This window comes from Pseudophryne corroboree, chromosome 3 (genome assembly GCF_028390025.1).
Source record: "Pseudophryne corroboree isolate aPseCor3 chromosome 3, aPseCor3.hap2, whole genome shotgun sequence".
Lineage (NCBI taxonomy): Eukaryota > Metazoa > Chordata > Amphibia > Anura > Myobatrachidae > Pseudophryne > Pseudophryne corroboree.
The window spans coordinates 5665590-5809331 of NC_086446.1; the positions used below are offsets into that span (position 1 = coordinate 5665590).

The window sequence follows — 143742 nt, forward strand, 5'->3', positions numbered from 1 at the left end:
GCCCTGGATCCTTGGGTATAAGAAATAGTAGCCCAAGGGTACAAATTGGAGTTTCAAGACGTGCCCCCTCACCGATTTTTCAAATCGGCCTTGGCAGCTTCTCTTCCGGAAAGGGAGGTAGTATGCGCTGCAATACAAAAGCTGTGTCAAAATCAAGTCATTGTCACGGTACCTCCGTCACAGCAGGGAGAAGGCTTTTATTCGAGCCTGTTCATGGTCCCGAAGCCGGATGGCTCGGTCAGACCGATTCTGAACCTAAAATCCATCAATTTCTATTTGAAAAAAATTGAAATTCAAGATGGAATCTCTACGTGCAGTGATCTCCAGTCTGGAGGAGGGGGATTTTATGGTGTCGGTCGACATAAAGGATGCCTACTTACACGTCCCCATATATCCTTCACATCAGGCTTACCTGAGGTTTGCTGTTCAGGATTGTCATTACCAATTTCAGACATTGTCGTTTGGTCTGTCCACGGCTCAGAGGATTTTCACCAAAGTAATGACGGAAATGATGGTTCTCCTGCGCAAGCAAGGAATCACAATTATCCCGTACTTGGACGATCTCCTCATAAAGGCGGGATCCAAGGAGCAATTACTGAAAAACGTTACACTCTCCCTGACAATTCTGCAACAACATGGTTGGCTCCTAAACTTGCCAAAATCACAGTTTGTTCCGTCAACACGGCTGTCATTCCTGGGTATGATTCTGGACACAGAATTACAGATAGTGGCCCTCATTCCGAGTTGATCGCTCGCAAGGCGAATGTAGCAGAGTTACACACGCTAAGCCTACGCCTACTGGGAGTGAATCTTAGCTTCTTAAATTTGCGACCGACGTATGCGCAATATTGCGATTACAAACGAGTTAGCAGTTTCTGAGTAGCTTCAGACTTACTCTGCCTGTGCGATCAGTTCAGTGCTTTTCGTTCCTGGCTGACGTCACAAACACACCCAGCGTTCGCCCAGGCACTCCCACCGTTTCTCCGGCCACTCCTGCGTTTTTTCCGGAAACGGTAGCGTTTTCAGCCACACGCCCCTAAAACGCCATGTTTCCGCCCAGTAACACCCATTTCCTGTCAATCACAATGCGAACGTCGGAGCGATGAAAAAGCCGTGAGTAAACTTACTTCCTTCATAGTAAAGTTACTTGGCGCAGTCGCAGTGCGAACATTGCGCATGCGCACTAAGAGAATTCTCACTGCGATGCGATGAAAAACACAGAGCGAACAACTCGGAATGAGGGCCAGTCTTTCTTCCAGTGGAAAAGGCTCTGGAAATCCAGAACATGGTCAAACAGATTCTGAAACCGGCAAGAGTGTTGATTCATCAATGCACTCGGTTGCTGGGGAAGATGGTGGCAGCCTATGAAGCCATTCAGTTTGGCAGGCTCCATGCCAGGGTGTTTCAGTGGGACCGGTTGGACAAGTGGTCCGGGTCTCACCTGCACATGCACCGGAAAATAATCCTATCTTCCAGGACCAGAATCTCTCTCCTGTGGTGGCTGCACAGTTCTCACCTCCTAGAGCAGGCATTCCCAACCGCGGTCCTCAAGGCACACCAACAGTGCAGGTTTTAGTGATATCCAGGCTGCAGCACAGATGGTTAAATCAAAATAACTGAGCTAATAATTAAGTCACCTGTGCTGAAGCCTGGATATCACTAAAACATGCACTGTTGGTGTGCCTTGAGGACCGTGGTTGGGAATGCCTGTCCTAGAGGGACGCAGGTTCGGGATCCAGGATTGGATCCTGGAGACCAAGGATGCAAGTCTCCGAGGCTGGGGAGCAGTCACACAGGGGGTAAATTTCCAGGGAAAATGGTCAAGCCAGGAATCTTGTCTGCACATAAACATTCTGGAATTAAGGGCCATTTACAACGGCCTTCTGGAAGCGGAACATCTTCGCGGTTTGCCCGTCTTGATTCAGTCGGACAACGTAACAGCAGTGGCATACATAAACCGCCAGGGCGGAACAAAGAGCAGAGCAGCAATGGCAGAGGCCACAAAAGTTCTTCACTGGGTGGAAAGACATGCAAGCGCTCTGTCAGCAGCCTTCATTCCAGGCGTGGACAACTGGGAAGCAGACTTCCTCAGCAGACACAATCTCCATCCAGGAGAGTGGGGTCTTCATCAATAGGTCATTGCAGAAGTGACAAGTTGTTGGGGAATTCCTCAAATAGACATGATGGCGTCTCGCCTCAACAAGAAACTTCAGATATATTGTTCCAGGTCGAGGGACCCTCAAGCAATAGCGGTGGACGCCCTAGTGACACCGTGGGTGTTTCCGTCGGTCTATGTGTTCCCTCCACTTCCACTCATTCCAAAGGTGATAAAGATCATAAGAAGAACAAGGGTTCAGGCGATACTCATTGTTCCAGACTGGCCAAGGAGGGCCTGGTATCCGGATCTTCAGGAACTACTCGTAGGAGATCCCTGGCCTCTTCCTCTACGAGAGGACCTGTTACAGCAAGGACCATGTGTGTATCAAGACTTACCGCGGCTGCGTTTGACGGCATGGCGGTTGAACGCCAAATCCTAGCCCGAAAGGGTATTCCCAGTCAAGTCATTCACACACTACTTCAGGCTAGAAAAGAAGTAACGGCGAGGCATTATCACCGTATTTGGAGAAAATATGTGTCTTGGTGTGAATCCAAGAAGGCTCCTACGGAAGAATATCAGCTGGGACGTTTTGTCCATTTTTTTGCAATCAAGTGTGGATGCGGGATTAAAGTTAGGCTCCATTAAAGTACATATTTCGGCCTTGTCAATTTTCTTTCAGAAAGAATTAGCCTCCCTACCAGAAGTTCAGACTTTCATGAAAGGAGTGCTACACATCCAACCTTCCTTTGTGTCCCCAGTGGCACCATGGGATCTTAACGTGGTGTTGCACTTTCTGCAATCTCATTGGTTTGAACCTTTACATAAGGTTGAGCGCAAATTCCTCACTTGGAAAGTGGTCATGCTGTTGGCCTTGGCATCCGCAAGGCAGGTGTCTGAATTAGCGGCTTTGTCTCACAAGAGCCCCTATTTGATATTCCATGTAGATAGAGCGGAGTTGAGAACTCGTCAGCAATTATTACCAAAAGTGGTTTCATCGTTTCACATGAACCAACCTATTGTGGTGCCAGTAGCTACTGAAGCCTTGGTGGAATCGAAGTCTCTCGATGTGGTCAGAGCTTTGAAAATTTGTCGCCAGAACAGCTCAGATTAGGAAAACGGAGGCTCTGTTTGTCCTGTATGCTCCCAACAAGATTGGGGCTCCTGCTTCCAAGCAGACTATTGCACACTGGATCTGTAATACGATTCAGCATGCTCATTCTATGGCGGCATTGCCGTTGCCGAAATCAGTGAAGGCCAATTCTACGAGAAAGGTGGGCTCATCTTGGGCGGCTGCCAGAGGGGTCTCGGCGTTACAGCTTTGCCGAGCGGCTACTTGGTCGGGTTCAAACACTTTTGCTAAGTTCTACAAGTTTGATACCCTGGCTGAGGAGGACCTCATGTTTGGTCAATCGGTGCTGCAGAGTCATCCGCACTCTCCCGCCCATTCTGGAGTTTTGGTATAAACCCCATGGTTCTTGAAGCGTCCCCAGCCTCCTCTAGGACGTATGAGAAAATAGGATTTTAATACCTACCGGTAAATCCTTTTCTCTTAGTCCGTAGAGGATGCTGGGCGCCCGTCCCAGTGCGGACTCTATCTGCAGCACTTGTTTCATAGTTATTGCTTGTGTTACACAAAGTTTGTGCTTTGGTTATAGTCAGCCTGTTGCTGATTTTTGTTCATGCCGGTGACTGGAATTCTGTTAAATGCCAGGTTGTACGGCATGTTTGGTGGTGTGAGCTGGTATGTATCTCACCTTAGTTTAACAATAAATCCTTTTCCTCAAAATGTCCGTCTCCCTGGGCACAGTTCCGATAACTGGAGTCTGGAGGAGGGGCATAGAGGGAGGAGCCAGTTCACACCCATTCAAAGTCTTAAAGTGCCCATGTCTCCTGCGGATTCCGTCTATACCCCATGGTTCTTGCAGCGACCCCAGCATCCTCTACAGACTAAGAGAAAAGGATTTACCGGTAGGTATTAAAATCCGATTTTCTTCAAGGTCCATATGGTCCACAGAGCACCCACCCTGACACACCTGGCTTATGGATATTATTATATGGTCACTAGTTCTCGTCTAATATGAGTGTTTCTTAAGTGTTCCATTCTTTGTTCTCATCTGTCCTGCTCCTACCTTGGACTTGTTCACTAAACTGGATAGCCTGGGGCTGGGGTATACAGGAGGAAGCACCAGTGCATCCTGGGACCTGAAAGTTTAACAGTTTGTTGCCCAGTACACTCCAAACCACCTACATCCCATGGTAATTCCTGTGGAGCCTATGGACCTTGAAGAAACAGAGTTAGCAATGGTAAGTCTACCATAACTCTTATTTTTGGCTCCTGATACCAGAGCACCTTCTGCCACTTTTCTGGACCTCAGGTCCCATGTTTTGCGCATAGTTGAGTCAAAACATGGTCAAGCTACTCAACTCCTTTTAGGGCCTTGCTCTCAGTGGTGTTTTCCAGTAAAACTCGCCACGTCCATAAACTTTAGGTCCATGTTAGACATATAACAAAAGGGAGGCATCCTCGGCTCCAAAATTATTCTGCAGCAGGACAACACCAAACATGCAGCCAATGTCATTAAAAACTACCTGCAGCGTAAAGGAGAACAAGGAGTCCGGGAAGTGATGATATAGCCCCACAGAGCCCTGATCTTATCATCGAGTCTATCTGGGGTTACATGAAGAGACAGAAGGATTTGAGCAAGCCTATATCCACAGATCCGTGGTTTGTTCTCCATATTTTGAACTTCCCTGACGAGTTCCTTCAAAAACTGTGTGCAAGTGTACCTGGAAGAATTGATGCTGTTTTGAAGACAAAGGGTGGTCACACCAAATGTTGATTTGATTTAGATTTCTCTTCTGTTCATTCACTTTGCATTTTGTTAATTTAGAAAAATAAACTATTAACACTTCTATTTATGAAAGCTTTCTTACTTTGCAGCATTTTTTCCACATCTGCCTAAAACATTTACACAGCACTGTATATATCTGAAACTGAGTGTACATAGGTCACAAATCGTACCACTCGGTTGTATACGATCGTTAGCGAGCGATTTGATTGATTGCGGATTATTCATATTTAAAGTCAAATATTACATTTGAATGAAGTACAATAATGAACAGCTTTCTGTATATTTATTATTTTTCATATACGTAAATATTCCATTTCAATATCATACATTATTGTATATCAGCGTTTGTTTTCTTTATGACATAATATAATTTCCTGTGTAAATATTGCACTGTATATACTTGTATGAATATATGTGATTTTGGAAGTGATCTCATGGATGTCTGTTTTATTCAGCCCGGCATATAGTTACGGTTTGGCTGGTAAATATACTGCTCAAAAAAATAAAGGGAACACTAAAATAACACATCCTAGTTCTGAATGAATTAAATAGTCTTATTAAATACTTTGTTCTTTACATAATTGAATGTGCTGACAACAAAATCACACAAAAATGATCAATGGAAATCAAATTTATTAACACATGGAGGTCTGAATTTGGAGTCACCCTCAAAATGAAAGTGGAAAAACACACTACAGGCTGATCCAACTTTGATGTAATGTCCTTAAAACAAGTCAAAATGAGGCTCAGTAGTGTGTGTGGCCTTGACTATAGATCTTTTCTGGCTCTTTGCCTCTGACTGGTTGGCCACCCCTGCTGTAACCTGTGGTGTAGTGACCAACTTACCTAAACTGTACTGTGTGTTACTAGGGTACTTCTATATTGTTTGCTGTGTATACATTGTACCACGCTGCCCCGGGCAAAGACTGTAATTGGCAGTACTTGTACTTATATTTTTATGCTACTAGGAATGAATCGCTCTTTTGTGCTTTGAAACCACACGATCAGGTTGGACCACCATCGTGCAACTAAGTACATGGGTTCAATGTATTTTAATAGCGTTGTCATAGATGATTAATACTCCTATAAATTCAGATAGTAACAACTGTATTTTGCATTAACAAGTCATTAATTACACACACTGTCCAGTCCTGAAATGAAGAGCTCCTATAATATACTCACGTTATTAATGCACAAAATGATCAAAATAAGAAACACTAAAGACTTCACAGTATAATATTAAAAACAGCAATTGAAAAGGAAATTTATGGTAAGAGTTACCATAGTTTAATCTCTTTCTGTGGGGTACACTGGATTCCACAGGGAATACACCGGGGGTGTAGAGTTGGATCTTGATCCGAGACACAAACAGGCTAAAGGTTTGAATGTTCCCAGGATGCACTGCACCGCCTCCTCTATAACCCCGCCTCTGCACACGAGCTCAATTTCGTTAACCAGTCCATTGCAGCAGCAGGTAAGAGATGGCAGATGGCGCCCTGTGGAATCCAGTGTACCTCGCAGAAAGAGATTTAACTATGGTAAGTCTACCATAAATCTCCTTTTCTGCAGCGGGGTACACTGGGATTCCACAGGGCCTACATCGGGGATGTCCTAAAGCAGTTCCTCATGGGAGGGGGCGAACCGTAGCGGGCACAAGAACACGGCATCCAAAGGAAGCATCCTGGGAGGCGGAAGTATCAAAGGCATAGAACCTAATGAACATGTTCACTGAGGACCCGGATGCGCCACGGCGGGCCGCCCACGAAGGTCCAACAGAGTAGAATGTGCTTTAATAGCAGCAGGAACCGGACGACCAGCCAATACATAAGCATGTACAATCACAATTCTAATCCATCTGGCCAAGGTTTGCTTGTTCGCAAGCCAGCCACGTTTGTGAAAAACAAACAGTACAAAAAGGGTATCTGACCTAATGGAGGCAGTCCTCTCCACATATATATGGAGAGCCCGTACCACATCTAAAGACCGTTCTTTGGAGGACAATCCAGAAGAGTTAAAGGCCGGAACCAGGTGGAAAGATGACACCACCTTAGGTAGATAACCTGGGCGAGTTCTAAGAACTGGACGGTCATGATGAAAAATCAAAAAGGGTGGATGACAGGACAAAGCTCCTAAGTCTGACACCTGTCTAGCAGAGGCAATAGCCAGCAGAAATAGGACCTTGGCTGTGAGCCATTTAAGGTCCACTGATTCAAGAGGTTCAAATGGAGACTCTTGCAGGGCCTTCAGGACCACAGACAAACCCCCATAGGGACATAGGGATGCTGAATCCACAGTACACCCTGAGTGAAGGTATGAACGTCAGGTATAGATGCAATCTTTCTCTGAAACCACACCGACAAGGCAGATGTGAACCTTGAGGGAGGCGAGACAAAATCCTAAATCCAGGCCTTGTTCAAAAAAGCCAGAAGTCTGGAAGTACTAAACTTGGAAGCATTGTAATTCTTAGCATCACACCAGGTGAAGTAAAAATTCCAGACCCTATAATAAATCCGTGCAGAAGCCGGTTTGCGGGCCTTTAGCATAGTTTGGATAACCGGCTCTGAGAATTCTTTGGCTCTCAGGAGTGAAGCTTCAAGAGCCACGCCGGCAAAGCCAGTCTAGCCAGGTCCGGGTAGACACAAGGGCCCTGAACGAGGAGGTCTGGGCATTGAGGAAGTAGAAGAGGACGCTCTATCAATAGACCCTGCAGGTCTGAGAACCAATGCCGTTTGGGCCACACTGGAGCGACTAGAAGTAGTATTTCTCCTTACTTGAACTTCTATAGTACCCTGGGCAGGAGTGGCACTGGAGAGAACACGCATGGCAGCCGAAAGTTCCATGGAATTGCCAGTGTGTCCACGAATGCCTCTTGAGGATCCCTGGTTCTTGATCCGAGGGCTGGAACTTTCTAATTGTGTCGAGACGCCAACAGGTCTACATCTCGTAGGCCCCACTTGTCCACTAGGAGTTGATAGACTTCCTGATGAAGACTCCACTCTCCAGCATGAACGTCCTGATGACTGAGGAAATCCACTTCCCAGTTGAGGACTTCGGGAATGAACACTGCCGATATTGCTGGCAGATGGCATTCCACCCAATGGAGGATTTTTGATACTTCCAGCATTGCCATGTGGCTTTGAGTGCCACCTTAATGATTTATGTACGCCACCGTGGTGGCGTTGTCTGATTGTACTTGAACAAGCCTGTTCTGTACCAGAGGCAGGGCAAGCATCAGCTCATTGAACACTGCCCTCAATTCCAAAATGTTTATCGGGAGAGATTCCTCCCTGGTCTACCAACCCTGGAGAGAGTGTTGCTCCAACACCACACCCCAACCTTGCAGACTGGCGTCCGTTGTCAGGAGGACCCAGTTGGAGATCCAGAAGGGACAGCCCCAGCTCAACTGCTGGTCCTGTAGCCACCAGCTTAGTGACAGACGAACTGCCGGAGTCAAGGAGATCATATGAGACCTGATCCGATGAGGCAGGCCTTCCCACTTGGATAGGATTAACCTCTGCAGAGGGCGGGAATGAAATTGAGCGTACTCCACCATGTCGAAAGTCGACACCATGAGGCCTAGTACTTGCATAGCCAAGTGTATCGACACTCTTGGGCGAGAGAGGAAGTATCTAATCCTGTCCTAAAGTTTCAGGACTTTCTCTGGAGCCAGAAACAATCTGTGTGTGTGTCCAGTAGTGCCCCCAGGTGCACCATGCTCCGAGCAGGGACCAGCGAGGACTTTTTCCAGTTGATGAGCCACCCGTGGGCTTGTAGGAATTGGACGTCAGTTCCAGATAACTGAGGAGAACATCTCGGGAGTTCACCAGGATCAGCAAGTTGTCCAGATACAGCAGGATTCTGATTCCCTGACGGCGGAGATGAGCCGTCATCACGGCCATGACCTTGGTGAAGATCCGAGGAGCCGTCGTCAGTCCAAATGGCAGCCTGGAATTGATAATAGCAAACTGCAGATATTGCTGATGTGATAAGGCAATAGGTATATGCAGGTAAGCATCCTGTATATCCAGGGATACCATATAGTCTTCGGGTTCCATGGCCAATACAATACAGCTCAGTTTCCATACGGAATTTGGACACTCACAAATATGTTCAATGATTTGAGGTTGAGTATAGGCCGGAAGGACCCATTTGGCTTCGGAACTAGAAACAGGGTCGAATAGTATCCCCTGCCGCTCTGGGACAGAGGTACCGGCACTTCAACTACTGTGTCAAGGAGGGATTGTACAACCAAGTGGAGAGCTTGCAGTTTCAACGGGTCCGCATGGATAACCGTCATGCAGAACTGGTGAAGGGGCGTTTCTTGAGAGAATATATACCCGTGAGAGACAACTTCTCGCACACAGGCATCCAAAGTGGTCTTCAACCAGACCTGGGCGAACAACAGAAGTCAGCCTCCCACCCTGGGGTCCCCCAGTGGGAGGTCCACCCACTCATTCAGCAGGCTTGTCTTGTTTGGAAGCAGGCTGACGGATGGCCCAAGATTGTTTCGTTTCGGGCTTAGTGGTTTTGGAGGCACGAGCCTGTCTCGGGTACGCTTGACCTTTTTTACCTAAGATATTATTGGAATATATATTTTAAAACGATCTGCTGTCCTATCGAATACGGTGGTGCCATCTGTGGGGAAGATAGAGAGTCCATTTACAAGCAAGGACCCAAAGATACCTTTTGGTGCACATAGGGCTAATTAAAAATGTAAGCCGTGTTCAGATGGGCCCCACATTAGGAGTTTGATGTTACATGAAGTCTTAAAGAAACCTTTATGGGAATGCATTTTTTTTAACAGGTCAGTTTCCAGTGGCAAGATTCAGGATTGATTAAAAAGATTTTGAAATCTGCTAATGGATGGATCTTGTATTATGTTTTCTTTTTGAGTACGGGGATATACGAACCTGAACTGTGTATAGCAGCGCTTGGAGATCGCTCATCTATATATCACCTGAAAATAACCCTGTGTTATGTGACAGGAAATACAGGGCACAAACAGACGATTAAAGCGGTATAAGGCGATGGAGACACACACTAAAAACACCTAACAGGATATACTGTGTAGTACTATATATAAATAAATGAGACCCTGACGCACCTAGCCCCCCAGGGTACAGAATATAGTGATAGCAAGTAGTGATATACACGAGAATGGAATCCACACAGCAGCTACAGGCACACTCAGTCACAGGTACAATGCAGAAGTTATTACAGATAAACAATAAAACTGCACTAGACTAGTAAAAATACATATAGATATGTATGGATACAGATATAACAATGCACATTAACTACTGGATATAGATCACAGAATACTTGTACTAAATATTCATATAGCAGTACACTTGTTCATAACTAACACTGTCTAAAATGACATGTAGAATACTTAGGTGTCCTGTAAATGCACAGCGCTGATGAGACAGGCGGCTTTACAGAGACCTTGCCCTGCAGTCCCGGAGATCAGCCCAGCTATTAGTGTAAAGATGGCGCCAGACTCCCTGTCAGGGAGTGAGGGAGGAGGAAATGCAGCTCCAGGGCGGGGAAAACCAGCAGTACATGGCGCACGGAGCTGTGGGAGGGGCTACAGGTCAGCGGATTATCCCCTCTGCTGGTCCTCACCACCGGGTACTGTGGAGCCAATGTAAAACGGAGTTTTAGTAAATCCGACCTGTGCTCCCTGCCCTGGTGGATATAGTGGGGTCCCTGTGCAGTACAGTGTCCACGCCAGCAGCACGGTCCATCTCCTAGGACTGCGAACGGACCGCGATTTACCGGTGGGTCCCACCTGGGGGACCCTCTTACCTCCTCCCTGATGTGCAGCCATGTGATCCAGGAGAGCGTCAGCGGTGGTGTGCCTGAAGACCGGTGCGCCTCCGCTGCAAGTACACGGGAACTCAGCCATGGGAGTATGCAGCAGCAGCAGCAGCACAGAATGTCAAAATTACATTAAACAGTGCTGCAGCCCTTGAAGTCTTCTTAAAAAAGCTTTTCAGGGCTGCCTAGCGCAGCCCCACCTGTTAGTCGACCTGCACTGCAGGTACCAACTTATAAACTGAGCTCCAGTGTCCAGAGGCAGGGTTATAGAGGAGGCGGTGCAGTGCATCCTGGGAACAGTCAAAGCTTTAGCCTGTTGGTTACTCGGATCAACATCCAACTCTACATCCCCGATGTATTCCCTGTGGAATACCAGTGTACCCCACTTCAGAAAGATAAAATAACATATAGGCTTAAAACAATTAGAAATTTAAACAAAAATAAAACAAAATTTTTTAAATCAATAATCTGTGTGGTGTCCAAGAGCAACGCATGTTACGGTCTGCTTCCTCAGGCAGTGTGAAATTGGACTGCATTAACTGCCCTCAGGGCATGGAAATGGCTTTAAAACCCTGAGAGTTTTGTGATGTGTAACAAGATTTGATTTCAATGTAAAACATTTCCCAGACTCAGAACATGGAAATGGTTTCTCACCTGTGTGACTTCTCTGATGTTTAATAAGATCTGATTTCTGTCTAAAACATTTCCCACACTCAGAACATGGAAACGGTTTCTCACCTGTGTGACTTCTCTGATGTTTAATAAGATCAAATTTCTGTCTAAAACATTTCCCACACTCAGAACATGGAAACGGTTTCTCACCTGTGTGACATCTCTGATGTATAACAAGAATTGATTTCCGTCTAAAACATTTCCCACACTCAGAACATGGAAATGGCTTCTCACCTGTGTGACGTCTCTGATGTGATGCAAGATCTGATTTCTCTCTAAAATATTTCCCACACTCAGAACATGGAAATGGTTTCTCACCTGTGTGAATTCTCTGATGTCTAACAAGCTGTGATTTATCTCTAAAACATTTCCCACACTCAGAACATGGAAATGGTTTCTCACCTGTGTGACTTCTCTTATGTCTAACAAGAAGTGATTTCTGTCTAAAACATTTCCCACACTCAGAACATGGAAATAGCTTCTCACCTGTGTGACTTCTCTGATGTGATGCAAGATCTGATTTCTCTCCAAAATATTTCCCACACTCAGAACATGGAAATGGTTTCTCACCTGTGTGACTTCTCTGATGTCTAACAAGCTGTGATTTATCTCTAAAACATTTCCCACACTCAGAACATGGAAACGGTTTCTCACCTGTGTGACTTCTCTGATGTTTAACAAGACCTGATTTCTGTCTAAAACATTTCCCACACTCAGAACATGGAAACGGTTTCTCACCTGTGTGACTTCTCTGATGTTTAATAAGATCTGATTTATCACTAAAACATTTCCCACACTCAGAACATGGAAACAGTTTCTCACCTGTGTGACTTCTCTGATGTTTAATAAGATCTGATTTATCGCTAAAACATTTCCCACATTTAGAACATGAAAATGGTTTTTCACCTGTGTGACTTCTCTGATGTCTAACAAGATGCGATTTATCTCTAAAGCATTTCCCACATTCAGAACATGGAAATGGCTTCTCATCTGTGTGAGTTTTCTGATGTGTAACAAGTATTGATTTCTGTCTAAAACATTTCCCACACTCAGAACATGGAAATGGCGTCTCACCTGTGTGAATACTCTGATGTGATGCAAGATCTGATTTCTCTCTAAAATATTTCCCACACTCAGAACATGGAAATGGTTTCTCACCTGTGTGAATTCTCTGATGTCTAACAAGCTGTGATTTATCTCTAAAACATTTCCCACACTCAGAACATGGAAATGGTTTCTCACCTGTGTGACTTCTCTTATGTCTAACAAGAAGTGATTTCTGTCTAAAACATTTCCCACACTCAGAACATGGAAATAGCTTCTCACCTGTGTGACTTCTCTGATGTGATGCAAGATCTGATTTCTCTCCAAAATATTTCCCACACTCAGAACATGGAAATGGTTTCTCACCTGTGTGACTTCTCTGATGTCTAACAAGCTGTGATTTATCTCTAAAACATTTCCCACACTCAGAACATGGAAACGGTTTCTCACCTGTGTGACTTCTCTGATGTTTAATAAGATCTGATTTATCACTAAAACATTTCCCACACTCAGAACATGGAAACAGTTTCTCACCTGTGTGACTTCTCTGATGTTTAATAAGATCTGATTTATCGCTAAAACATTTCCCACATTTAGAACATGAAAATGGTTTTTCACCTGTGTGAGTTTTCTGATGTGTAACAAGTATTGATTTCTGTCTAAAACATTTCCCACACTCAGAACATGGAAATGGCGTCTCACCTGTGTGAATACTCTGATGTATAATAAGATGTCTTTTACGTTTAAAACATCTCCCACACTCAGAACATGAAAATGTTTTTTCACCTGTGTGAATTCTCTGATGTATAAAAAGAGTCTGTTTTTGTTTAAAGCATTTCCCACACTCAGAACATGAAAACTGCCTCTCACCTGCCTTAGCTGGGGGATGGGTAATACACTTTGTGTTCTGTGTAAAATATTTGGTATCTATAGAAGAAGGCAAAGTCATATCTACTCTAAGAGCTGCAATAGATATACCAATATCTGAGTTATCAAGGGAACATTCTCCATGAGAAGTGGGACCAGATGGAGTAATAGAGTTTTCTCCATGAACATCTTGTGTGAGGTTATCTTTGATTTCACCATCTGAGGAGAAATGGAGATATTCTTCTGAGATATTCCTGCTGAGGTGTCCAACTGCTGAGTATAGAAAAACAATATATAGGAGCATTAACATTTCCATGTAATAAGATTAATTTTATGATATAGATGATGATGATGATGATGATGATGATGATGATGAAAGGTCCCAAAATTGCCATCTAAGGGGTATGCCCAAGATGTTTCATGGTACCATTTGTAACTCACAGAGAAGTGTTTAGATGATGGTCTGATAGGGAAGGCATGGCAGAGTTTGGGAACAGTACAGGAGAAAAGCTGAAGGTGGAAGCGGTGATCTGGGAGGAGAGGTCACAGTCACTGGTAGAATGAAGAGGACAGGAGGGAACGTGTAAAGATTAGACTGGAGATGTAGGGAAGAGAATAGTGGTTGAGGGCTCTGTAGGGAAGTGAGAAAAGTTTGATATATATATTCTGTATATGACGGAGACAGTGGGGCAAAGGAGGACAGCAGAAGTAAATCGGTGAGATAGGAAAATGAGACAGGCAGTGGTGATGAGGACACATTGAAGAATGCAAGGTGGGAGCTCAATAGGCTGTGGTGGATGACTAGGCTACAGTAATCTCGATGAGAGTTAAAGGTTTTAATGACAGTTATAGTGGCTTCCAGAGTGTGAAAGGACCTGATCCTGGGGATATCATGGAGGCACATGTGGCAGGTTTGGGAGAGTAAAGAATGACACCCAGACAACGGATTTGGAAGATAAAGGAGAGATGTTGTCAACACAACTTGAGACTAGGAGTTGAAAGAAGGGGAGAAGGGGGTGACTTCAGTTTTGGAAATGAGCACAGTGTTATCCAGGAGAAGGTGGTTGACAGAGAACAGTATATTAGAAATGTAAAAACCCAGATTTAGTTTCTCTAGGTCTTCAAGGCCTGAACGGAGAGATATATATATATATATATATATATATATACATACAAATAGAGAATTCAGCACTCACCATAGCAAGCTCACTTGTCCTCACAACATCAATAAATAAATGATGGGGGTTTAGTTAGTGAATTGGCCAATGCACGGAAGCCTGCATACCGCTCCACGGTACCCCACCTTCATGCAGGTCCTACACTATCACAAAGCCTTAAGAATTAAAACCTGGCAACTGTATCACATATAATATTACTGCAAATATGTCCACTAAGTTTAATGTAGGCCTGCCACATATCTAGTGGCTTTTAAAGGCATACTAGTCACCTGACACAGCCGATAAATTACTAAGGAGCAGCTGACACAGGCTTAGAACGATTGAGATTACACAGGGGTGCATGACAAGGCCTGTGACCATGGTAAATCAGAGTTAACCAAAGATTAACCCCATACTATACAAACAAATATAGAAAACCACAGCACTCGCCACCCCAGAAGCGGGGTGCAGTGTCTGCACTCACCACTCATAGGGTGGTGAGTGCAGACACTGCACCCCGCTTCTGGGGTGGCGAGTGCTGTTAATCTTTGGTTAACTCTTATTAACCATGGTCACAGGCCTTGTCATGCACCCCTGTGTAATCTCAATCGTTCTAAGCCTGTGTCAGCTGCTCCTTAGTAATTTATCGGCTGTGTCAGGTGACTAGTATGCCTTTAAAAGCCACTAGATATGTGGCAGGCATACATTAAACTTAGTGGACATATTTGCAGTTATATTATATGTGATACAGTTGCCAGGTTTTAATTCTTAAGGCTTTGTGATAGTGTAGGACCTGCATGAAGATGGGGTACCGTGGAGCGGTATGCAGGCGTCCGTGTATTGGCCAATTCACTAACTAAACCCCCATCATTTATTTATTGATGTTGTGAGGACAAGTGAGCTTGCTATGGTGAGTGCTGAATTCTCTATTTGTATGTATTTGGGGAGGTGGCCATGGGCTGCATGCACCCCACCCTATGAGTGGTGAGTGCAGACACTGCACTCCGCTTCTGGGGTGGCAAGTGCTGTGGTTTTCTATATTTGTTTGTATATATATATATATATATATATATATATGTACAATATTCAGAGGGCGCACAGCAATACCGTTATTCAAATGAAATTCTATACCAGCATGACCCGGAAAACAATTTAATAAAACAATAATGTTTAAAATGTTGTACAATAATTCATAAATGCAATGTTCACTTGTACAATAAATCCATAAAACAGTATTTCATAGTACGATATTTTTCATAAAATCCAACGCGTTTCGTCCGCTATGGATTTCATCAGGGGTACAGGTCATGGCTGGTGTTGTCAATGGAGGAAAAAGAGGAAAGAACAAAAGAGCAGACATAACATCAATTGGTATCACATTTTTTTTCCTTACAGATTTATACATATCCAATACTATCCAAAAGAGGATCCTCAATAAATATATATAAATAGGACCCTTATGGGCCATAAAGAAATTGGAGAGTATCTTCTTCTTTCAATGCCTAGCAAAGAATCTGGAGAGTCTTCTCCTCGTTCAATGCTTTATAAAAGTTTTGTTGTAAAAATTATGAATTGTCAAAGTCCTCTTTTGGATAGTATTGGATGATATATATCAGGGCTGGCCAAACCGGTCCTCGAGATCTACCAACAGTGCATGTTTTCCAGGCCTCCTGCAGATCTGTAGAATTGTCAGTTAAGAATGAATGCAGCACATCTTAATTAGTAATGACTACACCTGTGCACCAGCTAGGTAGTCTGGAAAATGTGAACTGTTGGTAGATCTCGAGGACCGGTTTGGCCAGCCCTGATATATATAAATCTGTAAGGAGAAAAAAAATGTAATACCAAAATAATGTGATACCAATTGATGTTATGTCTGCTCTTTTGTTCTTTCCTCTTTTTCCTTCATTGACAACACCAGCTACGACCTGTACCCCTGATGAAGTCCATAGCGGATGAAACGCATTTGGTTTTATGAAAAACATCGTACTATGAAATACTGTTTTATGGATTTATTGTACAAGTTAACATTGCATTTATGAATTATTGTACAACATTTTAAACATTATTGTTTTATTAAATTAATTGTTTTCCGGGTCATGCTGGTATAGAATTTCACTTCGAATAACGGTATTGCTGTGCGCCCTCTGAATATTGTACCTATAGCATTATTTCTATCACCCACTAGCAGGGTGATTTTTCTAGAGGTGCTGCTTAATCCTATACAGCGCGAGATAAGGGTATTGTCTTTTTTAATATATATATATATATATATATATATATACACACACATACATATATATATATATATATATATGTACACATATATACACATACACACACACACACACACACACACACACACACACACAGTTAAGTGCATAATAATTAGCATACTTAATATACAATCAGTATATATAAAAATAAACCCATGCAATGAGTGATATTCTAGGCATAACAGACTGGCAAGCTGCATAGCTTTTACTTACTCATTGCCTTTTGGAACCAAAATTAGGATTTTAATTACCTACCGGTAGATCCTTTTCTCGTAGTCCGTAGAGGATACTGGGGATCCATTTAGTACCATGCGGTATAGACGGGTCCACTAGGAGCCATAGGCACTTTAAGAATTTGTTAGTGTGAGCTGGCTCCTCCCTCCATATCCCCCCCCCCCACCAGACTCAGTCTAGGAAACTGTGCCCGAGGAGACGGACATACTTTGAGAGAAGGATAGCTAAGGATAGTGGTGAGATTCCAAACCAGCACACACAAGAGGAAAGCCATGCTAACCAAACTTGAAACAGGAACAGCAACAGCTGAACCAACAATACTTAACCAAGTAACAGTGCAGGAAGAACGAAGCACCGTGCAGGCGCCCAGTATCCTCTACGGACTACGAGAAAAGGATTTATTGGTAGGTAATTAAAATCCTATTTTATCTTACGTCCTAGAGGATACTGGGGTCCATTTAGTACCATGGGGATGTACCAAAGCTCCCAGTATGGGAGGGTGTGCGGAGGATCCTGCAGAGCTGATTGACCAAACTGAAGGTCCTCAGAGGCCAAAGTATCGAACTTGTAGAACTTAGCAAACGTGTTCGAACCTGACCAAGTAGCTGCTCAGTAAAGCTGTAAAGCCGAGACACCCCGGGCAGCCGCCCAGGAAGAACCCACCAACCTAGTAGAGTAGGCCTGTACAGATTTTGGACACAGCAAACTTGCCGTGGAATAATCATGATAGATAGTAAGTCTGATCCAGTGTGCAATTGTCTACTTTGAAGCAGGACACCCACTCTTATTGGGATCATAAAGAACAAACAGTCCGTCTTTCTGTGACAAGCTGTTCTTTTCACATACACCTTCAAAGCCCTCACAACATCCAAAGACTTTGAAGTAGCAGAGGTGTCGGTGACAACCTGAACCACAATAGGTTGGTTGATGTGAAAAGTGGACACCACTTTAGGAAGAAATTGCTGACGAGTTCTGAGTTCAGCTCTGTACTCATGGAAAATTAAATAGGGACTTTTGTGAGACAAAGCCCCCAGCTCTGACACACATCTTGCTGAAGCCAAGGCCAACAGTGTGACGGTCTTCCATGTAAGATATTTTACGTCCACCTCCAGTAACGGTTCAAACCAGTCCGATTGGAGGAACTGCAGCACCACACGGAGATCCCAAGGTGCCGTGGGAGTCACAAAGGGAGGTTGGATGTGCAGAACACCTTTCAAGAACGTCTGGACCTCAGGGAGAGAAGCCAATTGTTTCTGAAAGAAAATGGATAAGGCCAAAATCTGAAACGTCCCAGGTGAAATTCCACCGCAGAATAATTTCTGCTCTCACACCAAGAGACGCATTTCTTCCAAATACGGTTGTAATGTTTAGACGTTACCACCTTCTTGGCTTGGATCATAGTCGGGATGACCTTGTCAGGAATCCCTCTCCTGGCTAGAATCAGCCATTCAACTTTCATGCCGTCCAAACGTAGCCACGTTAAGTCCTGATAGACGAACGGGCCCTGTTGCAGAAGATTCTCGCGAAGAGGTAGAGGCCACGGATCTTCGAGGAGCATCTCCAGTAGAAAGGTCTGTGTACCAGGCCCTACTTTGCCAGTCCGGAGCAATGAGTATTGCTTGAACCTTTTCCCTTTTTATTCGTTTTAGAATTCTTGGGATCAGAGGAAGTGGAGGAAACACACCATCTGATAGACCCATGGAGTTGTCAGTGCGTCTATCGCCACTGTCTGTGGGTCTCTCGACCTGGAACAATACCGCCTGAGCTTCTTGTTGAGACGAGAGGCCATCATGTTGATCTGTGGATATCCCCATCGACTTGTCAAGCACCTGAACACTTTCGGTGAAGGCCCTTCTCCCCCTGGTGCAGGTCGTGTCTGCTGAGGAAGTCTGCTTCCCAGTTGTATACTCCCGGAATGAAGACCGCTGACAACGCCACAGCGTTTCTTTCTGCCCAGAGGAGAACTCTTGACACCTCTGACATTGCTGCTCTGCTTTTCGTTTCGCCCTGTTTATGTATGTTACTGCCGTAAAAATTGTCCGACTGGACCTGAATTGCCCGATCTTGATGATGATGTGAGGCCTGCAGGAGGGTGTTGTATTTGGCCCTGAGTTCCAGAATGTTGATTGGAAGGATGACTTCCTGATTTGACCATCATCCCTGAAATTGCACCCCCTGAGTGTCTGCTCCTCAACCTCTGAGGCTTGCGTCTGTGGTTAACAGAATCCAGTTCTGAACAACAAACCTCAGTCCTGCGACGAGGTGAGAATACTGTAGCCACCACAGAAGGGAGATCCTGGCCTTTGGCGACAGACAAATCCTCTGGTGCATGTGAAGATGTGATCCGGACCATTTGTCCAACAGATCCAGCCGGAAGGGTCTTGCGTGAAACCTTCCGTATTGTAGTGCCTCGTAAGAGGCCCCCATTTTCCCCAGAAGGCGAATGCACAGATGCACCAACACTGGGGTTGGCTTCAGGACATCCGAAACTTGGCTTTAGGACATCAACTGGATCACCAATGCCTTTTCCAACGGAAGGAACACCTTTTGTGACTCCATGTCCAGTATCATTCCCAGGAATGGGAGCCTCCGTGTTGGCTCTAGGTGAGATTTCAGAAGGTTCAGAATCCACCCCAGATGCTGGAGGAGTTTGGTTGAGAGAGCAATGCTGTCCAGCAACCTTTCCCTGGACAGCGCTTTTATCAGGAGATCATCCAGGTACGGAATTATGTTCACTCCCTGTTTGCGGAGTAGAAACATCATCTCTGCCATCACCTTGGTGAACACCCTCGGTGCCGTGGAGAGACCAAATGGCAGGGCCTGGAACTGGTAGTGACAGTCCTGCAGTGCAAACTGGAGATAAGCCTGATGAGGGGGCCAGATCGGAATATGAAGGTATGCATCCTTGATATCCAGAGACACTAATAATTCCCCCTCCTCCAGACCTGAGATCACTGCTCTCAGAGACTCCATCTTGAATTTGAACAGTCGTAAGAACGGGTTCAAAGACTTGAGGTTCAGAATTGGTCTTACTGAACCGTCCGGTTTCGGTACTACAAACAAGTTGGAATAGTACCCCTTGTTTATTAGATGAGGAGGAACTGGAACAATGACCTGAGTCTGTACCAGTTTTTGGATGGCGTGCTGTAAAGTTATACTTGCCTCTTGTGAAACTGGCAAGCCTGATTTGAAGAATCTGTGAGGTGGTAGCTTTTGGAACTCCAGTCTGTAGCCCTGGGAAATAAGATCTATGACCCAGGAATCCTGGCGCGAATTTGACCAGATCTGACTGAATAATTGTAGTCGGGCTTCCACCTGACAGCCTTCCAGGCATTGCGGTCCACCATCATGCTGAAGTCTTTGAGGAAGCAGTGCCTGAGCTCTGTTCCTGAGCACCTGTTACTGGTATGCGTGGTTTACCTCTTGCACCTCTGGATTTGCCCTTGAACTTGGCCATCCGAAAGGACTGTAACTTAGAAGCTGACTAAGTCTTTTTGGTTGGGAGGGCTGCGGAAGGAAGATACGTAGACTTACCTGCAGTAGCTGTGGAGATCCATTTGTCTAATTCATCTCCAAACAAGGCCTCTCCTGTGAACAGTAGGCCTTCCACACCTTTCCTGGAGTCCGCGTCAGCAGTCCACTGGCGTACCCACAAGCCCCTGCGTGCAGACACTGCCATAGCAGTGGTGCGTGCGTTAAGCATGCCTATTTCCTTTATGGCTTCCACCATAAAGTTTGCAGAGTCCTGTATATGCTGCAGGAGTAAAACAACATCCCCCCTAGATAAGGAATCTAACCCCTCAATTAGGTTACCTGACCATTTAGCATTGGCTTTAGTGATCCACGCACATGCAATAGTGGGTCTTTGTGACACCCCAGCAGCTGTGTACAATGATTTGAGTGTAATCTCAATTTTACGATCAGCCGTGTCTTTCAGGGAGGCTGCACCAGGAACAGGCAATACAATTTTATGTGACAGTCTAGAGACTGATGTGTCCACTATCGGTGGATTTTCCCATTTTTTCCTATCCTCCAGAGGAAAAGGAAAAGACGAGAGCAACCTTTTAGGGATCTGAAATTTCTTATCAGGATTAACCCATGGTTCTTCAAACAGGGTATTATATACCTTTGACACAGGAAAAGTAACTGAGGACTTCTTTTTTACATTAAAATAAGATTCCTCACACTCCTCTGACACCTTATCAGGAATATGCAGAACATCTCTGATAGCCTCTATAAGAGCCTCTATTCCCTGTGACAGAGCAGCATCCCCCCCCTCCAAATCCACATCACCCTCCTCCATGTATGACCCGTCAGCGTCAGACTGCAGGATATGGGCCAGAGATCGCTTTTGCGGACAAATGGGAGGGGATTGAGATGCTGTTTTGGGGACTGAGTCTCTGTTCATAAACTCATCCACAGTCTGTTTGTGCCTGCAGGAATGTACTGGTGTCTGAACGGAGAGGGATGCAAAACAAATGAACTCACAGACAGACTGGGGAATATGACATTACATACACAGAAGGTGATAGGGTAACAAAATAAACACAAAGTGAACAGAGAAGCCCAAAGGCTAAGAAACTGGGTGTCTCCCTAGTATTAGGAATGCTCAGATGGAAAGAAGCGAGATGTTGTGAATTAATACGTAGAGAACCCGAAATGGGGTTGCTAAGGGCAACAGCAAAACCCTAAAGGGTTACCAACAGGTGTGGCAGTAAACTCCTTGGTCAGAGATGGAATAATAGACACAAGGAGAGTCTCCACAATCCTAGTCCTCACTTGCAGTGCACTGGTTCAGCTTACTGCCACTAAACTGACACCTGAACACCTTGCACAGTGAGAAAGGATTTTGGCAGGCAAGTCTGAGAATACAGCTGCAAACTTGCTAGGTTCACAGAGTAGCAAAAGAACCCCAGCAGGTTAAACGCCTGACTCCAGTCTTACTGCTAGGTCTGGATTGGCAGAGTGTAGTACCAAATCCCAAGGCCTATTTGCAGTAAGCAACAAACAAATACAAAGCTACACAGTACTAGCTAACTTTCAGGAACTGACTAACCAACAAAGATTCAGCAGCATCTGCCTAACCTGAGAAGAGGGTTTATATAGCAGGTGCTGTCCACGCCCCACTCAGACCTCACAGACTGTGAGCACAAAAACCAGCACCGGATCCCCTGCCGTGCACAGAGCCTGTAACCACTGCACAGCAAAAGACCCGAACCGGAGTATCAGCTACGCTCAGGTTACTCCGCTAGCACTTGTCTCCCGGTTGCCATGACGACGTGGCAGCACAGAGCAGGAGACCCTAACACTGTTTTAATTATTGCGTCTCTTTCTCACTGCGGGACAATTTTGTAGAAAGAGTGGAGATCATTCCTCTAAGAGAATTAACCCACTCCGGTTCAGCCGCGCTATTCTGTGAACCCTGAGTATCAGCTACGCTCAGGTTACTCCGCTAGCACTTGTCTCCCGGTTGCCATGACGACGTGGCAGCACAGAGCAGGAGACCCTAACAGTACCCCCCCCTCTGACGAGGGGTCAAAGAACCCCTACCACCGGGTTTATCGGGGAACTGCGAGAAGAAAGAGCGTAACAGTCTGGGGGCATGAAGATCACAACTGCGCACCCACGACCGCTCCTCCGGGCCATACCCCTTCCAGTGCACCAAAAATGACAGCCGACCCCGAACCATCTTGGAGTCAAGAATCCTTTCAACAACAAACTCCCTCTGGCCACGTATCAGAAGAGGGGAAGGTCTTCCACTGCAAGAAGGATTACTAATCGCCCGTTTTAAAAGGGAACAATGAAATGTTTTATTGATACCCAAAGAACGGGGTAGATCTAACTGAAATGCCACCGGATTGATAACCCTAGTGATCTTATAAGGACCGATGAACCGGGGGCCTAACTTATGAGATGGCTGTCTCAACTTCAAATTCTTGGTAGACAACCAGACGAAGTCTCCTAATTTGAAGCTGCAGAGTCTTTTCCGCTTATCAAAAACCCTTTTGGTCACTAATGACACAGACACAAGGGCTTTCTTCACTTTCCTCCAAATACCTCTAAGGACCGAAACCACAGAGGAACCACCAGGCGTGGAGTCCAGGGGGTCAAACGAATTGGCCTTAGGATGATGCCCATACACACAAAGGAAGGGAGAGATCCCTGTAGCAGAGTGAGCCGCGTTTTTATAGGCAAACTCCGCCATGGACAGATGAGCAACCCAGTCAGTCTGACACTTAGAGACATAACACCTGAGGAACTGCTCCAAGGACTGGTTCACCCTTTCAGTCTGCCCATTCATTGTGATGAAACAGCCCCTGTCTTGAGGCTGAGAAACGCGTCAAGCACCCGCCCGACGTCTCTATCCGATATCCTGGGTTTATCAAACATCCACACACAAGGAGTGTGTTCAGCGGCTCCCGCTAACGGAATACAAGCATACAGCTTGTGGACACCAAGCCACGCTTTGACACCAGCGTGTAAGTGTGTGCGGCGGCGGCTCCCGCAGACGGAGTCACGAGCGTACAGCTTTAGACACAGAGCTGCGCTCCAACACCAGCACTTGAAGTCTGATCTCCATCTGGCTCAGCAACAGCTGTTCGGCACCGACGTACAGCAGCATAGCAGTGTGGGCAGCCGGCGCCCACCAGCATTAAGGAGACAGCACTTAATCTTTTCATCATGGAAAGGTCTGGGTAAGCCATATGCACGGGACTTTTTCAAAGAGCGGTCATAGCTTAAAGTCATTTGCAATATATATGGAAGCATGTCCATTTGAGCTACCCAGTAAAGCCTTAATTTCAGTTGGAAGTGATTAACTGTGAGCATCTAAGCTCTCCACTAAATGGTGGTCAGATTATAACCACACCATATCTACATCATCTAAAAGTGGATGGACTTTGAAAGAAATCCTTATTAAATTCATTCGATTCATCAGTCCATGCATGGAGCCTAATATAAGGATAGTCATTTAATTTTAAATGCTGCAGTCTCCACCAGAATACAGGTGGTTATCTTTCTCCCAGGGAGCCTCTATTACATGTATTTATATTGTCACCATTTTTGTTATTAATGTTTGATACATAATATATGAGTTAACCATACTACAGGATATTAGGTTTATTCACTGAATTGTGATAATTTTCATGTTTTTAATATAATAAATTTCATTTATGCTGTTAAATGGTAGCACTTCTCTGAGTATTTCTTTAGTCTGCCCATTAGACTGCGGATGGTAGCCTGACGACAATCTGACAGAAATCTGGAGATCGGAACAAAATGCCCTCCAGAATTTGGCCACAAACTGGGATCCGCGGTCAGAGACCACATCAAGTGGCAACCCGTGAAGGCGCACAACATGCAGCATAAATAATTCAGACAGACGTCTGGCCGATGGCAGCCCAACCAGTGGAACGAAGTGCGCCATCTTTGAAAACCTGTCAACGACAACCCAGATGGCTGTCATCCCCGAGGATTTGGGCAAGTCCACCACAAAATCCATTGAAATGTGGGTAATGGCTTAGATGGAATAGAGAGTGGATGTAATGGGCCAACAGGAACCCCTCTAGGAGTCTTATTTCGGGCACAGATGTCACATGCCCGAACCCACTGATCCACATCCCTAGCCACCGAGGGCCACTACACCGCCCTAGATAGCAACTCCCGAGTTCTGGCAATACCCGGGTGACCTGCCGACTTCTTGGCATGGAATTCCAGGAACACTCGCTGTCTTAACCTAGGAGGCACAAACAAAAGACCTACCGGAAGGTCTGGAGGAGCCTGCTCATGTGCTCTAAGGACTAATGACAAGAGGTCCTGGGTAATGCCCACTTTAATACATGATGGGGACACAATGGGCAATGGCTCCTCGGTGGTCTCCTGGATTGGAGCAAAACTCAGCGAGAGCGCATCAGCCTTGAGGTTTTTTGACCCAGGGCGATATGTTATCAAAAAATTAAAGCGAGCAAAAAACAAAGCCCATCGTGCCTGCCTGGCATTGAGACGCTTCGCTGACTCTAAATATGCCAGATTCTTATGGTCAGTGAGAATTGAAACCACAAACTTAGCCCCCTCAAGCCAGTGTCTCCACTCCTCGAGTGCATCCTTAATAGCCAACAATTCCCGGTTACCCACGTCATAATTCATCTCGGCAGGCGAAAATTTACGGGAAAAGTAAGCACAGGGATGAAGGCGATTATCAGACACCCCCATCTGAGAGAGCACTGCCCCAATACCCATCTCAGAGGCATCCACCTCCACCACAAAAGGACGCTCTGGATCTGGGTGTCGCAGCACCTTGGCCGAGACAAATGCCCTTTTGAGACGGGCAAAAGCCGCTTTGGCCTCACAAGACCAGTGAGCAACATCCGCCCCTTTCTTAGTGAGTGCCACCAAGGGCGCCACTATAGACGAAAATCCAGCGATAAATCGTCTATAAAAATTTGCAAAGCCCAGAAAACGCTGAAGCGCCTTCAAACTAGTGGGCTGCACCCAATCCAGGACTGCCTGTACCTTGGAACCCTCCATTTGGAAACCTTCTGGGGAGATAATATATCCTAGAAATGCGATTTGCTGAACTTCAAATTCGCACTTCTCCAGCTTCGCCCCAAGCCGGTGGTCTCTGAGATTCTGGAGGACTAACCGTACATGCTTCCGATGTTCCTCCAGGGAATGGGAGAAGATTAGGATGTCATCTAAGTATACAACTAAGAATCTATCCAAATATTCCCTGAGCACATCGTTCATGAAGTCCTGGAAGACTGCTGGGGCATTACAGAGCCCAAAAGGCATCACCAAATATTCATAATGCCCTGAGTGGGTATTAAAGGCAGTCTTCCATTCATCCCCCTCTCTTATTCGGATTAGATTGTACGCACCGCGTAGGTCAATCTTAGAAAAAATGGTGGCAGTACGAAGCTGGTCAAACAAGACCGAAATGAGAGGCAGTGGGTATGAGTTTTTAATCGTGATACGGTTCAATTCCCTGAAGTCGATGCAGGGTCGCAACGAACCGTCCTTTTTACCCACGAAGAAGAACCCCGACCCAACTGGAGACTGTGAAGGTCTGATAAATCCCTTAGCCAGGTTCTCCTGAATGTACTCTGCCATAGCCTGAGTCTCAGGACGTGACAGGGAGTACAACCTGCTCTTGGGAAGCTTAGCATTCGGCAACAAATCAATGGCACAGGCATAGGGGCGATGGGGAGGTAGTACCTCTGCAACTTTTTTGGAGAACACGTCCGCAAAATCTGCATAACATCCTGGCAATCCTGGCAAACTTAGCTGCGAAAGCCTGACTGGAAGGCTCAAGCAACTCCTGAAACAATCAGTACCCCAACTAAGAATCTCCCCAGAGACCCAGTCAAATTGAGGATTGTGGGCCCTTAACCAGGGTAACCCCAACACCAATGGGGCAAAAGTACAGACAGTCACATAAAAGGACAATTTTTCAGAGTGTGTGGCTCCAATAAACAAAGAAATCTGGCTAGTGCAAGAGGTAATTTTACCTTGGGATAATGGTTCCCCGTTTAACCCACAAATCTCAATTTCCGATGCCAAGGGTACTAAAGGAACAGAGTGTTTCAGGGCGAATTGGCGGTCCATAAAAACCCCGTCGGCCCCACTGTCCACAAAGGCCTCAGTCTTGACAGTTTGACCGAGGATCTTCAAGGTCACCGGAATGATAAAAGTCTTCTTGGGAAATTCTGACTTCTGGCCTGACAGGATATTTCCCATCACCCTCAGGCCCTGAAGTTTTCCGGCTTTTCTTGGCATGATACTACCACATGACCTTTATTCCCACAGTACAAACACAACCCCTGCTGTCTCCTCCGCGTCTTCTCATGCGAGGAGAGGCGGGTAGCCCCAATCTGCATAGGCTCCTCGGAAAATTCCTCAGAGTCCGACGTTCCCTTGGGAAAGAAGGAAACCTCGGTCTCCCTTTCAAGCCTACGCTCTCTCAGTCGTCTATCCACCTGGATGGATAACTGCATGAGCTGATCCAAGCTATCAGGCAAGGGATATTGTACCAGTTGGTCTTTTATCTGGTTAGAAAGACCTCTTCAGTACTGCTGTCTCAGGGCTGGGTCATTCCACTGGGTATCATGGGCCAACCTCCGAAACTCTGTACAATAAACCTCAACTGGCCTTCGCCCTTGCTTAAGGATCGAAATTTGAGCCTCGGCTGAGGCCGTCTTGTCAGGGTCATCATACAACATGCCCAGTGCCGTAAAAAAAGCATCAACACTTTTAAGTGACGGACAGTCAGGCTGCAACCCATATGCCCAGACCTGTGGGTCTCCTTGTAGCAAGGAAATCACTATGCCCACCCGCTGAATCTCCAACCCAGAAGACTGAGGCCTAAGCTGGAAATATAGCTTGCAGCTCTCCTTGAAACAAAAGAACTGCGAGCGATCTCCAGAAAAACGATCCGGGAGATTTACTTTCGGCTCCTTAACCCCTGAAGGTACTGCTGCTGCGGGAGCTCCGCCAGCGGCCTGCGAGGTGTGCATTTTAATGGACAAATGATTAAATTGTCGAGTCAGGACCTGCACCTGATCGACCACCTGTTGCAAAGTATTTTGAGGGGTATGCTCCATATTCCCACAAAATTTCAACAGGAGTATTAGGCTGCTGAATATGTTATGCACACCAGTGCCAGCAGGAATGTACTGGTGTCTGAACGGAGAGGGATGCAAAACAAATGAACTCACAGACAGACTGGGGAATATGACATTACATACACAGAAGGTGATACGGTAACAAAATAAACACAAAGTGAACAGAGAAGCCCAAAGGCTAAGAAACTGGGTGTCTCCCTAGTATTAGGAATGCTCAGATGGAAAGAAGCGAGAGGTTGTGTTTTAATACGTAGAGAACCCGAAATGCTGTTGCTAAGGGCAACAGCAAAACCCTAAAGGGTTACCAACGGGTGTGGCAGTAAACTCCTTGGTCAGAGATGGAATAATAGACACAAGGAGAGTCTCCACAATCCTAGTCCTCACTTGCAGTGCACTGGTTCAGCTTACTGCCACTAAACTGACACCAGAACACCTTGCACAGTGAGAAAGGATTTTGGCAGGCAAGTCTGAGAATACAGCCGCAAACTTGCTAGGTTCACAGAGTAGCAAAAGAACCCCAGCAGGTTAAACGACTGACTCCAGTCTTACTGCTAGGTCTGGATTGGCAGAGTGTAGTACCAAATCCCAAGGCCTATTTGCAGTAAGCAACAAACAAATACAAAGTTACACAGTACTAGCTAACTTTCACGAACTAACTAACCAACAAAGATTCAGCAGCATCTGCCTAACCTGAGAAGAGGGTTTATATAGCAGGTGCTGTCCACGCCCCACTCAGACCTCACAGACTGTGAGCACAAAAACCAGCACCGGATCCCCTACCGTGCACAGAGCCTGTAACCACTGCACAGCAAAAGACCCGAACCGGAGTATCAGCTACGCTCAGGTTACTCCGCTAGCACTTGTCTCCCGGTTGCCATGACGACGTGGCAGCACAGAGCAGGAGACCCTAACACTGTATTAATTATTGCGTCTCTTTCTCACTGCGGGACAATTTTGTAGAAAGAGTGGAGATCATTCCTCTAAGAGAATTAACCCACTCCGGTTCAGCCGCGCTATTCTGTGAACCCTGAGTACCCAGTAGCGAGCCCCCTGGTGAAGAAGAACACTCCGCTGTACAAGAAGCACACTCTTTGCCTGACATAATGTAAATGTGACGGCGCACACACACACACACACACACACACACACACACACAAAGGAAAAGATTAAGCACAAGTAACCCACAAAGAGCCCTTCAGGGAGACACAGAGTTGTTTGGAGCCAGCCCCCACCGCGCCCTTACCGCTAATGCCAAGCTTAGCCGGGTAACAGACTAAGTACCCTGATAGGGGACATGGGGGCAAATGTATTAACCTGGAGAAGGCATAAGGAAGTGACAAACCAGTGATAAGTGCAAGGTGATAAACGCACCAGCCAATCAGCTCCTAATTTGTCAATTTGCTTATCACCGTGCACTTATCACTGATTTATCACTTACTAATACCTTCTCCAGGTTAATACATCTGCTCCTTAGTACACTAATAGTCGCTGCCCCCCTGCTATGACCCCCTGGTACCGCTGAGGTAATCTGGAGTCACTCCGGAGGAGCTGCGCATCCCTGTCCTGTCAGCGTCTGTGTCCACTGCAGAGGGAAAATGGCGCTGGTGAGCTGCTGGATCCTCTTACTGGCTGAGGTAATTTTTGTGCTTAAAATGGAGCAGGACTGTTTTAAGGCTGTGTTTGCCAGTGTGGGTACTGTGTACAGTGTACAGAGACGCAGTTGTGTATTGTATCTGGAGACGCATTTTGCCCCATCTAAAGGCCGTGCGTCTCCGTACACTCGTGCCACCATAATGGCCGGCGCCCGCTAACCGGATGCCGGCTCAGTACTCCCCACTCTTCATTCTTCTGGCTCTGTTAGGGGTGGCGACATGCAGCGGGAATGTACGCTCGCCGTGGTGGGGCTTGCAAATAGTTCCCTCAGGAGCTCAGTGTCCTGTCAGCGGGGCACGGAACCATTAAACCTTCAAAAGGTTGGGCCCCCCCCCTAAGTACCACGAAGCAGGCAGGCTGGTGCCAACCAGCCCTGCCTTAAAATAACAAACAGAAAATAAATGCAGAAAACTGCAGCAGCTTCCATCAGCGTGACCGGCTCCTCCAGGCACATTTTCTAAACTGAGTCTGGTGGAAGGGGCATGGAGGGAGGAGCCAGCCCACACTATCAAATTCTTAAAGTGCCCATGGCTCCTAGTGGACCCATCTATACCCCATGGTACTAAATAGACCCCAGTATCCTCTAGGACGTAAGAGAAATATAGTTTCAAAACATTTTGTCTCCCTCATTATTTATATTTGGTGACATCTCCTCTGGAATGCTTAGTAAGGTTGGAGGATACTCGGTGAAGGACCTTGGACCTCCAGGCAGAACATTTCCAGGACCTTGATATTCTTTGGTTGCCGCTTGTGGACTGTCCTATTTAGTGCATAGCAAAGGGTATCAATTGAGTTCAAATCTGGATACGGACAGGGTCATTGTAACACTTTTATTTTGTTCTCCCACAACCATTTCAGATGGATTTTGAGGTGAGTTTGAGGTCCAGCAATGGCCATGTTCAGATTTTAGCCTAAAATCTCTAGCTATAGAGTAGGATTCATTATAGCACCGATTGTCACAAGGGCCACTAGCAGCAGAACAGCCCCAAAGCATCAATGATCCACTTTCATATCTGACATTCGAGTATTCTTTGAAGTTCATTTGTATCTCCAAATGTGACAATGGCGTGCATGGCCAAAAAATTAAGTTTCTGTCTCATTTTGAGGATCCGGGGTCTTACTTTAGGTCTCCCTGTTCGGGTCATGGCTGTGCTGAGGCGGCGAGTGACCGGTATCCACTCGTGAGAGGTTATAGTGTGTCTGGCAGAGTCAGCTGGTGTGAGCACTGAAGCTCAGGAATCGGGGAGTCAGCAGGGAACGGGAGCACTTTTGTGTGTCTGCAGTTATACGAGCAGCCATGTTGGAAACCAATGCATACAGTTTAACCAATTGCAGTGCTCTCTGTGGTTTTTCAGCCAATCCCAGTCTGCTTTCCCTTTTAAAAAGGATTGGATTTGAATCAAACGCTGCCAGTGCTTTATGTTGCTCTTCTTAGAAGGTGCCTCAGCTCTGTGCTTCTGCAAATGTCCTTGTTGCTTGGTGCTCTGAGTACGTGGAAATCTCCTGCTTCGCTCTCCAGCATAATACTCCGCTATCCTCTGCACTTTGGTTCTGAGTTCAGTACCGGCACCGCCTTGTGCGGCTGCCAGCTCGCCAGGTTTAAGCTGTGGGTTATCCGGAGCTGTTGGTGAATTTTTCGGTTCTCTGCTCTGTTACCAAGTATCCAGAGTTCACAGTCCAAGTCTTTCAGTCACATTGTCAGTTAATGTCTACCTAACACAGTTACTGATGTTCCCAGTCTTCGTAGTCACAGGTAGTGATCCTTCCTGTCCTGGGAGTCCATGAAAAGAAACTATATCTGGCCTCCATGCCTTCTGCCTTCAGTGGTCTCTGACACTTCAGCTCAAGTCCATTTATTGGAAACCTCTTTACAGCCTGAACTGACACTCATCTAAACACGGGTAGCTACAATGACATTTTGCTTGTTCAGGGGTTACATTCATCACATTCAATTAATATCCCCCGGAATTTCTGAATGCACTTCTCCATTTCTGCTCCGGACCTGGGGCTGGTAGATGCCGCCAAGCATGAGAAGGGCGGGGATTTGTGCAGTTCTTGGAGCCAGCGTCTTTCTGCCCCTGGTCTCTCTCTCCCTCTTCCTCAGGACCCTCTCTCTCTCTCCCACTGGTCTCTCTCTGCCCCTGGTCTCTCTCTCTCCCTCTTCCTCAGGACCCTCTCTCTCTGCCCCTGGTCTCTCTCTCCCTCTTCCTCAGGACCGTATCTCTTTGCCTCTGGTCTCTCTCTCCCTCTTCCTCAGGACCCTCTCTCTCTGCTCCTGGTCTCTCTCTGCCTCAGGACCCTCTTTCTTTGTCCCTGGTCTCTCTCTCCCTCTTCCTCAGGACTCTCTCTCTGCCCCTGGTTTCTCTCTACCTCTTCCAAAGGACCCTCTCTCTCTCTCTCTCTGCCCCTGGTCTCCCTCAGGACCCTTTCTCTCTGCTCCTGGTCTCTTTCTGCCCTTGGTCTCTCTCTCCCTCTTCCTCAGGACCCTCTCTCTCTGCCCCTGGTCTCTTTCCCTCTTCCTCAGGACCCTCTCTCTCTGCCCCTGGTCTCTCTCTCCCTCTTCCTCAGGACCCTCTCTCTCTGCCCCTGGTCTCTCTCTCACTCTTCCTCAGGACCCTCTCTCTCTGCCCCTGGTCTCCCTATTTCTCAGGACCCTCTCTCTCTGCCCCTGGTCTTTCTCTCTGCCAGCCCCTTGTTTATCTCAGTTACTCACCAAAAAGGTGAATCCACGACCCTCCCCAGTCGACCATGACAATTTTCTGGGATACTATTTTATGGGGAGGCGCCATTCTTCACCCAGCCCTGGGCGCCCACCAAAGACCCTAGTTACACCTCGGCCTGCGAACTCTCCACCATCCTATATTGACTACTGTAACACTGAAGGTCTGCATGCTCAATGCAGCAGGTGAATTCACCTCACTGGAGGCACACTCTCCAGGATACCGAGAAGCTTTACCAAGACCACCAGCTACCATCTTTACCACACCATGGAATATCAGCAACCCTGACAAGTACACACGGCAGCCTAAATAAAGTTGGCATGAGTATAATAAGGGCTGATGACTCCTGCTATATGAGATACACCAGAAAGTGTGGGGAGGAGACTGGTCAGATCTAAGGGCTGGTAACACACAGTAACATGATGCAAGGGGGAGAGCAGGAGTATAATAGGGGCCGATGGCTTCTGATGTATGAGATACACCGGAGAGTGTGGGGAGGAGACTGGTCAGATCTCTGGGCTCGTAACACACAGTAACATGATGTGAGGGGGAGAGCAGGAGTATAATAGGGGCTGATGGCCCCTGATGTACGAAATACACCTGAGAGTGTGGGGAGGAGACTGGTCAGATCTCTGGGCTGGTATCACACAGTGACATGATGTAAAGGGGGAGAGCAGGAGTATAATAGGGGCTGATGGCTCCTGATGTATGAGATACACCTGAGTGTGTGGGGAGGAGACTGGTCAGATCTCTGGGCTGGTAACACTGTGACATGATGTGAATGAGAGAGCAGGAGTATAATAGGGGCTGATGTCCCCTGATGTACAAGATACACCAGAGAGTGTGGGGAGGAGACTGGTCAGCTCTCTGGGCTGGAAACACACAGTGACATGATGTGAGGGGGAGAGCAGGAGTATAATAGGGGCTGATGTCTCCTAATGTATGAGATACACCAAAGAGTGTGGGGAGGAGACTGGTCAGATCTCTGGGCTGGTAACACACAGTAACATGATGTGTGGGGGATAGCAGGAGTATAATAGAGGCTAATGTCTCCTGATATATGAGATACACCGGAGAGTGTGGGGAGGAGACTGGTCAGATCTCTGGGCTGGTAACACACAGTGACATGATGCGTGCGGGAGAGCAGGGGTATAATAGGGGCTGATGGCTCCTGATGTATGAGATACACCAAAGAGTGTGGGGAGGAGACTGGTCAGATCTCTGGGCTGGTAACACACAGTGACATGATGTGAGGAAGAGAATAGAAGTCTAACAAGGAATGGTGGCTCTGGACATCCTCACTGGGCAGATACATTTCACTTAATAGTATGTACTGACAGAGGGTGTAGGATATTGCTGTAGTGACTGAGCAAGGAGAATATGTGACTGTTTTCTGTGATAAATGTTTATTACTCACCTGTGCTGATATCTGTAGGGATCTCCTCCGCCTTACAATGCTGATCACCCCTCACATATGTCTCTTCTTCTCCCGATATACCTTTTGCCTTTATATCAGTCACAGACATCTCTTCTTCTCCCGATATATCTTCTGCCTTTATATCGGTCACATATGTCTCTTCTTTTCCATCTATATCTCCTGCTTTTATATCAGTCACATATGTCTCTTCTTCTTCCTCTATATCTTCTGCCTTCATATCAGTCACATACGTCTCTTCTTCTCCCTCTATATCTTCTATTTTAATATCAGTCACATATGTCTCTTCTTCTCCCTCTATATCTTCTGCCTTTAGATCAGTCACATATGTCTCTTCTTCTCCCTCTATATCTTCTGCCTTCATATCAGTCACATACGTCTCTTCTTCTCCCTCTATATCTTCTGCCTTTATATCAGTCACATATGTCTCTTCTTCTCCCTCTATATCTTCTGCCTTCATATCAGTCACATACGTCTCTTCTTCTCCCTCTATATCTTCTGTCTTTATATCAGTCACATACGTCTCTTCTTCTCCCTCTATATCTCCTGCTTTTATATCAGTCACATATGTCTCTTCTTCTTCCTCTATATCTTCTGCCTTCATATCAGTCACATACGTCTCTTCTTCTCCCTCTATATCTTCTGCCTTTATATCAGTCACATACGTCTCTTCTTCTCCCTCTATATCTTCTGTCTTTATATCAGTCACATACATCTCTTCTTCTCCCTCTATATCTTCTGCCTTCATATCTTCAACCTAAAAGAACAATAAAATAATAAAGTCTGAATCCATTAGGAGAAAACAGTATAATATCTAGGTATAAGGCACACACAGCTTCTCTACAGATCACACAGTGACAGTCACATTGGTATTTTGGTGAGACCCAGGACCAGCGAGAGGGGTGTCAAAGGGGACACCTGCAGCAAGGATCATTAGGGCCCCAAGGATGAGTCACTTGGTCCCCGGCAGAGATATTAGCCATATTGTCCAAATAGGGCAGCAAGCTGTAGACAGTGTGGGCGCAGCCTCAGAGTGACAGGAGCCTCTCACAAGCAGTATGTGAGGACGTGCGGCCAGCACCGGCATCCTATACACTTACCAGTAATGCTGCGGGTCCAGCAGGGGGTCCATTGGGTACTGCGAGATGGGGCTCTGGCATCTTGCCGCGATTCCCTGCAGGGTACCCAGGTACCCTCTATCTCCTGCATGGGGCCACTATCTTTACTTTGGTCACATGACAGCAGGGCCCAATGGGAGACCACACTCGCTGTCACTTCCTGCTGTTTCCTGCTCAGGTATAAACAATGGCCCTTTGCAAACACCCAGCCCTGTGCAGCTAGTTACATTGTGTATGACAAGTGACCCTACATTTTATCTCCTGTGCAGCTATACCAGGTCCAGCTTAACCCTTCATCCGGTTACCAATTCGGTCCTGCTTAACCCTTCAGCCGGTAACCAGTCCGTTCCAGTTTTTACCCTTCAACCGGTAACCAGTCCGTTCCAGTTTTTACCCTTCAACCGGTAACCAGTCCGGTCCAGTATTAACCCGTCAGCCGGTAACCAGTCCGGTCCAGCATTAACCAGTCAGCCGGTAACCATTCCGGTCCAGCATTAACCCGTCAGCCGGTATCCAGTCCGGTCCAGCATTAACCCGTCAGCCGGTATCCAGTCCGGTCCAGCTTAACCCTTCAGCGGGTAACCAATCCAGTCCAGTTTTATTCTTCATCCGGTAACCAGTCCTGTCCAGATTTGTTCTTCAGCAGGGTAACCAGTCCGTTCCCACTTTATTCTTCAGCCGGTAACCAGTCTGGTCCAGCTTTATTCTTCAGCCGGTAACCTGTCCTGTCCAGATTTGTTCTTCAGCCGATGACCAGTCCGGTCCAGCTTTATTTTTCAGCCGGTAACCAGTCCGGTCCAGCTTTATTCTTCAGCCTGTAACCAGTCTGGCCCAGCTTTATTCTTCAGCCGGTAACCAATCTGGTCCAGCTTTATTCTTCAGCAAGTAACCAGTCCGGTCCAGCTTTATTCTTCAGCCGGCAACCAGTCCGGTCCAGCTTTATTCTTAAACTGGCAACTAGTTCCGTCCAGCTTTATTCTTCAGCCGGTAACCAGTCCAGTCTTATTCTTTAACCGGTAACCAGTCTGGTCCAACTTTATTCTTCAACCGGTAACCAGTCCGGTCCAGCTTTATTCTTCAGCCAGTTACCACTCCAGCTTTATACTTCAACCTATAACCAGTCCAGTCCAGCTTTATTCTTCAGCCAGTTAGCAGTCCAGCTTTATTCTTCAACCGGTAACTAGACCAGTCCAGCTTTGTTCTTCAACCGATAACCAGTCTGGTCCAGCTTTATTCTTCAGCTGGTAACCACTCCGGTCCAGTTTTATTCTTCAACCGGTAACCAGTCCGGTCCAGCTTTATTCTTCAGCCAGTAACTTGTCCGGTCCAGCTTTATTATTCAGCCAGTTACCAGTCCAGCTTTATTCTACTGCCGGTATGCAGTCCAGCTTTATTCTTCAACCAGTAACTAGACTAGTCCAGCTTTGTTCTTCAACCGATAACCAGTCCGGTCCAGCTTTATTCTACAGCCGGTAACCAGTCCGGTCCAGCTGCATTCTTTAGCCGGCAACTAGTCAGGTCCAGCTTTATTTTTAAGCTGCCAACCAGTTCCGTCCAGCTTTATTCTTCAGCCGGTAACCAGTCCAGTCTTATTCTTTAACCGGTAACCAGTCCGGTCCAGCTGTATTCTTAAGTCAGCAACTAGTCAGGTCCAGCTTTATTCTTCAGCTGGCAACCAGTCAGATCCAGCTTTATTCTTCAGCCGGCAACTAGTCAGGTCCAGCTTTATTCTTAAGCCGGCAACCAGTCAGATCCAGCTTTATTCTTCAGTCGGTACCCAATCTGGTCCAGCTTTATTCTTCAGCGTGTAACCAGACCGGTCCAGCTTTATTCTTCAGCCGGCAACCAGTTCCATCCAACTTTATTCTTCAGCCGGTAACAAGTCCAGTCTGGTCCAGCATTATTCTTAAGCCAGCAACCAGTCAGGTCCAGCTTGATTTTTAAGCTGCCAACCAGTTCCGTCCAGCTTTATTCTTCAGCCGGTAACCAGTCCAGTCTTATTCTTTAACCGGTAACCAGTTCCGTACAGCTTTATTCTTCAGCCGGTAGCCAGTCCGGTCCAGCTGTATTCTTAAGCCGGCAACCAGTCAGGTCCAGCTTTATTCTTCAGCAGGCAACTAGTCAGGTCCAGCTTTATTCTTCAGCCGGCAACTAGTCAGGTCCAGCTTTATTCTTCAGCCGGCAACTAGTCAGGTCCAGCTTTATTCTTCAGCCGGCAACTAGTCAGGTCCAGCTCTATTCTTCAGCCGGTAGCCAGTCCGGTCCAGCTGTATCTTTAAGCCGGCAACCAGTCAGGTCCAGCTTTATTCTTAAGCCAGCAACCAGTCAGGTCCAGCTTTATTCTTAAACCGGCAACCAGTCCAGCTTTATTCTTCAGCCGGTTACCAGTCCAGCTTTATTCTTCTGCCGGTAAGAAGTCCAGTACAGTTTTATTCTTCAGCCAGTTACCAGTCCAGCTTTATTCTTCAACCGGTAACCAGTCCAGTCCAGCTTTATTCTTCAACCAGTAACTAGACCAGTCCAGCTTTGTTCTTCAACCGACAACCAGTCCGGTCCAGCTTTATTCTTCAGCCGGTAACCAGTCCGGTCCAGCTTTATTCTTCAGCCAGTAACTTGTCTGGTCCAGCTTTATTCTTCAGACAGTTACCAGTCCAGCTTTATTCTTCTGCCGGTAAGCAGTCCAGTCCAGCTTTATTCTTCAGCCAGTTACCAGTCCAGCTTTATTCTTCAACCAGTAACTAGACTAGTCCAGCTTTGTTCTTCAACCGATAACCAGTCCGCACAAGCTTTATTCTACAGCCGGTAACCAGTCCAGTCCAGCTTTATTCTTAAGCCAGCAACCAGTTCGGTCCAACTTTATTCTTCAGCCGGAAACCAGTCCAGTTTTATTCTTCAGCCAGCAACTAGTCCGGTCCAGCTGTATTCTTCAGCCGGCAACCAGTAAGGTCCAGCTTTATTCTTTTGCCGGCATCTAGTTAGGTCCAGCTTTATTTTTAAGCTGCCAACCAGTTCCGTCCGGATTTATTCTTCAGCCGGTAACCAGTCCAGTATTATTCTTTAACCGGTAACCAGTCCGGTCCAGCTGTATTCTTAAATTGGCAACTAGTCAGGTCCAGCTTTATTCTTCAGCTGGCAACTAGTCAGGTCCAGCTTTATTCTTCAGCCGGTAACAAGTCCAGTCCGGTCCAGCATTATTCTTAAGACAGCAACCAGTCAGGTCCAGCTTTATTTTTAAGCTGCCAACCAGTTCCGTCCAGCTTTATTCTTCAGCCAGTAACCAGTCCAGTCTTATTATTTAACCGGTAACCAGTTCCGTACAGCTTTATTCTTCAGCCGGTAGCCAGTCCGGTCCAGCTGTATTCTTAAGCCGGCAACCAGTCATGTCCAGCTTTATTCTTCAGCAGGCAACTAGTCAGGTCCAGCTTTATTCTTCAGCCGGCAACTAGTCAGGTCCAGCTTTATTCTTCAGCCGGCAACTAGTCAGGTCCAGCTTTATTCTTCAGCCGGTAGCCAGTCCGGTCCAGCTGTATCCTTATAAGCCGGCAACCAGTCAGGTCCAGCTTTATTCTTAAGACAGCAACCAGTCAGGTCCAGCTTTATTCTTAAGCCGGCAACCAGTCCAGCTTTATTCTTCAGCCGGTTACCAGTCCAGCTTTATTCTTCTGCCGGTAAGAAGTCCAGTACAGCTTTATTCTTCAGCAAGTTACCAGTCCAGCTTTATTCTTCAACCGGCAACCAGTCTAGTCCAGCTTTATTCTTCAACCAGTAACTAGACCAGTCCAGCTTTGTTCTTCAACCGATAACCAGTCCGGTCTAGCTTTATTCTTCAGCCGGTAACCAGTCCGGTCCAGCTTTATTCTTCAGCCAGTAACTTGTCTGGTCCAGCTTTATTCTTCAGACAGTTACCAGTCCAGCTTTATTCTTCTGCCGGTAAGCAGTCCAGTCCAGCTTTATTCTTCAGCCAGTTACCAGTACAGCTTTATTCTTCAACCAGTAACTAGACTAGTCCAGCTTTGTTCTTCAACCGATAACCAGTCGCACAAGCTTTATTCTACAGCCGGTAACCAGTCCGGTCCAGCTTTATTCTTAAGCCGGCAACCAGTTCGGTCCAACTTTATTCTTCAGCCAGCAACTAGTCCGGTCCAGCTTTATTCTTTAGCCGGCATCTAGTTAGGTCCAGCTTTATTTTTAAGCTGCCAACCAGTTCCGTCCAGATTTATTCTTCAGCCGGTAACCAGTCCAGTATTATTCTTTAACCGGTAACCAGTCCGGTCCAGCTGTATTCTTAAATTGGCAACTAGTCAGGTCCAGCTTTATTCTTCAGCTGGCCACCAGTCAGGTCCAGCTTTATTCTTCAGCTGGCAACTAGTCAGGTCCAGCTTTATTCTTCAGCCGGTAACAAGTCCAGTCTGGTCCAGCTTTAATCTTAAGCCAGCAACCAGTCAGGTCCATCTTTATTTTTAGCTGCCAACCAGTTCCGTCCAGCTTTATTCTTCAGCCAGTAACCAGTCCAGTCTTATTCTTTAACCGGTAACCATTTCCGTACAGCTTTATTCTTCAGCCGGTAGCCAGTCCGGTCCAGCTGTATTCTTAAACCGGCAACCAGTCAGGTCCAGCTTTATTCTTCAGCAGGCAACTAGTCAGGTCCAGCTTTATTCTTCAGCCGGCAACTAGTCAGGTCCAGCTTTATTCTTCAGCCGGTAGCCAGTACGGTCCAGCTGTATCCTTAAGCCGGCAACGTCAGGTCCAGCTTTATTCTTAAGCCGGCAACCAGTCAGGTCCAGCTTTATTTTTCAGCCAGTACCCAATCTGCTCCAGCTTTATTCTTCAGCCGGCATCCAGTCAGGTCCAGTTTTATTCTTAAACTGGCAACCAGTTCCGTCCAGCTTTATTCTTCAGCCGGTAACAAGTCCAGTCCAGTCCAGGTTTTATTCTTAAGCCAGCAACCAGTCAGGTCCAGCTTTATTCTTCAGCCGGCAACTAGTCAGTTCCAGCTTTATTTTTAAGCTGCCAACCAGTTCCGTCCAGTTTAATTCTTCAGCCGGTAACCAGTCCAGTCTTATTCTTTAACCGGTAACCAGTTAAGTCCAGCTTTATTCTTCAGCCGGTAGCCAGTCCGGTCCAGCTGTATTCTTAAGCCGGCAACCAGCCAGGTCCAGCTTTATTTTTAAGCTGCCAAACAGTTTCGTCCAGCTTTATTCTTCAGCCGGTAACCAGTCCAGTCTTAATCTTTAACCGGTAACCAGTTCCGTACAGCTTTATTCTTCAGCCGGTAGCCAGTCCGGTCCAGCTGTATTCTTAAGCCGGCAACCAGTCAGGTCCAGCTTTATTCTTCAGCAGGCAACTAGTCAGGTCCAGCTTTATTCTTCAGCCGGCAACTAGTCAGGTCCAGCTTTATTCTTCAGCCGGCAACTAGTCAGGTCCAGCTTTATTCTTCAGCCGGCAACTAGTCAGGTCCAGCTTTATTCTTCAGCCGGCAACTAGTCAGGTCCAGCTCTATTCTTCAGCCGGTAGCCAGTCCGGTCCAGCTGTATCTTTAAGCCGGCAACCAGTCAGGTCCAGCTTTATTCTTAAGCCGGCAACCAGTCAGGTCCAGCTTTGTTCTTAAACCGGCAACCAGTCCAGCTTTATTCTTCAGCCGGTTACCAGTCCAGCTTTATTCTTCTGCCGGTAAGAAGTCCAGTACAGTTTTATTCTTCAGCCAGTTACCAGTCCAGCTTTATTCTTCAACCGGTGACCAGTCCAGTCCAGCTTTATTCTTCAACCAGTAACTAGACCAGTCCAGCTTTGTTCTTCAACCGATAACCAGTCCGGTCCAGCTTTATTCTTCAGCCGGTAACCAGTCCGGTCCAGCTTTATTCTTCAGCCAGTAACTTGTCTGGTCCAGCTTTATTCTTCAGACAGTTACCAGTCCAGCTTTATTCTTCTGCCGGTAAGCAGTCCAGTCCAGCTTTATTCTTCAGCCAGTTACCAGTCCAGCTTTATTCTTCAACCAGTAACTAGACTAGTCCAGCTTTGTTCTTCAACCGATAACCAGTCAGCACGAGCTTTATTCTACAGCCGGTAACCAGTCCAGTCCAGCTTTATTCTTAAGCCGGCAACCAGTTCGGTCCAACTTTATTCTTCAGCCGGAAACCAGTCCAGTTTTATTCTTCAGCCAGCAACTAGTCCGGTCCAGCTGTATTCTTCAGCTGGCAACCAGTCAGGTCCAGCTTTATTCTTTTGCCGGCATCTAGTTAGGTCCAGCTTTATTTTTAAGCTGCCAACCAGTTCCGTCCTGATTTATTCTTCAGCCGGTAACCAGTCCAGTATTATTCTTTAACCGGTAACCAGTCCGGTCCAGCTGTATTCTTAAATTGGCAACTAGTCAGGTCCAGCTTTATTCTTCAGCTGGCAACTAGTCAGGTCCAGCTTTATTCTTCAGCCGGTAACAAGTCCAGTCTGGTCCAGCATTATTCTTAAGCCAGCAACCAGTCAGGTCCAGCTTTATTTTTAAGCTGCCAACCAGTTCTGTCCAGCTTTATTCTTCAACCGGTAACCAGTCCAGTCTTATTCTTTAACCGGTAACCAGTTCCGTACAGCTTTATTCTTCAGCCGGTAGCCAGTCCGGTCCAGCTGTATTCTTAAGCCGGCAACCAGTCATGTCCAGCTTTATTCTTCAGCAGGCAACTAGTCAGGTCCAGCTTTATTCTTCAGCCGGCAACTAGTCAGGTCCAGCTTTATTCTTCAGCCGGCAACTAGTCAGGTCCAGCTTTATTCTTCAGCCGGTAGCCAGTCCGGTCCAGCTGTATCCTTATAAGCCGGCAACCAGTCAGGTCCAGCTTTATTCTTAAGACAGCAACCAGTCAGGTCCAGCTTTATTCTTAAGCCGGCAACCAGTCCAGCTTTATTCTTCAGCCGGTTACCAGTCCAGTTTTATTCTTCTGCCGGTAAGAAGTCCAGTACAGCTTTATTCTTCAGCAAGTTACCAGTCCAGCTTTATTCTTCAACCGGCAACCAGTCTAGTCCAGCTTTATTCTTCAACCAGTAACTAGACCAGTCCAGCTTTGTTCTTCAACCGATAACCAGTCCGGTCCAGCTTTATTCTTCAGCCGGTAACCAGTCCGGTCCAGCTTTATTCTTCAGCCAGTAACTTGTCTGGTCCAGCTTTATTCTTCAGACAGTTACCATTCCAGCTTTATTCTTCTGCCGGTAAGCAGTCCAGTCCAGCTTTATTCTTCAGCCAGTTACCAGTACAGCTTTATTCTTCAACCAGTAACTAGACTAGTCCAGCTTTGTTCTTCAACCGATAACCAGTCCGCACGAGCTTTATTCTACAGCCGGTAACCAGTCCGGTCCAGCTTTATTCTTAAGCCGGCAACCAGTTCGGTCCAACTTTATTCTTCAGCCGGAAACCAGTCCAGTTTTATTCTTCAGCCAGCAACTAGTCCGGTCCAGCTGTATTCTTCAGCCGGCAACCAGTCAGGTCCAGCTTTATTCTTTAGCCGGCATCTAGTTAGGTCCAGCTTTATTTTTAAGCTGCCAACCAGTTCCGTCCAGATTTATTCTTCAGCCGGTAACCAGTCCAGTATTATTCTTTAACCGGTAACCAGTCCGGTCCAGCTGTATTCTTAAATTGGCAACTAGTCAGGTCCAGCTTTATTCTTCAGCTGGCCACCAGTCAGGTCCAGCTTTATTCTTCAGCTGGCAACTAGTCAGGTCCAGCTTTATTCTTCAGCCGGTAACAAGTCCAGTCTGGTCCAGCTTTATTCTTAAGCCAGCAACCAGTCAGGTCCATCTTTATTTTTAGCTGCCAACCAGTTCCGTCCAGCTTTATTCTTCAGCCAGTAACCAGTCCAGTCTTATTCTTTAACCGGTAACCATTTCCGTACAGCTTTATTCTTCAGCCGGTAGCCAGTCCGGTCCAGCTGTATTCTTAAGCCGGCAACCAGTCAGGTCCAGCTTGATTCTTCAGCAGGCAACTAGTCAGGTCCAGCTTTATTCTTCAGCCGGCAACTAGTCAGGTCCAGCTTTATTCTTCAGCCGGTAGCCAGTACGGTCCAGCTGTATCCTTAAGCCGGCAACGTCAGGTCCAGCTTTATTCTTAAGCCGGCAACCAGTCAGGTCCAGCTTTATTTTTAAGCTGCCAACTAGTTCCATCCAGCTTTATTCTTCAGCCGGTTACCAGTCCAGCTTTATTCTTCTGCCGGTAAGCAGTCCAGTCCAGCTTTATTCTTCAGCCAGTTACCAGTCCAGCTTTATTCTTCAACCAGTAACTAGACTAGTCCAGCTTTGTTCTTCAAACGATAACCTGTCCGCACGAGCTTTATTCTTCAGCCGGTAACCAGTCCGGTCCAGCTTTATTCTTCAGCCAGTAACTAGTCCGGCCCAGCTTTATTCTTCAGCCAGTTACCAGTCCAGCTTTATTCTTCTGCCGGTAGCCAGTCCGGTCCAGCTGTATCCTTAAGCCGGCAACCAGTCAGGTCCAGCTTTATTCTTAAGCCGGCAACCAGTCAGGTCCAGCTTTATTTTTAAGCTGCCAACTAGTTCCATCCAGCTTTATTCTTCAGCCGGTTACCAGTCCAGCTTTATTCTTCTGCCGATAAGCAGTCCAGTACAGCTTTATTCTTCAGCCTATCAGTCCAGCTTTATTCTTCAATCGGTAACTAGACTAGTCCAGCTTTGTTCTTCAACCGATAACCAGTCCGGTCCAGCTTTATTCTTAAGCCTGCAACCAGTTTCGTCCAGCTTTATTCTTCAGCCGGCAATTAGTCCGGTCCAGCTGTATTCTTAAGCCGGCCACCAGTAAGGTCTAGCTTTATTCTTTAGCTGGCAACTAGTCAAGTCCAGCTGCATGTTTAAGCTGCCAACCAGTTCCGTCCAGCTTTATTCTTCAGCCAGTAACCAGTCCAGTCTTATTCTTTAACTGGTAACCAGTCCGATCCTGCTTTATTCTTCATTCGGTAGCCAGTCCGGTCCAGCTGTATTCTTAAACCGGCAACTAGTCAGGTCCAGCTTTATGCTTCAGCCGGCAACTAGTCAGGTCCAGCTTTATTCTTAAGCCGGCGACCAGTCAGGTCCAGCTTTATTCTTCAGCCAGTACCCAATCTGGTCCAGCTTTATTCTTCAGCCGGCATCCAGTCAGGTCCAGTTTTATTCTTAAACTGGCAACCAGTTCCGTCCAGCTTTATTCTTCAGCCGGTAACAAGTCCAGTCCAGGTTTTATTCTTAAGCCAGCAACCAGTCAGGTCCAGCTTTATTCTTCAGCCGGCAACTAGTCAGTTCCAGCTTTATTTTTAAGCTGCCAACCAGTTCCGTCCAGTTTAATTCTTCAGCCGGTAACCAGTCCAGTCTTATTCTTTAACCGGTAACCAGTTAAGTCCAGCTTTATTCTTCAGCCGGTAGCCAGTCCGGTCCAGCTGTATTCTTAAGCCGGCAACCAGTCAGGTCCAGCTTTATTTTTCAGCCGGCAACTAGTCAGGTCCAGCTTTATTCTTAAGCCGGCAACCAGTCAGGTCCAGCTTTATTTTTAAGCGCGTAACCAGTCCGGTCCAGCTTTATCTTCAGCCGGCAACAAGTCAGGTCCAGCTTTTTTCTTAAGCTGCCAACCAGTTCCGTCCAGCTTTATTCTTAAGCTGCCAACCAGTCCAGTCTTATTCTTTAACCGGTAACCAGTCCGGTCCAGCTTTATTCTTCAACCGGTACCTAGTCTGGTCCAGCTTTATTTTTCAGCCGGTAACTAGTCCGGCCCAGCTTTATTCTTCAGCCAGTAACTAGTCCGGTCCAGCTTTATTCTTCAGCCAGTTACCAGTCCAGCTTTATCCTTCAGCCAGTTACCAGTCCAGCTTTATTCTTCAACTGGTAACTAGACCAGTCCAGCTTTATTCTTCAGCCGGTAACCAGTTCCGTCCAGCTTTATTCTTCAGACGACAACCAGTCCAGTCCAGCTTTATTCTTCAGCCGGCAACCAGTCCGGTCCAGTTTTATTCTTCAGCTGGTAACCAGTCAAGTCCAGCTGTATTCTTCAGCCGGTAACCAGTCAAGTCCAGCTTTATTCTTCAGCCAGTAACCTGTCCGTTATAGGAGCACTCAGTGATATACTTCGAGCAATTCTTTATGAAGGCAGTTCTCACTACTACCCAAATCCCAAGTAAAAGAGTTATATTCAGCCTCCTCGTTTCCAGCCACAGCCACAAGTTAAAGCCATGGGATTATAGTCATCACCTGAAGCAGATAACACTGTAACTAAAAGCGTGATACAGGAACTGTGTGGAGCGAGTCTGTGCCCGCTCTTCTGCGTCCAGCTCTGTTGCAGGCAGTTACGTGACATAGCAGCAGCTCTACTGGCCAGGATTCCCACGCCATGCGCCGGCCTTTTCAGGTGGGGTGTGAGGTCCGCATGGTACCTGCTGTGTTCAGGTCTGGACACTGGGTAGTGCAGCATAGGGGTAAGAGTGGACTGGTGAGTGGATACAGGGCTTTGGGATGGGGTGGGGGAGCAGGGAATGCAGCATGGAGTCATTGGGGAGAGAGACTGTGGTAGGGTGGCCAATCCCGGGATCGGGATCGGCGGGATCCCGGGATTTAGGCCCAAAAATGGCCGGGATTCAATCCCGGGATTGGAAGCTCCAATCCCGGGGATTGAGGGATCAGCGTTGAGCGTCCACAGGACGCTCAGACGCTGCCCGGCTTCCTCCTTCCGGGTCCCCAGCGCAGCGTGAGAGATCACGCTGCGCTGTCAGGAGCCGGCAGCAGCAATGAAGAGATGATCCCCTCCCGCCCGCCCTCGGTATATGGTAAGTTATATGTGCGGGGCGGGCGGGGCGGGGAGGGGCGAGAGGGCGGCCACCTATTTAAAAGCCAATCCCGGGTATCCCGGGAATCCCGGGATTGGCCATTTTTCAATCCCGATACCCGGGATTGAAAAAATGGCCCGGGATTGGCTTCCCTAGACTGTGGTGGGGGTGGGATAAGAAATGTATACACATATATATATATATATATATATATATATATATATATGTGTGTGTATATATATATATATATATATACACAGATAAATGGGCGGCACTCACGAGACTTCCACACGAAGAATAAATCAGATGGACAGCGTCACGGTGTTGCAGGTGCAAATATCAGTTGGATGAGTACTTTCCATCTAGTACAATCATGTGTCTTCACTGGGGCTAATCATTGAGTGCTCCTGGAAATGAGTGATCACAATAATTACATGTTTCATTATACATTATGTTTAGAATACTAGCGTATTGAATTCATCATGTTAGTCCATTTTCTTGTGTAATTTAATATTTTTATTTTCTCATCCTCACTGGGTTGTATTATCATACTCACATTATATATTGCACGCTCTGGTAGCGTGGTTTTAATTGCACTTACACTTACACTAATATGTTGCGCATGTTCATTTATATGTTATTATGCAACATTCTTAATTTTTTTTTACATACATTTCCTAGTTAACAACTAGGACTTATTCACCTTTTTAACACGTGTGCTAATTTGTTGTATTGTGTGTTCACTCGATGCTATGGTAACCAGCAGGTGTCACCCTCCCCAGCACGATGCGCCTCAAGCGCTGCGTTCCAACCATCCGTGCTGGATGTGGAGATGACGTCAGAGGACGCACGGCCCGTCCGGCGGGCGGGAAGGTGTAAGCGCGCCTTGTGATGACGCAGACTAGCGGGGACCGGCGGCGGCCGGAAGCTGGGCATGGCATATTGAGCGGACCACCCTATTTAAGGTATGTTCACTGATGTTATACACTTGTTCTTGAAAAAAGTCTGACAATAGACTGAAACGTTGAACACCGTGACGCTGTCCGTCTATTTATTCTTCGTTTGGAAGTCTCATGAGTGCCGCCCATTTATCTGTGTGTAGGTTGGAGTTCCACTTCATGGAGGGCACCGGAGCGACATATCTTTGGTCAGTCATGCAAGTGCCGACATCATTGTTTGATTATATATATATATATATATATATATATATATATATATAAATAACAGTTTCTTATATAGTGCAGAAATTCCGTTGAGCTTTAATATATATATATTGTGGCAGTCCTGTCCGGATGCCACCCCGGGTGTCTGCAGGACAGGGCACAACAGTTCTGGTGCACCAGGCTAAGGCGACCTGGGTTTAGGGCTGGACCAAGAGGAAGCCCAGGGAGGTGTTGGGACGCAGCAGGATGTCTCTTTAATGTTGTGTCAAAGATCATCTGGCAGTTAGAAATGATAGTATTGTATTGCTGGTGATACACAGAAATACCCGGCAATTTCGTACATGAGATCCCATCCATGCAGGTCCGTTCCAGGTATTGGAGCAGCGCTCCCAGCAATCAGGCACACCTGTGCCACACTTTTATACACCTCGTTAGGGCGAGGGCTCAGGCTCCTGATGCCAACAAGTGGCCAGGTGATAGAGGGCGGGTCTGTGGGTTAGAGACAGGGAGCCTGAGAGTGTGTACATGATGTTTGTGAACTGGAGTCTAATTAAGGTGCCCATTGAAACTTGCTGTGAATCAGTCTGTTTACTATGCTGTGGAAATAAACGGTCTGCATTTCTTCCATACAACTGTGTCAGCGTCTTGTCTGGTGGAGGGTCGCTTGTTACAATTATGTGTGTGTGTATGTATATATATATATATATATATATAGTGTGGCAGAGACAGCATTTTGAAAGTAATGTGGGGGATCCAGACCAGGTTTTGGAAGCAGTAGCAGACTCCCAGGTGTGTAATCAGCAGCACCTGGGATTTCCTGATATAAGGGTTTCCAGGGCAGAGTCACCTTGCTCTTGATGGTGGAATAGCTACCCAAGTGATAGGACGGGTTGTGTGGGTTAGATTAGGGACCACTGGAGCATATCAAGAGACTGCTATGCCTGTATGCCTGAGTGCCTGTATGCTACTGCCTGTAATACCGACTGCATATGGATGTAACTTGTTATGAGGTGACTTGCTGTGCAAAATAAACACCGAAAGTGTTCATATTTCTCCTATGTCCACAGGTTTCCACAGGATAACAATGGGATATGATGGAGCGACAGCAGATTGGCACCAAACGATCACAAGCTTTCAGTCCTCCCAGGATGCAACGGGCCAGTCCATATATCCCCGCCCACTGACTCAGGCAAATTAGTTGAATTCCAAAGCATTTAGGCAGGAGCAGTATGTAGAACCTTTAGCAGGCGAGAAGAACACACATGCACACCCTTTCGTACAAGAAGGAAGAGGTTTATTGAGTATAAAGATCCTCAAATCAGGTGTGTCAGGGTGGGATCCCTGTGGAAATCTGTGGACATAGGAGAAATACCGTTATCAACGGTAAGTTCTTACCATAACGTATATTTCTCCTGCAGGGTCCACAGGTTATCCACAGGATAACAATGGGACTTCCCAAAGCAATTGTTAGTGGTGGGGACGCTCCTGATTGGACAGGAGAACCTTACGCCCGAATTCAGCATCATGAGAGGCAAAAGTATCCAAGGCATAATGTCTAATGAATGTTGTGACGATGCTGCCGGCCAATTCCACAAATATGCCAATTTGAGAACTGCCACATGCGACGTACGGGGTCACTTTTGACACACGGGATTACTTAAATACTTTCAGCTGCCACCAGCAAAGACATTTCAATGTATTACGGACGTTGCAGGCGTCTTTAGCTTTACCTGTCACACACACACTGCAATACTTAGAAAAATAGGTAGGCGTGAGCCACACACAGGCTTGGAGTTCATTAGAACAACAGAAATCAGAACTAAAATTAGGATTTTCATTTCAAGAATAATTCAGAGCTTTGGTTACAAAAAAGGTTACAAAGATTATTAAGAATATTTTAAAAAACACACACAGAATACAGCAATCTCAATAAATGAAAAGGAAATAAAAAAAAACTTACAGAAACCTTAATTCACTTATGCAAACGAATATTGGATATTTCTGCCGTGGGGGACTTCACAGAATAACTCAGGTCATCTCCAGCATACTAGCTGTGTCCCCAAAAGATCACAACTCCTATTTTCATAGTGGGACAGACATAGTCTCCAGCTTCATCAGGCCCCCTCCCTTGGGATTTTTAACAACTTCTGTGCTGGACTGTATCTACATCAGGTTTTACATACTTGGTGCTTGGCAACAGCCAAGGGGGGAGGTAAGGGGTGTACTGTATGAATCTCTTTCAAAGAAAGTGAGGTGTATGACATTAGCCAGGAAACAGGATGCCTGGTCTGTTTACAGCCGCTCTGCTGACCCAACAAACAAACTGGCCTTATCAGCCCTCAATGTCCAGAGCTTGCAAATCTCTGCTTTTGATGTAGAAATGTCATCCCCCTTTACAATGGTCCAGTCAGGCACATGTCTTCTCAACTTTATGGTCTGCAGATCTCTCAAAGCCTGGCCTACTGGGGTCAAATGCAGGATATTGCCTGTCAGCCATGTTGTCACATCTCGGCTAAAATGAATACAAAATTATATATATATATATACAGTCACTTGAAAACATTATTGGTGATTATTCCTGCAGGTAATAACCACACCTTAGATCACATATAATTTGCGACCCTCCTTTCTGTATGTAAACGTGACATCTCCCCCGGCAAATGGCGCACAAGGGGCGGTGACCCACGTCACCGACTCATTGCTGCGTTACTGACCACTTGTTCACCCTGCCGTGATAAACCATCTGCATTAGTGTGTTGAGAACCCTTTCTGTGCTGGGTGGTAAAGTTATACTGCTGCAAGGTGAGACTCCATCTGAGGAGTTTCCCATTGTCTCCAGAAACTCTATTAAGCCATACGAGTGGGTTATTATCAGTTATTATTGTGAAGTCTCGTCCATACAGATACGGCTGTAGCTTTTGGAGAGACCACACAATCGCCAAACATTCCTTTTCAATGGTGGCATAGGCAACTTCACGAGGAAGTAATGTTTTACTTAGGAAAATTATAGGATGCTCTTCCCCTTTCTCATTGACCTGGCTGAGCACAGCGCCTAGACCATAATTAGAGGCATCCGTTTGTACAATGAACCTCTTTCTGAAATCTGGGGCCTGCAGCATAGGTGAGTTGGCTAAGGCAGATTTCAGTGCTAAAAAGGCCTTCTTACAGTCCTCTGTCCACTTGACCACTTGGGGTAATTTCTTTTTGGTCAAGTCGGTCAGTGGTTTGGCCAGCGTGCTATAGTGGGGTATACATTTTCTGTAATACCCTGCAGTACCTAGAAAGGACATGACTTGCTTTTTTGTCTTTGGGGTAGGCCACGCAGTTATAGCCTCTACTTTGTCCGGCACTGGATGGAGGGTACCCCCTCCAACACGGTGCCCTAGATATTGCACCTCCCTCATGCCAAGCTGACATTTCTCTGGTTTAATCGTTAACCCGGCCCCAGTGATTTTACTTAGCACACTATTCAGATGGATCAGGTGTTCCTCCCAGGTCTGGCTGAACACCGCAATGTCATCCAGGTAGGCAACTGCGTGTCCCTCCGGGCCTTCCAGCAGATCATTAACCAGGCGCTGAAAGGACGCAGGGGCATTCTTCATACCAAAGGGCATGACCATAAACTCGAACAGCTCGAATGGTGTGATAAATGCGGACCGCTCACGGGCCTCAGGTGACAGTGGGATCTGCCAGTACCCCCTACTGAGATCCATGATAGTGATGTAACGTGCCTGGGCAAGCTGATCTAGTAGTTCATCTATCCTGGGCATGGGATAGGCATCAAACACAGTGGCGTCATTTAACCGTCTATAGTCTACACAGAAGCGAGTGCCCCCACATTTCTTTGGGACCAGTACGACTGGGGCAGCCCAGGAACTGTGAGACCGTTGAATCACCCCTGGTTGCAGCATCTCATCAATCTCCCTCTTCATTGCCTCTAGCACTGCTGGGGAGGCACGATATGCTGGCTGTCGGAGGGGGGTCTGGTTACCAGTAGCTACATGATGTGTGACCAAGTGTTTTCCCAGGCCTCCCTGTGAAATGCAACTCGAGGGGCCGCAGTGTGTCAGCGAGCTGTTCTAACTGTACCTTAGACAATTCATCACCGAAGGGGACATCTGAAAGGGACCGCCCCCCTTTAGCCGCAGCAGCCAAATCCAGCAAGGGATCAGGTTCCTGGTCATCCTCAGGCAAGCTACAAACAGCGAACACACAAGCCCCCCTGTCATGATAAGGCTTCTTCTGCCTCTTACGACCCTCCCCTCTTTCCACTACATACTTGACATCTTTGACACGCTGTACTATAGTGTAGGAGCCCTCCCAGGCAGCCTGTAGCTTGTTCTGCCGCATAGGGATCAGAGCTAAGACCTTTTGCCCCACCTCAAATACGCGCTCTCCGGAGTTGCGGTCATACCACTGCTTTTGCTTTGTCTGTGCAGTCTTCAGGTTGCTCTGCGCCATCTCCATTAGGGACTGCATTTTCTCCCTGAATTGTACCACATAGTGCACTACTGATGTTTAAGGGGATACCAATTTCCCTTCCCACTCTTGCCTAATCAAATCCAGGGCCCACATACCCGGCGCCCGTACAGGAGTTCAAAGGTGGAGAAACCCGTGGACTCTTGGGGTATCTTCCGATATGCAAAGAGGAGGTGCGGCAAGAACCTCTCCCAGTCTCTTCACTGGGATTCAACAAAAGTCCTCAGCATCTGTTTTAGGGTGCTATGGAAACATTCACAGAGACCATTCGTTTGGGGGTGATAGGCTGAGGTAATGTGGTGATCCACCTGCATCTTCTTACAGAGACTCTGCATGAGGTTGGACACGAACTGGGTACCCTGGTCAGTTAGCATCTCCTGTGGGAACCCCACCCTGGAGAAAATAAGATTTTAAACCTACCGGTAAATCTTTTTCTCCTAGTCCGTAGAGGATGCTGGGGACTCCGTAAGGACCATGGGGATAGACGGGCTCCGCAGGAGACATGGGCACTAAGAAAGAACTTTAGGTATGGGTGTGCACTGGCTCCTCCTTCTATGCCCCTCCTCCAGACCTCAGTTAGAGAAACTGTGCCCAGAGGAGACGGACAGTACGAGGAAAGGATTTTTGTCAATCCAAGGGCAAGATTCATACCAGCCCACACCATCCACACCGTATAACTTGGGATATACGAACCAGTTAACAGTATGAAACAACACAGCATCAGTCCGAGACTGATCAAAACTGTAACATAACCCTTATGTAAGCAAAAACTATATACACGTCTTGCAGAAGTAGTCCGCACTTGGGACGGGTGCCCAGCATCCTCTACGGACTAGGAGAAAAAGATTTACCGGTAGGTTTAAAATCTTATTTTCTCTTACATCCTAGAGGATGCTGGGGACTCCGTAATGACCATGGGGATTATACCAAAGCTCACAAACGGGAGGGAGAGTGCGGATGACTCTGCAGTACCGACTGAGCAAAGAGGAGGTCCTCCTCAGCCAGGGTATCAAACTTGTAGAACTTTGCAAAGGTGTTTGAACCCGACCAAGTAGCAGCTCGGCACAGTTGTAATGCCGAGACCCCCCAGGCAGCCGCTCAAGAAGAGCCCACCTTCCTAGTGGAATGGGCCTTTACCGATTTTGGTAATGGCAATCCAGCCGTAGAATGAGCCTGCTGAATCATGTTACAGATCCAGCGAGCAATAGTCTGCTTAGAAGCAGGAGCGCCAACTTTGTTGGCCGCATACAGGACAAACAGTGCTTCTGTTTTTCTGACTCGAGCCGTTCTGGCAACGTAAGTTTTCAAAGTCCTGACCACATCAAGGGACTCTGAATCCTCCAAGTCTTGCGTAGCCACAGGCACCACAATAGATTGGTTCATATGAAAAGATGAAACCACCTTAGGCAAGAATTGAGGACGAGTCCGCAATTCCGCTCTATCCATATGGAAAACCAGATAGGGGCTTTTATGAGACAAAGCCGCCAACTCCGACACTCGCTTAGCCAAAGCCAAGGCTAACAACATGACCACATTCCAAGTGAGATATTTTAATTCCACCGTTTTAAGTGGTTCAAACCAGTGCGACTTAACACATTAAGGTCCCAAGGATCCACCGGAGGCACAAAAGGAGGCTGAATATGCAGTCTGTACTTCTGGGAGAGAAGCTAATTCCTTCTGAAAGAAAATGGATAGGGCCGAAATCTGAACCTTAATGGAGCCTAATTTTAGGCCCAAATTCACTCCAGTTTGTAGGAAGTGGAGGAAACGGCCCAGATGGAATTCTTCCATAGGAGCATTCCTGGCCTCACACCAAGCAACATACTTCCGCCATATACTGTGATAATGTTTAGCTGTCACGTCCTTCCTAGCCTTTATCAGAGTAGGAATGACCTCATCTGGAATGCCCTTTTCCGCTAGGATCCGGCATTCAACCACCATGCCATCAAATGCAGCCGTGGTAAGTCTTGGAACAGACAGGGCCCCTGTTGTAACAGGTCCTGTCTTAGAGGAAGAGGCCACGGATCTTCTGTGAGCATTTCCTGCAGATCCGGATACCAGGCCCTTCGCGGCCAATCTGGAACAATAAGAATTGTCTGTACTCCTCTTTTTCTTATTATTCTCAACACCTTGGGGATGAGAGGAAGAGGAGGAAACACATAGACCGACTGGAACACCCATGGAGTCACCAGGGCGTCCACTGCCACCGCCAGAGGGTCTCTTGATCTGGCGCAATACCTCTTTAGTTTTTTGTTGAGGAGGGACGCCATCATGTCTATCTGGGGCAGTCCCCACTGACTTGCAATCTGTGCGAAGACTTCCTGATGAAGTCCCCACTCTCCTGGATGTAGATCGTCTCTGCTGAAGAAGTCTGCTTCCCAGTTGTCCACTCCCGGAATGAACACTGCGGACAGTGCGCTTACATGATTTTCTGCCCAGTGAAGAATCCTGGTGGCTTCCGCCATTGCCACTCTGCTCCTTGTGCCGCCCTGTCGGTTTACATGAGCCACTGCGGTGATGTTGTCTGACTGAATCTGAATCGGTAGTTCGCGAAGCAAAGTCTCCGCTTGACGAAGGGCGTTGTATATGTCCCTCAGCTCCAGGATTTTGATGTGAAGACAAGTCTCCTGGCTTGACCAAAGACCTTGGAAGTTTCTTCCCTGTGTGACTGCTCCCCAACCTCGGAGGCTCGCGTCCGTGGTTACCAGAATCCAGTCCTGAATGCCGAACCTGCGACCCTCCAGAAGGTGAGCACTCAGCAGCCACCACAGGAGAGATACCCTGGCCCTGGGGGACAGGGTGATCAACTGATGAATCTGTAGATGTGACCCGGACCACTTGTCCAGTAGGTCCCATTGGAAAGTCCTCGCATGGAACCTGCCGAAGGGAATGGCCTCGTAAGACGCCACCATCTTTCCCAGGACTCGAGTGCAGTGATGCACTGACACCTGTTTTGGCTTCAATATGCCCCTGACCAGAGTCATGAGTTCCTGGGCTTTTTCTATAAGAAGATAAACCCTTTTCTGGTCCGTATCCAGAATCATGCCTAAGAAGGTCAAACGAGTCGTAGGAACCAACTGCGACTTCGGGATATTGAGAATCCAGCCGTGTTGCTGTAACACCTTCAGTGAAAGTGACACGCTGTTCAACGACTGCTCTCGTGATCTCGCTTTTATGAGGAGATCGTCCAAGTACGGGATAATTGTGACACACTGCTTGCGCAGGAGCACCATCATTTCCGCCATTACCTTGGTGAAAATCCTCAGGGCCGTGGAAAGCCCAAATGGCAACGTCTGAAATTGGTAATGACAATCCTGTACCGCAAATCTCAGGTACGCACGATGAGGTGGATATATGGGAACATGAAGGTATGCATCCTTTATGTCCAGGGATACCATAAAATCCCCCCCTTCTAGGCTGGCGATGACCGCTCTGAGCGATTCCATCTTGAACTTGAACCTTTTCAAGTATAGGTTCAAGGATTTTAAATTTAAAATGGGTCTGACCGAACCGTCCGGTTTCGGGACTACAAACAGGGTTGAGTAATACCCCCTCCCTTGTTGAAGCAGGGGAACTTTGACCACCATCTGCTGAAGACACAATTTGTGAATTGCATTTAAAACTATCTCCCTGTCTGGGGGAGAAGCTGGCAGGGCCGATTTCAAAAACCGGCGAGGAGGCACCTCCTCGAATTCCAGCTTGTAACCCTGGGAAACAATTTCTATTGCCCAGGGATCCACCTGTGAGTGAACCCAGATGTGGCTGAAAAGTCGAAGACGTGCCCCCACTGGGGCGGACTCCCTCAGCGGAGCCCCAGTGTCATGCAGTGGATTTTGTAGAGGCCGGGGAGGACTTCTGCTCCTGGGAACTAGCCAAAGCAGGCGTTCTCTTTCCTCTACCCTTACCTCTGGCAAGGAAGGAGGAGCCCCTACCTCTTCTGGACTTATGCGACCGAAAGGACTGCATCTGATACTGCGGTGCTTTCTTAGGCTGTGAGGGAATATAAGGCAAAAAATTTGATTTACCTGCCGTAGCTGTGGAAACCAGGTCCGAGAGACCTTCCCCAAACAATTCCTCACCCTTGTAAAATAAAACCTCCATATGCCTCTTTGAGTCAGCATCACCTGTCCATTGCCGGTTCCATAGGACTCGTCTAGCAGAAATTGCCATAGCGTTGACTCTAGAACCCAGTAGGCCAATGTCTCTTTGAGCATCCCTCATATATAAGACAGCATCTTTAATATGACCCAGGGTCAATAAAATGGTATCCTTATCCAGGGTATCAATGTCCGCCGATAAGGTATCTGTCCACGCTGCTACAGCGCTACAAACCCAAGCCGACGCTATCGCCGGTCTGAGTAAGGTTCCAGAATGTGTGTAAATGGACTTCAATGTAGTCTGCTTGCGATCAGCAGGATCCCTGAGGGTTGCCGTATCTTGGGATGGCAGCGCTACCTTTTTGGATAAGCGTGTCAATGCTTTGTCCACCCTTGGTGAGGATTCCCACCGTATCCTGTCCTTTGCCGGGAAAGGATACGCCATAAGAATCCTTTTGGGAATCTGCAGTTTCTTGTCTGGAGATTCCCAAGCTTTTTCAAATAACTCATTCAGCTCATGAGATGGGGGAAAGGTTACCTCAGGTTTCTTTCCCTTATACATGTGTACCCTCGTGTCAGGGACAGGGGGGTCCTCTGTGATATGCAGTACATCCTTTATTGCAATAATCATATATTGAATACTTTTTGCCAATTTTGGCTGCAACTTTGCATCATCATAATCGACACTGGAGTCAGAATCCGTGTCGGTATTAGTGTCTACTATTTGGGATAGCGGGCGCTTTTGAGACCCTGCGACATAGGGGCAGGCAGGGCTTGACTCCCTGTACATTCCCTGGACTCAGCTTTTCCAACCAGTCAGGTGTCGGTGTTGCCGACGGAAACACCACACTCATTAGCTCCACCTCCTCCCTAGGAGAGCCTTCTACCTCAGACATGCCGACACACGCGTACCGACACACCACACACTCAGGGAATCCTCTTATTTGAAGACAGTTCCCCCACAAGGCCCTTTGGAGAGACAGAGAGAGAGTATGTCAGCACACACCCAGCGCTAATGACCCAGGAAAAAACACAATATGTTTACCCAAATAGTGCTGTAATCTTTATCTGCGCCAAATTATGTGCCCCCCCCCTTCTTTAAAACCCTGTTTCACCGTGGAAGCAGGGGAGAGTCCGTGGAGCTTCCTCTCAGCGGTGCTGTGGAGAAATTGCGCTGGTGAGTGCTGAGGAACAAGCTCCGCCCCCTCAGCGGCGGGCTTCGGTCCCGCTGTAATTTTCAAAAAAACTGGCAGGGGATCTCTTATATATAGTGCCCAGCCTGTATATATCATTTTAGCCAGATTTGGAGGTCCTTATTGCTGCCCAGGGCACCCCCCCCTGCTCTCTGCACCCTTACAGTGCCTGCCTGTGTGTGTTGTGTGGGAGCAATGGCGCGCAGCGTTACCGCTGCGCGTTTCCTCAATGGAGATCAGAAGTCTTCTGCCGCCTCTGAAGTCTTCTTTCTTCACATACTCACCCGGCTTCTATCTTCTGGCTCTGCGAGGAGGACAGCGGCGCGGTTCCGGTACGAACGGCGAGGGTGAGACCTGCGTTCCGTTCCCTCTGGAGCTAATGGTGTCCAGTAGCCTAAGAAACAGAGCCTAACATTTAAGTAGGGCTGCTTCTCTCCCCTCAGTCCCTCGCTGCAGGGAGCCTGTTGCCAGCAGAGCTCCCTGAACATAAAAAAACCTAACAAAATACTTTCTTTTCAGGAAACTCAGGAGAGCTCCCTGTAATGCACCCAGTCTCCTCTGGGCACAGTATTAAACTGAGGTCTGGAGGAGGGGCATAGAGGGAGGAGCCAGTGCACACCCATACCTAAAGTTCTTTCTTAGTGCCCATGTCTCCATCGGAGCCCGTCTATCCCCATGGTCCTTACGGAGTCCCCAGCATCCTCTAGGACGTAAGAGAAAATAGTTATGACGTCATCCGCTACCTTATCTGCGCGGATTGAGGAGAGCGCTACGGCTTCTGGGTATCTCGTGGCATAATCCACCACAGTGAGAATGTATTCTTTCCCTGAGCTGCTGGGTATGGCTAGGGGCCCCACAATATCAACACCAACCCGTGCAAATGGTTCTGATATAACTGGTAATGGAATGAGAGGTACTTTGCATGCGTCCCCAGATTTCCCAACTATCTGACAGGCATGGCAGGAGCGACAGTAATTGGTTACATCCTTCCCCATGATAGGCCAGAAAAAATTGGGCCTCAAACGAGCATTGGTTCTTTTCGGACTCATATGTCCTGCTAAGGGAATCTCATGTGCTATATTCAGCAACCCTTCCCTATAGGTCTGGGGAACAACCAGCTGTTTGCGAGGACCTGTTTTCTCACTTACATCTGAGACAGTGAACTCTCGATAAAGTAAACCATTTTTTAACAATAATCCTCTCTGATTTTGTTCCCAAGTTTGCCTCATTGACCCGTGCCCTCACAGAGGTCAAGCTAGGATCAGTCTGTTGCTCCGCTTTGAATGCCTCACTTCTGATGAGCTGATCAGTGTGAGGGAACAAAGTAGGTGATGGCCTCCACTCCCCCTGGCCAGGATCTGAGCCTGCAACTTCTGTAGGGAGGGAGAGGGGTGGAGGGGAATTAGTTGCTTGGGATTCACTCTCCCCACCTGCAGGGGTTAAATCACAGCTTTTCTGTGCTGCTGCTCTGCGTGTCATTACTGCAAGTACGGGAATTGTTTTACACTCTGGGTTACATACATTATTCACCTCACCCAATGGTACATTACACACTTCTACATTAGGACAGGCATTGTGACACATTTCTGCCTTATGAAAGTGCAAAGGATTAGATTCTAGTACACACTGGTTGGTAACATCCTCAGCATCACATATATTTGCATTCATGTGCGGATCAGCAAGGGTCACCTGAGGGGAAGCAGGGTTATCTGGCAATACTGTGTCATCAACAACATCACTTCCAGTTACATAGGCAGTGCGCATCTTTCCCAGGTCAGTCCCCAGAAGCACACTGGCAGGTAAATTGTCCAGCACCCCAACGTCCCGGACACCCCTTCCAACCCCCCAGTCCAGAAATACTTGGGCCATAGGAACCTCTGGGTTGATCCCTCCCACTCCCCGTACAGCAATAGTCTTCCCCGGGATAAGGTTCTCCGGGGTCCACCAGCGCTGAATGGACGAGAGTCAGATCAGCACCCGAATCTAATAGCCCAAACGCCACCTTGTGTCCTACCTGGACGGCTTGTAGATTGTCACGTGGTCTCTCCTCGGGTCCTTCCACACACAGTACGGCGGGCACCGGTTTCATGGCCAGACCCCCCGTGGGAAGTTTCTTCTTTTTGGGGCAACTAAGACTGAGGTGCCCCACTTCACCACAATTAAAACACCTGCGGCCATTTGCCAAAACAGGCTTTTCCCCCACCCTCCCAACAAATGCAGCAGCCACTGGTTTCATTGAAATGGACCGTGGGGGTGATCCTCCGGGTCTCCGTTCTCTCCACCCAACTTGCCCTGGCACTCCCCAGCTCTTCTTTGCCACAGAAGCCCTGGTGCCGGTGTACTGGTCTGCCAGGGTGGCAGCCTCTTCGGATGTCTTAGGGTTCCGATCCAGGACCCACTCTTTTACCTCAGCTGGGCAGAGTGCGATGAACTGCTCCTGGAGTGTGAAATCTTTCAGTTTATCATAGTGCTTCACTTGTAAGCCCTCAACCCATTGATGCAACCGGGTTGACAATTGCGCTAACAGCCCTGCATAGGTATCAGAGGGACTATGCTTAGAGTCTCTGAACTTTTGTCTGTAAGCCTCAGGGATGATGTTGAAATGCTTTAACAAGGCTTTCTTGATTGCAGCATAATCACCATCCTGCTCCTGGGGAAGGTCTGCAAATGCTTCCAAGGCTTTTCCCCTCAGCCCTGGGGTTAAATAGCTTGCCCACTGACTGGTGTCCAGTGCAAACTGTCGGCAAGTTTTTTCAAAGCTCCTAAAGAAAGTATCCAGGTCACCATCTTTCTCCAACACCGGAAATTGATCATGCCGGGGCTTTTTCCTACCCGGGTCACCAACAGCACTCTGGCCTCTGAGCCTCGCCAGCTCCAGCTGGTACTCACGTTCGGCCTGACGCTCTGCAGCCTCTCGTTCGGCTTTACGCTCTGCCGCCTCAGCCTCGCGATATCGCTGTATCAGCTGTAGAGGTGTCACATCATCCGTATCCCTCCTATATTTGAGGGCAGTTTGCAAATATTGGTCCAAGGCACTATCATCACTGGAACTAGTAGAGTGCTCCGACCTCCTCCTAGCAATGGTACCAGTATCTGTCATAGTATTTAGGGACAGAGAATTTCCCCCAACAGCATTGTCCTCAGTCTGATCCCTTTCCGCATCCTGCCTCTGGTCGGCTTCTTGGAGTGCCTGAATCAGCTGATCCTTTGTCCTGGCGATTCCTCTGTCCTCGCACAGCTGCACAAGGTCATCCTTCCTCATTTGCTTATACTCAGACATCTTTGACCTCAGCTTTTGCCAAATAAACAGATAGAAAAGAAAAACAAGAGATGGGGAGGGGAACAGAGATTGCCACTCACTGTGTGGATTTTAAAATTATAATAAAGCTGAGTTCTGAATCTGGTGAAGTGGATGTTCCGCTCACGGAATTATTACCACATTCACTTAAGTTCTTAGATAAAAACAAACAATTATCATCCCACCGCTTGCCACCACTTTGTGACGACGCTGCCGGCCAATTCCACAAATATGCCAATTTGAGAACTGCTACATGTGCCGTACGGGGTCACTTTTGACACACGGGATTACTTAAATACTTTCAGCTGCCACCAGCAAAGACTTTTCAATGTATTACGGACGTTGCAGGCATCTTTAACTTTACCTGTCACACACACACTGCAATACTTAGAAAAATAGGTAGGCGTGAGCCACACACAGGCTTAGAGTTCATAAGAACAACAGAACTCAGAAATCAGAACTAAAATTAGGATTTTCATTTCAAGAATACTTCAGAGCTTTGGTTACAAAAAGGTTACAAAGATTATTAACAATATTTAAAAAAACACACAGAATACTCAATAAATGAAAAGGAAATAAAAACACTTACAGAAACCTTAATTCACTTATGCAAACGAATATTGGATATTTCTGCCGTGGGGGACTTCACAGAATAACTCAGGTCATCTCCAGCATACTAGCTGTGTCCCCAAGAGATCACAACTCCTATTTTCATGAGTGGGACAGATATAGTCTCCAGCTTCATCAGGCCCCCTCCCTTGGGATTTTTAACCACTTCTGTGCTGGCCTGTATCTACACCAGGTTTAACAAACTTGGTGCTTGGGAACAGCCAAGGGGGGAGGTAAGGGGTGTACTGTATGAATCTCTTTCAAAGAAAGTGAGGTTTATGACATTAGCCAGGAAACAGGATCCCTGGTCTGTTTACAGCCCCTCTTTTGACCCAACAAACAAATTGGCCTTATCAGCCCTCAATGTCCAGAGCTTGCAAATCTCTGCTTTTGATGTAGAAATGTCATCCCCCTTTACAATGGTCCAGTCAGGCACATGTAATCTCAACTTTATGGTCTGCAGATCTCTTCCAGCCTGGCCTACTGGGGTCAAATGCAGGATATTGCCTGTCAGCCATGTTGTCACATCTTGGCTAAAATGAATACAAAATTATATATATATATATATATATATATATATATACACACACACAGTCACTTGAAAAAATTATTGGTGATTATTCCTGCAGGTAATCACCACTCCTTTCTGTATGTAAACGTGACAAATGTGTTATTGGAAGACCATATGGATACCTTACATTAGCCGGAACAGGGAGATCAGCTTGAGAATATGCTTCCGGAATCGTAATTCGAAGACATCTTGCTAGCGTCTGTTTAGCGCAGGCCATCCCCTCTTGTGAAATCCTTAGAGGATGAAGAGAGAATCTGTCTTTCTGATGGCACTGGTATGATCCACGTAGATCCTTAATGCCTGGACTACGTCCAGCAACGCATCTACCGCAGAAAATCCCGATTTCTGAAAAAACCGGGACTACATTTTCTTCATTAAGGTGGAATCTAGACCCCACCTTAGGAATATACCCAGGCCTAGTTCTGAGAACTATTTTATCTGGATAATACATCAGACAAGGAGATTAACATGACAGTGCTTCTAAATCGGACACACTTCTAGCTGATGCCATAGTCAGCAGAAAGAGAACTTTAGCTGTCAACCATAAAATCCACTTTTTTCAGTAGTTCAAACAGAGCAACTTTAAGGGCTTTGAGGACTAGACTTAAAACCCCAGGCACTGTAGTAGGAATAAAAGGAGGTTGAATGCGCAGCATTCCCTGGAAAAAGTGCGCACATCCTGCAATTTGACAATTTTCTTTCGGAACCATACAGTCAAATGCTGACACTTGCAGTCTCATGGAAGCCACCCCTAACCTTTATCCATTTCTGCCTGAAGGAATGCTAGAACCCTGGAAACTCTGAAATATTTCAGGTTCATGCCTCTTCCATTGCACCAATGAATATAGGTTTGCTACATTTGGTGATAAATATGAGCCAAGGAAGTTTCCCTTGCTCTGAGCATCTGTGAGAATCCTCTGGACTTCAGGATATAGACTTCAAGAGCCACGCCGTCCAGACATTCGATCCAGATATCTATGATAACAAGGACCCTGCATTAGTAGATCTGGGCGTAGAGGAAACAGAAATGGCATTCAACTTTTTCTGCGGATCTGTGTACCAACGCCTTCTGGGCCAAGCCGGAGCTATTAGACTCCCGGCCTCCTATCCTGGGTAGCAGGATGATTTCAGAAAACACATCAGTGAAATGAAATTCCCATTAAAAAGACGTCCACAAAGATCACTCCCCGATCCTTTGTTTCTGACCAGATTATGAGCTCTTTGTTGTTCAGACGGGACTCCATGAGATCTATATCTGGCCAACCCCACTTGTCTACCTGAGTCTGAAAACAACTTTAGGGTGCAAAGCCCATTCGTTTACGTGAATGGCGTGTTGACTGAGAAAATCTGCTCTTCAGTTTAGGACTCCTGAAACAAACACAGCAGACAAGGCTGGAAGATGGAGTTCTGCACACTTTAGTATGTGACTTACGTCGTTCCTTGCTGTTTAGCAGCATGTTCCTCTTTGAAGGTTGAGGTACACTAGTGCCATTTACTTGTCTCTGTGGATCTGGACCGGTTTTCCTCTAGGAATGTCCCGTGCATGAATCAGGATCCAGTATTTGGCCCGAAGTGCTAACAGGTTTATTAGCAGGCAACTTTCTTCTGTGGCCCACAGTCCCCGGAATCATAATCTTCCGGACAATGGCCCCCACAGCCCCGAAGACTGGCATTTGTGGTCAGGATCTCCCAACCTGATATCCAAAAGGGTGTCCTCTTGTCTAGATGGAATGTCTGTAGCCCCCAGGCTACTGACTTTCTTACCTTTTCTGCCAGTACCACGTACTTGTTTGTGTTATACGGACAGCACCTGGTGTTCCCAGGTGTTCTCCCATCCAAGCACTAACCAGGCCCCACACTGCTTAGCTTGCAAGATCAGGTGAGATTGCGCATATCCAGTGTGGTATGGCTGTAGATGGTTATTGTCCATCTGGCCCACCTACACCACCTGGTATTCACAGGTGGTCTCTTATCAGAGAGTTTAACCAGGCCCAACACTGCCAAACTTCTAACATCAATTAAAATTGGGCATATCCAGTGTGATGCGGCTGTAAATGGAAACAGATGCTAGAGAGATCTTGAGTGGAATTGTGCACACTCCACATGTCTATTCACCATCAAACCCATAATTCGCAGTGCTGCGTGAATTGATATTGTTTGATTATGTAACAACTCCACTAACTTTACCTTGGATATCTTGTTCCGAGGTAACTATTTTCTGCAGACTTGAATTCAGTACAGCCCCACCGTGAGTCATCCGTTGTTACGGAACCAGAGATGATTTTTCCAATTTATGAACCACCCGTGCCTCTGTGTTATTTTGTGCTGTAGATGGCACAGAAAACTTTCCGTGTATTTGTGCCAGGATAAAAAGGTGGTCAAGGGTATGGCAATTTCCTTATCCCCTGCTAGCAGAGATAAACTGCCCTAATCAATTTGGTAAATACTCTGGGGCTGTGGCTAACCCAAAGGGTAAGGTCTAAAACTGAAATGTTGCTGAAGGACGGTAAACCTTTAGATAACACTGATGGACAGTGCTATAGAAGCCTGAAGGTTAGATTCCTGACTTATCCAGGAATACTATTTAATCTACTGGCTCTCCACCAAACTATGGAGTGCCATGTCTCCATGTGAACAGTGATACCCAAATTTATTTATTTTTGAGATTGAGAATGGAACGAAGGATCCTTTTTTTTTTACCCAAGTTGGAGCAAACCCCCCCCCCCCCCCCCCACCCCCATTGTGCATGGGATACCGGAATGACTATTCCTGACAAAAGCAATTTCTGAACTGCTTCATGCAAATCCCTTGCCTACGCCTCTACCCGAGACGGGCTGAAACAGAAGAACCTTCGGATGCTTCTAGAAGGGAAAGCATAACCTAGAGATACTGCTTCTTGCACCCAGGCATCTGTTTGTAGACTGCTACCAGATCTGTGCAAACTGAAGAAGTCGGCCCCCTTCTGGTTTGGAAACTGGCCCTCTTGGGGCTGTAACGTTCCTTTATGACTGACAAGGCCGAAACCGGACCCCTAGGTTTGGGGTTATATGTGGAAGGAAACGTGACCTTCTTGGAGTCTGTTTCTGACTCCAGAATAACTGTTAACTCCTTCCCAAACAGAAACTTCCAGTCAAGGTAAAGTTTCCAGAACCTTCTTTGATTCTGAATCAGCTTTCCATGTATGTAAGCCAAACTGCTCTGCAAGCAGCTATTGTTAATGCTGATGCCCTAGAAGATTAGTATCTATATGAGCTATATGGGATTCTTGCTCCCTTGCAGGCGCTGAAAACCTGTCTTCCAGTACCTCAGCCCTGTTTACCTACAGCACCTGATATTTCAAGGTGGTCTCCCCTCCAAGAACTAACTAGGCCCAACACTGCTTAGCTTCCAAGATCTAGTGAGATTGGGCCTATCCAGTGTGGTTTGGCTACAGATTGCAAGGTGAAGTCATGGCTGGCCTTATGACTGCCCCAAAGACAATATGTTTTTTAAAACCATTTCTCTTTTGACGACAGAAGCCATATAGATTTTTGCACTATCAATGACATGCGTATCTATTTTGGGAGGCACTTCCCTATTTTAAACAGTCCCCAGCTGGAAAAAGATATTAGAATCCCATTTACCGGGAATTCTATTTTATTGGGTGTAACACAAACCTATTTCCTGAATTCTGCCCTCGTGAGGAGGCCCTTTTGGGACGTTTAAACACAGGTGCCTTATTTTGAACCCAGGCTTTGCTGCCTCTATAGACAAATTAGCTTTTTCTGCTCTCATTTATTAAGCTTATTATTTTAACTGATACCTTTTACCTGTTCTTCGTATGCTGGAGTATATAGAGCTTTCATCGTCTGATGAATATCCTGTGTAGCCTGTGAAGTCGATGATTTATTTACATTCGGTTCATCTGCTTGTCTTATTGGAGAAGCTGTTGGGGATATACTGTGGGTAGTGAGCTGCATGTATGGGTTAATAGTGCACCCTATTCCTGGTATTGAAGCTGTAAGAATGAACTTTTCAGCTAAACTGGACAAGGTCTATCTATACCTGATGTAGATCAGGGATGTATTATGCTAAACAGCAAACCATTTTACACATAAACCATCCTGTACCAGATCATAGAGGATGATACAGTTTTTGCAAAACAACAAGATATGAGTGTAGGTGTTACTGTAAATGTACCCTCAACACCTTTGCCGCTCTTAGATATGATAAATAACCAGCACTTTCACAGGGTACTACACAATTTGTGACTGTAACCACCTTACTTTTCTAAAGTGATATCAATGTGACCCTACCCATGCACCTGCATTGAGGATCAGAAGATCAACTGGCAATCATTTATATTAAGTCAGCAATCACACTAGCAGTCAGTCACATGTTATATATTAGTCACATGAGCATATTATAAACTACCAACACATTTCAAAGTATGTAGGAGTGCATTTTACGGAATTTCTGTTCTATACAGATCTTTAACGTATTCAGACGCATTGCGAAGAAAACCACAGTAATGTACACAGACTCATATGCAATAGGCACTAAAGTTAACTATTCATACTGACAAAAACAAGATAGAAATTCAGTGCTGTATAACCCGTACTCAGTAGAGTGGGATACAGGGAGACTCACCCCACTTCCAGGATCGATCAATATGTTAGTGAAAGCTGAGTGGATCCAGACACTACCAGTGTACACTGCCGCTCCGGGAATTTTTAGTGAACACAGACGCACTGTGCAAGCAGACGCACCGGTCATCTTTCCTCGCGGTAGCGCTTAGTGTACACAGACGCAGCGGCCTATGCTGCGACCGAGACCCCTCGTGGTAGCGTCTGAGACGGAAGTGAGGCAATCAGTTCATGGCGAAAGACCGACGGAAACTGGGGGAGGGGCGACCAGAAGAGCATCTGACTCCCCACCGCTGACATCAACCCTAGGGATCGCAGCCTCATGCTATTCCTGGTGCCTTATGATCCCTAAGGCCTAGCGCTGGAGCACCCGTGGTGGCGGCGCGCCAGCAACTGTTTGGTAGTCTCCTCCCAATACAGTGCGGCTGTGTCCGTATTCCCCTTCTAAGTGGAACCGATGCCTTACCTTCTCCCCGTGCTCCGGCCACAGCCTGGTAACGTCTGCTGGACCTGCTAGTATATCCGACACAGACGCCCGTCGAGACAGCACTTGTACTGTGGGTAAGCGTTGTTGTGACCCGGCGGAGAGTTGTTGGAGCGACTCTTTCCAATATGTGTGTAAGACGCTGTTAGGAAAGATCACTCAGAAAACATAGTAAGACTATAAAAATAAATTAATAAAGCTTAGGGCTGCCAAACAACAGCAGGCCTGTGACCATGGTCCGGCTCCTGCAACACCAAACAAAAAACTTATTTGCCTGAGCCAGGGGGGCGGGGATATATGGAAGGGCCCATTGCGTCCTAGGAGGACAGAAAGCTTGTGATCATTTGGTGCCAATCCGCTGTCGCTCCATTATATCCCATTGTTATCCTGTGGATAACCTGTGGACCCTGTCGGAGAAATATATATATATATATATATATATATATACACACATATAATCTGAGGGGGCCCCAGAGAAATCACTGCACCGGGCCCGTAGATTTCTGTTGCCGTCCCTGGTGAGACCCTAAATCCCACCTACCTGATCTTCCTGTGGGGTCCTGTGATTCTCCTCTGTACAATCCTGGGAATACAGAGGACGGGGACATCTCTCTGGGGTATCTCTGTTACTGGGCCCATCTGTAGGAGACACACAGTGACTGAGTACAGTGTATGTATGTGATTATCAGGTGATGTGTGTATATAGGGGGCCCCATACCTGCTCTCCCCTGTACAATACATGACAGTCTCCTCTTACCCAGTGATGTGAGGGGCCGGTGATTCTCCATCATCACGTCCTTATACAGACCCCTGTGTTCCTCTATATACTCCCCCTCCTGCATGGAGACATAGACAGTGACACCCTGACACCTTATAGGAACCGGACACACACAATGATACAGTCATCACCCAGACACGTCCCCTGGTGTTACTGTATAATGTCCCATTCCCAGCAGTCACCTCTCCAGTCATCACCCAGACACATCCCCTGGTGTTAATGTATAATGTCCCATTCCCAGCAGTCACCTCTCCAGTCATCACCCAGACACATCCCCTGGTGTTACTGTATAATGTCCCATTCCCAGCAGTCACCTCTCCAGTCATCACCCAGACACATCCCCTGGTGTTAATGTATAATGTCCCATTCCCAGAAGTCACCTCTCCAGTCATCACCCAGACACGTCCCCTGGTGTTACTGTATAATTCCCCATTCCCAGCAGTCACCTCTCCAGTCATCGCCCAGACACGTCCCCCAGTGTTACTGTATAATGCCCCATTCCCAGCAGTCACCTCTCCAGTCAGCAGCTGAATGATCTTGTTGGTGAGTTCCAGGATCTTCTGGTCATTGTGTCTCTCATGTATCAGACAGTGAGGTGGAGACACCGGGATGGGGCTCTGGGTCCTGCTCAGTCCTCTTGTCACTCGGAGACGGCTGCTGTGTGTCTCAAAATCCCTTGTCTTTTTCACTACTGCATAATCCTGTGTATTAGGGGAAACCAGATATCACTGCAAACACTGTAGGATTCCCTCACCTCCCCAGTCATGTCCCTGTATTATTACTATAGATATAAGTGATGTCACTGTGACACTCCCAGATCCCCTCACCTCCCCAGTCATGTCCCTGTATTATTACTATAGATATAAGTGATGTCACTTTGAAGCTCCCAGATCTCCTCACCTCCCCAGTCATATCTATAGACATAAGTGATGTCACTATGACACTCCCAGATCCCCTTACCTCCCCAGCCATGTCCCTGTAGTATTACTATAGATATAAGTGATGTCACTATGATGCGCCCAGATCCCCTCACCTCCCCAGTCATGTCCCTGTATTATTACGATAGATAAAAATGATGTCACTATGATGCTCCCAGATCCCCTCACCTCCCCAGTCATGTCCCTGTATTATTACGATAGATAAAAATGATGTCACTATGATGCTCCCAGATCCCCTCACCTCCCCAGCCATGTCCCTGTATTGGGGGTGTAAAAATTCCCAGTTCTGTGCCTGTATATGTAAGCTGCTCCGACTTTGATGAAATAGTAATAAAAATTATATATATATGTCAGAGCGCTATGAAGAGAAGGGGGGGGGGGGGGGGGAGATACCAATATGTTTACAGCTCTTTTAAGAGTTAATGAGGTGAGTGTCCGGAATTTTTATTTAAACAGCCGAAAATAATTTATAGAAGGGCAAAAAACTTGAAACAAGACCTAACAAGAAGCTTTGTCCCAATTGAAGAAAAGAAAACAAAAATTGGAACAAAAGGCTATTTCCATTGCCTACAATGTAACGCATGCAGAACAACGAAAAAGAAAGGAACAAAACCAATAACAAAATTCAAATCAAATAAAACGAATAAGGAATACGAACTTCAAAGTCAAATAACCTGCAGCACTGAGGGAGTGATTTATTTGATTGAATGCCCATGTGGATACCAATATGTAGGCCAAACGAAAAGAAAATTAAGCATTCGCATCTCCGAACATCTTTACAATATAAGAAAAGGATTAACAACTCACAGTGTGTCTCAACACTATCTAGAATATCATAATAAAGATGCCTCTAACCTTTTATTTATGGGCATACAAAAAGTCCCAAAAAATTGGAGAGGCGGAAACAGTACAGCTGAACTACTAAGAAATGAGACAAAATGGATATACCATCTAAAAACTCTGCAACCAAACGGACTCAATATAGACATAAATTTAAAAACCTTTTTAGAATAAATTAAATACCTGTAGTCTTACAAATGTAAAGATATACATTTTATAAATGTAAAGATATCCTTTTAAAATATTTTTTTAAATAATTTTATTCATATATTAACATCACATAATCCACTTTATACACTAATTCCCCATATTGATACCAGTAAAACAAAAAGCATGAGGTTGCCACCAAATAATGACATCACTTCCTGTTTGGAAACAAAGGACTTCTGTTTTTAAATGTTTAACAAATAAAGATTTTTCAATTGCCATTCAATAAATAGAGTGCCCCATGCTGCACACTCCATCCATGATTAAGTGCTGAGGCATGAAACGCGTTGGACCATGTGACCGGAAGTACGACATTGACGCAACCGAAAGTGCTCCGCACCCGCGATTCGGACATACATACAGTGAAGCAGGAGCTTGGAAACCAGCCACGGGAGCCAGAAGTCATCACTACAGCAAGGTAGAGACAGGGAAAGCTAGCATATAACTACCTGCTGAGGACACCCCGGAAGGCTCATATATATGGAATCCAAACATACTGTTTAAATAAAAATTCCGGACACTCACCTCATTAACTCTTAAAAGAGCTGTAAACATACTGGTATCTTCCCCTCCCCCTCTCCCCCCCCCCTCTCTTCATAGCGCTCTGACATATATATATAATGTCCCTGTATTATTACGATAGATATAAGTGATGTCACTTTGAAGCTCCCGGATCCCCTCACCTCCCCAGTCATGTCCCTGTAATATTACTATAGATATAAGTTATGTCACTATGACACTCCCAGATTCCCGCACCTCCCCAGTCATGTCCCTGTATTATTAATATAGGTTTAAGTGAAGTGACTGTGAAACTCCCAGATCCCCTCACCTCCCCAGTCATGTCCCTGTATTATTACTAATACTATAGATATAAGTGATGTCACTTTGACGCTCTCAGATCCCCTCACCTACCCAATCATGTCCCTGTATTATTACTATAGATTAAAGTCACGTCACTGTGACACTTTCAGATCCCCTCACCTCCCCAGTAAGCAGGTAGATGATCTCTAGGGAGAGATTTATTATCCTCTCCATCTTCTGATGTCTGTCTGTGTCCATTATCAAAGAATCAGGGAGAATACAGGAGGTACGACTAAAGCCTCTGTTACTTCACAGCTTGAGTGCCTAGGAAAAAATACAATACTGTACATATAACACATGTAACACTGAGAGACTAGTAAATATCACCTTTCCCACCAGCCATAGAATCCTGATCAGTGTGTCTAAAGGTGCATACACACGGAGCGATATAACTGAGCGATTTTGACTATATAGTCAAAATCGCTCAGAAAGTAAGTGCATATCGCTCCGTGTGTATACAGCCAGCGATAGCGATGCGCGTCCCCGCTAGGTCGCTATCGCTGGGAAAAATAGACTGTGCAGGCAAGTCAATTTTGGCTATGTCGCTGCAAAAGTTAGTCAAAATCGCTCATATTTTGAGTGCACAAGCGATTTTCCCCAGCGATAGCGATGTCTCCTTCTAGCCACTCCCCGCCGCCCATAGCTCATTGCGCGGAGGCTGAAGAGGGAAGAGTCAGCAGAGAAGCTCCAGACACCGCTGAAAAGGTGAGTAAATATGACTAGTGAGGTACCTGGCCAATTCCTGCTGCTGCTCCATGAGGTGGGGAAGCGGGGGCAGGGGGGTAGATGCCGCGGCGGCGATGTGTGCGTTGGCTCCGGGACTTTCCCTGGCGCACAGCACAAAACGAGGTGCCTGGCCTATTTCAGCTCCTCTCCTCTGCCTAGCTGCAGCTCCGTGAGGTGGAGAGCGGGGGAATGGGGGGGGGATGCCGCGGTCAGTTTCTGTGTTGTGTATGCTTCTTTGGCCCCATGCACAGGTGGGGAGGGGGGGGGTGGTGGTGTTGGTGGGTGGTGGTTATAAGTAAAGGAGAGAGTCACTGGCTTTAGTGCTCTACCTGGCGCAGTGTATACGTGCTCTACCTGGCGCAGTGTTTTAGTGCTCTACCTGGTGCAAAGTGTATACGTGCTCTACCTGGCGCAAAGTGTATACGTGCTCTACCTGGTGCAAAGTGTATACGTGCTCTACCTGGCGTAAAGTGTATACGTGCTCTACCTGGCGCAGTGTTTTAGTGCTCTACCTGGTGCAAAGTGTATACGTGCTCTACCTGGCGCAAAGTGTATACGTGCTCTACCTGGCGCAGTGTTTTAGTGCTCTACCTGGCGTAAAGTGTATACGTGCTCTACCTGGTGCAAAGTGTATACGTGCTCTACCTGGCGTAAAGTGTATACGTGCTCTACCTGGCGCAGTGTTTTAGTGCTCTACCTGGTGCAAAGTGTATACGTGCTCTACCTGGCGCAAAGTGTATACGTGCTCTACCTGGCGCAGTGTTTTAGTGCTCTACCTGGCGTAAAGTGTATACGTGCTCTACCTGGTGCAAAGTGTATACGTGCTCTACCTGGTGCAAAGTGTATACGTGCTCTACCTGGCGCAAAGTGTATACGTGCTCTATCTGGCGCAGTGTTTTAGTGCTCTACCTGGTGCAAAGTGTATACGTGCTCTATCTGGCGCAGTGTTTTAGTGCTCTACCTGGCGCAAAGTGTATACGTGCTCTACCTGGTGCAAAGTGTATACGTGCTCTACCTGGCGCAAAGTGTATACGTGCTCTACCTGGTGCAAAGTGTATACGTGCTCTACCTGGCGCAAAGTGTATACGTGCTCTATCTGGCGCAGTGTTTTAATGCTCTACCTGGCGCAAAGTGTATACGTGCTCTATCTGGCGCAGTGTTTTAGTGCTCTACCTGGCGCAAAGTGTATACGTGCTCTACCTGGTGCAAAGTGTATACGTGCTCTACCTGGCGCAAAGTGTATACGTGCTCTACCTGGTGCAAAGTGTATACGTGCTCTACCTGGCGCAAAGTGTATACGTGCTCTATCTGGTGCAGTGTTTTAGTGCTCTACCTGGCGCAAAGTGTATACGTGCTCTATCTGGCGCAGTGTTTTAGTGCTCTACCTGGCGCAAAGTGTATACATGCTCTACCTGGTGCAAAGTGTATACGTGCTCTACCTGGCGCAAAGTGTATACGTGCTCTATCTGGTGCAAAGTGTATACGTGCTCTACCTGGCGCAGTGTTTTAGTGCTCTACCTGGTGCAAAGTGTATACGTGCTCTATCTGGCGCAGTGTTTTAGTGCTCTACCTGGTGCAAAGTGTATACGTGCTCTACCTGGCGCAAAGTGTATACGTGCTCTACCTGGTGCAAAGTGTATACGTGCTCTACCTGGCGCAAAGTGTATACGTGCTCCATCTGGCGCAAAGTGTATACGTGCTCTACCTGGCGCAAAGTGTATACGTGCTCTACCTGGCGCAAAGTGTATACGTGCTCTCCCTGGCGCAAAGTGTATACGTGCTCTACCTGGCGCAAAGTGTATACGTGCTCTATCTGGCGCAAAGTGTATACGTGCTCTATCTGGCGCAGTGTTTTAGTGCTCTACCTGGCGCAAAGTGTATACGTGCTCTACCTGGTGCAAAGTGTATACGTGCTCCATCTGGCGCAAAGTGTATACGTGCTCTACCTGGCGCAGTGTTTTAGTGCTCTACCTGGTGCAAACTGTATACGTGCTCTACCTGGCGCAAAGTGTATACGTGCTCTACCTGGCGCAAAGTGTATACGTGCTCTACCTGGCGCAAAGTGTATACGTGCTCTATCTGGCGCAGTGTTTTAGTGCTCTACCTGGCGCAAAGTGTATACGTGCTCTACCTGGCGCAAAGTGTATACGTGCTCTACCTGGCGCAAAGTGTATACGTGCTCTATCTGGTGCAAAGTGTATACGTGCTCTACCTGGTGCAAAGTGTATACGTGCTCCATCTGGCGCAAAGTGTATACGTGCTCTATCTGGCGCAGTGTTTTAGTGCTCTACCTGGCGCAAAGTGTATACGTGCTCTACCTGGCGCAAAGTGTATACGTGCTCTATCTGGTGCAAAGTGTATACGTGTTCTACCTGGCGCAGTGTTTTAGTGCTCTACCTGGCGCAGTGTTTTAGTGCTCTACCTGGTGCAAACTGTATACGTGCTCTACCTGGCGCAAAGTGTATACGTGCTCTATCTGGTGCAAAGTGTATACGTGCTCTACCTGGCGCAAAGTGTATACGTGCTCTACCTGGCGCAAAGTGTATACGTGCTCTACCTGGCGCAAAGTGTATACGTGCTCTACCTGGTGCAAAGTGTATACGTGCTCTACCTGGCGCAAAGTGTATACGTGCTCTACCTGGTGCAAAGTGTATACGTGCTCTACCTGGTGCAAAGTGTATACGTGCTCCATCTGGCGCAAAGTGTATACGTGCTCTATCTGGCGCAGTGTTTTAGTGCTCTACCTGGCGCAAAGTGTATACGTGCTCTACCTGGCGCAAAGTGTATACGTGCTCTACCTGGCGCAGTGTTTTAGTGCTCTACCTGGCGCAAAGTGTATACGTGCTCTACCTGGCGCAAAGTGTATACGTGCTCTATCTGGCGCAGTGTTTTAGTGCTCTACCTGGCGCAAAGTGTATACGTGCTCTACCTGGCGCAAAGTGTATACGTGATCTATCTGGTGCAAAGTGTATACGTGCTCTACCTGGCGCAAAGTGTATACGTGCTCTACCTGGCGCAAAGTGTATACGTGCTCTACCTGGCGCAAAGTGTATACGTGCTCTACCTGGTGCAAAGTGTATACGTGCTCTACCTGGTGCAAAGTGTATACGTGCTCTACCTGGCGCAAAGTGTATACGTGCTCTACCTGGCGCAAAGTGTATACGTGCTCTACCTGGCGCAAAGTGTATACGTGCTCTACCTGGTGCAAAGTGTATACGTGCTCTACCTGGCGCAAAGTGTATACGTGCTCTACCTGGCGCAGTGTTTTAGTGCTCTACCTGGCGCAAAGTGTATACGTGCTCTACCTGGTGCAAAGTGTATACGTGCTCTACCTGGCGCAAAGTGTATACGTGCTCTACCTGGCGCAAAGTGTATACGTGCTCTACCTGGTGCAAAGTGTATACGTGCTCCATCTGGCGCAAAGTGTATACGTGCTCTATCTGGCGCAGTGTTTTAGTGCTCTACCTGGCGCAAAGTGTATACGTGCTCTATCTGGTGCAAAGTGTATACGTGCTCTACCTGGCGCAGTGTTTTAGTGCTCTACCTGGCGCAAAGTGTATACGTGCTCTACCTGGCGCAAAGTGTATACGTGCTCTACCTGGTGCAAAGTGTATACGTGCTCCATCTGGCGCAAAGTGTATACGTGCTCTACCTGGCGCAAAGTGTATACGTGCTCTACCTGGCGCAAAGTGTATACGTGCTCTACCTGGCGCAAAGTGTATAACGTGCTCTACCTGGCGCAAAGTGTATATGTGCTCTACCTGGTGCAAAGTGTATACGTGCTCTACTTGGCGCAAAGTGTATACGTGCTCTACCTGGCGCAGTGTTTTAGTGCTCTACCTGGCGCAAAGTGTATACGTGCTCTACCTGGCGCAAAGTGTATACGTGCTCTACCTGGCGCAAAGTGTATACGTGCTCTATCTGGCGCAGTGTTTTAGTGCTCTACCTGGCGCAAAGTGTATACGTGCTCTATCTGGTGCAAAGTGTATACGTGCTCTACCTGGCGCAGTGTTTTAGTGCTCTACCTGGCGCAAAGTGTATACGTGCTCTACCTGGCGCAAAGTGTATACGTGCTCTACCTGGTGCAAAGTGTATACGTGCTCCATCTGGCGCAAAGTGTATACGTGCTCTACCTGGCGCAAAGTGTATACGTGCTCTACCTGGCGCAAAGTGTATACGTGCTCCATCTGGCGCAAAGTGTATACGTGCTCTACCTGGCGCAAAGTGTATACGTGCTCCATCTGGCACAAAGTGTATACGTGCTCTATCTGGCGCAGTGTTTTAGTGCTCTACCTGGCGCAGTGTTTTAGTGCTCTACCTGGTGCAAAGTGTATACGTGCTCTACCTGGCGCAAAGTGTATACGTGCTCCATCTGGCGCAAAGTGTATACGTGCTCTACCTGTCGCAAAGTGTATACGTGCTCTACCTGGCGCAAAGTGTATACGTGCTCTACCTGGCGCAAAGTGTATACGTGCTCTACCTGGCGCAAAGTGTATACGTGCTCTATCTGGCGCAAAGTGTATACGTGCTCTATCTGGCGCAGTGTTTTAGTGCTCTACCTGGTGCAAACTGTATACGTGCTCTACCTGGCGCAAAGTGTATACGTGCTCTACCTGACGCAAAGTGTATACGTGCTCTATCTGGCGCAAAGTGTATACGTGCTCTATCTGGCGCAGTGTTTTAGTGCTCTACCTGGCGCAAAGTGTATACGTGCTCTACCTGGCGCAAAGTGTATACGTGCTCTACCTGGTGCAAAGTGTATACGTGCTCCATCTGGCGCAAAGTGTATACGTGCTCTATCTGGCGCAGTGTTTTAGTGCTCTACCTGGCGCAAAGTGTATACGTGCTCTACCTGGCGCAAAGTGTATACGTGCTCTATCTGGTGCAAAGTGTATACGTGCTCTACCTGGCGCAAAGTGTATACGTGCTCTATCTGGTGCAAAGTGTATACGTGCTCTACCTGGCGCAAACTGTATACGTGCTCTACCTGGCGCAAAGTGTATATGTGCTCTACCTGGTGCAAAGTGTATACGTGCTCTACCTGGTGCAAAGTGTATAACGTGCTCTACCTGGCGCAAAGTGTATATGTGCTCTACCTGGTGCAAAGTGTATACGTGCTCTACCTGGCGCAAAGTGTATACGTGCTCTACCTGGCGCAGTGTTTTAGTGCTCTACCTGGCGCAAAGTGTATACGTGCTCTACCTGGTGCAAAGTGTATACGTGCTCTACCTGGCGCAAAGTGTATACGTGCTCTACCTGGCGCAAAGTGTATACGTGCTCTACCTGGCGCAAAGTGTATACGTGCTCTACCTGGTGCAAAGTGTATAACGTGCTCTACCTGGCGCAAAGTGTATATGTGCTCTACCTGGTGCAAAGTGTATACGTGCTCTACCTGGCGCAAAGTGTATACGTGCTCTACCTGGCGCAGTGTTTTAGTGCTCTACCTGGCGCAAAGTGTATACGTGCTCTACCTGGTGCAAAGTGTATACGTGCTCTACCTGGCGCAAAGTGTATACGTGCTCTACCTGGCGCAAAGTGTATACGTGCTCTACCTGGCGCAAAGTGTATACGTGCTCTACCTGGTGCAAAGTGTATAACGTGCTGTACCTGGCGCAAAGTGTATATGTGCTCTACCTGGTGCAAAGTGTATACGTGCTCTACCTGGCGCAAAGTGTATACGTGCTCTACCTGGCGCAGTGTTTTAGTGCTCTACCTGGTGCAAAGTGTATACGTGCTCTACCTGGTGCAAAGTGTATACGTGCTCTACCTGGCGCAAAGTGTATACGTGCTCTACCTGGTGCAAAGTGTATACGTGCTCTACCTGGCGCAAAGTGTATACGTGCTCTACCTGGCGCAAAGTGTATACGTGCTCTACCTGGCGCAAAGTGTATACGTGCTCTACCTGGTGCAAAGTGTATACGTGCTCTACCTGGCGCAAAGTGTATACGTGCTCTACCTGGTGCAAAGTGTATACGTGCTCTATCTGGCGCAGTGTTTTAGTGCTCTACCTGGTGCAAAGTGTATACGTGCTCTACCTGGCGCAAAGTGTATACGTGCTCCATCTGGCGCAAAGTGTATACGTGCTCTACCTGGCGCAAAGTGTATACGTGCTCTACCTGGCGCAAAGTGTATACGTGCTCTACCTGGCGCAAAGTGTATACGTGCTCTATCTGGCGCAAAGTGTATACGTGCTCTATCTGGCGCAGTGTTTTAGTGCTCTACCTGGCGCAAAGTGTATACGTGCTCTACCTGGCGCAAAGTGTATACGTGCTCTACCTGGTGCAAAGTGTATACGTGCTCCATCTGGCGCAAAGTGTATACGTGCTCTACCTGGCGCAGTGTTTTAGTGCTCTACCTGGTGCAAACTGTATACGTGCTCTACCTGGCGCAAAGTGTATACGTGCTCTACCTGGCGCAAAGTGTATACGTGCTCTATCTGGCGCAAAGTGTATACGTGCTCTATCTGGCGCAGTGTTTTAGTGCTCTACCTGGCGCAAAGTGTATACGTGCTCTACCTGGCGCAAAGTGTATACGTGCTCTACCTGGTGCAAAGTGTATACGTGCTCCATCTGGCGCAAAGTGTATACGTGCTCTACCTGGCGCAGTGTTTTAGTGCTCTACCTGGTGCAAACTGTATACGTGCTCTACCTGGCGCAAAGTGTATACGTGCTCTACCTGGTGCAAAGTGTATACGTGCTCTACCTGGTGCAAAGTGTATATGTGCTCTACCTGGTGCAAAGTGTATACGTGCTCTACCTGGCGCAAAGTGTATACGTGCTCTACCTGGCGCAGTGTTTTAGTGCTCTACCTGGCGCAAAGTGTATACGTGCTCTACCTGGTGCAAAGTGTATACGTGCTCTACCTGGCGCAAAGTGTATACGTGCTCTACCTGGCGCAAAGTGTATACGTGCTCTACCTGGCGCAAAGTGTATACGTGCTCTACCTGGCGCAAAGTGTATACGTGCTCTACCTGGCGCAAAGTGTATACGTGCTCTACCTGGTGCAAAGTGTATACGTGCTCTATCTGGCGCAGTGTTTTAGTGCTCTACCTGGTGCAAAGTGTATACGTGCTCTACCTGGCGCAAAGTGTATACGTGCTCCATCTGGCGCAAAGTGTATACGTGCTCTACCTGGCGCAAAGTGTATACGTGCTCTACCTGGCGCAAAGTGTATACGTGCTCTACCTGGCGCAAAGTGTATACGTGCTCTACCTGGCGCAAAGTGTATACGTGCTCTATCTGGCGCAAAGTGTATACGTGCTCTATCTGGCGCAGTGTTTTAGTGCTCTACCTGGCGCAAAGTGTATACGTGCTCTACCTGGCGCAAAGTGTATACGTGCTCTACCTGGTGCAAAGTGTATACGTGCTCCATCTGGCGCAAAGTGTATACGTGCTCTACCTGGCGCAGTGTTTTAGTGCTCTACCTGGTGCAAACTGTATACGTGCTCTACCTGGCGCAAAGTGTATACGTGCTCTACCTGGCGCAAAGTGTATACGTGCTCTATCTGGCGCAGTGTTTTAGTGCTCTACCTGGCGCAAAGTGTATACGTGCTCTATCTGGTGCAAAGTGTATACGTGCTCTACCTGGCGCAGTGTTTTAGTGCTCTACCTGGTGCAAAGTGTATACGTGATCTATCTGGTGCAGTGTTTTAGTGCTCTACCTGGTGCAAAGTGTATACGTGCTCTACCTGGCGCAAAGTGTATACGTGCTCTACCTGGCGCAGTGTTTTAGTGCTCTACCTGGTGCAAACTGTATACGTGCTCTACCTGGCGCAAAGTGTATACGTGCTCTACCTGGCGCAAAGTGTATACGTGCTCTACCTGGTGCAAAGTGTATACGTGCTCTACCTGGCGCAAAGTGTATACGTGCTCTACCTGGCGCAGTGTTTTAGTGCTCTACCTGGCGCAAAGTGTATACGTGCTCTACCTGGTGCAAAGTGTATACGTGCTCTACCTGGCGCAAAGTGTATACGTGCTCTACCTGGCGCAAAGTGTATACGTGCTCTACCTGGCGCAAAGTGTATACGTGCTCTACCTGGTGCAAAGTGTATAACGTGCTCTACCTGGCGCAAAGTGTATATGTGCTCTACCTGGTGCAAAGTGTATACGTGCTCTACCTGGCGCAAAGTGTATACGTGCTCTACCTGGCGCAGTGTTTTAGTGCTCTACCTGGTGCAAAGTGTATACGTGCTCTACCTGGTGCAAAGTGTATACGTGCTCTACCTGGCGCAAAGTGTATACGTGCTCTACCTGGTGCAAAGTGTATACGTGCTCTACCTGGTGCAAAGTGTATACGTGCTCTACCTGGCGCAAAGTGTATACGTGCTCTACCTGGCGCAAAGTGTATACGTGCTCTACCTGGCGCAAAGTGTATACGTGCTCTACCTGGTGCAAAGTGTATACGTGCTCTACCTGGTGCAAAGTGTATACGTGCTCTACCTGGCGCAAAGTGTATACGTGCTCTACCTGGTGCAAAGTGTATACGTGCTCTATCTGGCGCAGTGTTTTAGTGCTCTACCTGGTGCAAAGTGTATACGTGCTCTACCTGGCGCAAAGTGTATACGTGCTCCATCTGGCGCAAAGTGTATACGTGCTCTACCTGACGCAAAGTGTATACGTGCTCTACCTGGCGCAAAGTGTATACGTGCTCTACCTGGCGCAAAGTGTATACGTGCTCTACCTGGCGCAAAGTGTATACGTGCTCTATCTGGCGCAAAGTGTATACGTGCTCTATCTGGCGCAGTGTTTTAGTGCTCTACCTGGCGCAAAGTGTATACGTGCTCTACCTGGCGCAAAGTGTATACGTGCTCTACCTGGTGCAAAGTGTATACGTGCTCCATCTGGCGCAAAGTGTATACGTGCTCTACCTGGCGCAGTGTTTTAGTGCTCTACCTGGCGCAAACTGTATACGTGCTCTACCTGGCGCAAAGTGTATACGTGCTCTACCTGGCGCAAAGTGTATACGTGCTCTATCTGGCGCAAAGTGTATACGTGCTCTATCTGGCGCAGTGTTTTAGTGCTCTACCTGGCGCAAAGTGTATACGTGCTCTACCTGGCGCAAAGTGTATACGTGCTCCATCTGGCGCAAAGTGTATACGTGCTCTACCTGGTGCAAAGTGTATACGTGCTCCATCTGGCGCAAAGTGTATACGTGCTCTACCTGGCGCAGTGTTTTAGTGCTCTACCTGGTGCAAACTGTATACGTGCTCTACCTGGCGCAAAGTGTATACGTGCTCTACCTGGCGCAAAGTGTATACGTGCTCTATCTGGCGCAAAGTGTATACGTGCTCTATCTGGCGCAGTGTTTTAGTGCTCTACCTGGCGCAAAGTGTATACGTGCTCTACCTGGCGCAAAGTGTATACGTGCTCTACCTGGCGCAAAGTGTATACGTGCTCTATCTGGTGCAAAGTGTATACGTGCTCTACCTGGTGCAAAGTGTATACGTGCTCCATCTGGCGCAAAGTGTATACGTGCTCTATCTGGCGCAGTGTTTTAGTGCTCTACCTGGCGCAAAGTGTATACGTGCTCTACCTGGCGCAAAGTGTATACGTGCTCTATCTGGTGCAAAGTGTATACGTGCTCTACCTGGTGCAAAGTGTATACGTGTTCTACCTGGCGCAGTGTTTTAGTGCTCTCCCTGGCGCAAACTGTATACGTGCTCTACCTGGCGCAAAGTGTATACGTGCTCTACCTGGCGCAAAGTGTATACGTGCTCTATCTGGCGCAGTGTTTTAGTGCTCTACCTGGCGCAAAGTGTATACGTGCTCTATCTGGTGCAAAGTGTATACGTGCTCTACCTGGTGCAAACTGTAAACGTGCTCTACCTGGCGCAAAGTGTATACGTGCTCTATCTGGTGCAAAGTGTATACGTGCTCTACCTGGTGCAAACTGTATACGTGCTCTACCTGGCGCAAACTGTATACGTGCTCTATCTGGTGCAAAGTGTATACGTGCTCTACCTGGCACAAAGTGTATACGTGCTCTACCTGGCGCAAAGTGTATACGTGCTCTACCTGGCGCAAAGTGTATACGTGCTCTATCTGGCGCAGTGTTTTAGTGCTCTACCTGGCGCAAAGTGTATACGTGCTCTACCTGGTGCAAAGTGTATACGTGCTCTACCTGGTGCAAAGTGTATACGTGCTCTACCTGGTGCAAAGTGTATACGTGCTCTACCTGGCGCAAAGTGTATACGTGCTCTACCTGGTGCAAAGTGTATACGTGCTCTACCTGGCGCAAACTGTATACGTGCTCTATCTGGTGCAAAGTGTATACGTGCTCTACCTGGTGCAAAGTGTATACGTGCTCTATCTGGCGCAGTGTTTTAGTGCTCTACCCGGTGCAAAGTGTATACGTGCTCTACCTGGCGCAAAGTGTATACGTGCTCTATCTGGTGCAAAGTGTATACGTGCTCTACCTGGTGCAAAGTGTATACGTGCTCTACCTGGTGCAAAGTGTATACGTGCTCTACCTGGCGCAAAGTGTATACGTGCTCTACCTGGTGCAAAGTGTATACGTGCTCTACCTGGCGCAAAGTGTATACGTGCTCTATCTGGCGCAGTGTTTTAGTGCTCTACCTGGCGCAAAGTGTATACGTGCTCTACCTGGCGCAAACTGTATACGTGCTCTACCTGGTGCAAAGTGTATACGTGCTCTACCTGGTGCAAAGTGTATACGTGCTCTACCTGGCGCAAAGTGTATACGTGCTCTACCTGGCGCAGTGTTTTAGTGCTCTACCTGGCGCAAAGTGTATACGTGCTCTACCTGGCGCAAAGTGTATACGTGCTCTACCTGGTGCAAAGTGTATACGTGCTCTACCTGGCGCAAAGTGTATACGTGCTCTACCTGGCGCAGTGTTTTAGTGCTCTACCTGGTGCAAAGTGTATACGTGCTCTACCTGGTGCAAAGTGTATACGTGCTCTACCTGGCGCAAAGTGTATACGTGCTCTACCTGGCGCAAAGTGTATACGTGCTCTACCTGGCGCAAACTGTATACGTGCTCTATCTGGTGCAAAGTGTATACGTGCTCTACCTGGCACAAAGTGTATACGTGCTCTACCTGGCGCAAAGTGTATACGTGCTCTACCTGGCGCAAAGTGTATACGTGCTCTATCTGGCGCAGTGTTTTAGTGCTCTACCTGGCGCAAAGTGTATACGTGCTCTACTTGGCGCTAAGTGTATACGTGCTCTACCTGGTGCAAAGTGTATACGTGCTCTACCTGGTGCAAAGTGTATACGTGCTCTACCTGGCGCAGTGTTTTAGTGCTCTACCTGGCGCAAACTGTATACGTGCTCTACCTGGCGCAAAGTGTATACGTGCTCTACCTGGCGCAAAGTGTATACGTGCTCTATCTGGCGCAAAGTGTATACGTGCTCTATCTGGCGCAGTGTTTTAGTGCTCTACCTGGCGCAAAGTGTATACGTGCTCTACCTGGCGCAAAGTGTATACGTGCTCTACCTGGCGCAAAGTGTATACGTGCTCCATCTGGCGCAAAGTGTATACGTGCTCTACCTGGTGCAAAGTGTATACGTGCTCCATCTGGCGCAAAGTGTATACGTGCTCTACCTGGCGCAGTGTTTTAGTGCTCTACCTGGTGCAAACTGTATACGTGCTCTACCTGGCGCAAAGTGTATACGTGCTCTACCTGGCGCAAAGTGTATACGTGCTCTATCTGGCGCAAAGTGTATACGTGCTCTATCTGGCGCAGTGTTTTAGTGCTCTACCTGGCGCAAAGTGTATACGTGCTCTACCTGGCGCAAAGTGTATACGTGCTCTACCTGGCGCAAAGTGTATACGTGCTCTATCTGGTGCAAAGTGTATACGTGCTCTACCTGGTGCAAAGTGTATACGTGCTCCATCTGGCGCAAAGTGTATACGTGCTCTACCTGGCGCAGTGTTTTAGTGCTCTACCTGGCGCAAAGTGTATACGTGCTCTACCTGGCGCAAAGTGTATACGTGCTCTACCTGGTGCAAAGTGTATACGTGCTCTACCTGGCGCAAAGTGTATACGTGCTCTACCTGGCGCAGTGTTTTAGTGCTCTACCTGGTGCAAAGTGTATACGTGCTCTACCTGGTGCAAAGTGTATACGTGCTCTACCTGGCGCAAACTGTATACGTGCTCTACCTGGCGCAAACTGTATACGTGCTCTACCTGGCGCAAACTGTATACGTGCTCTATCTGGTGCAAAGTGTATACGTGCTCTACCTGGCACAAAGTGTATACGTGCTCTACCTGGCGCAAAGTGTATACGTGCTCTACCTGGCGCAAAGTGTATACGTGCTCTATCTGGCGCAGTGTTTTAGTGCTCTACCTGGCGCAAAGTGTATACGTGCTCTACTTGGCGCTAAGTGTATACGTGCTCTACCTGGTGCAAAGTGTATACGTGCTCTACCTGGTGCAAAGTGTATACGTGCTCTACCTGGTGCAAAGTGTATACGTGCTCTACCTGGTGCAAAGTGTATACGTGCTCTACCTGGCGCAAAGTGTATACGTGCTCTACCTGGCGCAAAGTGTATACGTGCTCTACCTGGTGCAAAGTGTATACGTGCTCTACCTGGTGCAAAGTGTATACGTGCTCTATCTGGCGCAGTGTTTTAGTGCTCTACCTGGTGCAAAGTGTATACGTGCTCTACCTGGCGCAAAGTGTATACGTGCTCTATCTGGTGCAAAGTGTATACGTGCTCTACCTGGTGCAAAGTGTATACGTGCTCTACCTGGTGCAAAGTGTATACGTGCTCTACCTGGCGCAAAGTGTATACGTGCTCTACCTGGTGCAAAGTGTATACGTGCTCTACCTGGCGCAAAGTGTATACGTGCTCTATCTGGCGCAGTGTTTTAGTGCTCTACCTGGCGCAAAGTGTATACGTGCTCTACCTGGCGCAAACTGTATACGTGCTCTACCTGGTGCAAAGTGTATACGTGCTCTACCTGGTGCAAAGTGTATACGTGCTCTACCTGGCGCAAAGTGTATACGTGCTCTACCTGGCGCAGTGTTTTAGTGCTCTACCTGGCGCAAAGTGTATACGTGCTCTACCTGGCGCAAAGTGTATACGTGCTCTACCTGGTGCAAAGTGTATACGTGCTCTACCTGGCGCAAAGTGTATACGTGCTCTACCTGGCGCAGTGTTTTAGTGCTCTACCTGGTGCAAAGTGTATACGTGCTCTACCTGGTGCAAAGTGTATACGTGCTCTACCTGGCGCAAAGTGTATACGTGCTCTACCTGGCGCAAAGTGTATACGTGCTCTACCTGGCGCAAAGTGTATACGTGCTCTACCTGGCGTAAAGTGTATACGTGCTCTACCTGGTGCAAAGTGTATACGTGCTCTACCTGGCGCAAAGTGTATACGTGCTCTACCTGGCGCAAAGTGTATACGTGCTCTACCTGGTGTAAAGTGTATATGTGCTCTACCTGGCGTAAAGTGTATACGTGCTCTACCTGGCGTAAAGTGTATACGTGCTCTACCTGGCGCAAAGTGTATACGTGCTCTACCTGGCGCAAAGTGTATACGTGCTCTACCTGGTGCAAAGTGTATACGTGCTCTACCTGGTGCAAAGTGTATACGTGCTCTACCTGGCGCAAAGTGTATACGTGCTCTACCTGGTGCAAAGTGTATACGTGCTCTACCTGGCGCAAAGTGTATACGTGCTCTATCTGGTGCAAAGTGTATACGTGCTCTACCTGGCGCAGTGTTTTAGTGCTCTACCTGGCGCAAAGTGTATACGTGCTCTATCTGGTGCAAAGTGTATACGTGCTCTACCTGGCGCAAACTGTATACGTGCTCTATCTGGTGCAAAGTGTATACGTGCTCTACCTGGCGCAAAGTGTATACGTGCTCTACCTGGTGCAAAGTGTATACGTGCTCTACCTGGCGTAAAGTGTATACGTGCTCTACCTGGTGCAAAGTGTATACGTGCACTACCTGGCGCAAAGTGTATACGTGCTCTACCTGGCGTAAAGTGTATACGTGCTCTACCTGGTGCAAAGTGTATACGTGCTCTACCTGGTGCAAAGTATATACGTGCTCTACCTGGCGCAAAGTGTATATGTGCTCTACCTGGTGCAAAGTGTATACGTGCTCTACCTGGCGCAAAGTGTATACGTGCTCTACCTGGCGCAGTGTTTTAGTGCTCTACCTGGTGCAAAGTGTATACGTGCTCTACCTGGTGCAAAGTGTATACGTGCTCTACCTGGTGCAAAGTGTATACGTGCTCTACCTGGCGTAAAGTGTATACGTGTTCTACCTGGCGCAAAGTGTATACGTGCTCTACCTGGCGCAGTGTTTTAGTGCTCTACCTGGCGTAAAGTGTATACGTGCTCTACCTGGTGCAAAGTGTATACGTGCTCTACCTGGTGCAAAGTGTATACGTGCTCTACCTGGCGCAAAGTGTATACGTGCTCTACCTGGTGCAAAGTGTATACGTGCTCTACCTGGCGTAAAGTGTATACGTGCTCTACCTGGTGCAAAGTGTATACGTGCTCTACCTGGCGCAAAGTGTATACGTGCTCTACCTGGCGCAAAGTGTATACGTGCTCTACCTGGTGCAAAGTGTATAATGTGCTCTACCTGGCGTAAAGTGTATACGTGCTCTACCTGGTGCAAAGTGTATACGTGCTCTACCTGGTGCAAAGTGTATACGTGCTCTACCTGGCGCAAAGTGTATACGTGCTCTACCTGGCGCAAAGTGTATACGTGCTCTACCTGGCGCAAAGTGTATACGTGCTCTACCTGGTGCAAAGTGTATACGTGCTCTACCTGGCGTAAAGTGTATACGTGCTCTACCTGGTGCAAAGTGTATAACGTGCTCTATCTGGCGCAAAGTGTATATGTGCTCTACCTGGTGCAAAGTGTATACGTGCTCTACCTGGCGCAAAGTGTATACGTGCTCTACCTGGCGCAGTGTTTTAGTGCTCTACCTGGTGCAAAGTGTATACGTGCTCTACCTGGCGCAGTGTTTTAGTGCTCTACCTGGCGCAAAGTGTATACGTGCTCTATCTGGTGCAAAGTGTATACGTGCTCTACCTGGCGCAGTGTTTTAGTGCTCTACCTGGTGCAAAGTGTATACGTGCTCTACCTGGCGCAAAGTGTATACGTGCTCTACCTGGCGCAAAGTGTATACGTGCTCTATCTGGCGCAGTGTTTTAGTGCTCTACCTGGCGCAAAGTGTATACGTGCTCTATCTGGTGCAAAGTGTATACGTGCTCTACCTGGCGCAGTGTTTTAGTGCTCTACCTGGTGCAAAGTGTATACGTGCTCTACCTGGCGCAAAGTGTATACGTGCTCTATCTGGCGCAGTGTTTTAGTGCTCTACCTGGCGTAAAGTGTATATGTGCTCTACCTGGTGCAAAGTGTATACGTGCTCTACCTGGTGCAAAGTGTATACGTGCTCTACCTGGCGCAAAGTGTATACGTGCTCTACCTGGTGCAAAGTGTATACGTGCTCTACCTGGCGCAAAGTGTATACGTGCTCTACCTGGTGCAAAGTGTATACGTGCTCTACCTGGTGCAAAGTGTATACGTGCTCTACCTGGCGCAAAGTGTATATGTGCTCTACCTGGTGCAAAGTGTATACGTGCTCTACCTGGCGCAGTGTTTTAGTGCTCTACCTGGCGTAAAGTGTATACGTGCTCTACCTGGTGCAAAGTGTATACGTGCTCTACCTGGCGCAAAGTGTATACGTGCTCTACCTGGCGCAAAGTGTATACGTGCTCTACCTGGTGCAAAGTGTATACGTGCTCTACCTGGCGTAAAGTGTATACGTGCTCTACCTGGTGCAAAGTGTATAACGTGCTCTACCTGGCGCAAAGTGTATATGTGCTCTACCTGGTGCAAAGTGTATACGTGCTCTACCTGGCGCAAAGTGTATACGTGCTCTACCTGGCGCAGTGTTTTAGTGCTCTACCTGGTGCAAAGTGTATACGTGCTCTACCTGGTGCAAAGTGTATACGTGCTCTACCTGGCGCAAAGTGTATACGTGCTCTACCTGGTGCAAAGTGTATACGTGCTCTACCTGGCGTAAAGTGTATACGTGCTCTACCTGGTGCAAAGTGTATACGTGCTCTACCTGGCGCAAAGTGTATACGTGCTCTACCTGGTGCAAAGTGTATACGTGCTCTACCTGGTGCAAAGTGTATAACGTGCTCTAATTGGCGCAAAGTGTATATGTGCTCTACCTGGTGCAAAGTGTATACGTGCTCTACCTGGCGCAAAGCGTATACGTGCTCTATCTGGCGCAGTGTTTTAGTGCTCTACCTGGCGTAAAGTGTATATGTGCTCTACCTGGTGCAAAGTGTATACGTGCTCTACCTGGTGCAAAGTGTATACGTGCTCTACCTGGTGCAAAGTGTATAACGTGCTCTAATTGGCGCAAAGTGTATATGTGCTCTACCTGGTGCAAAGCGTATACGTGCTCTACCTGGCGCAGTGTTTTAGTGCTCTACCTGGTGCAAAGTGTATACGTGCTCTACCTGGCGCAAAGTGTATACGTGCTCTATCTGGCGCAGTGTTTTAGTGCTCTACCTGGCGTAAAGTGTATATGTGCTCTACCTGGCGTAAAGTGTATATGTGCTCTACCTGGTGCAAAGTGTATACGTGCTCTACCTGGCGCAAAGTGTATACGTGCATTACCTGGCGTAAAGTGTATACGTGCTCTACCTGGCGCAAAGTGTATACGTGCTCTACCTGGCGTAAAGTGTATACGTGCTCTACCTGGTGCAAAGTGTATACGTGCTCTACCTGGTGCAAAGTGTATACGTGCTCTACCTGGCGCAAAGTGTATACGTGCTCTACCTGGTGCAAAGTGTATACGTGCTCTACCTGGCGTAAAGTGTATACGTGCTCTACCTGCTGCAAAGTGTATACGTGCTCTACCTGGCGCAAAGTGTATACGTGCTCTACCTGGTGCAAAGTGTATAATGTGCTCTACCTGGCGTAAAGTGTATACGTGCTCTACCTGGTGCAAAGTGTATACGTGCTCTACCTGGTGCAAAGTGTATACGTGCTCTACCTGGTGCAAAGTGTATACGTGCTCTACCTGGCGCAAAGTGTATACGTGCTCTACCTGGTGCAAAGTGTATAATGTGCTCTACCTGGCGTAAAGTGTATACGTGCTCTACCTGGTGCAAAGTGTATACGTGCTCTACCTGGCGTAAAGTGTATAACGTGCTCTACCTGGTGCAAAGTGTATACGTGCTCTACCTGGCGTAAAGTGTATATGTGCTCTACCTGGTGCAAAGTTTATACGTGCTCTACCTGGTGCAAAGTGTATAATGTGCTCTACCTGGCGTAAAGTGTATACGTGCTCTACCTGGCGCAAAGTGTATACGTGCTCTACCTGGCGCAAAGTGTATACGTGCTCTAAGTGGCGCAAAGTGTATACGTGCTCTACCTGGTGCAAAGTGTATACGTGCTCTACCTGGTACAAAGTGTATACGTGCTCTACCTGGTGCAAAGTGTATACGTGCTCTACCTGGTGCAGTGTTTTAGTGCTCTACCTGGTGCAAAGTGTATACGTGCTCTACCTGGTGCAAAGTGTATACGTGCTCTACCTGGTGCAAAGTGTATACGTGCTCTATCTGGCGCAGTGTTTTAGTGCTCTACCTGGTGCAAAGTGTATACGTGCTCTACCTGGTGCAAAGTGTATACGTGCTCTACCTGGTGCAAAGTGTATACGTGCTCTACCTGCTGCAAAGTGTATACGTGCTCTACCTGGTGCAGTGTTTTAGTGCTCTACCTGGTGCAAAGTGTATACGTGCTCTACCTGGTGCAAAGTGTATACGTGCTCTACCTGGTGCAAAGTGTATACGTGCTCTATCTGGCGCAGTGTTTTAGTGCTCTACCTGGTGCAAAGTGTATACGTGCTCTACCTGGTGCAAAGTGTATACGTGCTCTACCTGGTGCAAAGTGTATACGTGCTCTACCTGGCGCAAAGTGTATATGTGCTCTACCTGGCGCAAAGTGTATACGTGCTCTACCTGGCGCAAAGTGTATACGTGCTCTATCTGGTGCAAAGTGTATACGTGCTCTACCTGGTGCAAAGTGTATATGTGCTCTACCTGGTGCAGTGTTTTAGTGCTCTACCTGGCGCAAAGTGTATACGTGCTCTACCTGGTGCAGTGTTTTAGTGCTCTACCTGGCGCAAAGTGTATACGTGCTCTACCTGGCGCAAAGTGTATACGTGCTCTATCTGGCGCAAAGTTTTAGTGCTCTACCTGGCGCAAAGTGTATACGTGCTCTACCTGGCGCAGTGTATACGTGCTCTACCTGGTGCAGTGTTTTAGTGCTCTACCTGGCGCAAAGTGTATACGTGCTCTACCTGGCGCAAAGTGTATACGTGCTCTACCTGGCGCAGTGTATACGTGCTCTACCTGGCGCAAAGTGTATACGTGCTCTATCTGGCGCAAAGTTTTAGTGCTCTACCTGGCGCAGTGTATACGTGCTCTACCTGCTGCAATGTGTATAACGTGCTCTACCTGGCGCAAAGTGTATACGTGCTCTACCTGGCGCAAAGTGTATACGTGCTCTACCTGGCGCAGTGTTTTAGTGCTCTACCTGGCGCAAAGTGTATACGTGCTCTACCTGCTGCAATGTGTATACGTGCTCTACCTGGCGCAGTGTATACGTGCTCTACCTGCTGCAATGTGTATAACGTGCTCTACCTGGCGCAAAGTGTATACGTGCTCTACCTGGCGCAAAGTGTATACGTGCTCTATCTGGCGCAAAGTGTATACGTGCTCTACCTGGCGCAGTGTTTTAGTGCTCTACCTGGCGCAAAGTGTATACGTGCTCTACCTGGTGCAAAGTGTATACGTGCTCTACCTGGCGCAAAGTGTATACGTGCTCTACCTGGCGCAAAGTGTATACGTGCTCTACCTGGCGCAAAGTGTATACGTGCTCTACCTGGCGCAAAGTGTATAACGTGCTCTACCTGGCGCAAAGTGTATATGTGCTCTACCTGGTGCAAAGTGTATACGTGCTCTACCTGGCGCAAAGTGTATACGTGCTCTACCTGGCGCAGTGTTTTAGTGCTCTACCTGGCGCAAAGTGTATACGTGCTCTACCTGGCGCAAAGTGTATACGTGCTCTACCTGGCGCAAAGTGTATACGTGCTCTATCTGGCGCAGTGTTTTAGTGCTCTACCTGGCGCAAAGTGTATACGTGCTCTATCTGGTGCAAAGTGTATACGTGCTCTACCTGGCGCAGTGTTTTAGTGCTCTACCTGGCGCAAAGTGTATACGTGCTCTACCTGGCGCAAAGTGTATACGTGCTCTACCTGGCGCAAAGTGTATACGTGCTCTATCTGGCGCAGTGTTTTAGTGCTCTACCTGGCGCAAAGTGTATACGTGCTCTATCTGGTGCAAAGTGTATACGTGCTCTACCTGGCGCAGTGTTTTAGTGCTCTACCTGGCGCAAAGTGTATACGTGCTCTACCTGGCGCAAAGTGTATACGTGCTCTACCTGGTGCAAAGTGTATACGTGCTCCATCTGGCGCAAAGTGTATACGTGCTCTACCTGGCGCAAAGTGTATACGTGCTCTACCTGGCGCAAAGTGTATACGTGCTCCATCTGGCGCAAAGTGTATACGTGCTCTACCTGGCGCAAAGTGTATACGTGCTCCATCTGGCGCAAAGTGTATACGTGCTCCATCTGGCGCAAAGTGTATACGTGCTCCATCTGGCGCAAAGTGTATACGTGCTCTATCTGGCGCAGTGTTTTAGTGCTCTACCTGGCGCAGTGTTTTAGTGCTCTACCTGGTGCAAAGTGTATACGTGCTCTACCTGGCGCAAAGTGTATACGTGCTCCATCTGGCGCAAAGTGTATACGTGCTCTACCTGTCGCAAAGTGTATACGTGCTCTACCTGGCGCAAAGTGTATACGTGCTCTACCTGGCGCAAAGTGTATACGTGCTCTACCTGGCGCAAAGTGTATACGTGCTCTATCTGGCGCAAAGTGTATACGTGCTCTATCTGGCGCAGTGTTTTAGTGCTCTACCTGGCGCAAAGTGTATACGTGCTCTACCTGGTGCAAAGTGTATACGTGCTCCATCTGGCGCAAAGTGTATACGTGCTCTACCTGGCGCAGTGTTTTAGTGCTCTACCTGGTGCAAACTGTATACGTGCTCTACCTGGCGCAAAGTGTATACGTGCTCTACCTGGCGCAAAGTGTATACGTGCTCTATCTGGCGCAAAGTGTATACGTGCTCTATCTGGCGCAGTGTATACGTGCTCTACCTGGCGCAAAGTGTATACGTGCTCTACCTGGCGCAAAGTGTATACGTGCTCTACCTGGCGCAAAGTGTATACGTGCTCTACCTGGCGCAAAGTGTATACGTGCTCTATCTGGTGCAAAGTGTATACGTGCTCTACCTGGTGCAAAGTGTATACGTGCTCCATCTGGCGCAAAGTGTATACGTGCTCTATCTGGCGCAGTGTTTTAGTGCTCTACCTGGCGCAAAGTGTATACGTGCTCTACCTGGCGCAAAGTGTATACGTGCTCTATCTGGTGCAAAGTGTATACGTGTTCTACCTGGCGCAGTGTTTTAATGCTCTATCTGGTGCAAAGTGTATACGTGCTCTACCTGGCGCAAACTGTATACGTGCTCTATCTGGTGCAAAGTGTATACGTGCTCTACCTGGCGCAAAGTGTATACGTGCTCTACCTGGCGCAAAGTGTATACGTGCTCTACCTGGTGCAAAGTGTATACGTGCTCTACCTGGTGCAAAGTGTATACGTGCTCTACCTGGCGCAAAGTGTATACGTGCTCTACCTGGCGCAGTGTTTTAGTGCTCTACCTGGCGCAAAGTGTATACGTGCTCTACCTGGCGCAAAGTGTATACGTGCTCTACCTGGCGCAAAGTGTATACGTGCTCTACCTGGTGCAAAGTGTATAACGTGCTCTACCTGGCGCAAAGTGTATATGTGCTCTACCTGGTGCAAAGTGTATACGTGCTCTACCTGGCGCAAAGTGTATACGTGCTCTACCTGGCGCAGTGTTTTAGTGCTCTACCTGGCGCAAAGTGTATACGTGCTCTACCTGGTGCAAAGTGTATACGTGCTCTACCTGGCGCAAAGTGTATACGTGCTCTACCTGGCGCAAAGTGTATACGTGCTCTACCTGGCGCAAAGTGTATATGTGCTCTACCTGGTGCAAAGTGTATACGTGCTCTACCTGGCGCAAAGTGTATACGTGCTCTACCTGGCGCAGTGTTTTAGTGCTCTACCTGGTGCAAAGTGTATACGTGCTCTACCTGGCGCAAAGTGTATACGTGCTCTACCTGGCGCAGTGTTTTAGTGCTCTACCTGGTGCAAACTGTATACGTGCTCTACCTGGCGCAAAGTGTATACGTGCTCTACCTGGCGCAAAGTGTATACGTGCTCTACCTGGCGCAAAGTGTATACGTGCTCTACCTGGTGCAAAGTGTATACGTGCTCTACCTGGCGCAAAGTGTATACGTGCTCTACCTGGCGCAAAGTGTATACGTGCTCTACCTGGCGCAAAGTGTATACGTGCTCTACCTGGTGCAAAGTGTATACGTGCTCTACCTGGCGCAAAGTGTATACGTGCTCTACCTGGTGCAAAGTGTATACGTGCTCTATCTGGCGCAGTGTTTTAGTGCTCTACCTGGTGCGAAGTGTATACGTGCTCTACCTGGCGCAAAGTGTATACGTGCTCCATCTGGCGCAAAGTGTATACGTGCTCTACCTGGCGCAAAGTGTATACGTGCTCTACCTGGCGCAAAGTGTATACGTTCTCTACCTGGCGCAAAGTGTATACGTGCTCTACCTGGCGCAAAGTGTATACGTGCTCTATCTGGCGCAAAGTGTATACGTGCTCTATCTGGCGCAGTGTTTTAGTGCTCTACCTGGCGCAAAGTGTATACGTGCTCTACCTGGCGCAAAGTGTATACGTGCTCTACCTGGTGCAAAGTGTATACGTGCTCCATCTGGCGCAAAGTGTATACGTGCTCTACCTGGCGCAGTGTTTTAGTGCTCTACCTGGTGCAAACTGTATACGTGCTCTACCTGGCGCAAAGTGTATACGTGCTCTACCTGGCGCAAAGTGTATACGTGCTCTATCTGGCGCAAAGTGTATACGTGCTCTATCTGGCGCAGTGTTTTAGTGCTCTACCTGGCGCAAAGTGTATACGTGCTCCATCTGGCGCAAAGTGTATACGTGCTCTACCTGGCGCAGTGTTTTAGTGCTCTACCTGGTGCAAACTGTATACGTGCTCTACCTGGCGCAAAGTGTATACGTGCTCTACCTGGTGCAAAGTGTATACGTGCTCTACCTGGTGCAAAGTGTATATGTGCTCTACCTGGTGCAAAGTGTATACGTGCTCTACCTGGCGCAAAGTGTATACGTGCTCTACCTGGCGCAGTGTTTTCGTGATCTACCTGGCGCAAAGTGTATACGTGCTCTACCTGGTGCAAAGTGTATACGTGCTCTACCTGGCGCAAAGTGTATACGTGCTCTACCTGGCGCAAAGTGTATACGTGCTCTACCTGGCGCAAAGTGTATACGTGCTCTACCTGGTGCAAAGTGTATACGTGCTCTACCTGGCGCAAAGTGTATACGTGCTCTACCTGGTGCAAAGTGTATACGTGCTCTATCTGGCGCAGTGTTTTAGTGCTCTACCTGGTGCAAAGTGTATACGTGCTCTACCTGGCGCAAAGTGTATACGTGCTCTACCTGGCGCAAAGTGTATACGTGCTCTACCTGACGCAAAGTGTATACGTGCTCTACCTGGCGCAAAGTGTATACGTGCTCTATCTGGCGCAAAGTGTATACGTGCTCTATCTGGCGCAGTGTTTTAGTGCTCTACCTGGCGCAAAGTGTATACGTGCTCTACCTGGCGCAAAGTGTATACGTGCTCTACCTGGTGCAAAGTGTATACGTGCTCCATCTGGCGCAAAGTGTATACGTGCTCTACCTGGCGCAAAGTGTATACGTGCTCTACCTGGCGCAAAGTGTATACGTGCTCTATCTGGCGCAGTGTTTTAGTGCTCTACCTGGCGCAAAGTGTATACGTGCTCTACCTGGCGCCGTGTTTTAGTGCTCTACCTGGTGCAAACTGTATACGTGCTCTACCTGGCGCAAAGTGTATACGTGCTCTACCTGGCGCAAAGTGTATACGTGCTCTACCTGGCGCAAAGTGTATACGTGCTCTACCTGGCGCAAAGTGTATACGTGCTCTACCTGGCGCAAAGTGTATACGTGCTCTACCTGGCGCAAAGTGTATACGTGCTCTACCTGGTGCAAAGTGTATACGTGCTCCATCTGGCGCAAAGTGTATACGTGCTCTACCTGGCGCAGTGTTTTAGTGCTCTACCTGGTGCAAACTGTATACGTGCTCTACCTGGCGCAAAGTGTATACGTGCTCTACCTGGCGCAAAGTGTATACGTGCTCTATCTGGCGCAAAGTGTATACGTGCTCTATCTGGCGCAGTGTTTTAGTGCTCTACCTGGCGCAAAGTGTATACGTGCTCCATCTGGCGCAAAGTGTATACGTGCTCTACCTGGCGCAGTGTTTTAGTGCTCTACCTGGTGCAAACTGTATACGTGCTCTACCTGGCGCAAAGTGTATACGTGCTCTACCTGGTGCAAAGTGTATACGTGCTCTACCTGGTGCAAAGTGTATACGTGCTCTACCTGGTGCAAAGTGTATATGTGCTCTACCTGGTGCAAAGTGTATACGTGCTCTACCTGGCGCAAAGTGTATACGTGCTCTACCTGGCGCAGTGTTTTAGTGATCTACCTGGCGCAAAGTGTATACGTGCTCTACCTGGTGCAAAGTGTATACGTGCTCTACCTGGCGCAAAGTGTATACGTGCTCTACCTGGCGCAAAGTGTATACGTGCTCTACCTGGCGCAAAGTGTATACGTGCTCTACCTGGTGCAAAGTGTATACGTGCTCTACCTGGCGCAAAGTGTATACGTGCTCTACCTGGTGCAAAGTGTATACGTGCTCTATCTGGCGCAGTGTTTTAGTGCTCTACCTGGTGCAAAGTGTATACGTGCTCTACCTGGCGCAAAGTGTATACGTGCTCTACCTGGCGCAAAGTGTATACGTGCTCTACCTGACGCAAAGTGTATACGTGCTCTACCTGGCGCAAAGTGTATACGTGCTCTATCTGGCGCAAAGTGTATACGTGCTCTACCTGGTGCAAAGTGTATACGTGCTCCATCTGGCGCAAAGTGTATACGTGCTCTATCTGGCGCAGTGTTTTAGTGCTCTACCTGGCGCAAAGTGTATACGTGCTCTACCTGGCGCAAAGTGTATACGTGCTCTACCTGGTGCAAAGTGTATACGTGCTCCATCTGGCGCAAAGTGTATACGTGCTCTACCTGGCGCAAAGTGTATACGTGCTCTACCTGGCGCAAAGTGTATACGTGCTCTATCTGGCGCAGTGTTTTAGTGCTCTACCTGGCGCAAAGTGTATACGTGCTCTATCTGGTGCAAAGTGTATACGTGCTCTACCTGGCGCAGTGTTTTAGTGCTCTACCTGGTGCAAAGTGTATATGTGATCTATCTGGTGCAGTGTTTTAGTGCTCTACCTGGTGCAAAGTGTATACGTGCTCTACCTGGCGCAAAGTGTATACGTGCTCTACCTGGCGCAGTGTTTTAGTGCTCTACCTGGTGCAAACTGTATACGTGCTCTACCTGGCGCAAAGTGTATACGTGCTCTACCTGGCGCAAAGTGTATACGTGCTCTATCTGGCGCAGTGTTTTAGTGCTCTACCTGGCGCAAAGTGTATACGTGCTCTATCTGGTGCAAAGTGTATACGTGCTCTACCTGGCGCAGTGTTTTAGTGCTCTACCTGGTGCAAAGTGTATACGTGATCTATCTGGTGCAGTGTTTTAGTGCTCTACCTGGTGCAAAGTGTATACGTGCTCTACCTGGCGCAAAGTGTATACGTGCTCTACCTGGCGCAGTGTTTTAGTGCTCTACCTGGCGCAAAGTGTATACGTGCTCTACCTGGCGCAAAGTGTATACGTGCTCTACCTGGCGCAAAGTGTATACGTGCTCTACCTGGTGCAAAGTGTATACGTGCTCTACCTGGCGTAAAGTGTATACGTGCTCTACCTGGTGCAAAGTGTATAACGTGCTCTACCTGGCGCAAAGTGTATATGTGCTCTACCTGGTGCAAAGTGTATACGTGCTCTACCTGGCGCAAAGTGTATACGTGCTCTACCTGGCGCAGTGTTTTAGTGCTCTACCTGGTGCAAAGTGTATACGTGCTCTACCTGGCGCAGTGTTTTAGTGCTCTACCTGGCGCAAAGTGTATACGTGCTCTATCTGGTGCAAAGTGTATACGTGCTCTACCTGGCGCAGTGTTTTAGTGCTCTACCTGGTGCAAAGTGTATACGTGCTCTACCTGGCGCAAAGTGTATACGTGCTCTATCTGGCGCAGTGTTTTAGTGCTCTACCTGGCGCAAAGTGTATACGTGCTCTATCTGGTGCAAAGTGTATACGTGCTCTACCTGGCGCAGTGTTTTAGTGCTCTACCTGGTGCAAAGTGTATACGTGCTCTACCTGGCGCAAAGTGTATACGTGCTCTATCTGGCGCAGTGTTTTAGTGCTCTACCTGGCGTAAAGTGTATATGTGCTCTACCTGGTGCAAAGTGTATACGTGCTCTACCTGGTGCAAAGTGTATACGTGCTTTACCTGGCGCAAAGTGTATACGTGCTCTACCTGGTGCAAAGTGTATACGTGCTCTACCTGGCGCAAAGTGTATACGTGCTCTACCTGGTGCAAAGTGTATACGTGCTCTACCTGGTGCAAAGTGTATACGTGCTCTACCTGGCGCAAAGTGTATATGTGCTCTACCTGGTGCAAAGTGTATACGTGCTCTACCTGGCGCAGTGTTTTAGTGCTCTACCTGGCGTAAAGTGTATACGTGCTCTACCTGGTGCAAAGTGTATACGTGCTCTACCTGGCGCAAAGTGTATACGTGCTCTACCTGGCGCAAAGTGTATACGTGCTCTACCTGGTGCAAAGTGTATACGTGCTCTACCTGGCGTAAAGTGTATACGTGCTCTACCTGGTGCAAAGTGTATACGTGCTCTACCTGGCGCAAAGTGTATACGTGCTCTACCTGGCGCAGTGTTTTAGTGCTCTACCTGGTGCAAAGTGTATACGTGCTCTACCTGGTGCAAAGTGTATACGTGCTCTACCTGGCGCAAAGTGTATACGTGCTCTACCTGGTGCAAAGTGTATACGTGCTCTACCTGGCGTAAAGTGTATACGTGCTCTACCTGGTGCAAAGTGTATACGTGCTCTACCTGGCGCAAAGTGTATACGTGCTCTACCTGGTGCAAAGTGTATACGTGCTCTACCTGGTGCAAAGTGTATAACGTGCTCTAATTGGCGCAAAGTGTATATGTGCTCTACCTGGTGCAAAGTGTATACGTGCTCTACCTGGCGCAAAGCGTATACGTGCTCTATCTGGCGCAGTGTTTTAGTGCTCTACCTGGCGTAAAGTGTATATGTGCTCTACCTGGTGCAAAGTGTATACGTGCTCTACCTGGTGCAAAGTGTATACGTGCTCTACCTGGTGCAAAGTGTATAACGTGCTCTAATTGGCGCAAAGTGTATATGTGCTCTACCTGGTGCAAAGCGTATACGTGCTCTACCTGGCGCAGTGTTTTAGTGCTCTACCTGGTGCAAAGTGTATACGTGCTCTACCTGGCGCAAAGTGTATACGTGCTCTATCTGGCGCAGTGTTTTAGTGCTCTACCTGGCGTAAAGTGTATATGTGCTCTACCTGGCGTAAAGTGTATATGTGCTCTACCTGGTGCAAAGTGTATACGTGCTCTACCTGGCGCAAAGTGTATACGTGCATTACCTGGCGTAAAGTGTATACGTGCTCTACCTGGCGCAAAGTGTATACGTGCTCTACCTGGCGTAAAGTGTATACGTGCTCTACCTGGTGCAAAGTGTATACGTGCTCTACCTGGTGCAAAGTGTATACGTGCTCTACCTGGCGCAAAGTGTATACGTGCTCTACCTGGTGCAAAGTGTATACGTGCTCTACCTGGCGTAAAGTGTATACGTGCTCTACCTGGTGCAAAGTGTATACGTGCTCTACCTGGCGCAGTGTTTTAGTGCTCTACCTGGTGCAAACTGTATACGTGCTCTACCTGGCGCAAAGTGTATACGTGCTCTACCTGGCGCAAAGTGTATACGTGCTCTATCTGGCGCAAAGTGTATACGTGCTCTATCTGGCGCAGTGTTTTAGTGCTCTACCTGGCGCAAAGTGTATACGTGCTCTACCTGGCGCAAAGTGTATACGTGCTCTACCTGGCGCAAAGTGTATACGTGCTCTATCTGGTGCAAAGTGTATACGTGCTCTACCTGGTGCAAAGTGTATACGTGCTCCATCTGGCGCAAAGTGTATACGTGCTCTATCTGGCGCAGTGTTTTAGTGCTCTACCTGGCGCAAAGTGTATACGTGCTCTACCTGGCGCAAAGTGTATACGTGCTCTATCTGGTGCAAAGTGTATACGTGCTCTACCTGGTGCAAAGTGTATACGTGTTCTACCTGGCGCAGTGTTTTAGTGCTCTCCCTGGCGCAAACTGTATACGTGCTCTACCTGGCGCAAAGTGTATACGTGCTCTATCTGGTGCAAAGTGTATACGTGCTCTACCTGGTGCAAAGTGTATACGTGCTCTACCTGGCGCAGTGTTTTAGTGCTCTACCTGGCGCAAACTGTATACGTGCTCTATCTGGTGCAAAGTGTATACGTGCTCTACCTGGCACAAAGTGTATACGTGCTCTACCTGGCGCAAAGTGTATACGTGCTCTACCTGGCGCAAAGTGTATACGTGCTCTATCTGGCGCAGTGTTTTAGTGCTCTACCTGGTGCAAAGTGTATACGTGCTCTACCTGGCGCTAAGTGTATACGTGCTCTATCTGGTGCAAAGTGTATACGTGCTCTACCTGGTGCAAAGTGTATACGTGCTCTACCTGGTGCAAAGTGTATACGTGCTCTACCTGGCGCAAAGTGTATACGTGCTCTACCTGGTGCAAAGTGTATACGTGCTCTACCTGGCGCAAACTGTATACGTGCTCTATCTGGTGCAAAGTGTATACGTGCTCTACCTGGTGCAAAGTGTATACGTGCTCTATCTGGCGCAGTGTTTTAGTGCTCTACCTGGTGCAAAGTGTATACGTGCTCTACCTGGCGCACAGTGTATACGTGCTCTATCTGGTGCAAAGTGTATACGTGCTCTACCTGGTGCAAAGTGTATACGTGCTCTACCTGGTGCAAAGTGTATACGTGCTCTACCTGGCGCAAAGTGTATACGTGCTCTACCTGGTGCAAAGTGTATACGTGCTCTACCTGGCGCAAAGTGTATACGTGCTCTATCTGGCGCAGTGTTTTAGTGCTCTACCTGGCGCAAAGTGTATACGTGCTCTACCTGGCGCAAACTGTATACGTGCTCTACCTGGTGCAAAGTGTATACGTGCTCTACCTGGTGCAAAGTGTATACGTGCTCTACCTGGCGCAAAGTGTATATGTGCTCTACCTGGCGCAGTGTTTTAGTGCTCTACCTGGCGCAAAGTGTATACGTGCTCTACCTGGCGCAAAGTGTATACGTGCTCTACCTGGTGCAAAGTTTATACGTGCTCTACCTGGCGCAAAGTGTATACGTGCTCTACCTGGCGCAGTGTTTTAGTGCTCTACCTGGTGCAAAGTGTATACGTGCTCTACCTGGTGCAAAGTGTATACGTGCTCTACCTGGCGCAAAGTGTATACGTGCTCTACCTGGTGCAAAGTGTATACGTGCTCTACCTGGCGCAAAGTGTATACGTGCTCTACCTGGCGTAAAGTGTATACGTGCTCTACCTGGTGCAAAGTGTATACGTGCTCTTCCTGGCGCAAAGTGTATACGTGCTCTACCTGGCGTAAAGTGTATATGTGCTCTACCTGGCGTAAAGTGTATACGTGCTCTACCTGGCGCAAAGTGTATACGTGCTCTACCTGGCGCAAAGTGTATACGTGCTCTACCTGGCGCAAAGTGTATACGTGCTCTACCTGGTGCAAAGTGTATACGTGCTCTACCTGGTGCAAAGTGTATACGTGCTCTACCTGGTGCAAAGTGTATACGTGCTCTACCTGGCGCAAAGTGTATACGTGCTCTACCTGGTGCAAAGTGTATACGTGCTCTACCTGGCGCAAAGTGTATACGTGCTCTATCTGGTGCAAAGTGTATACGTGCTCTACCTGGCGCAGTGTTTTAGTGCTCTACCTGGCGCAAAGTGTATACGTGCTCTATCTGGTGCAAAGTGTATACGTGCTCTACCTGGCGCAAACTGTATACGTGCTCTATCTGGTGCAAAGTGTATACGTGCTCTACCTGGCGCAAAGTGTATACGTGCTCTACCTGGCGCAAAGTGTATACGTGCTCTACCTGGTGCAAAGTGTATACGTGCTCTACCTGGTGCAAAGTGTATACGTGCTCTACCTGGTGCAAAGTGTATACGTGCTCTACCTGGTGCAAAGTGTATACGTGCTCTACCTGGTGCAAAGTGTATACGTGCTCTACCTGGCGCAAAGTGTATACGTGCTCTACCTGGCGCAGTGTTTTAGTGCTCTACCTGGCGCAAAGTGTATACGTGCTCTACCTGGCGCAAAGTGTATACGTGCTCTACCTGGCGCAAAGTGTATACGTGCTCTACCTGGTGCAAAGTGTATACGTGCTCTACCTGGCGTAAAGTGTATACGTGCTCTACCTGGTGCAAAGTGTATAACGTGCTCTACCTGGCGCAAAGTGTATATGTGCTCTACCTGGTGCAAAGTGTATACGTGCTCTACCTGGCGCAAAGTGTATACGTGCTCTACCTGGCGCAGTGTTTTAGTGCTCTACCTGGTGCAAAGTGTATACGTGCTCTACCTGGTGCAAAGTGTATACGTGCTCTACCTGGCGCAAAGTGTATACGTGCTCTACCTGGTGCAAAGTGTATACGTGCTCTACCTGGTGCAAAGTGTATACGTGCTCTACCTGGTGCAAAGTGTATAACGTGCTCTACCTGGCGCAAAGTGTATATGTGCTCTACCTGGTGCAAAGTGTATACGTGCTCTACCTGGCGCAAAGTGTATACGTGCTCTACCTGGCGCAGTGTTTTAGTGCTCTACCTGGTGCAAAGTGTATACGTGCTCTACCTGGTGCAAAGTGTATACGTGCTCTACCTGGCGCAAAGTGTATACGTGCTCTACCTGGTGCAAAGTGTATACGTGCTCTACCTGGCGTAAAGTGTATACGTGCTCTACCTGGTGCAAAGTGTATACGTGCACTACCTGGCGCAAAGTGTATACGTGCTCTACCTGGCGCAAAGTGTATACGTGCTCTACCTGGTGCAAAGTATATACGTGCTCTACCTGGCGCAAAGTGTATATGTGCTCTACCTGGTGCAAAGTGTATACGTGCTCTACCTGGCGCAAAGTGTTTTAGTGCTCTACCTGGTGCAAAGTGTATACGTGCTCTACCTGGTGCAAAGTGTATACGTGCTCTACCTGGCGCAAAGTGTATACGTGCTCTATCTGGCGCAGTGTTTTAGTGCTCTACCTGGCGTAAAGTGTATATGTGCTCTACCTGGTGCAAAGTGTATACGTGCTCTACCTGGTGCAAAGTGTATACGTGCTCTATCTGGTGCAAAGTGTATACGTGCTCTACCTGGCGCAGTGTTTTAGTGCTCTACCTGGCGCAAAGTGTATACGTGCTCTACCTGGCGCAAAGTGTATACGTGCTCTACCTGGCGCAAAGTGTATACGTGCTCTACCTGGTGCAAAGTGTATACGTGCTCTACCTGGCGTAAAGTGTATACGTGCTCTACCTGGTGCAAAGTGTATAACGTGCTCTACCTGGCGCAAAGTGTATATGTGCTCTACCTGGTGCAAAGTGTATACGTGCTCTACCTGGCGCAAAGTGTATACGTGCTCTACCTGGCGCAGTGTTTTAGTGCTCTACCTGGTGCAAAGTGTATACGTGCTCTACCTGGCGCAGTGTTTTAGTGCTCTACCTGGCGCAAAGTGTATACGTGCTCTATCTGGTGCAAAGTGTATACGTGCTCTACCTGGCGCAGTGTTTTAGTGCTCTACCTGGTGCAAAGTGTATATGTGCTCTACCTGGCGCAAAGTGTATACGTGCTCTACCTGGCGCAAAGTGTATACGTGCTCTATCTGGCGCAGTGTTTTAGTGCTCTACCTGGCGCAAAGTGTATACGTGCTCTATCTGGTGCAAAGTGTATACGTGCTCTACCTGGCGCAGTGTTTTAGTGCTCTACCTGGTGCAAAGTGTATACGTGCTCTACCTGGCGCAAAGTGTATACGTGCTCTATCTGGCGCAGTGTTTTAGTGCTCTACCTGGCGTAAAGTGTATATGTGCTCTACCTGGTGCAAAGTGTATACGTGCTCTACCTGGTGCAAAGTGTATACGTGCTCTACCTGGCGCAAAGTGTATACGTGCTCTACCTGGCGCAAAGTGTATACGTGCTCTACCTGGTGCAAAGTGTATACGTGCTCTACCTGGCGCAAAGTGTATACGTGCTCTACCTGGTGCAAAGTGTATACGTGCTCTACCTGGCGCAAAGTGTATATGTGCTCTACCTGGTGCAAAGTGTATACGTGCTCTACCTGGCGCAGTGTTTTAGTGCTCTACCTGGCGTAAAGTGTATACGTGCTCTACCTGGTGCAAAGTGTATACGTGCTCTACCTGGCGCAAAGTGTATACGTGCTCTACCTGGCGCAAAGTGTATACGTGCTCTACCTGGTGCAAAGTGTATACGTGCTCTACCTGGCGTAAAGTGTATACGTGCTCTACCTGGTGCAAAGTGTATAACGTGCTCTACCTGGCGCAAAGTGTATATGTGCTCTACCTGGTGCAAAGTGTATACGTGCTCTACCTGGCGCAAAGTGTATATGTGCTCTACCTGGTGCAAAGTGTATACGTGCTCTACCTGGTGCAAAGTGTATACGTGCTCTACCTGGTGCAAAGTGTATAACGTGCTCTAATTGGCGCAAAGTGTATATGTGCTCTACCTGGTGCAAAGCATATACGTGCTCTACCTGGCGCAGTGTTTTAGTGCTCTACCTGCTGCAAAGTGTATACGTGCTCTACCTGGTGCAGTGTTTTAGTGCTCTACCTGGTGCAAAGTGTATACGTGCTCTACCTGGTGCAAAGTGTATACGTGCTCTACCTGGTGCAAAGTGTATACGTGCTCTATCTGGCGCAGTGTTTTAGTGCTCTACCTGGTGCAAAGTGTATACGTGCTCTACCTGGTGCAAAGTGTATACGTGCTCTACCTGTTGCAAAGTGTATACGTGCTCTACCTGGCGCAAAGTGTATATGTGCTCTACCTGGCGCAAAGTGTATACGTGCTCTACCTGGCGCAAAGTGTATACGTGCTCTATCTGGTGCAAAGTGTATACGTGCTCTACCTGGTGCAAAGTGTATATGTGCTCTACCTGGTGCAGTGTTTTAGTGCTCTACCTGGCGCAAAGTGTATACGTGCTCTACCTGGTGCAGTGTTTTAGTGCTCTACCTGGCGCAAAGTGTATACGTGCTCTACCTGGCGCAAAGTGTATACGTGCTCTACCTGGCGCAGTGTATACGTGCTCTACCTGGTGCAGTGTTTTAGTGCTCTACCTGGCGCAAAGTGTATACGTGCTCTACCTGGCGCAAAGTGTATACGTGCTCTATCTGGCGCAAAGTTTTAGTGCTCTACCTGGCGCAAAGTGTATACGTGCTCTACCTGGCGCAAAGTGTATACGTGCTCTACCTGGCGCAGTGTATACGTGCTCTACCTGGCGCAAAGTGTATACGTGCTCTATCTGGCGCAAAGTTTTAGTGCTCTACCTGGCGCAGTGTATACGTGCTCTACCTGCTGCAATGTGTATAACGTGCTCTACCTGGCGCAAAGTGTATACGTGCTCTACCTGGCGCAAAGTGTATACGTGCTCTACCTGGCGCAGTGTTTTAGTGCTCTACCTGGCGCAAAGTGTATACGTGCTCTACCTACTGCAATGTGTATACGTGCTCTACCTGGCGCAGTGTATACGTGCTCTACCTGCTGCAATGTGTATAACGTGCTCTACCTGGCGCAAAGTGTATACGTGCTCTACCTGGCGCAAAGTGTATACGTGCTCTATCTGGCGCAAAGTGTATACGTGCTCTACCTGGCGCAAATTGTATACGTGCTCTACCTGGCGCAAAGTGTATACGTGCTCTACCTGGCGCAGTGTATACGTGCTCTACCTGGCGCAAAGTGTATACGTGCTCTACCTGGTGCAAAGTGTATACGTGCTCTACCTGGCGCAAAGTGTATACGTGCTCTACCTGGTGCAAAGTGTATACGTGCTCTATCTGGCGCAGTGTTTTAGTGCTCTACCTGGCGCAGTGTTTTAGTGCTCTACCTGGCGCAGTGTATACGTGCTCTACCTGGCGCAAAGTGTATACGTGCTCTACCTGGCGCAAAGTGTATACGTGCTCTACCTGGCGCAGTGTATACGTGCTCTACCTGGCGCAGTGTATACGTGCTCTACCTGGCGCAGTGTATACGTGCTCTACCTGGCGCAGTGTATACGTGCTCTACCTGGCGCAGTGTATACGTGCTCTACCTGGCGCAGTGTATACGTGCTCTACCTGCTGCAATGTGTATAACGTGCTCTACCTGGCGCAAAGTGTATACGTGCTCTACCTGGCGCAAAGTGTATACGTGCTCTATCTGGCGCAAAGTGTATACGTGCTCTACCTGGCGCAAAGTGTATACGTGCTCTACCTGGCGCAGTGTTTTAGTGCTCTACCTGGCGCAGTGTATACGTGCTCTACCTGCTGCAATGTGTATAACGTGCTCTACCTGGCGCAAAGTGTATACGTGCTCTACCTGGCGCAAAGTGTATACGTGCTCTATCTGGCGCAAAGTGTATACGTGCTCTACCTGGCGCAAAGTGTATACGTGCTCTACCTGGCGCAGTGTTTTAGTGCTCTACCTGGCGCAAAGTGTATACGTGCTCTACCTGGCGCAAAGTGTATACGTGCTCTATCTGGCGCAGTGTTTTAGTGCTCTACCTGGCGCAGTGTATACGTGCTCTACCTGCTGCAATGTGTATAACGTGCTCTACCTGGCGCAAAGTGTATACGTGCTCTACCTGGCGCAAAGTGTATACGTGCTCTATCTGGCGCAAAGTGTATACGTGCTCTACCTGGCGCAAAGTGTATACGTGCTCTACCTGGCGCAGTGTTTTAGTGCTCTACCTGGCGCAAAGTGTATACGTGCTCTACCTGGCGCAAAGTGTATACGTGCTCTATCTGGCGCAGTGTTTTAGTGCTCTACCTGGCGCAAAGTGTATACGTGCTCTACCTGGTGCAAAGTGTATACGTGCTCTACCTGGCGCAAAGTGAGCTCAGACGCACACAGCCAATCAGGTGAGCGCCACGGAAGTAGCGCTTCCTGATTGGCTGAATGGACCTCAGTGACAGGAGTCACGTGGTGTCCCGGCATTCGGGGAAAGGGGTCTGATGTGTAAACATGGGACCCCTTTCAGTCCGGCATGGTACGGGTGTTCGTTTTATTTTTTTAACAAGTACGTGGATTATCTCCCGGACACTGGATTGAGGTGAGTCTAATTTTTTTCACAGGTACCTCGGATCGTCGGAGACTGTGGCAGTCGGTGTGTCAACATAGGTAAGTATGTATGTGTGTCGGGAGTGTGTAATAAAGTTGTACTTGTCATGGTGTGTGTCTCCTGTTTTTATTTGGGTAATTTTTTTCCAGTAGTACTACAGGTACCAGCGGGCCCGCTTTTCTCCCGCATGCTGGTACTTGTGGTTCTCCAAGTACCAGCTTGCGGGGAAGGCTTGCTGGGACTTGTAGTACTATTGGAAAAAAACAATATTCTGTCATTTTACTCAAGGCTATCAGCCTCCCATCCGCAGCCCTTGGATGGGGGGGACAGCCTCGGGCTTCACCCCTGGCCCTTGGGTGGCTGGGGGGGGACCCCTTGATTGGAGGGGTCCCCACTCCCCCAGGGTACCCCGGCCAGGGGTGACTAATTGGATATTTAATGCCACGGCCGCAAGGCACTGTATAAAAGTGACCCCCGGCTGTGGGATTATCTGTCCAGCTAGTGGAGCCCGATGCTGGTGTATAAAATACGGGGGACCCCTACTCTTTTTGTCCCCCGTATTTTTTGCACCAGCACCAGGCGCAGAGCCCGGTGCTGGTTTTAAAAATATGGGGGATCCCCTGTCAATTTTTCCCCCGCATTTTTAGAACCAGGACCAGCTCGAAGAGCCCGAGGCTGGTTATGCTTTGGAGGGGGGACTCCATGCCATTTTTTTCCGGGTTTTTCCACGTTTTTTTAAATCGCGGCAAAATCCGGCAAATCGGCCGTTTTTCACCCGCGGGACTGTCCAATCCGTTTTTCATTGAATATGGTGAATTCCGGAAGCCACCTGCCGGAATTCACTTGTCGAATTGTGTCGAAATAAAAAAACGGCGATAATTTGCCGCGATTCGCCACTAATTGCATATACCCATAAATCTTGTCCTCTCTCTCTGTATATATACACGTGTGTGTCTGTGTATGTATGTATATAACTCCCAGCTCCATATAGAAGTCTATATATCTGTCCATTGTCCACCCTCACCCCCTACACACACACTATACTTTGCATGGGGGTCACCACAAAATGTAACACCTAGTAGGCTTTTTCATTTATTTAGTTTTTTCATTTTTCGGGGGTGGGGGGGCGTGCAGTAGGCATTATGCGTAGGGTGCACAGACACCTTGCACCGGCCCTGTGTGCATGCCTATCAGAACACGGTAAAAAAAAGCAGGTCTATTTGAAAACTGATTTTTTAACGATTTGTACTATTTCCAGGCAGTGTATGGCTATTGTTGGCAGTGATTGAGATTAGTAAATGACCGAGTTCTATAATAACCGGCGTGTTTGACCGATGGTGTATTCATTCGTATTTTTTTTCTCACCCCACAAAAAAAAAAAAAGCAAATGCCCTCATCGCTGCCGAGATTGGTGCTTAGTAAATGACCGACATGACACTTTGAAGAAAAAACACCAACGCGGTCAAAATCGGGAGCTTAGTAAATATACCCCTCTGTCTTCCCCGGTCTCTCTCTTCCTCCATCTGTCTTTCGAATTCCAGTGACTGTACAAAGTCCAAAAAATCATCTGTTGGGAGGCCGTCTTTCAGTATACAGATGCCGGCATTCCAACGCAGTAATGCCAACAAGGGTGCAGAGAGTACCCAAACCTCCCTCCCGTACCCCTAACCCTCCCACCCTGTAGCCCAGTGATTTTCAACCTTTTTAAACTCGTGGCACACTAACCAAGATTTTAAAATTGTCGAGGCACACCATCTTTTTTTTCGGGGCCGCAGTAATAAAACACACACACCTGCACCCCCGCATAGTAATACCACACACCTCCCCCCCCTATAGTAATACCACCCCCCCCCCTATAGTAATACCACACACCTCCCCCCCCCTATAGTAATACCACACACCTCCCCCCCTATAGTAATACCACACACCTTCCCCCCTATAGTAATTCCACACACCTCTCCCACCCTATAGTAATTCCACACACCTCCCAACGCCATAGTAATTCCTCACACATTAATGTTATATATATATATATATAGAAATATATATATAGCAACCTTAACTCTTGCCCTCTCTGTGGGGAGAAGTGAGGAGCACTGGGACGAGGCTGCATTGAGGATGAGCAGTAGCGAGTGAGTGTCGAGTGTACTGTGCACTGCAAACGGGGGAACGAGACGTGCGGTGCGTGACCTATGAGTCACCATAGGTCACGAGCCGGCTGTCACTGAAGTGCAGCGCTGCCTGGCAACTAGGCATATCTGGCTGGCTGCTGCGGCAAGTCTGTGTGGCGGGCGGCAGCGGGTCTGTGTGCGGTCGGCGGCAGCGGGTCTGTGTGCGGTCGGCGGCAGCGGGTCTGTGTGCGGTCGGCGGCAGCGGGTCTGTGTGCGGTCGGCGGCAGCGGGTCTGTGTGCGGTCGGCGGCAGCGGGTCTTTGTGCGGTCGGCGGCAGCGGGTCTGTGTGCGGTCAGCGGCAGCGGGTCTGTGTGCGGTCGGCGCAAGGTCTGTATGCAGGCTGCAGCGGGTCTGTGTGCAGGCGGCACACCTGGAAACTGCTCGCGGCACACCAGTGTGCCGCGGCACACCTGTTGAAAAAGGCTGCTGTAGCCTATACCTAACCCCCCTCTTAGTGCCTAACCCCCCTCTCTGTAGCCTAACCCTCAAACACCCCCCCCCCCCCAAGTGTGCCTAACCATAACCCCCCCTGCGTGCTGTGGCAGGGCTGGCTCCAGGCATGTTCCAATAGAGGGGCCGCGCAGGGCGGCAGCCTTAAAGGGTGGCGCATGCTAGTGCCGCCATATTGGAGCCTGCCTGCAGCCAGGTCCTGCAGTAGTGGCTGTGTATGTCAATGAGGGGGGAGTACTGTGGGTGGGACAAAGCTAAACTACTCTGCACCGGCGTCACACAGCGCGCACAGATTAGCTTTGCTTGAGTCCGCCCACAGCACTCCCCCTCGTCGGCACACACAGGCACTGATAGGAGGTGGGCCGTGGGATGGACACTGGTGCAGACTCAGTGCAGCTGGCACTCTGGGGGGCGAGTGTATCTGGCTCTGTTGGGGGCACGTGTATCTGGCACTGCTGGGAGCATATACTGTGTATCTGGCACTGCTGGGAGCATATACTGTGTATCTGGCACTGCTGGGAGCATATACTGTGTATCTGGCACTGCTGGGAGCATATACTGTGTATCTGGCACTGCTGCGGGCATATACTGTGTATCTGGCACTGCTGGGAGCATATACTGTGTATCTGGCACTGCTGGGGGCATATGCTGTGTATCTGGCACTGCTGCAGGCATATGCTGTGTATCTGGCACTGCTGCGGGCATATACTGTGTATCTGGCACTACTGGGGGTGTATGTGTATTTGGCAGTACTGGGAGCATATGTGTAACTGGCACTGCACACTATACGTACACTACTGTGAGCGTTATGTGTAAGGCTGCTAATTGTGTGTGTGTAGAGGGGTGTGAAAATATATCTATAGTCTGATAATATAAAGTTGCGAGGCCCGCACTTTCAACTTTCCTCGCTCTGGGTGCTAGTAGGCCTGGTGCCGGCCTGTGCTTTGGGGATTCCAGCTTCTATATTACAGCTGCCGAGATCCCCACAGCTGGGAATCTGAACGCATACCTCCAGTATGATAACAGCCCAACAGCATTGTCACCCTCTCGCCCCCCACCCCCTGCAATACTTTTGTAATGTCTAAATTCAGTCTCTGGCTCCTATCATAGCAGCACCATGAACCCATTGAATATATAAAATGTATGTTTTAGTAATGTGTTTAGAATAATTGATTGACCTGTTTTTTAATCTAATAATTGCTAAGTGCTCTACCTGGCGCAATGTGTATAACGTGCTCTACCTGGCGCAATGTGTATAACGTGCTCTACCTGTTGCAATGTGTACTGTATAACGTGCTCTACCTGTTGCAATGTGTACTGTATAACGTGCTCTACCTGCTGCAATGTGTACTGTATAACGTGCTCTACCTGCTGCAATGTGGGTAATGTGCTCTACCTGGTGCAATGTGTGTAATGTGCTCTACCTGCTGCAATGTGGGTAATGTGCTCTACCTGGTGCAATGTGTGTAATGTGCTCTACCTGCTGCAATGTGGGTAATGTGCTCTACCTGGTGCAATGTGTGTAATGTGCTCTACCTGCTGCAATGTGGGTAATGTGCTCTACCTGCTGCAATGTGGGTAATGTGCTCTACCTGCTGCAATGTGGGTAATGTGCTCTACCTGCTGCAATGTGGGTAATGTGCTCTACCTGGTGCAATGTGTGTAATGTGCTCTACCTGCTGCAATGTGTGTAACGTTCTCTACCTGGTGCAATGTGTATACGTGCTCTACCTGGCGCAATGTGTGTAATGTGCTCTACCTGCTGCAATGTGGGTAATGTGCTCTACCTGGTGCAATGTGTGTAATGTGCTCTACCTGCTGCAATGTGTGTAACGTTCTCTACCTGGTGCAATGTGTATACGTGCTCTACCTGGCGCAAAGTGTATAACGTGCTCTACCTGGTGCAATGTGTATAACGTGCTCTACCTGGTGCAATGTGTATAACGTGCTGTACCTGGTGCAAAGTGTATAACGTGCTCTACCTGGCGCAAAGTGTATAACGTGCTCTACCTGTTGCAATGTGTATAACGCGCTCTACCTGGCGCAAAGTGTATAACGTGCTCTACCTGTTGCAATGTGTACTGTATAACGTGCTCTACCTGGTGCAATGTGTACTGTATAACGTGCTCTACCTGGTGCAATGTGTACTGTATAACGTGCTGTACCTCGTGCAATGTGTATTGCTCTGCCCGGAGCAATGTGTATAATGTGCTTTAACAGGTGCAGGGGAAGTGGGGGCAGATATGTGTTTTTCAACCACTGCATTTCTGGGGGCATATTTGTTTACCAGACACTGTGTTTTTAATTTTTACACAGAAATGGCTAGTGAGCAGTATCGTCAATTCTGGGCAGGCTTCACTGAAATTTATCATGAGAATGAGTGCCTGTGGAGAGTGAAGAGCACGGACTATTCCAACAGGAACAAGAAGAATCGGGCATTTCAACAGTTGATCGAGTACAGTAGAGGCCAAAACAGTTCTGCGGACATTGATTGGGTGAAGAAGAAGATTTCTAATTTCCGAACAGTCTTTATAAAGGAGCACAAGAAGGTGGAAGATTCACAGCGATCCGGAGCCGAGACAGATGAGGTCTATAAGCCGACGCTGTGGTACTATGACCTCTTCAAGTTCACGTTGGAGCAGGAGCCACGGACAAGGTCACTGGGAAGCCTGGATCCAGAATCTCCAATCCTCATGGAAGAGGAGGCCCAGGAGAGTCTGGATCTGGTAAGTACATACATATTTGTATTGTATTGTTCCAACAAAATTTTGACTTGGAATCAATTTGCTGTTATTCAATTATTTTGCAGGATCTTACCCAGGAGCTGGAGGTGGTCGAGTCTGAGGAATCTGCAGCACCTCAGCCACGTCCTCCCACACGACGGAGGACATCCAGGAGAGTCACCTCTGCCGCCTCCAGCTCACAGCAATTTTTTGCACATGCCGAGGAGGTTCTGAATAGGTCCCCGGATTATGAACAAACCTTTGCCAATTTCATTGCGGCGGAGATGAGGCAGATGACTGAGGATCAAAAGAGGATCCACAAGCGCCTGGTACTTGATGCTACCACACGCGCCAACGACCGGACACTGGTTGATGAGTGTGAGATAGTGCCACCTGCCAGGCGCCATCTCCAAAATGTTCCCCCATTCACCTTTCCACATCACCATCCCATGCAGTATGCGCCGGGAAACCCTCCTCATCAGATGTCTTATTTTCCGGCGGGACCCACACAGCCCAGTCCCTCCCCTCAGCCTAGCACGTCGTCCAGTGGCATGTACTCCGACATGCCACCATCACAGGCATAGGTCCTGGGCGACCCTCGTTTTTTTAATGTATAAAAAAAAATTTCAGCCCGGTTTTTTAGTAAGTGTAAAAATCTGTTGTTGACCTTTTCCTACACTGTTGCTCCAAGTGAACTATACTGAGGTCTATAGTTCCGCAGCGTTGGTTTTATGACCTCATTGTCCCGGACTTTTGATCGTTGTGATAAGTCCACTCCTTGTGCTCCTTCAAGAGACTGTTCAGAAAAGTGCACTATTTCTTCTTCACCCAGTGCATGTTCGCAGCACCGTTAGCCTCTACTGTACTGTTGTAAGAGTTATGCCCGATTCTTCTTATGTTCTGTTGGGATAGTCCGCGCAAAAAGGGCACTTATTCTCATGATACAGTCAATGAAGCCTGCCCAGAATTGGCTTTATACTGTAATATTTCAAATTTTATAAAGTTTTTCAAAAGCAACAAATTGTCTTGAGTATTTTTTCCTATTCAGTATGGGTGATTTATATTGTAACTTTTTAAAAGAAGATATTTCTTTAAACAGCACAGGACCAGTCTTCCCAAAACCATGAGATATTCAGTGATTGTTAAAACGCACTATAGTGCGTATTATATCGAGTATTGTGGACTGGGGACCCACATTGCCAGACTGGGTGGGTCCCCAGGACACGCTATGCTGCAATCATTCACTGAGTGTTCTCACGGTGGGAGGAGCCAGCCAGCCGCTGAGTGTTACTGCAGCAAGAGGGGCGAGCTAGGATCAGTGTTACCGCAACGGAAGGGGGGAGCCAGGGACTTGAGTGTTCCCACGGCGGGACTAGAGTGGGGAGCAGGGAGCTGTATTACCGTGATAGGAGAGGGATGCTGGGCGATGAGTGTTACCGAAGGGAGGTGAGTTCATGGGCACCAAAAGATCTAATCTATCTATGTAACAGAAGAAACTAATAGTACTAGTATACTAGTACTTAAACCCCTTCCACATCACACAAATAACAAGGCCCCTTCCACATCACACAAATAACCGGATATTGACCCGCTATATTGCCGGGTCGACTCAGGTTACTGTGCGATGTGAAAGGGGCCATGGAGAATTCCCGGTCTGCCTTACCCGGTAATTCAACCCAGTTTAGAACAAGGGTTATTCCCGGGTTGAATACTGGGTCAGTGGCAGTGTAAATGGGTTACTGAGGCGATGTAACCTGGGCCCCATTCACTACATAGGGAGAGGTGGTGCAAAGATGAGTTTATCTCCCAGCACTGCTGCCAGCTCTGCCCCCTCCAATGTTATTGCAACCATCACAACATATTGCCAGGTCAGGAAGCCTGCCAAAGACTGCCGTTAGGGTCCATTGCCAAATTCCACCCGGGAAAGCCCCGTTTCCAAATCCAGGGTGGGATTCAGCATTGGAGATGTGAAATGGGTATTGTATGTTGCACTTGTTTACATAGATGTTTGGATATGTGGTTAATCAGGATGAATAATTAAATCATGACTGCCGCCACAACGATATACAAGATAACAACAACGGGATGCAGGCCACCCGAATGCAGTCAGTGGGTCAAGCACAAATAAGCACCTTGTGGGATCCCAAGTATATCCCTGTTACTTAGCTGCAGTGCAGTTACATTTTTAAAACCACAATATGCAAACAAATATGTAAATTTGTAATAGATGGTGGCACAAATCTCTTTGTCATTAACCAATGACTCTCTGGCTTCATAAAATTTGGGTAATCTTTTAAAAAATACTGCACAGAGGGAAACCTGGCGGTGGGTTGCGGTGGCGGTGTGGGCGGCGGCGGTGCGGGCGGCGGCGGGTTGCGGTGCGGTTCTCCTACTGCCAGTTCAAGGGAAAAGTTAGTCAAAATCTCTCATAGTCAAAATCTCTCCGTGTGTATGCACCTTAAGAATCAATAGCAGGACACCACAGACTGCTCCCCCTGTATAATAACAGGACACCAAAATCCACTCCCACCTGTATAATAATAACAACAACAACAACAACAAGACACCACAGGCTGCTCCCCCTATGTAATAATAATAGCAGAACACCAGACTGATCCCCCTGTACAATAATAATAATAATAATAGGACACCACAGGCCGCTCCCCCCTATATAATAATAATAATAATATTATTATTATTACTATTATTATTATTAACAACAATAACAAGACACCACAGGCTGCTTCCACTGTATTATTATTATAATAATAATAATAATAATAATAATAATAACAACAGGACACCACAGGCTGCTCCTCCTGTCTAATAATAGCACACCACAGGCTGCTCCTTCTGTATATTAATAATAACAGGACACCAGAGGCCGCTCCAGAGGACACCCTGTATAAAAATAATCACAGGACACCAGAGGCCGCTCCTCCTGTATAATAATCATAATAAGACACCACAGGCCACTTCCCCTGTATAATAATAACAATAATAATAGTACACAACATACTACTATCCCTGAATAACAATAATAACAGGACACCACAGGCTGCTCCTCCTGTATAATAATAATATATAGCACCATTACCCGATGTCTCCTCTCTGCTTCTTCCCACCTAGAGACCCGGATGCTGTTATGGAACACAGGGGGCGGGGATTAGGCCGGATGGAAGGTGATACGCGGAAGTGGAGTGGAACGCACAGGATGAATGAGTTGTGGAGCGCACGGACCGGAAGTGAGCGGGAACGCGGAAGTAGGGTGGAACGCACAGAGCGGAAGTGGCGTGTTCCGGACTCCGGAGGTGTACCGCTGCAGAGGGTTCCGGCCTGGGGTTCCCAGCTGTGTGTGTGCGGGATGATTAGTGATATAGGGGGCGGTATATGAGTGCAGGACCCCCCTCCCCCGCGGTGACTGCTCTGCATGGTAACCCCTTAGTGACCAGACTTCCTGTTACCATGGTAGTGAGTGTCCCCATAGTGTGTGTATGCTGGGAGGCCTATGGTGGCACTGTGCAGCCAGCTACATTGTGTACAGCTGGTGATGTCCCCTGATAGGTAGTGATACCCCTGTTCTGTCTGTGTCATGTGCTCATTGCCCCTGTGCCCCCGTGTGTTACTGTCCTGTGCCCCCCCTGTGTTACTGCCCCATGCCCCTCTGTGTATTACCGTCCTGTGTCCCCCTGTGTGTTTCTGTCCTGTGCCTCCCCATGTGTTACAGTCAAGTGCCCCCGTGTGTTACTGGCCCGTGCCCCCCTGTGTGTTATTGTTCAATGCCCCTTTGTGTGTTACTGGCCTGTGCCCTCCTGTGTTTTTGTCCTGTTCCCCCGTGTTACTGTCCTGTGATCCTGATCCCCTATGTGTTACTGTCCTGCGCCCCCTCTGTTACTGCCCTGTGCCCCCCTGTGTTTTACTGTCCTGTGCCCCCCTGTCTGTTACTGTCCTGTGCCCCCCGTGTTACTTTCATGTGCCCCCTTTGTTACTGTCCTGTGCCCCTTCTGTGTTACTGTCCTGTGCCTCCCTGTGTGTTACTGTCCTGTGCCCCCCTGTGTGTTACTGTCCTGTGTCCCCCTGTGTTAATGGCTTGTGCCGTCCTGTGTGTTACTGCCCCGTGACCCCCTGGGTGTTACTGCCCCGTGACCCCCTGGGTGTTACTGTCCCTTGCCCCCATGTGTTACTTTTCTATGCCCCCATGTGTTACTGTCCCGTGTTGGTGTGCCCCCTGTGTGTTACTGTCCTGCGTTAATGTGCCCACGTGTGTTACTGTCCTGCGTGTTAGGCGCCGAGGGTCCGCCCGTCAGTGCGGCCCGGCGCCTAGCAACTAGGGACGCCGCATGCGGACAGCCGCCGGCTCCCTAGCAACGCTAAACGCCGGGCGCATGGAGCTGCTCAGACCCTAGCAACGGGGACGCCACTGTCGGAGCGCGTTCCCCGTTGCTGGGTCTAGATTAATCACCTCATTGGTATCCTGGCCGTGCAGCATGCAGCTGCACGGCATGATTGTTAATTACCCTGTCTGGCTCTTGATTGGAGAGCTCCCAATTAAAAGCACTCTCAGGACTTCTCACAGACGCTGGTAATAGCTTCCTGTTTGCTGTGTCTGTTGCAGAGAGTTTTCCAGTCCTGTCTATCCGGTCGTTCCTGTCCTCAGTGGTCCAATACTCGGAAGTTGTCATCTTTTCCTGGAGTCCAGACCGAGCACCTTTAACATCTTGTGGTGTTCGTGAGTCGCGGCGTAGCCGTGTGTTGCGGCTTGACCGCTTACTATTTATTATTTTGTTATATTGTGTTTCGGAGCTTTTGCGGAGAATTCCGCTCCCACAGATCCACTCTGGTATCCAGCGGTGCTGGATAGGAGTAACGGATTTGTGGATTTTTGGTTGTCCTTTTCCCTGGCGGTTTGTCCGCACATACTTCTGGTTTAAGTTAGTTAGCTTGTAGCCCCTGGCCTGGTTGCTTAGTCAGAGGGCCCCTTGTTATCACCCTGTCTCGGATTTCCCTTTGTCTCCCATTAAGACCTGAGGGGGCATCGGAGTTGGGCAGACATAATCCGCCCTTCAAACGCGGCTGCCATGGGCTCAAGCAACCATAGTCTCGCAGGGGATTTCTGATAACACGGGCGAGACAACGGAGTTAGGGCGCCAGGGGTTACTAGGCTTTCCTGCTCCCGTAACCAGCATTCCCTTCCAGTACTCTGACCTCCGTCATAAGATCTCCTCTGGTCAGACGTACTGGTATCATAACATTATTACCGGCCAGACTAAAATTTAAAAAAATTAAACAGGATTTTATTTTTTCCCTTATTCAGTTTGGAAGATTTGTCGGCCTCATGAATCCCACTGGTGTAGGGCCAAATCCTGGCCAGCTTCTAGTTAGTCAGATTCAAGAACTTACTCAGATGGTTCAGGATCTATCCCTTCGGGTGAGGTCACAGGAAGATCTGTTACGGAATTCCCCGAGGGTCGTCCCTGAACCGAAAATGCATTTGTCTGACCGTTTTTCTGGGGATAGAAAGCAGTTTTTTAATTTTAAAGAGTCTTGTAAACTTTATTTTTGTTTAAGACCAGTCTCCTCAGGTACGGAATCTCAGCGGGTCGGAATTATTATTTCTTTACTTCAGGGGGATCCCCAGACCTGGGCTTTTGGTTTAAGAACAGACGATCCGGCATTGTTGTCTGTAGACGCCTTTCTGGGGTCTTTAGGGCTATTGTATGATGACCCTGATAGAGAGGCATCCGCCGAGAGTCATTTGCGTGCTCTCAGACAGGGTAAGAATCCCGCAGAGATTTATTGTACGGAGTTTCGCCGTTGGTCGAACGACTGTGGATGGAATGACCCAGCCCTGCGCAGTCAGTTTCGCCTCGGCTTATCTGAGTCTATAAAAGACAGTCTCCTTCAGTATCCCGCTCCTGAGACTCTTGATAAACTCATGGAGCTTTCTATTAAGATTGATCGTCGTCTCAGAGAGCGGAGGGCTGAAAAAGGAGCACCTGTCGGGTCTACTCCTTGTGTTTTTTCCATTCCTGTGGACATAGAGGAGCCCATGCAGATAGGTCTCTCCAAGCTGTCTCCTGAAGAAAGAACCAGAAGGCAAAATTCTGGTCTTTGTTTGTACTGTGGGAGTAAGGGACATTTTGCCCGTAATTGTCCGAACAAGTCGGGAAACGCCTCGACCAAGTGAATTGTGAGGGGGTTCACTTTGGTCTGCAGCTTATCTCCTCAAATAATTCACTGTTAGTCCCAGCTAAAGTTTCCTTTGGCAGCCTCTGTTCCTCGGTGTCGGCTTTTGTTGACAGTGGAGCTGCAGGGAACTTTATGGACTTAACGTGGGCCAAGGCCTTAGGTATTCCTCAGTTAGCCTTGGGTAGGTGTATCACCATGCATGGTTTAGATGGGAGTCCCTTGTCCAATGGGGTTATTTCTCTCGGTACTCCTCCTGTACTACTTTCGGTAGGAGCTCTTCATTCCGAAAAAATTGAATTTTTCCTTACCCATTGCCCAGCAGTTCCAGTGGTTCTGGGTCACCCTTGGCTGGCCTTTCATAATCCCATCATTGATTGGCAGTCGGGGGAGATCTCACAATGGGGTACCATCTGTAATAAGGAATGTATTACGCTTCCCATCAGAATAGCTGCTGTCATTCCCGCACCCATTCCTGTGGAATACCAGGATTTTGTTGATGTATTTTCCAAGGGCAATGCGGACATTCTGCCTCCCCATCGGCCTTATGATTGTGCTATTGAGCTAATTCCTGGTGCCACTTTGCCTAAGGGAAGGTTATATGCATTGTCCGGACCAGAAACTGTGGCCATGAATGAGTATGTTAAAGAAAGCCTAGGGAAAGGATTTATCAGGCCAACTAAATCCCCTTTAAGTGCAGGCTTCTTCTTTGTGGAGAAGAAGGATGGATCACTCAGACCTTGCATTGACTTTAGAGCCTTGAATAAAATCTCAGTAAAAAATACTTACCCTTTGCCGCTGATTTCTGTCCTCTTTGATCAGCTACGTTCGGCTGTGATTTTTTCTAAGATTGACCTGAGAGGAGCATATAACCTCATCCGATTCAAGTCAGGGGATGAGTGGAAAACGGCATTCAGTACTCAGTCGGGTCACTATGAGTATCTGGTTATGCCATTCGGCCTGTCTAACGCTCCGGCAGTTTTCCAGGATCTCATTAACGATGTGCTCCGTGATTTTCTTGGAAGATTCGTAGTAGTCTACTTAGACGATATCTTGATATATTCTGACTCTATTGAACAACACGTTACCCAGGTGCGTCAGGTTCTAAAAAAATTACGTGAAAATCACCTATATGCCAAGCTGGAGAAGTGTGAATTTCATGTCACGGAGGTATCCTTTTTAGGGTACATTATTTCCCCTCGGGGATTCTGTATGGAACCGAAGAAGCTCCAAGCCATCCTTAGTTGGGCGCAACCCACCAACTTAAAAGCAATTCAGCGCTTTTTAGGGTTTGCGAATTATTATAGAAGATTTATTCACTCTTTCTCCGACCTAGTTGCTCCCATTGTGGCACTGACTAAGAAGGGAGCGGATCCAACCAACTGGTCACGTGAAGCTGAGTTATCTTTTCAGGCCTTGAAACAAGCCTTTGTCTCAGCCCCAGTCCTCAGAAATCCCAACCCAGAATTGCCTTTCATTGTTGAGGTTGATGCCTCGGAGGTTGGAGTAGGGGCTATCCTATCTCAGAAGGATCCGGATTCTCTAGAATTACATCCATGTGCCTTTATGTCCAGGAAATTCTCATCTGCTGAATCCAACTACGATGTTGGTAACCGGGAATTACTGGCTATTAAATGGGCTTTCGAGGAGTGGAGGCATTGGCTTGAGGGAGCAACACATACCATTTCAGTTTTGACTGATCACAAAAATCTTCAGTACATTGAATCAGCTAAACGGCTGAATGCCCGGCAAGCTCGTTGGGCTTTATTTTTTACTCGTTTCAAGTTTATTATCACCTTCAGGCCAGGTTCCAAGAATACCAAGGCGGATGCCCTGTCACGCAGTTTTCTTCCAGTTCATGATAACAGTCCTGTTACTCCCATACTTCCGTCTTCAGTCATTCGGGCAGGCCTCACACAAGATTTATTTACCCAGTTAAAGCAGCTTCAACATCAAGCTCCTGGAAATACTCCTGCTGGTCGTCTTTATGTCCCTGAGTTTTTGAGAGCAACTGTTTTGACGGAGTTTCATGATAGCAAAGTTGCCGGGCATCCGGGGATCGCTAAGACTTTGGAATTAGTCTCCCGCTCAGTATGGTGGCCTGGTCTTTCCAAAGACATTAAGGAGTTTGTTTTTTCGTGTCAGGTCTGTGCACAGCATAAAGTTCCCCGTTCCTTGCCTATCGGTCAACTTATGCCCTTGAATGTTCCTCTTAGGCCATGGTCTCATATTTCCATGGATTTTGTGGTGGACCTCCCTCTGTCAGCCGGATGCCGAGTCATATGGGTGGTAGTTGACCGTTTTAGCAAGATGGCCCATTTCATTGCTCTTCCCCGATTGCCATCTGCCTAGGGATTGGCAGTTTTGTTCCTCCGCCATGTTTTCAGACTCCATGGGTTACCCACTGATATTGTTTCTGATCGGGGTCCACAATTCATTGCACAATTTTGGAAGTCTTTTTGTGCCTCTTTAAAGATGAAATTGTCTTTAACGTCTGGCTACCATCCCCAATCCAACGGGCAGACTGAGCGAGTTAATCAATCATTAAAACAATATTTGCGTTTGTACTCGGCCAAACTCCAAAATGACTGGTCCGAGTTTCTTCCGTTGGCGGAGTTTGCTTACAACAATGCCTGTCATTCCTCCACCAATGTGTCTCCATTTTTTACAGTTTTCGGTTTTCACCCCAGAGCTAATTCCTTTTTTCAACATTCCTCTGTCTCCTCACTGACCTTGACCGCTCATCTCAGACTCATTTGGAGAAAAGTGCACCTTGCTCTCAGAAAAGCGGCATTTCGGGAGAAAAAAATTTCTGACAGGCTCCGGCGGCCGTGCACTTTTAAAGTTGGAGATAGGGTATGGTTGTCGACTCGCAACATTAAACTTCGACAAACCTCAGCCAGATTGGGCCCTAAATTTATTGGACCATTTCATATTATAAAAAAAATCAATCCAGTTGCTTTCCGGTTACGTTTACCAAGAACTCTCCGGATCGGAAATACCTTCCATTGCTCCTTGTTGAAACCATACGTTTCTTCCAGTACATTTCCTCGGAAGATCTCTCAGGGGAAATCACCAATAGATGTACAGGGTCAGCAGGAGTTCTTGGTGGAGAAGGTTCTCGATTCCAAGTTGTCCCGGGGTCGGCTTTATTTTTTGGTACATTGGAGAGGTTATGGTCCAGAAGAAAGGTCTTGGGTCCTGGATGAGGATCTCCATGCCCCGAGGCTCAAAAAGGCATTTTTTCGAGAATTTCCTCAGAAACCTGGCCTTAGGGGTTCCTTGACCCCTCCTCAAGGGGGGGTACTGTCAGGCGCCGAGGGTCCGCCCGTCAGTGCGGCCCGGCGCCTAGCAACTAGGGACGCCGCATGCGGACAGCCGCCGGCTCCCTAGCAACGCTAGACGCCGGGCGCACGGAGCCGCTCAGACCCTAGCAACGGGGACGCCACTGTCGGACCGCGTTCCCCGTTGCTGGGTCTAGATTAATCACCTCATTGGTATCCTGGCCGTGCAGCATGCAGCTGCACGGCATGATTGTTAATTACCCTGTCTGGCTCTTGATTGGAGAGCTCCCAATTAAAAGCACTCTCAGGACTTCTCACAGACGCCGGTAATAGCTTCCTGTTTGCTGTGTCTGTTGCAGAGAGTTTTCCAGTCCTGTCTATCCGGTCGTTCCTGTCCTCAGTGGTCCAATACTCGGAAGTTGTCATCTTTTCCTGGAGTCCAGACCGAGCACCTTTAACATCTTGTGGTGTTCGTGAGTCGCGGCGTAGCCGTGTGTTGCGGCTTGACCGCTTACTATTTATTATTTTGTTATATTGTGTTTCGGAGCTTTTGCGGAGGATTCCGCTCCCACAGATCCACTCTGGTATCCAGCGGTGCTGGATAGGAGTAACGGATTTGTGGATTTTTGGTTGTCCTTTTCCCTGGCGGTTTGTCCGCACATACTTCTGGTTTAAGTTAGTTAGCTTGTAGCCCCTGGCCTGGTTGCTTAGTCAGAGGGCCCCTTGTTATCACCCTGTCTCGGATTTCCCTTTGTCTCCCATTAAGACCTGAGGGGGCATCGGAGTTGGGCAGACATAATCCGCCCTTCAAACGCGGCTGCCATGGGCTCAAGCAACCATAGTCTCGCAGGGGATTTCTGATAACACGGGCGAGACAACGGAGTTAGGGCGCCAGGGGTTACTAGGCTTTCCTGCTCCCGTAACCAGCATTCCCTTCCAGTACTCTGACCTCCGTCATAAGATCTCCTCTGGTCAGACGTACTGGTATCATAACACTGCGTTTATGTGCCCCCCTGTGTGGTACTGTCCAGTGTTGATGTGCCCCGCTGTGTTACTGTCCAGTGATGCTGTGCCCCTGGTGTGCCGCCTGTGTGTTCCTGTCCTGTGTTGGTTTGTTCATGTCCTGTGTTGGTGTGCCCCCTGTGTGTTACTGTCCTGTGGTGATGTGCCCCCTGTGTGTTCCTGTCCTGTGTTGGTGTGCCCCCTCTGTGTTCCTGTCCTGTGGTGATGTGCCCCGTGTGTTACTGTCCTGTGATGATGTGCCCCCTGTGTGTTACTGTCCTGTGGTGATGTGCCCCCTGTGTGTTACTGTCCTGTGTTGATGTGCCCCCTGTGTGTTCCTGTCCTGTGTTGATGTGCCCCCTGTGTGTTACGATCCTGTGTTGCTGTGCCCCCTGTGTTAATGTCCTGTGTTGATGTGCCCCTGTGTGTTACTGTCCTGTATTGATGTGCCCCCTGCGTGTTACTGTCCTGTGGTGATGTGCCCCCAGCGTGTTACTGTCCTGTGGTGATGTCCCCCCCCCCTGCGTGTTACTGTCCTGTGTTGATGTGCCCCCTGTGTGTTACTGTCCTGTGGTGATGTGACCCCTGTGTGTTACTGTCCAGTGGTGATGTTCACCCAATGTGTTACGGTCCTGTGTTGGTGTGCCCCCCCTGTGTGTTCCTGTCTTGTGTTGGTGTGCCCCCCTCCCTGTGTGTTCCTGTCCTGCGGTGATGTGCCCCCTGTGTGTTACTGTCCTATTTTGATGTGCCTCCTGTGTGTTACGGTTCTGTGTTGATGTGCCCTGTGTGTGTTACTGTCCTGTGTTGATGTGCCCCGTGTGTTACTGTCCTGTGATGATGGGACCCCTGTGTGTTACTGTCCTGTGTGTTACTGTCCTGTGTTCATGTTCCCCCTGTGTGTTACTGTCCTGTATAGAGATTGATTTGGACCGAGCGCTTGTGTATGCTACTGTAGTGTACTAAAATAAAAATAAAATAAAGATAAAAATAAATAGAAATAAAAAGTAATAAATAATAAAAGATGAATAAAAATAAAAATTAAAAGCAAAGGAGAACAAAAACAAAACAACAAAAACAAAACAACAAAACCAAAACAAAAAGAAAGGGTAGGGGGAAGTGCAATGTTTACAGCTCCTTTTGTGTATTTTTTGGGAGCTTGTGGACACTTTGGATGAAAAGGCTCAGTCTGTTCGTTTGTAGTGGAAAAAAACTTTCCCTGACTTACCCTACTATCCACTGTGGATGTGGTTCTGGTGTTGTTCTGGCAGCGCAGGGGATAGCTTCTCCTGCCTGTGCTGTTCAAACACGCTCCACTCCTTCTGGCCACACTGTAACCGCTGCGTCGTTCGTCAAACCGGAAGTTCGGGTCTTTACTTCCGGTATTCGGGCGCTTGCGGCGGCGGGCTTCGTGTCCTGTGTTTAAGCTTCTTCTTGTACTCCAACGCGTTTCGAATCCGCAGCAGGATTCTTTTTCAAGGAGATGATCGTTGGTTTGTTCATGTCCTGTGTTGGTGTGCCCCCTGTGTGTTACTGTCCTGTGTTGATGTGCCCTCCTTTGTGTTACTGTCCTGTGGTGATGTGCCCCCTGTGTGTTACTGTCCTGTGCCCCCTGTGTGTTACTGTCCTGTGATGTGCCTCCTGTGTGTTATGGTTCTGTGTTGATGTGCCCCGTGTGTTCCTGTCCTGTGGTGATGTGACCCCTGTGTGTTGCTGTCCTGTGTTGATGTCCCACCTGTGTGTTACTGTCCTGTGTTGATGTGCCCTCCTTTGTGTTATGTCCTGTGTTGATGAGCCCCCTGTGTGTTACTGTCCTATGGTGATATGCCCCCCTGTGTGTTGCTGTCCTGTTTTGATGTGCCCCCTGTGTGTTACTGTCCTGTGTTGATGTGCCCCCTGTGTGTTAGGGTCCTGTGAGATGTGCCCCCTGTGTGTTATTATCCTGTGTTGATGTGCCCCGTGTGTTCATGTCCTGTGCTGGTGTGCCCCGTGTGTTACTGTCCTGTGGTGATGTGACCCCTGTGTGTTGCTGTCCTGTGTTGATGTCCCACCTGTGTGTTACTGTCCTGTGTTGATGTGCCCTCCTTTGTGTTATGTCCTGTGTTGATGAGCCCCCTGTGTGTTACTGTCCTATGGTGATATGCCCCCCTGTGTGTTGCTGTCCTGTTTTGATGTGCCCCCTGTGTGTTACTGTCCTGTGGTGATGTGCCCCCCTGTGTGTTGCTGTCCTGTGAGATGTGCCCCCTGTGTGTTACTGTCCTGTGTTGATGTGCCCCCTGTGTGTTACTGTTCTGTGGTGATGTGCCCCGTGTGTTCATGTCCTGTGCTGGTGTGCCCCGCGTGTTACTGTCCTGTGTTGATGTGCCCCGTGTGTTACTGTCCTATGTTGATATACCCTGTGTTGATGTGCCCCCTGTGTGTTCCTGTCCTGTGTTGATGTGCCCCCGGTTTGTTCCTGTCCTGTGTTGATGTGCCCCCTGTGTGTTACTGTCCTGTGATGTGCCCCCTGTGTGTTACTGTCCTGTGCTGATGTGCCCCTTGTGTGGTACTGTCCTGTGGTGATGTGCCCCCTGTGTGTTACTGTCTTGTGGTGATGTGCCCCTCTGTGTGTTACTGTCCTGTGGTGATGCGCTCCTGTGTGTTCCTGTTCTGTGTTGATGTTACCCCTGTGTGTTACTGTCCTGTGTTGATGTGCCTGCTGTGTGTTACGGTTCTGTGTTGATGTGCCCCGTGTGTGTTACTGTTCTGTGTTGATGTGCCCCCCTGTGTGTTATTATCCTGTGTTGATGTGCCCCTTGTGTTACTGTCCTGTGGTGATGTGCCTCCTGTGTGTTATGGTTCTGTGTTGATGTGCCCCGTGTGTTACTGTCCTGTGGTGATGTGACCCCTGTGTGTTGCTGTCCTGTGTTGATGTCCCACCTGTGTGTTACTGTCCTGTGTTGATGTGCCCTCCTTTGTGTTATGTCCTGTGTTGATGAGCCCCCTGTGTGTTACTGTCCTATGGTGATATGCCCCCCTGTGTGTTGCTGTCCTGTTTTGATGTGCCCCCTGTGTGTTACTGTCCTGTGTTGATGTGCCCCCTGTGTGTTACGGTCCTGTGAGATGTGCCCCCTGTGTGTTATTATCCTGTGTTGATGTGCCCCCTGTGTGTTACTGTTCTGTGTTGATGTGCCCCGTGTGTTCATGTCCTGTGCTGGTGTGCCCCGCGTGTTACTGTCCTGTGTTGATGTGCCCCGTGTGTTACTGTCCTATGTTGATATACCCTGTGTTGATGTGCCCCCTGTGTGTTCCTGTCCTGTGTTGATGTGCCCCCGGTTTGTTCCTGTCCTGTGTTGATGTGCCCCCTGTGTGTTACTGTCCTGTGATGTGCCCCCTGTGTGTTACTGTCCTGTGCTGATGTGCCCCTTGTGTGGTACTGTCCTGTGGTGATGTGCCCCCTGTGTGTTACTGTCTTGTGGTGATGTGCCCCTCTGTGTGTTACTGTCCTGTGGTGATGCGCTCCTGTGTGTTCCTGTTCTGTGTTGATGTTACCCCTGTGTGTTACTGTCCTGTGTTGATGTGCCTGCTGTGTGTTACGGTTCTGTGTTGATGTGCCCCGTGTGTGTTACTGTTCTGTGTTGATGTGCCCCCCTGTGTGTTACTGTCCTGTGATGATGTGACCCCTGTGTGTTACTGTCCTGTGTTGATGTTCCCCCTGTGTGTTACTGTCCTGTGTTGATGTGCCCCCTGTGTGTTACTGTCCTGTGTTGATGTGCCCTCCTTTGTGTTACTGTCCTGTGTTGATGAGCCCCCTGCGTGTTACTGTCCTGTGTTGATGTGCCCCCTGCATGTTCCTGTCCTGTGGTGATGTGCCCCCTGTGTGTTACTGTCCTGTGATGTGCCCCCTGTGTGTTACTGTCCTGTGCTGATGTGCCCCTTGTGTGGTACTGTCCTGTGGTGATGTGCCCCCTGTGTGTTACTGTCCTGTGGTGATGTTCACCCAGTGTGTTACTGTCCGGTGTTAGTGTGCCCCCCCTGTGTGTTCCTGTCTTGTGTTGGTGTTCCCCCCCCCCTGTGTGTTCCTGTCCTGTGTTGATGTGCCCCCTGTGTGTTACTGTCCTGTTTTGATATGCCTCCTGTGTGTTACGGTTCTGTGTTGATGTGCCCTGTGTGTGTTACTGTCCTGTGATGATGTGCCCCCGTGTGTTACTGTCCTGTGATGATGGGACCCCTGTGTGTTACTGTCCTGTGTGTTACTGTCCTGTGTTCATGTTCCCCCTGTGTGTTACTGTCCTGTGTTGATGTGCCCTCCTTTGTGTTACTGTCCTGTGTTACTGTGCCCCCTGTGTGTTTCTGTCCTGTTTTGATGTGCCCCTTGTGTTACTGTCCTGTGATGATGTGCCTCCTGTGTGTTATGGTTCTGTGTTGATGTGCCCCGTGTGTTCCTGTCCTGTGGTGATGTGACCCCTGTGTGTTGCTGTCCTGTGTTGATGTCCCACCTGTGTGTTACTGTCCTGTGTTGATGTGCCCTCCTTTGTGTTATGTCCTGTGTTGATGAGCCCCCTGTGTGTTACTGTCCTATGGTGATGTGCCCCCCTGTGTGTTGCTGTCCTGTTTTGATGTGCCCCCTGTGTATTACTGTCCTGTGTTGATGTGCCCCCTGTGTGTTACGGTCCTGTGAGATGTGCCCCCTGTGTGTTATTATCCTGTGTTGATGTGCCCCCTGTGTGTTACTGTTCTGTGTTGATGTGCCCCGTGTGTTCATGTCCTGTGCTGGTGTGCCCCGCGTGTTACTGTCCTGTGTTGATGTTCCCCGTGTGTTACTGTCCTGTGTTGATGTGCCCCGTGTGTTACTGTCCTATGTTGATATACCCTGTGTTGATGTGCCCCCTGTGTGTTCCTGTCCTGTGTTGATGTGCCCCCGGTTTGTTCCTGTCCTGTGTTGATGTGCCCCCTGTGTGTTACTGTCCTGTGATGTGCCCCCTGTGTGTTACTGTCCTGTGTTGATGTGCCCCCTGTGTGTTACTGTCCTGTGTTCATGTGCCCCTTGTGTGTTACTGTCCTGTGGTGATGTGCCCCCTGTGAGTTACTGTCCTGTGGTGATGTTCCCCCTGTGTGTTACTGTCTTGTGTTGATGTGCCCCTCTGTGTGTTACTGTCCTGTGATGTGCCCCCTGTGTGTTACTGTCCTGTGATGTGCCCCCTGTGTGTTACTGTCCTGTGTTCATGTGCCCCTTGTATGTTACTGTCCTGTGGTGATGTGCCCCTCTGTGTGCTACTGTCCCGTGCCCCCTGTGTGTTACTGTCCTGTGCCCCCCTGTCTGTTACTGTCCTGTGCCCCTGCGTGTTACTTTCATGTGCCCCCTTTGTTACTGTCCTGTGCCCCTTCTGTGTTACTGTCCTGTGTCTCCCTGTGTGTTACTGTCCTGTGCCCCCCTGTGTGTTACTGTCCGGTGCCCCCCTGTGTTAATGGCTTGTGCCGTCCTGTGTGTTACTGCCCCGTGACCCCCTGGGTGTTACTGCCCCGTGCCCCCCTGGGTGTTACTGTCCCTTGCCCCCATGTGTTACTTTTCTATGCCCCCATGTGTTACTGTCTTGTGTTGATGTGCCCCGTGTGTTACTGTCCCGTGTTGGTGTGCCCCCCTGTGTGTTACTGTCCTGCGTTAATGTGCCCACGTGAGTTACTGTCCTGCATTTATGTGCCCCCCTGTGTGGTACTGTCCAGTGTTGATGTGCCCCGCTGTGTTACTGTCCAGTGATGCTGTGCCCCTGGTGTGCCGCCTGTGTGTTCCTGTCCTGTGTTGGTTTGTTCATGTCCTGTGTTGGTGTGCCCCCTGTGTGTTACTGTCCTGTGGTGATGTGCCCCCTGTGTGTTCCTGTCCTGTGGTGATGTGCCCCCTGTGTGTTACTGTCCTGTGATGATGTGCCCCCTGTGTGTTACTGTCCTGTGTTGATGTGCCCCCTGTGTGTTCCTGTCCTGTGTTGATGTGCCTCCTGTGTGTTACGATCCTGTGTTGCTGTGCCCCCTGTGTTAATGTCCTGTGTTGATGTGCCCCTGTGTGTTACTGTCCTGTATTGATGTTCCCCCTGCGTGTTACTGTCCTGTGGTGATGTGCCCCCTGCGTGTTACTGTCCTGTGGTGATGTGCCCCCTGTGTGTTACTGTCCTGTGGTGATGTGACCCCTGTGTGTTACTGTCCAGTGGTGATGTTCACCCAATGTGTTACGGTCCTGTGTTGGTGTGCCCCCCCTATGTGTTCCTGTCTTGTGTTGGTGTGCCCCCCTCCCTGTGTGTTCCTGTTCTGTGTTGATGTGTCCCCTGTGTGTTACTGTCCTGTGATGATGTGCCCCCTGTGTGTTACGGTCCTGTGTTGATGTGCCCCCCTGTGAGTTACTGTCCTGTGGTGATGTGCCCCCTGTGTGTTACTGTCCTGTGGTGATGTGCCCCCGTGTGTTACTGTCCTGTGGTGATGTGCCCCCTGTGTGTTACTGTCCTGTGGTGATGTGCCCCCGTGTGTTACTGTTGTGTGGTGATGTGCCCCCCTGTGTGTTACTGTCCTGTGGTGATGTGCCCCCTGTGTGTTACTGTCCTGTGGTGATGTACCCCCTGTGTGTTACTGTCCTGTGGTGATGTGCCCCTTGTGTGTTACTGTCCTGTGATGATGTGCCCCCTGTGTCTTACTGCCCTGTGTTGATGTGTCCCCTGTGTGTTACTGTCCTGTGATGATGTGCCCCCTGTGTGTTACTGTCCTGTGGTGATGTGCCCCCTGTGTGTTACTGTCCTGTGGTGATGTGCCCCCTGTGTGTTACTGTCCTGTGGTGAAGTGCGCCCAGTGTGTTACTGTCCTGTGGTGATGTGTCCCCTGTGTGTTTCTGTCCTGTGTTGATGTGCCCCCTGTGTGTTACTGTCCTGTGGTGATGTCCCCCCTGTGTGTTACTGTCTTGCGGTGATGTGTCCCCTGTGTGTTACTGTCCTGCGGTGATGTCCCCCCTGTGTGTTACTGTCCTGCGGTGATGTGCCCCCCTGTGTGTTACTGTCCTGCGGTGATGTGCCCCCTGTGTTACTGTCCTGAGGTGATGTGCCCCCTGTGTGTTACTGTCCTGTGGTGATGTGCCCCCTGTGTGTTACTGTCCTGTGGTGATGTGTCCCCTGTGTGTTACTGTCCTGTGGTGATGTGCCCCCTGTGTGTTACTGTCCTGGGGTGATGTGCCCCCTGTGTGTTACTGTCCTGCGGTGATGTGTCCCCTGTGTGTTACTGTCCTGCGGTGATGTGCCCCCTGTGTGTTACTGTCCTGCGGTGATATGCCCCCTGTGTGTTACTGTCCTGTGGTGATGTACCCCCTGTGTGTTACTGTCCTGTGGTGATGTGCCCCTTGTGTGTTACTGTCCTGTGATGATGTGCCCCCTGTGTCTTACTGCCCTGTGTTGATGTGTCCCCTGTGTGTTACTGTCCTGTGGTGATGTGTCCCCTGTGTGTTACTGTACTGTGGTGATGTGCCCCTGTGTGTTACTGTCCTGTGGTGATGTGCCCCCTGTGTGTTACTGTCCTGTGGTGATGTGCCCCCTGTGTGTTACTGTCCTGTGGTTATGCGCCCCCTCTGTGTTACTGTCCTGTGGTGATGTGCACCCTGTGTTACTGTCCTGTGGTGATGTGCCCCCCTCTGTGTTACTGTCCTGTGGTGATGTGCACCCTGTGTTACTGTCCTGTGGTGATGTGCCCCCTGTGTGTTACTGTCCTGTGGTGATGTGCCCCCTGTGTGTTACTGTCCTGTGGTGATGTGCCCCCCTGTGTGTTACTGTCCTGTGTTGATGTGCCTCCTGTGTGTTACTGTCCTGCGTTGATGTGCCCCCTGTGTGTTACTGTCCTGCGGTGATGTGCCTCCCTGTGTGTTACTGTCCTGCGGTGATGTGCCCCCTGTGTTACTGTCCTGTGGTGATGTGCCCCCTGTGTGTTACTGTCCTGTGGTGATGTGTCCCCTGTGTGTTACTGTCCTGTGGTGATGTGCCCCCTGTGTGTTACTGTCCTGTGGTGATGTGTCCCCTGTGTGTTACTGTCCTGTGGTGATGTGCCCCCTGTGTGTTACTGTCCTGTGGTGATGTGCCCCCTGTGTGTTACTGTCCTGTGGTGATGTGCCCCCTGTGTGTTACTGTCCTGTGGTGATGTGCCCCCTGTGTGTTACTGTCCTGTGGTGATGTGCCCCCTGTGTGTTACTGTCCTGTGGTGATGAGCCCCCTGTGTGTTACTGTCCTGTGGTGATGTGACCCCTGTGTGTTACTGTCCTGTGGTGATGTGCCCCCCTGTGTGTTACTGTCCTGTGGTGATGTGACCCCTGTGTGTTACTGTCCAGTGGTGATGTTCACCCAATGTGTTACGGTCCTGTGTTGGTGTGCCCCCCCTATGTGTTCCTGTCTTGTGTTGGTGTGCCCCCCTCCCTGTGTGTTCCTGTTCTGTGTTGATGTGTCCCCTGTGTGTTACTGTCCTGTGATGATGTGCCCCCTGTGTGTTACTGTCCTGTGTTGATGTGCCCCCCTGTGAGTTACTGTCCTGTGGTGATGTGCCCCCTGTGTGTTACTGTCCTGTGGTGATGAGCCCCCGTGTGTTACTGTCCTGTGGTGATGTGCCCCCTGTGTGTTACTGTCCTGTGGTGATGTGCCCCCGTGTGTTACTGTCCTGTGGTGATGTGCCCCCCTGTGTGTTACTGTCCTGTGGTGATGTGCCCCCTGTGTGTTACTGTCCTGTGGTGATGTACCCCCTGTGTGTTACTGTCCTGTGGTGATGTGCCCCTTGTGTGTTACTGTCCTGTGATGATGTGCCCCCTGTGTCTTACTGCCCTGTGTTGATGTGTCCCCTGTGTGTTACTGTCCTGTGATGATGTGCCCCCTGTGTGTTACTGTCCTGTGGTGATGTGCCCCCTGTGTGTTACTGTCCTGCGGTGATGTGCCCCCTGTGTGTTACTGTCCTGCGGTGATGTCCCCCCTGTGTGTTACTGTCCTGCGGTGATGTGCCCCCCTGTGTGTTACTGTCCTGCGGTGATGTGCCCCCTGTGTTACTGTCCTGAGGTGATGTGCCCCCTGTGTGTTACTGTCCTGTGGTGATGTGCCCCCTGTGTGTTACTGTCCTGTGGTGATGTGTCCCCTGTGTGTTACTGTCCTGTGGTGATGTGCCCCCTGTGTGTTACTGTCCTGGGGTGATGTGCCCCCTGTGTGTTACTGTCCTGCGGTGATGTGCCCCCTGTGTGTTACTGTCCTGCGGTGATGTGCCCCCTGTGTGTTACTGTCCTGCGGTGATGTGCCCCCTGTGTGTTACTGTCCTGTGGTGATGTACCCCCTGTGTGTTACTGTCCTGTGGTGATGTGCCCCTTGTGTGTTACTGTCCTGTGATGATGTGCCCCCTGTGTCTTACTGCCCTGTGTTGATGTGTCCCCTGTGTGTTACTGTCCTGTGGTGATGTGTCCCCTGTGTGTTACTGTACTGTGGTGATGTGCCCCCTGTGTGTTACTGTCCTGTGGTGATGTGCCCCCTGTGTGTTACTGTCCTGTGGTGATGTGCCCCCTGTGTGTTACTGTCCTGTGGTTATGCGCCCCCTCTGTGTTACTGTCCTGTGGTGATGTGCACCCTGTGTTACTGTCCTGTGGTGATGTGCCCCCCTCTGTGTTACTGTCCTGTGGTGATGTGCACCCTGTGTTACTGTCCTGTGGTGATGTGCCCCCTGTGTGTTACTGTCCTGTGGTGATGTGCCCCCTGTGTGTTACTGTCCTGTGGTGATGTGCCCCCCTGTGTGTTACTGTCCTGTGTTGATGTGCCTCCTGTGTGTTACTGTCCTGCGTTGATGTGCCCCCTGTGTGTTACTGTCCTGCGGTGATGTGCCTCCCTGTGTGTTACTGTCCTGCGGTGATGTGCCCCCTGTGTTACTGTCCTGTGGTGATGTGCCCCCTGTGTGTTACTGTCCTGTGGTGATGTGTCCCCTGTGTGTTACTGTCCTGTGGTGATGTGCCCCCTGTGTGTTACTGTCCTGTGGTGATGTGTCCCCTGTGTGTTACTGTCCTGTGGTGATGTGCCCCCTGTGTGTTACTGTCCTGTGGTGATGTGCCCCCTGTGTGTTACTGTCCTGTGGTGATGTGCCCCCAGTGTGTTACTGTCCTGTGGTTAAGCGCCCCCTGTGTGTTACTGTCCTGTGGTGATGTGCCCCCCTGTGTGTTACTGTCCTGTGGTGATGTGCCCCCTGTGTGTTACTGTCCTGTGGTGATGTGCCCCCCTCTGTGTTACTGTCCTGTGGTGATGTGCCCCCTGTGTTACTGTCCTGTGGTGATGTGCCCCCTGTGTGTTACTGTGCTGTGGTGATGTGCCCCCTGTGTGTTACTGTCCTGTGGTGATGTCCCCCCTGTGTGTAACTGTCCTGCGTTGATGTGCTCCCTGTGTGTTACTGTCCTGCGGTGATGTGCCCCCCTGTGTGTTACTGTCCTGCGGTGATGTGCCCCCTGTGTTACTGTCCTGCGGTGATGTGCCCCCTGTGTGTTACTGTCCTGCGGTGATGTGCCCCCTGTGTGTTACTGTCCTGCGGTGATGTGTCCCCTGTGTGTTACTGTCCTGTGGTGATGTGCCCCCTGTGTGTTACTGTCCTGTGGTGATGTGCCCCCTGTGTGTTACTGTCCTGTGGTGATGTGCCCCCTGTGTGTTACTGTCCTGTGTTGATGAGCCCCCTGTGTGTTACTGTCCTGTGGTGATGTGCCCCCTGTGTGTTACTGTCCTGTGTTGATGTGCTCCCTGTGTGTTACTGTCCTGTGGTGATGTGCCCCCTGTGTGTTACTGTCCTGTGGTGATGTGCCCCCTGTGTGTTACTGTCCTGTGGTGATGTGCCCCCTGTGTGTTACTGTCCTGTGTTGATGAGCCCCCTGTGTGTTACTGTCCTGTGGTGATGTGCCCCCTGTGTGTTACTGTCCTGTGTTGATGTTCCCCCTGTGTGTTACTGTACTGTGGTGATGTGCCCCCTGTGTGTTACTGTCCTGTGGTGATGTGCCCCCTGTGTGTTACTGTCCTGTGGTGATGTGCCCCCTGTGTGTTACTGTCCTGTGGTGATGTGCCCCCTGTGTGTTACTGTCCTGCGGTGATGTGCCCCCTGTGTGTTACTGTCCTGGGGTGATGTGCCCCCTGTGTGTTACTGTCCTGCGGTGATGTGCCCCCTGTGTTACTGTCCTGCGGTGATGTGCCCCCTGTGTGTTACTGTCCTGTGGTGATGTGCCCCCTGTGTGTTACTGTCCTGTGGTGATGTGCCCCCTGTGTGTTACTGTCCTGTGGTGATGTGCCCCCTGTGTGTTACTGTCCTGTGGTGATGTGCCCCCTGTGTTACTGTCCTGCGGTGATGTGCCCCCTGTGTGTTACTGTCCTGTGGTGATGTGCCCCCTGTGTGTTACTGTCCTGTGGTGATGTGCCCCCTGTGTGTTACTGTCCTGTGGTGATGTGCCCCCTGTGTGTTACTGTCCTGTGGTGATGTGCCCCCTGTGTGTTACTGTCCTGTGGTGATGTGCCCCCTGTGTGTTACTGTGCTGTGGTGATGTGCCCCCTGTGTGTTACTGTCCTGTGGTGATGTGCCCCCTGTGTGTTACTGTCCTGTGGTGATGTGTCCCCTGTGTGTTACTGTCCTGTGGTGATGTGCCCCCTGTGTGTTACTGTCCTGTGTTGATGAGCCCCCTGTGTGTTACTGTCCTGTGGTGATGTGCCCCCTGTGTGTTACTGTCCTGTGTTGATGTGCTCCCTGTGTGTTACTGTCCTGTGGTGATGTGCCCCCTGTGTGTTACTGTCCTGTGGTGATGTGCCCCCTGTGTGTTACTGTCCTGTGGTGATGTGCCCCCTGTGTGTTACTGTCCTGTGGTGATGTGCCCCCTGTGTGTTACTGTCCTGTGTTGATGAGCCCCCTGTGTGTTACTGTCCTGTGGTGATGTGCCCCCTGTGTGTTACTGTCCTGTGTTGATGTGCTCCCTGTGTGTTACTGTCCTGTGGTGATGTGCCCCCTGTGTGTTACTGTCCTGTGGTGATGTGCCCCCTGTGTGTTACTGTCCTGTGGTGATGTGCCCCCTGTGTGTTACTGTCCTGTGTTGATGAGCCCCCTGTGTGTTACTGTCCTGTGGTGATGTGCCCCCTGTGTGTTACTGTCCTGTGTTGATGTTCCCCCTGTGTGTTACTGTACTGTGGTGATGTGCCCCCTGTGTGTTACTGTCCTGTGGTGATGTGCCCCCTGTGTGTTACTGTCCTGTGGTGATGTGCCCCCTGTGTGTTACTGTCCTGTGGTGATGTGCCCCCTGTGTGTTACTGTCCTGCGGTGATGTGCCCCCTGTGTGTTACTGTCCTGGGGTGATGTGCCCCCTGTGTGTTACTGTCCTGCGGTGATGTGCCCCCTGTGTTACTGTCCTGCGGTGATGTGCCCCCTGTGTGTTACTGTCCTGTGGTGATGTGCCCCCTGTGTGTTACTGTCCTGTGGTGATGTGCCCCCTGTGTGTTACTGTCCTGTGGTGATGTGCCCCCTGTGTGTTACTGTCCTGTGGTGATGTGCCCCCTGTGTTACTGTCCTGCGGTGATGTGCCCCCTGTGTGTTACTGTCCTGCGGTGATGTGCCCCCTGTGTGTTACTGTCCTGTGGTGATGTGCCCCCTGTGTGTTACTGTCCTGTGGTGATGTGCCCCCTGTGTGTTACTGTCCTGTGGTGATGTGCCCCCTGTGTGTTACTGTCCTGTGATGATGTGCCCCCTGTGTGTTACTGTGCTGTGGTGATGTGCCCCCTGTGTGTTACTGTCCTGTGGTGATGTGCCCCCTGTGTGTTACTGTCCTGTGGTGATGTGTCCCCTGTGTGTTACTGTCCTGTGGTGATGTGCCCCCTGTGTGTTACTGTCCTGCGGTGATGTGCCTCCCTGTGTGTTACTGTCCTGCGGTGATGTGCCCCCTGTGTTACTGTCCTGTGGTGATGTGCCCCCTGTGTGTTACTGTCCTGTGGTGATGTGTCCCCTGTGTGTTACTGTCCTGTGGTGATGTGCCCCCTGTGTGTTACTGTCCTGTGGTGATGTGTCCCCTGTGTGTTACTGTCCTGTGGTGATGTGCCCCCTGTGTGTTACTGTCCTGTGGTGATGTGCCCCCTGTGTGTTACTGTCCTGTGGTGATGTGCCCCCAGTGTGTTACTGTCCTGTGGTTAAGCGCCCCCTGTGTGTTACTGTCCTGTGGTGATGTGCCCCCCTGTGTGTTACTGTCCTGTGGTGATGTGCCCCCTGTGTGTTACTGTCCTGTGGTGATGTGCCCCCCTCTGTGTTACTGTCCTGTGGTGATGTGCCCCCTGTGTTACTGTCCTGTGGTGATGTGCCCCCTGTGTGTTACTGTGCTGTGGTGATGTGCCCCCTGTGTGTTACTGTCCTGTGGTGATGTCCCCCCTGTGTGTTACTGTCCTGCGTTGATGTGCCCCCTGTGTGTTACTGTCCTGCGGTGATGTGCCCCCCTGTGTGTTACTGTCCTGCGGTGATGTGCCCCCTGTGTTACTGTCCTGCGGTGATGTGCCCCCTGTGTGTTACTGTCCTGTGGTGATGTGCCCCCTGTGTGTTACTGTCCTGTGGTGATGTGTCCCCTGTGTGTTACTGTCCTGTGGTGATGTGCCCCCTATGTGTTACTGTCCTGTGGTGATGTGCCCCCTGTGTGTTACTGTCCTGTGGTGATGTGCCCCCTGTGTGTTACTGTCCTGTGTTGATGAGCCCCCTGTGTGTTACTGTCCTGTGGTGATGTGCCCCCTGTGTGTTACTGTCCTGTGTTGATGTGCTCCCTGTGTGTTACTGTCCTGTGGTGATGTGCCTCCTGTGTGTTACTGTCCTGTGGTGATGTGCCCCCTGTGTGTTACTGTCCTGTGGTGATGTGCCCCCTGTGTGTTACTGTCCTGTGTTGATGAGCCCCCTGTGTGTTACTGTCCTGTGGTGATGTGCCCCCTGTGTGTTACTGTCCTGTGTTGATGTTCCCCCTGTGTGTTACTGTACTGTGGTGATGTGCCCCCTGTGTGTTACTGTCCTGTGGTGATGTGCCCCCTGTGTGTTACTGTCCTGTGGTGATGTGCCCCCTGTGTGTTACTGTCCTGTGGTGATGTGCCCCCTGTGTGTTACTGTCCTGCGGTGATGTGCCCCCTGTGTGTTACTGTCCTGTGGTGATGTGCCCCCTGTGTGTTACTGTCCTGCGGTGATGTGCCCCCTGTGTTACTGTCCTGCGGTGATGTGCCCCCTGTGTGTTACAGTCCTGTGGTGATGTGCCCCCTGTGTGTTACTGTCCTGTGGTGATGTGCCCCCTGTGTGTTACTGTCCTGTGGTGATGTGCCCCCTGTGTGTTACTGTCCTGTGGTGATGTGCCCCCTGTGTGTTACTGTCCTGTGATGATGTGCCCCCTGTGTGTTACTGTGCTGTGGTGATGTGCCCCCTGTGTGTTACTGTCCTGTGGTGATGTGCCCCCTGTGTGTTACTGTCCTGTGGTGATGTGCCCCCTATGTGTTACTGTCCTGTGGTGATGTGCCCCCTGTGTGTTACTGTCCTGTGGTGATGAGCCCCCTGTGTGTTACTGTCCTGTGGTGATGTGACCCCTGTGTGTTACTGTCCTGTGGTGATGTGCCCCCCTGTGTGTTACTGTCCTGTGGTGATGTGACCCCTGTGTGTTACTGTCCAGTGGTGATGTTCACCCAATGTGTTACGGTCCTGTGTTGGTGTGCCCCCCCTATGTGTTCCTGTCTTGTGTTGGTGTGCCCCCCTCCCTGTGTGTTCCTGTTCTGTGTTGATGTGTCCCCTGTGTGTTACTGTCCTGTGATGATGTGCCCCCTGTGTGTTACTGTCCTGTGTTGATGTGCCCCCCTGTGAGTTACTGTCCTGTGGTGATGTGCCCCCTGTGTGTTACTGTCCTGTGGTGATGTGCCCCCGTGTGTTACTGTCCTGTGGTGATGTGACCCCTGTGTGTTACTGTCCTGTGGTGATGTGCCCCCCTGTGTGTTACTGTCCTGTGGTGATGTGACCCCTGTGTGTTACTGTCCAGTGGTGATGTTCACCCAATGTGTTACGGTCCTGTGTTGGTGTGCCCCCCCCTATGTGTTCCTGTCTTGTGTTGGTGTGCCCCCCTCCCTGTGTGTTCCTGTTCTGTGTTGATGTGTCCCCTGTGTGTTACTGTCCTGTGATGATGTGCCCCCTGTGTGTTACTGTCCTGTGTTGATGTGCCCCCCTGTGAGTTACTGTCCTGTGGTGATGTGCCCCCTGTGTGTTACTGTCCTGTGGTGATGTGCCCCCGTGTGTTACTGTCCTGTGGTGATGTGCCCCCTGTGTGTTACTGTCCTGTGGTGATGTGCCCCCGTGTGTTACTGTCCTGTGGTGATGTGCCCCCCTGTGTGTTACTGTCCTGTGGTGATGTGCCCCCTGTGTGTTACTGTCCTGTGGTGATGTACCCCCTGTGTGTTACTGTCCTGTGGTGATGTGCCCCTTGTGTGTTACTGTCCTGTGATGATGTGCCCCCTGTGTCTTACTGCCCTGTGTTGATGTGTCCCCTGTGTGTTACTGTCCTGTGATGATGTGCCCCCTGTGTGTTACTGTCCTGCGGTGATGTGCCCCCTGTGTGTTACTGTCCTGCGGTGATGTGCCCCCTGTGTGTTACTGTCCTGCGGTGATGTCCCCCCTGTGTGTTACTGTCCTGCGGTGATGTGCCCCCCTGTGTGTTACTGTCCTGCGGTGATGTGCCCCCTGTGTTACTGTCCTGATGTGATGTGCCCCCTGTGTGTTACTGTCCTGTGGTGATGTGCCCCCTGTGTGTTACTGTCCTGTGGTGATGTGTCCCCTGTGTGTTACTGTCCTGTGGTGATGTGCCCCCTGTGTGTTACTGTCCTGGGGTGATGTGCCCCCTGTGTGTTACTGTCCTGCGGTGATGTGCCCCCTGTGTGTTACTGTCCTGCGGTGATGTGCCCCCTGTGTGTTACTGTCCTGCGGTGATGTGCCCCCTGTGTGTTACTGTCCTGTGGTGATGTACCCCCTGTGTGTTACTGTCCTGTGGTGATGTGCCCCTTGTGTGTTACTGTCCTGTGATGATGTGCCCCCTGTGTCTTACTGCCCTGTGTTGATGTGTTCCCTGTGTGTTACTGTCCTGTGGTGATGTGTCCCCTGTGTGTTACTGTACTGTGGTGATGTGCCCCCTGTGTGTTACTGTCCTGTGGTGATGTGCCCCCTGTGTGTTACTGTCCTGTGGTGATGTGCCCCCTGTGTGTTACTGTCCTGTGGTTATGCGCCCCCTCTGTGTTACTGTCCTGTGGTGATGTGCACCCTGTGTTACTGTCCTGTGGTGATGTGCCCCCCTCTGTGTTACTGTCCTGTGGTGATGTGCACCCTGTGTTACTGTCCTGTGGTGATGTGCCCCCTGTGTGTTACTGTCCTGTGGTGATGTGCCCCCTGTGTGTTACTGTCCTGTGGTGATGTGCCCCCCTGTGTGTTACTGTCCTGTGTTGATGTGCCTCCTGTGTGTTACTGTCCTGCGTTGATGTGCCCCCTGTGTGTTACTGTCCTGCGGTGATGTGCCTCCCTGTGTGTTACTGTCCTGCGGTGATGTGCCCCCTGTGTTACTGTCCTGTGGTGATGTGCCCCCTGTGTGTTACTGTCCTGTGGTGATGTGCCCCCTGTGTGTTACTGTCCTGTGGTGATGTGTCCCCTGTGTGTTACTGTCCTGTGGTGATGTGCCCCCTGTGTGTTACTGTCCTGTGGTGATGTGCCCCCTGTGTGTTACTGTCCTGTGGTGATGTGCCCCCAGTGTGTTACTGTCCTGTGGTTAAGCGCCCCCTGTGTGTTACTGTCCTGTGGTGATGTGCCCCCCTGTGTGTTACTGTCCTGTGGTGATGTGCCCCCTGTGTGTTACTGTCCTGTGGTGATGTGCCCCCCTCTGTGTTACTGTCCTGTGGTGATGTGCCCCCTGTGTTACTGTCCTGTGGTGATGTGCCCCCTGTGTGTTACTGTGCTGTGGTGATGTGCCCCCTGTGTGTTACTGTCCTGTGGTGATGTCCCCCCTGTGTGTTACTGTCCTGCGTTGATGTGCCCCCTGTGTGTTACTGTCCTGCGGTGATGTGCCCCCCTGTGTGTTACTGTCCTGCGGTGATGTGCCCCCTGTGTTACTGTCCTGCGGTGATGTGCCCCCTGTGTGTTACTGTCCTGTGGTGATGTGCCCCCTGTGTGTTACTGTCCTGTGGTGATGTGTCCCCTGTGTGTTACTGTCCTGTGGTGATGTGCCCCCTGTGTGTTACTGTCCTGTGGTGATGTGCCCCCTGTGTGTTACTGTCCTGTGGTGATGTGCCCCCTGTGTGTTACTGTCCTGTGTTGATGAGCCCCCTGTGTGTTACTGTCCTGTGGTGATGTGCCCCCTGTGTGTTACTGTCCTGTGTTGATGTGCTCCATGTGTGTTACTGTCCTGTGGTGATGTGCCTCCTGTGTGTTACTGTCCTGTGGTGATGTGTCCCCTGTGTGTTACTGTCCTGTGGTGATGTGCCCCCTGTGTGTTACTGTCCTGTGGTGATGTGCCCCCTGTGTGTTACTGTCCTGTGTTGATGAGCCCCCTGTGTGTTACTGTCCTGTGGTGATGTGCCCCCTGTGTGTTACTGTCCTGTGTTGATGTTCCCCCTGTGTGTTACTGTACTGTGGTGATGTGCCCCCTGTGTGTTACTGTCCTGTGGTGATGTGCCCCCTGTGTGTTACTGTCCTGTGGTGATGTGCCCCCTGTGTGTTACTGTCCTGTGGTGATGTGCCCCCTGTGTGTTACTGTCCTGTGGTGATGTGCCCCCTGTGTTACTGTCCTGCGGTGATGTGCCCCCTGTGTGTTACTGTCCTGTGGTGATGTGCCCCCTGTGTGTTACTGTCCTGCGGTGATGTGCCCCCTGTGTTACTGTCCTGCGGTGATGTGCCCCCTGTGTGTTACTGTCCTGTGGTGATGTGCCCCCTGTGTGTTACTGTCCTGTGGTGATGTGCCCCCTGTGTGTTACTGTCCTGTGGTGATGTGCCCCCTGTGTGTTACTGTCCTGTGATGATGTGCCCCCTGTGTGTTACTGTGCTGTGATGATGTGCCCCCAGAGTGTTATTGTCCTGTGTTGATGTCCTGCGTGTGTGTTACTGTCCTGTGGTGATGTGCCCCCTGTGTGTTACTGTCCTGTGATGATGTGCCCCCAGAGTGTTATTGTCCTGTGTTGATGTCCTGCGTGTGTGTTACTGTCCTGTGGTGATGTGCCCCCTGTGTTACTGTCCTGTGGTGATGTGCCCCCTGTGTGTTACTGTCCTGTGGTGATGTGCCCCCCTGTGTGTTACTGTCCTGTGATGATGTGCCCCCTGTGTGTTACTGTCCTGTGGTGATGTGCCCCCTGTGTGTTACTGTCCTGTGGTGATGTGCCCCCTGTGTGTTACTGTCCTGTGGTGATGTGCCCCCTGTGTGTTACTGTCCTGTGGTGATGTGCCCCCTGTGTGTTACTGTCCTGTGGTGATGTGCCCTCTGTGTGTTACTGTCCTGTTGTGATGTGCACCCTGTGTGTTACTGTCCTGTGGTGATGTGCCCCCTGTGTGTAACTGTCCTGTGGTGATGTGCCCCCTGTGTGTTACTGTCCTGTGGTGATGTGACCCCTGTGTGTTACTGTCCTGTGGTGATGTGCCCCCTGTGTTACTGTCCTGTGGTGATGTGACCCCTGTGTGTTACTGTCCTGTGGTGATGTGCCCCCCTGTGTTACTGTCCTGTGGTGATGTGCCCCCTGTGTGTTACTGTCCTGTGGTGATGTGTCCCCTGTGTGTTACTGTCCTGTGGTGATGTGCCCCCTGTGTGTTACTGTCCTGTGGTGATGTGTCCCCTGTGTGTTACTGTCCTGTGGTGATGTGCCCCCTGTGTGTTACTGTCCTGTGGTGATGTGCCCCCTGTGTGTTACTGTCCTGTGGTGATGTGCCCCCAGTGTGTTACTGTCCTGTGGTTAAGCGCCCCCTGTGTGTTACTGTCCTGTGGTGATGTGCCCCCCTGTGTGTTACTGTCCTGTGGTGATGTGCCCCCTGTGTGTTACTGTCCTGTGGTGATGTGCCCCCCTCTGTGTTACTGTCCTGTGGTGATGTGCCCCCTGTGTTACTGTCCTGTGGTGATGTGCCCCCTGTGTGTTACTGTGCTGTGGTGATGTGCCCCCTGTGTGTTACTGTCCTGTGGTGATGTCCCCCCTGTGTGTTACTGTCCTGCGTTGATGTGCCCCCTGTGTGTTACTGTCCTGCGGTGATGTGCCCCCCTGTGTGTTACTGTCCTGCGGTGATGTGCCCCCTGTGTTACTGTCCTGCGGTGATGTGCCCCCTGTGTGTTACTGTCCTGTGGTGATGTGCCCCCTGTGTGTTACTGTCCTGTGGTGATGTGTCCCCTGTGTGTTACTGTCCTGTGGTGATGTGCCCCCTATGTGTTACTGTCCTGTGGTGATGTGCCCCCTGTGTGTTACTGTCCTGTGGTGATGTGCCCCCTGTGTGTTACTGTCCTGTGTTGATGAGCCCCCTGTGTGTTACTGTCCTGTGGTGATGTGCCCCCTGTGTGTTACTGTCCTGTGTTGATGTGCTCCCTGTGTGTTACTGTCCTGTGGTGATGTGCCTCCTGTGTGTTACTGTCCTGTGGTGATGTGCCCCCTGTGTGTTACTGTCCTGTGGTGATGTGCCCCCTGTGTGTTACTGTCCTGTGTTGATGAGCCCCCTGTGTGTTACTGTCCTGTGGTGATGTGCCCCCTGTGTGTTACTGTCCTGTGTTGATGTTCCCCCTGTGTGTTACTGTACTGTGGTGATGTGCCCCCTGTGTGTTACTGTCCTGTGGTGATGTGCCCCCTGTGTGTTACTGTCCTGTGGTGATGTGCCCCCTGTGTGTTACTGTCCTGTGGTGATGTGCCCCCTGTGTGTTACTGTCCTGCGGTGATGTGCCCCCTGTGTGTTACTGTCCTGTGGTGATGTGCCCCCTGTGTGTTACTGTCCTGCGGTGATGTGCCCCCTGTGTTACTGTCCTGCGGTGATGTGCCCCCTGTGTGTTACAGTCCTGTGGTGATGTGCCCCCTGTGTGTTACTGTCCTGTGGTGATGTGCCCCCTGTGTGTTACTGTCCTGTGGTGATGTGCCCCCTGTGTGTTACTGTCCTGTGGTGATGTGCCCCCTGTGTGTTACTGTCCTGTGATGATGTGCCCCCTGTGTGTTACTGTGCTGTGGTGATGTGCCCCCTGTGTGTTACTGTCCTGTGGTGATGTGCCCCCTGTGTGTTACTGTCCTGTGGTGATGTGCCCCCTATGTGTTACTGTCCTGTGGTGATGTGCCCCCTGTGTGTTACTGTCCTGTGGTGATGAGCCCCCTGTGTGTTACTGTCCTGTGGTGATGTGACCCCTGTGTGTTACTGTCCTGTGGTGATGTGCCCCCCTGTGTGTTACTGTCCTGTGGTGATGTGACCCCTGTGTGTTACTGTCCAGTGGTGATGTTCACCCAATGTGTTACGGTCCTGTGTTGGTGTGCCCCCCCTATGTGTTCCTGTCTTGTGTTGGTGTGCCCCCCTCCCTGTGTGTTCCTGTTCTGTGTTGATGTGTCCCCTGTGTGTTACTGTCCTGTGATGATGTGCCCCCTGTGTGTTACTGTCCTGTGTTGATGTGCCCCCCTGTGAGTTACTGTCCTGTGGTGATGTGCCCCCTGTGTGTTACTGTCCTGTGGTGATGTGCCCCCGTGTGTTACTGTCCTGTGGTGATGTGACCCCTGTGTGTTACTGTCCTGTGGTGATGTGCCCCCCTGTGTGTTACTGTCCTGTGGTGATGTGACCCCTGTGTGTTACTGTCCAGTGGTGATGTTCACCCAATGTGTTACGGTCCTGTGTTGGTGTGCCCCCCCCTATGTGTTCCTGTCTTGTGTTGGTGTGCCCCCCTCCCTGTGTGTTCCTGTTCTGTGTTGATGTGTCCCCTGTGTGTTACTGTCCTGTGATGATGTGCCCCCTGTGTGTTACTGTCCTGTGTTGATGTGCCCCCCTGTGAGTTACTGTCCTGTGGTGATGTGCCCCCTGTGTGTTACTGTCCTGTGGTGATGTGCCCCCGTGTGTTACTGTCCTGTGGTGATGTGCCCCCTGTGTGTTACTGTCCTGTGGTGATGTGCCCCCGTGTGTTACTGTCCTGTGGTGATGTGCCCCCCTGTGTGTTACTGTCCTGTGGTGATGTGCCCCCTGTGTGTTACTGTCCTGTGGTGATGTACCCCCTGTGTGTTACTGTCCTGTGGTGATGTGCCCCTTGTGTGTTACTGTCCTGTGATGATGTGCCCCCTGTGTCTTACTGCCCTGTGTTGATGTGTCCCCTGTGTGTTACTGTCCTGCGATGATGTGCCCCCTGTGTGTTACTGTCCTGCGGTGATGTGCCCCCTGTGTGTTACTGTCCTGCGGTGATGTGCCCCCTGTGTGTTACTGTCCTGCGGTGATGTCCCCCCTGTGTGTTACTGTCCTGCGGTGATGTGCCCCCCTGTGTGTTACTGTCCTGCGGTGATGTGCCCCCTGTGTTACTGTCCTGATGTGATGTGCCCCCTGTGTGTTACTGTCCTGTGGTGATGTGCCCCCTGTGTGTTACTGTCCTGTGGTGATGTGTCCCCTGTGTGTTACTGTCCTGTGGTGATGTGCCCCCTGTGTGTTACTGTCCTGGGGTGATGTGCCCCCTGTGTGTTACTGTCCTGGGGTGATGTGCCCCCTGTGTGTTACTGTCCTGCGGTGATGTGCCCCCTGTGTGTTACTGTCCTGCGGTGATGTGCCCCCTGTGTGTTACTGTCCTGCGGTGATGTGCCCCCTGTGTGTTACTGTCCTGTGGTGATGTACCCCCTGTGTGTTACTGTCCTGTGGTGATGTGCCCCTTGTGTGTTACTGTCCTGTGATGATGTGCCCCCTGTGTCTTACTGCCCTGTGTTGATGTGTTCCCTGTGTGTTACTGTCCTGTGGTGATGTGTCCCCTGTGTGTTACTGTACTGTGGTGATGTGCCCCCTGTGTGTTACTGTCCTGTGGTGATGTGCCCCCTGTGTGTTACTGTCCTGTGGTGATGTGCCCCCTGTGTGTTACTGTCCTGTGGTTATGCGCCCCCTCTGTGTTACTGTCCTGTGGTGATGTGCACCCTGTGTTACTGTCCTGTGGTGATGTGCCCCCCTCTGTGTTACTGTCCTGTGGTGATGTGCACCCTGTGTTACTGTCCTGTGGTGATGTGCCCCCTGTGTGTTACTGTCCTGTGGTGATGTGCCCCCTGTGTGTTACTGTCCTGTGGTGATGTGCCCCCCTGTGTGTTACTGTCCTGTGTTGATGTGCCTCCTGTGTGTTACTGTCCTGCGTTGATGTGCCCCCTGTGTGTTACTGTCCTGCGGTGATGTGCCTCCCTGTGTGTTACTGTCCTGCGGTGATGTGCCCCCTGTGTTACTGTCCTGTGGTGATGTGCCCCCTGTGTGTTACTGTCCTGTGGTGATGTGCCCCCTGTGTGTTACTGTCCTGTGGTGATGTGTCCCCTGTGTGTTACTGTCCTGTGGTGATGTGCCCCCTGTGTGTTACTGTCCTGTGGTGATGTGCCCCCTGTGTGTTACTGTCCTGTGGTGATGTGCCCCCAGTGTGTTACTGTCCTGTGGTTAAGCGCCCCCTGTGTGTTACTGTCCTGTGGTGATGTGCCCCCCTGTGTGTTACTGTCCTGTGGTGATGTGCCCCCTGTGTGTTACTGTCCTGTGGTGATGTGCCCCCCTCTGTGTTACTGTCCTGTGGTGATGTGCCCCCTGTGTTACTGTCCTGTGGTGATGTGCCCCCTGTGTGTTACTGTGCTGTGGTGATGTGCCCCCTGTGTGTTACTGTCCTGTGGTGATGTCCCCCCTGTGTGTTACTGTCCTGCGTTGATGTGCCCCCTGTGTGTTACTGTCCTGCGGTGATGTGCCCCCCTGTGTGTTACTGTCCTGCGGTGATGTGCCCCCTGTGTTACTGTCCTGCGGTGATGTGCCCCCTGTGTGTTACTGTCCTGTGGTGATGTGCCCCCTGTGTGTTACTGTCCTGTGGTGATGTGTCCCCTGTGTGTTACTGTCCTGTGGTGATGTGCCCCCTGTGTGTTACTGTCCTGTGGTGATGTGC

At 49.0% G+C, this 143742-nt stretch overlaps 1 protein-coding gene and 2 pseudogenes across 2 annotated transcripts; all 3 read right to left on the reverse strand.

Moving 5' to 3' along the window:
• Positions 1-5216: 5216 nt before the first annotated feature.
• LOC135054499 (zinc finger protein 585A-like) lies at positions 5217-113327 on the reverse strand. Of its 2 annotated transcripts, none has more exons than XM_063957618.1 (7): positions 113279-113327; positions 69604-69747; positions 67150-67338; positions 66617-66695; positions 66401-66498; positions 33430-34204; positions 5217-13623 (listed from the first exon to the last, which is right to left on the reverse strand). In XM_063957618.1, exons 2-7 carry the CDS (start codon positions 69679-69681, stop codon positions 11306-11308), a joined length of 3537 nt encoding a protein of 1178 aa, XP_063813688.1. In that variant the 5' UTR covers positions 69682-69747; positions 113279-113327; the 3' UTR covers positions 5217-11305. The 2 variants fall into 2 exon arrangements, with proteins under 2 accessions (XP_063813688.1, XP_063813687.1); XM_063957617.1 differs by having other exon boundaries at positions 5217-13626.
• LOC134896046 (5S ribosomal RNA) lies at positions 62549-62667 on the reverse strand (annotated as a pseudogene).
• LOC134898168 (5S ribosomal RNA) lies at positions 64067-64185 on the reverse strand (annotated as a pseudogene).
• Positions 113328-143742: the final 30415 nt, after the last annotated feature.

Bases quoted from the DNA above. Each gene is read 5' to 3' on its own strand.
- LOC135054499 (XM_063957617.1), bottom strand. From the start codon at position 69,681: ATGGACACAGACAGACATCAGAAGATGGAGAGGATAATAAATCTCTCC. The intron at 66,696-67,149 runs GTGACTGCTGGG...GTCTCCATGCAG, and splicing joins TTCAGCTGCTGACTGGAGAG to GAGGGGGAGTATATAGAGGA. The intron at 34,205-66,400 runs GTAGGTGGGATT...TTGTTCTTTTAG, and splicing joins GGACCCCACAGGAAGATCAG to GTTGAAGATATGAAGGCAGA.